Source organism: Pinus tabuliformis, chromosome 9, assembly GCF_031772625.1.
Source record: "Pinus tabuliformis cultivar Carrire ecotype Pingquan chromosome 9, CPIR1, whole genome shotgun sequence".
Taxonomy (NCBI): Eukaryota; Viridiplantae; Streptophyta; class Pinopsida; order Pinales; family Pinaceae; genus Pinus; species Pinus tabuliformis.
Window position 1 is genome coordinate 62129349 of NC_142307.1, and position 144179 is coordinate 62273527.

The window sequence follows — 144179 nt, forward strand, 5'->3', positions numbered from 1 at the left end:
ACAAAGATAACTCGGTCCTTTTCAATTTTAGAGAGTTTGAAAAAAGACGTAAAGAAAACTGCAATAATCCTTTTTCGTCATATAATCCCTTGAGTCCGAAAAAGTATAAAACGATACAAAAGGGATGAATTTTCGGTAATTTTAACGAGCCGAACAAAACAAGCGCTCGATCTTTTTGTGTAATAATCCCTCAGGTCCAAAAAATATTAAAATATAAAAGAGGGATAGCACTTCCGGTCACTTTAACGAGCTGGAGAGGCCAATCGCTCGGCAATATTTTCATATTTTATGAGTTAGTTGAAAAGAGCTTAAAGGAGACTCGTCTTTCGAGGAACGAGTGATAAATTTGGGTAGCAACTAATTCCAAGTAAGGTTTGGAATTTTCCAATCATGGCAGTGTCACAAGGATGGCTAACGGGATCACTCTCCGCAGTTGTTCCTCAAAAAGGGTAAACAATCAAATGGAGGTGAATGATCGGCCAAAATAGAGTGGAGGTGATGATGAGAACACGACCAAGGCTTCAAAGGCTGATGATAATACATTCACGATGGTTATTTACCGGAAATTGGTTCATTTTTTAATGAGCTTAAACTCTGGGGGAACATTTGCTCATTGCTTATGTTTATTTTTTAACGAGCTTGAATTCCGCATTAAAATTGCTCAATCCAGTGGTATAATAAGGATGTCTCATTTATAATGGCATTTTTTCAAAGCTTTGCCCCACATCCTTTCTTTATGCAAGTTAGGAAACGACCAATCCTACGAGTTTAAAGGGTTAGAGGACCTACAAATTTAAAAAATAAATGGTCGCTCTTCGCTTGTACGCCAAAAGGTTTGCATGCCCTCAGGTATAGAGAAGTAGAGGTTCCCAGGTTACCCCTCAATTTGCAAACAAAACATTTGTTTTATCGGGAAAGGCCTACCTTTTACAGGTTGCCCCTCAATTTGCAGACAAAACATTTGTTCTATCAAGAAAGGCCTACCTTCTGATAGAGGTATCTTATTCCAGTCTAATCTCATAAACCAGTCATATATCCTCCGCAGAAACCTACCCTATACCCAAGGTTTTCCTGCTGAAACAGACCAGGGTGCATGCCCCCTGGGTTTCAGTCATGTCCTCCCAAATCACTCGCGCTCATCACGTGGACGGACTGGGGATTGATGAGGCATTCCTTGCGTAAAAATACCATTCAGGGATGGTATTTGACTATTTGCTATGTTTGAACCGGGGAATGAAAGCTGGTCTACGAGCTTGACCACTCTTCCTTCATGCGGAAAACACATTACTCTAAAGAGTGAGGAGACAATGGCTCCCATGCAATAAATATAGTCGCGTCCAAGGAGTAGATTATAATCTAGGGGTCCTTGGACTACCATTACGTTCATGTGAATGGTTTTCCTTCTCAATGTTATCGACACATTGGGAAGGATCCCTAACAGTCGATTGGTTCCTTTATCAAAGCCTGTTAGATTTCTCATCTCAGGCAAAAGTGATGGCGAACCAAGCGCTTTCCAAGCAGTTGAGGAAAGGATACTCATAGAAGCCCCTTCATCTATGATGGTACCGGCCATGACCATTCTGTATATTTGAGCAATGATTCGAAATGGTACACTAGCCAGTAAATGGGGTTTGCCTAGTAGATTCCAATCGATGGAAACAACAAGGTTGCTTAGAGGTGGGAATGAATAGACGGCTGGATATGACTCTGACGAACTTCCTTCTTGCGGTAAAGGAATGGGTAGACTGCCCTCATGTTCATCGGAGTTTGTGCTTACGAAGAGAATTTGAACAGTGTCATTCTTGTTCTCTCCGGTGACTGTATCATCTGAAGATGGACCTTCTGAAGGCAAGACCGGGTCAACTGCCGCCTCGAACTTTTGACTTTCATCTGGTGTGGATTCAGATGGTTTATCTTCAATGATAGATGCTTCGACCGAACACAAGGGCGTGTTAGTCGGATTTTCAACTAGTGATGGACTTGGCAAGAGTTTCTCATATCCAGGAGGAACCCATAATGATGAAACCGGACGGTTGTCCAAAACTCTTTTAGCCTCATCTAGGAAGGGACAACGGTGGATGGCGTGATCGCCTTCACACAGTTTACAAGGGAATTCAATTTTTCCTTTTTTTCCAGGGACTTCACTTTCACTAGTTGACAGTGTATCTTCAACATGATCGTCAGAGGTTGATGACACCGGATTGTGCAAACGAGGAGACCAGTCCCTTAAGATCCGAGGGATGCAAGGACAATCTTGATGATAGTGGTCTCCTTTGCAAATGACACATGGCGATTTAGGCTTGGACGGTGCAGTGTGTGGATTTTCGCTAGACGATGCCTGGTTGCCCCTTTTCGCCTTTGGCTCCTTCTTCTTCTTCTCTTTCTTCTTCTTCTCCTTCTTCTTCTCGGTTATTTGATTTTTGGCTTTACCAGCTTCATCAAGCGAAGAGGAAGGAGGAGAGGGAGAATTAGATGAAGTAGAAGGTTGGGGGGTAACTTTGGTATCGTTTCGTTGCTGATTTGATTGTTCAGGAATCACGGTGTTCTGAACGATAGAGGTCAAGAAGAGCCATACGGGCAAGCCGATTGTCAATCTGGGAAGCGACAATGTGGCCATATGGGGTGCACCAACATCTCCCCAAGAGGAGAAAGGACTAGGATTTCCTCCAAGGTGAAATCCTTGGTTGTGTTAGCGCTTGAGATTTCACCTCAGGCTGAAAAGGTAAACCTTCAAGGCTACATCAAACCATTTTACCTCGTAGCTAGCCCTACGAGGTATGAGAAGGCTCTCTCTGGTCAGATTTGATAGATCTTATAATATAATTAGGCTGACCAATTAGAATCAAAGATATTAGGCTAGTAAATTGATAGGGGGTTTGGATTTAATGATTTTTGGGGTTTTTTAATGGAATGGCGGGGCTTTTCTGGGCTACATGGGCAAAATCACAGCTTCAAACAGAAAAATATAATGACTACACAGGTTGTCAACTGAGGCAAGGTAGGCATGCAATTTAACACCAAATCTGGTTTCAAACGGGATGGCAAGACTGGTGAGGAGTTAAGGAGGGCAGACAATAATCTCTGAATCCTCCTTAAACAGAAGAAAACATCGAATGCGAACAAACTTATAGGAGGAGCATATAATACTATGAATTCCTACCTAATCACTTCATTTGTTCAGCTTGAAAGGGTCATGAAATGAAATGGAATATAACTGATTACATATGAGACAAAGGGAAAAACTTATGCTAAATCAACATACCACATGAATCTCAGCAAACAGAGCTGTGAAATTCCATTAAATTCTCTGCAGAAAACTGTACATTACAAAGCTCTATGATTCTCCAGCAGCTCCCAGCGCTCAGAAAAACTCTCTCCCCTCTCTCACTCTAAAACAAAACTCTCTTGATTATTTTTAAATACAAAAAATAAAAAATGCTGCCCAAAACAGGGGCGCTGTTTTAAACTGAAATTACAAAAAATTCAAAAAGAAAACAGCCTTCTATTCTAAAACAGTACCATGTCCCTAAAAATCCTCTGATTGACTAATAAAAATATAACTGCTGGAGCGCAGATCCTCATATAATCCAGACTGATGACATTAGTGAGAAACCGGTTGCTATATTTGGACCCATTACAAGCTGTTCATCGCTTGTATGGATGAAATTAATTGGATGCAAGCTATGCCTTTGAAACTATCACTTAACAACCAATACTGCAAGGCGCTCGGACGGATCCTTTGGATCCCATTCGGCACGAAAATAGGTCAAGTAACTATCGACGATTTCGTGGCTTGGATAGCACAAATCACCACAGATAGAAATCTATACACGTATCCGATAATCCTGGCAGGTAACCATGATTTAGAGACAGGTGTTTGAGTTCTGTGCCAAGTTTTGCTATGGCATTGCTGTCACTACTACAATTCCGCCCTTTAGATTATCTTGCAGCCGATCACCATTTGCGTCCACGTTTAGAGTGCGATTAAATCCCAAGTCAAAATATAGATGATAAGGAGAACCGCGAATGAATGATTTCACAATGATGGCAGTACTTATGGTCCATGCTTTTATACCCTTCTGAATCCCAGAGACCAGAAAGGACATTCTCCACAGTTCTTCATATGTTGTGGCAAGAAACCTGCGCTGCCCATCCAGCTTTTCTGACAAAGAATTTATCACAGAAACTGCCCTTGAACCACTTCGATCAGGCCCAGCACCAGAGGGTACAGTATCGCTCACAGTCAGGACTGCTACCTTTACACTTGTATCACTATGTTCTTCTTGAGAATTCTTGAATATATTTTCATGTTTCGCACTTGAAAGTTGACCACTTAAAACATTGTCCATGGATACCGATGTCTGGGGAACAGGCATGCTGCTGACATCAGAAATTAACAGTGCCCACACCATTGTCCCTGCTGGAAGTATTTATTTCCTGCGGGCAATTCTAATAATGCATTTGCAGACTTCATGCTTAAAAAGCGGCTACTAACTTGATGTCCTGTGCTTACAGCAACAAAGCCAGGGTAACCAGATCCATTTCTTGTTCCCAATGAATTATAGCACGGTGATATCCAGGTCTTAAAGGGTCTAATGTTCTTGGTTCTGAAATGCGAGCTTGTACTCTCCAAAACCTGGGATCTCTCCAACCAATTAAGTGTCGGATTGCAGGAATAGCCATAAAATAGAAACAAACTAAGCAACTGACAGGATTGCCCGGCAAACCAAATGCAAGAATATTTTTTCCTGGCCTTGTTTCTGTTGATGCAACATTGATGGTTGCAAATGTTATTGGCTTTCCAGGCTTCATACAAACCCTATTAAAATATATAGTACCACGTCTCTCCAATAAATGCTTTATAAAATCCTTGTCTCCCATGGAAACACCACCTGATGATAAGAGAATATCCACCCCAGCAGAAACAGCTTTATCCAGCTTGGCTTCCAACTCTTCTTCTTCATCACATGCAATACCTAAATCCAATACTTTACATTGCTGCTGTGTAGCAGCTGCTAGTAGCATAGCCCGATTTGAATCCCGAATCTTACCAAGACCTATGAAATCTGATGCTGGATCTACTAACTCATCCCCTGTTGAAAGGACTGCAATTGTGGGTATTGGATAAACCTTGACCATAACAACTCCAATTGTGGCCAGCAATCCAATTTCTGCAGCACCTATTCTCTCACCAGATTTCAATACGACTGCCCCTTTTTGAATATCATATCCTTTCAGACATTAAAGCGGAAAGAAATGGATTTGAGGGTAGACCATTCTGTGGCCAAGTTGTTCCTCTTTGATAATCTGAAATAAGGGACTTGTGCTTTCTACTTGTTGCAAACTCAGATAAGATGAGTCCTGAAGATGAGCTTGATTCCGAATCTATACAAGCCACTCCAGAACCAAGTAATGTCCTCGATCCTACTTCATCATAAACGCTTGAAGCCCCAGTGGCATGGTCACCTTTTTTGGATTTCCTTGTCCACGGAAGTATTGAAACTTTATCTTCTGATTCACTTCATCTCTTAATATCAGACCTTCCATTAGGTGTTTTGTGTTCTCTGTCAGCTGATACTATCTGTTTTAACTGAAACATTGATACTACAGGACTGATATTTGGCACACTATCACTTTGAGAATCCCAATCTTCCTTTACAGCACTCGGCAATGTTTTGTCATCAACTGGTCTTCAGATTTTTCCTGGAGGTTTCCCTTGCAGAATTTTGTCGATGTTGCATGTGCGCCAATGTCAAAATAAGATGACTCAAGTAGTCCCAATACAGTTGAAGAATTTAGATGCCAACATAAAGACATAATGGATGGATAATTGTGTATTGCTGCTCTAAGGGCCTGCAAAGCTTCGAAATGAATGACTGGATGTGCCACTGTAGAAAACCTCTGTACCATGATAATTGAAACCATATGAAGATAAAACTTGACCAAATTCATCAACAGTAGAGTCTGATGTATGCTTTGCTTTCTTTTGTTTGTGCAGGGATAGAAGTTTGATGTATGCTTTGCTTTCTTTTGTTTGTGCAGGGATAGAAGTTTGAAGTTTGCTGCTGTGAAGAGCTGAAGATAAATTACATAATTTAAATCAATACATTAAATGATTTCTTCTTCAAAACCCTGTTTTGAAGAAGAATCTATCTCATGTTGAGACGGAGTCTAACAGGTTGGTGGACTCCATTTTTCTCAACCTAAGACCAACGTAGGAAAGGTGATGTTTATTCCGATTAAAATAAATTTTAGACGCTTTGACACAACTTGTTTTTTCAATTTTTAAGAGTCGAGAAAAAACAAAAGATGACTCTAGTCTCCTTCGATTTTTAATGAGCTTGAAGTGACAAGTGCTCAGATGGACCTTTTCCTTTAAGGAGTCTGAAAAGGAACGAAAGAGACTACTCTGGAAATCTAGACAGAGGGATTACCAAACCAATCGCAAAACTGCAGAATACTTTTTACGATACGGCAGTCAGTCTTCTCGAATGCTGTGTTCAGTGCATTGCGATCGATAGGGGCGGCAGACATGGCTTCCTATGGATAAAGGATAAAGCCTATTGTGGTCTCCCAATATATACTCGAGGGTATATGGGAGCACAAGTCCATACTGGCACTTATCATCTCAAAGTGGAGGAATCACCCAACCAGCAATGAAAACAACAGTTACCAGGCTTTACGACGCCGGAATACGTCTCTAGCCTAGACTTCTAAATGTTGTGCGTTAGGTTCCAAAGCATTTTTAGATTCATTAAATTTATTTTACAGTTGATCTTGCTTAAGAAATTTGCCTTTCAGGTTCACCGCGTGATGTAGATATACAATTTCCTAAAATGCAATCTAAGATGATAAACAATCGTTTAATCTTCTTTTTGCAATGAAAATCCTAGCTACTAAGGAAAGAGAGACGATATTCTTTCAACATAGAGCAGAGAGCACACACTATATGCACTATCCTAAATCAAACCAACAAACAGTCTAAATGCAAATGCACATGCATGTATTTGTTTTCAGCCTTCTTAATGTGTGAATGATAAAAAGAAAGCTAAGCGCAAATCTGAATTATTTTTCAAAGCGACATTACTAACAAGTTTCTTTTCAAGACAAAATGAAGACAATGACGACACTTTGTTATTTGGAATTGAAAACTTGCTTTCGACACTTGAAAAACTATTAATTCAAATCAAATACAAGAGTACAGTGTAATCGACTATCAAGAACAATCGGATTCTCTTCTATGACTGAAAACGACACTTGGGACACTTCCAAATCAAGAAAAGACAGTTCAATTACGCTACTTCTTTGTAAAAGAGAATTGAAAATGGATCACAATACATAAAAACATTTATAGTTCTTTGCACAATAGAGGCGGAATAATGGCAAGGAAGGGGGTTTCCAACAGAGGTATACTGACTACAGACAGCAAAACTCCTAAATAGCGCTGAAAAGAGTGAAAAAACCAAAGTCTGAAGGTAAAATTAGCCCTTTCTGATCAGCGCACCTGTTACACAGGGGTTCCAGTATGCATCCCACCTACAGCACATGGGAAGTGCGATGCATACTGAGATCCTTGAAGAGAGGGTGCGATGGTATAGTGCGAGACTTTTGATCTAGTTCTTGATCACAGTTTGCAGCACAGTTCAGGGATTTAGGCCGAGCAAGTGGTAATTAGTAAATAAATCACAGGGGTAGATCTAAGGAGGTTACTAGAGCCACCACAAGGGCAATTAGAGAGCTTGTAAATCGATTGTTCAAATCATAAACAAAACCTGGAGATAGACTGAAGCAGCATTGATCTACTTTGCACTTGCATAGCAAATGCAGTTCGAAGGCTAGCTGGCTTGACTTCAGGCTTCGTCTATAAGTTTATAAAGCAAAAAAATATAGACAAACAAACAATCTATTCGCTCCCCAGCGGAGTCTCCATTTTGATATCGGAAAATCTAGTGTCTATGCAGAGCTGCTAGTCCCACTAAGGCTAGTAGCTACCTTAGAAACAAACAAACTAAAACCACTTTCGTTTTCCTTTATGAGAAGTAGATAAGAGGGGAATAAAGGAGACCAACCTCTATCTTTCGCTTGGTTCCTTGCTTGATTCCTCTCCCTTCTGATAGATCTTTGCCACTTGCTTCCTCGTCTACCCAGCTTCAAGGAGCACTTGTAGAATCAAAGAAGCATAACACTACCCAAGAACAGAGATATACTATCATAAACAATATAGGACCAGATATATATTGACCACACAAATGCATATATCATCAATCATACAAGAATGTGGAGGAAAACTTGAATAGCTTTATTAATAATCAAGAATAGCAAAGAGGATTACAACCAATTGTTCTGACCCAGCATCATCCTCTCAGCAAGAAAGCCCTTCTTCACCTCATGAAAAGCTTAGATCACCCAACACTATGATGTTACACCAAGAAACCAGTAGCACTTCCTTACAAGATACAAAATTCCAGCCTCTGGATCTCTGGGATGAGGGATCCATATATAGATGTTTGCAAGGGGGGTGAGTCAGCTTTTGAGATTTGATTATTGTCCTCTCTCTGATAGTTCTTGATTCCACTTGGAGATTGATGATCTCTTACTCATCCCTGGGCGAATGCAGAGAGGAAAGTGTCACAGGAGAAGTTTCTGGAAGATTCCATGATCCTCCACCTTGTAGATTGACCCTGTCATTTGTCCACTCTGTTATCTCAAAATCACGCCCTAGAAGGCTGCAGACCAAGAAGACTTCAAGTAACTATTTCAAACCAATATTTTAGCTAAGGCTTAGCCTCCTTAGCCTGAGAGGGCTCTCTCAAAGGATTGAAGGTTTTTGATTATGATTAAGATGGCTAACTCTTTGTGAAACAAATAGGAATGAAGATGGTGGAATCAAACTTAACAAGCATCCATTGGGCTTATGGAGTCATATGTGACTTAGCATTAACAGTAGAATTGGCTTTACAATAAAGTCAATGCATTAAGATTTCAATATAGGTAGAGTACACCAAACACAAAAGGACAGTCTACAAGTATATGAAGGAAATTAGAACACTACAAGTGATTTCTAAGTAATCAAATACTCATAACACTGTAGACAACATGAAAAGACAACAAAAGGAACTCATACATTGAACTCTATATGATTCTTGAGAATCAGAAGCCAGTACTGTATTACCAAAAGAAATAGAGTCTTTACATAAGCTAAATAACAAAGCTTTTTACATAAATTTCCAACCCTTATTACATTTTTCTTTCTCCTATATATAGAGCTCTTCTACCTGATTGAGATTCCTCCTCAAGCATGAGGGGAACTCGAAATCTACTTCTAATGACACCTATTCAACTTTTAACTGCCTATTAAATGTAACAAACTGCAACTAGACTTTCTAGAGATCTAAATCAAATAGGAATATAACTCCATATTATGCTAATAATAGCCTTAATTACAATCATTCTCGTTCTTTGCCATGCGGTCCTTTTTTAGTTTGGTTGTGGTGGATGTTTAAAGCTCCATGTTGGTCTTCAATGTCACATCTTCTCCATTACCCATGAAACATAGGAAACTACCCCTGTTTATCGGCCTTTGGTTTGCCTCAAAAATGTTCGAATCCAAAGAACCATGCCCTTTATCTTTGATTATCCAAAATATAACAGATTGCCACGTCTTTAATGTGCTATCAACCTCTTTCATGTGTGAAGGCAAAAGCTCTTCCAAGCTGTCTGACATATCTTGGACTGTAGTAAATGTGCTCACTTTATGACAAAAAATTTAGAGTTGGATTCGAATACATGTTTCCTCCAGCTGTCTTGACCTTGTTGACAGTTGATAGCTTTAGATGATCCCTTGAAGATATTCCCTTTTCAAAATTTCCGCTTGTATTTCAAAATTGGTTGACTGACATTAGATTGTGTAGCTTCAGCAGTTTCGTAGCGCGCTACGAAACTGCTGAGTGTTAGTCATCATCTTCAGCAGTTTCATAGCGCGCTACGAAACTGCTGTGTTATTCCAAAAAACACAGTTTCAAACAAAATTTTGCCATTTTGAGCCTTTTTCTATTTAAACATTCTTTCCACTGCTCCAAGGCCTTTCAAAACTGAATGGAAATGTATGATTCTCCAAGAAAGATTATACCAAGCAAAACCATCAAAATTTGAAAGATAGCCTTACTTGAAGTGAGATTTCTTTAAGGAGATTCTTTCAGCTGGCTTAACTGTATCTTTAAGTCTTCAATTTGTTTCTTCATGACCTTGATCCCAGATCTGAGGTTTGTATTGACCTTTCTAATAAATTGAGCTTCCTTTATTGCAGGAACAATCCAGCTACGGAATTGAACACTAAAATCAACCACCTCAGGAATTTGAAATGTTTGGTCCTCCCATCGAGCTTGCATTCGGTTAAAATAAGCCTCCTTAACTGCAAATTTCCTAGCAACTTTCTTCAGTCTAGCAATTTCAAAGTTGGCCAATTCCAATCTCCTTTTCAAGTCTTCCACACTATCTTCTTCTTGAAAGGCAACTCTTTTGCCTTTATCCTTTCTTTCATGAGGCCGTGTCACCTCCCCTATTTCATCTGCTCTTGGAGGTACCTCCTGTATTTGTTTAAAGTTATGAATTGAATCACAATGAGAATCATAAGACTTTTAGAATTATATTTTTTTAAGTGAGTCAAGCAATGACCACTTCACATTTATATGTACACGAGCCTGAAACCATAATAGTTAGTCTGTGTAAATTGCCAAATGGTAGAATAAATAAAATTCATCATTACTTTGCTCCGAACAAGGCCTTAATAATTCTTTTTTTCTTCTCGATTTCTTTCTTTCTTTCTTGAAGTCATCAAAAACACTACACCAAACCCCAACCCAAAATTGAAAAGTCGCTAATTCCATGTTTTTCTGAAACACGTATAAGACAATTGAAGTTAATAACTGAACATAATGCAAGAATCCTTTAAAAAAATCCATAAAGTATATTTCTTGGTAAGAAAACATATCACACAAATATTTAACAATTTACAAAATACTTAAGTAGACATTTTAGTCAATAATACTAGAAAATTTTAGAAATGCATATCCCTGATACAAGAGCACTAGATGACAGATATGATATTTTCTTAGCCAAATTGTTCGAATGGTAATAAAAGCAACATGGCACATTTTTTTTTATGTTTTAATTGAAAAAAATGAACAAGGGTGATGAGGCTCATCAATAGGTACATTATAAGGGTAATGATTTCATTTTCCAACTTTGGAACTATCTCTTTGTCACATTTATTTACAATTTTTGTTATATTATGCTTAGTGAGAAGGGTAAAATATGTTTTGCTATGTCATGTGGCATAATATGGTTTAATTGCATGAAATGGAGCATTTTTGAGATAATTTCTATGCAAGGGATTAGAGTAGACAATAGGGAGAGATTCTAGGGGGTTTTCCACCTTGTTAACTCCTTCAATCATCCCAAGATCACAACACTCTCTTCCTCATCAACTCGAGGTTATTAGCAGCCAAGCAAGTGCAGTTAATGAGGAACAAGATACACCATTCTTGAGTTGTGGGAGACAAATATTCCTATTTTCTAGGGAGCTGCTAGTAGCTACCCTCTTGTATAAATAAACATGTAAAAGAGATCATTAGTATTTGAGTTTTGTTTTCAACTAGGTAGTTATTGAGCTCAAGTACTTGGCACTGTTATGTGATGTATTAGACATTGATGCAATGATAATGAGAAGTTGCTTATTGGTTCATCACTAAGTTAGTTCCAGAGGGCTTAGGCTCTTGGATTTGGGCCCAACCCACGGGTCTTAGGTCCCTCTTGTGTATTTGTATCTCTTTTTAGTTCAGAGTGCTTATTAGTTTCTTGCATTTCATTAGAGAATAATCCATCAGAAATATGTGATTGCAACCTCTACTTGATCTCTCTCTCATGGGAGCATGAATAAAAGGATTTACAACCACAGTCCAGAAATATCATGTTTATGATTTCTTGGAAGAAGATTGATGTTGGTTACCTTGTTTGCATGTGCTTGTTGTAGCTTAGGAGTTGATTTATTGATTAGATTAGAGTTTTGGCATAGATTAGATAGTATATAAATTCAACTCATCTTTTCCACTATTAGTTGTTTCATTTTGTCAATGATAAATGGGTATATGGTGTGATGATTGCAGGGTTGTTTGGATCTACAGGTAAGGGAACCTCTTGTGTATTTGTATCTCTTTTTAGTTTAGAGCACTTATTAGTTTCTCTCATTTCATTAGAGAATAATCCATCAGAAATATGTGATTGCAACCTCTACCTCATCTCTCTCATGGGAGTATGAATAGAAGGATTTATGACCATAGTCCAAAAATATTGTGTTTATGATTTCTTGGAAGAAGATTGATGGTTGTTACCTTGTTTGCATGTGATTTTTGTAGCTTAGGAGTTTATTTATTAATTAGATCATAGATTTGGCATAGATTAGATAACATCTAAATTCAACTCATATTTTCCACTATTAGTTGTTTCATTGTGTCAATGATAAATGGGTATATGCATGTGATGATTGCAGAGTTGTTTGGATCTGCAGAAAAGGGAACCTTCACAACCTCCATCTTGGACTTCCTCACCTTCCATTATGAATCTCAAATTTTTTGTAGAATTTTTGTTCATGAGATCATTTTCCTAGACCGCCGTGAGCATCTCTCCTAGTGAAAAACAGGCCCTCAAAAGGCTCTGAGCTTGGCTAGGGGATTTGGCCACCCTTCATTCATTTACCTCGACCTCCATCCACCTTTCCATACCATGAACCCATCATTTCCACCTCCTAAACCTTCTTGGCATCCTTCCTATAGCATTACAAGCCTTCTTGTAGCTTTACATGCCTTCCTATAGCACAGTTGTAGTAGCTTGTTTCTTCACCAATTTTCACCTTTGCTGCAATTTGGACTTAGATTAGAAGGATGTCGACCCCCATCTATGACTCCATGATCAATGGCATCTCCTAGGCCACTCCAAACCCTCATTTTCCTTGAATACAAAATAGAATAGCGTTCGTTCCCTTATCACAGATTTGGTACAAATAGAACATTGATTGATGTGCAAGTGTGAGCTAGGTAGATGATACATAGAATCTTGAGTTATGAGTTGGTAGGTTAGCTTCTTTTCTATAAGTAGATTTGTTACCTATATGGTTGATTGCAAGATAATGTAGTTTTCATTCTGCAAGTAGTGTAGCTCTTGTCTTTTCATGAATTGATTCAATAACATTTTCAAGTTGAATTTAATAGCATGTCCCTTTTCATAGTTAGAGGTAGATTCTAAATTGAACCTTCATTAGCTAGTTTTCATTCTAATTCAGTAGGAGGAATGGTCTTGGAGATCTATTGATCAAATGTCTTAGTTGAGGGTGACATGAGTGGAATGAGGAATCCCATCTACTGTGCATATAGCACTGTCACCTCAAAGTTTGTACGAACCCCAGGTTGCTAAATAGAGTTGAGGATCCCTTGGAAGTCGCAACACTCTTGGTGCAATACTAGTTTGGCATCCTCTCAGCCTACCATGATGGGTCTTGTGGGGTTGTTTTTTCTTCCAAGAGAACAACTTTAAAATATTTATAAGTTGGCTAATATTGGCCCACTCTCCACCAAGATGCAAGAAGGTATACCAGTAGATGTGATCAGTGCTAGAGGATGGGGAAACCCACACCCAGGGATGAAATTCCTATATAATGCATGCATTTCATTGGGACAATTGATCCAACATCAGGGCATAAAAAGTACATCATTGTGTTCATTGATTACTTGACAATGTGGGTCGAGACAAAGGGTGTTAAAGCAACAACAAAGGAGAAATTGGTTGAGTTCTTAAGGGAAAATATTTTCTACAAATTTGGGTACCCAAGGGAGATAGTCACCGATCAGGGGCTCATTAATTCACATCACATCTAATTGAGAATCTCTTAAGGAAGCATCATATCAAACACAAAACATCTACTACCTATTACCCTCAAGAAAATGGGTAAGTAGAGGTTACAAATAGGGCATTGGAGGTCATCCTCAGAAGGTTGTGATCAATGCTGCATTAGATATTGGGAAAACAGATTAGTGGAGGCCACTTGGGCTTATAACACCACTTGGACGACAACTAATGGGTTCACTCCATATGACCTAGTTTATGGGAAGAAAATTTTCCTTTCGATTGAGTTTGAGTGTAATACTTTGAGAATGGTAGCCCAATTAGACATGGATGTCACCAAAGCACAGCAAGAGAGGTTGCTCCAATTGAATGGCTTGGATGAGTTCAGAATGCGGGCCCTTATCCACATTGAAGTTATACAATTACAAAGGAAGGTATGGCATGATAATAATATCAAGGAAAATGTTTTTCAAGAACGGGATTGGGCATTATTATATGATTCTAGGTTCAAATATTTTAAAGGAAAACTGATGAAAATATGGTTAGGCCCATACCTAATAGAAAAATGTCATGAAAATGGAGCTATTCAAATCAGTACCATTGATGAGGAAGGGATACCCTTGCTTGTCAATGATTACAAGTTGAAGTTATTGTTGGGACAAGGTCCCCTAAGGTCAATTTCGGGGCAAAAGCCCAAGTTTTGGGGTTGAAAGCCCAAGTTTTTGTATGTAAATTGTAAAGTCTCCAAAAGTTGTGGTCACAAAGCGCGTAGATGTAAAGTGTCATAAAGGGATTTTCCCTTCTTTTATGTAAGTTGTGTTGACTTGTATAGACCTACCCATGGTCCACGAACCATGGGATTGTATAAAAAGGAGAGTCTTAGAGATTCTAAGGTAGTGAAGAGAAGTTCATAAATGAATGTAATGGGTCAGTAGAAGTGAAGGGAGAAGAGTCTTAGAGTGGAAGAGAGGCTCTGCAGTTGTATGCGCAGAAGCCTAGAGTAGAGTCTGCAACTGAGTGTGCAGACTCCTGCAGCTGAGTGCGCAGGGTAGTTTGAGTCTGTAAGAAGATCTTAATCATTAATAAAGAGATTGTTTCGAAAATACGTGTGTTTTGTCCTTTTACTTCTATTATGAATGAATGTGATTATGAATAATGGGTTTATGATTTAATTTTGTATTGATGTGAAAATCGGTATGTTTTACATTGTTATACAAACGCAAGTCATAATATTTGTTTATGCAAAGAATATATTAATACATGTTAAACTTATCAGATACTTAAGCTGATATGGGTAAATACAGAAGTAGAAGCAATCTCAGAAGCGTGTAAGTAGTTGATTCACTTGTTTAAGGTCTATGAAAGACAGTCGTAGACCTTCGCAAAGGTATGAGGGTGATTAAGAGAAGTGTATCGATAAGCCCTAAAAGGTTTATCAATCTGCATGAAGGCAGTTAGGGCATAAAATGACATTACACTAATCTCTAGGTGCGGAAACTTGGTTCCAGCATCCCCCCATACTGCTTCAGGTGAGAATTAAGTCCGCGCTCCGCGGATTGATGCCGAAAGGGCCAGTGGTGTAGGGATTTGTTTGGCTGACTTAACATTGAACCTGGATAAGGACCCCCTAAGCCAACTGCTATACATGAAACCTATGTCTAAGGAAGAATTCATTAGTACAATCCACAAAGAAGTCAATGTGATTGGGAGTGTCATAGCTCCCAGTCCACAACCCTCCTAGATACTTTTGCTGAAAATAAAGAAAAAAGTAAAAAAGAAAATAAAAAAGGCCTGGATTAAAACCTTTATGAGACAGCTGAGGCAAAATCATGGGTTGAAAACCTCTCTGAGGTAGCCCAGGAGCAAAAACAAAAGAGAAAAAATAATAAATATCCCTAGGTGAAAACCTCTCTTTAGGCACCTAGGGCAGAAATACAGGTTGAAAACCTCCTTTGAGGCAGCTTGTGTGTCTCAAGAATAAAAAAACAAGAAAAGGATTTTTACCATGTCTGCTGACCTTTTTGTCATTTTTCAAGATTATATACAGTAGCATATTCCATAGATACAAGGCCAAAATTCTCAAGATTTCTTTCATTCTTCCATCCATACACTTCCTACCCATCATATCCACTCATGTGATCACCTCTATCCACCATCCCATTAGCCAAAAATCCAAGTTCCACCCCCTCTCTAGGTTGCTATAGGAAGGACCTATAATTGTTATAGGAACATCTTGTAGTGCTATAAGAGGGTTCTAAAATGCTACATGATGGAGATCCAAGGACAAGGACAACCCAACAGGGACCCTGTTACCTTGAAAATGATGAATAAGGTTACCCCATCATGGTCCATCATCCATCTATCACTCATCCATCCCATTTCACAAAAAATCACTCACTATTCCCTTACTCTGTCTTACCCTTGTTGAAAATTTAAAAAACACACAGAAACCACTATCTTACTTTCTACAAATCTAGACTACTCCCTCATTGTCCTCAGGACTTTTTACAACTTCTCCCATCACCCCCATGTAGATTTAAGACCCTAGAGTAGAAGGAAAGGACTGATATGGGAAGAAAACCTCCTCCTATTGCAGCGTGTGCACACAACACAGAAAGCATTGATCTTTTTTTCTTGTCATCAGTAGCGGGGGTAATGGATACTTATAAGACCACTCTGAAGCAATCATATCACTCCCAGGAATACTTTCCACCAGTAGTAGTAGCTTGAACATTGACAAGGTACCTGCACACACATCAAACACAACAATCAAGTATCATGAGGAGAAATGAAGAAATACATAGGAAATGAGCCAACAAGTCAACTCCCTTGATTCCAATGACATGGTCTAGATTCATCATGCAAATCCCTATAACAGTTTGATCATGAGGTAGGCACAGGTATGGAAAAATCTTACCTCATCCCTATGTGTGAATAATGAAAATGTGTAAATGTTGAGAGGGGATGTTTAAATAAGTTAGAGGTGGTCATTTAAGTTGGCTACCCTTGGCTAGTAAACTAAAAGTGATGGTAAGCACTCTTGCAACATGGAGATGTCACATCAGCCAAGTTTGGATCACAAATAGTAGGTGGTACTTACGAGGAAAGGAGAAATAATTAGTCAGAGTGGGGACAATGATCCAAAACAGGAAACCTCATGTGACTGCTAGGTCACCACAGTGCTCCAAGCCTAAACCAAAAATGGCATAATATGTACTTCAACGCATGTTCTTTTGCATAATCCCTTATTTCAAAAAATTTAGGGAGAGGACAAGCTCGGGGTGCCATCTGTTGAAGAAAGTGTAACTAGGTTCGATCTTCATAAATGTAATTTTGATCTTTGTACTTGTAAAAGAAAAGAAATATTATTTTTGTAAATTATAAAATGAGTTTCTTTCTCATTTCATAGGTCCAACACATGTTGAAGTGCTATAGGAAATCCAAGGAGTCAAATGAAATGTTAAAGAGCTTTTTTTGAGAATATATGTAATGTATATGAGTCAACCTGGTGTCTAGATCAACCCTCCAAGACAAGCACAATGCTTTTGAAGAAGGAAGCAAGCTAAATGATGTAAAACACAGTCATGTCAGCCTACAAATGAATTAAAAAAACAGTCATGTCGAATGAATAAAAGGACATAATGGTTCACACTGTCATGTCAGCTCAAATATATAGGAAAACTACTACAAATACCTCGATGAACTTCACAAAAGTATAGGACAAAATCTCGGAATACTCTATAAGTTCGGATGGTACAGTAAGGTGTAGTCTCGGTGATAATTATCGCAAAGTCCTGGTATACATCTTTTCAGTCTCGACCTAGTTAATGGTCACAGTGATACAATCTCGATATATTTGCAGTAGACCTCAGTGCAAGGAGAACATAGTTGCAGTCTTGGTGAAGATCATAATGCAGAAGAAGATACAGTCATAGCCTCGACATACATGTTAGAAGAATGATCTTGTCTCAGCATATACAGTCATGATCCCATCATAGATGCAATCATTATCTCGGTGGTGTTCTAATGAAGATATCAATGGTGTAGCAATGATGCAACAGTGATCTCAATACAGCTCTCATTCATGTATATGAAGATCTCGTTGTGATGTTGAAGATCTTGATGAAGGAGTAGTCATGGTGCACCAAGAATGAAGATCTCAGTTGAGCAGTAGTAATGGCGTGAATGGTGCAGCATAATGATGATCTCAATAGTGACAAAGAAGAGGATTAATGTCTTAGTCTTGCAGTGGCATAATAGGTCAAGGGTCATGGTCTTGGTATTCGTCAATTGGAATCTCTATAAGAATAATTTTGTTTGTGTTTTCCTCTCAAATAGGGAGAGGTTTTAGCCCTGGAAGAAAGCCAACATCTTGTGTTCTTGTCTCTTTGTTTTTTGTAGCTATTTGATGAATATAAGAAGACTCTCTCTAATAATAATAAGTGAAGAATAGGCTAATAATAAAAATTTTAAAATGTCTCACAAGTAGTTATCATGACTAGAAGAATCTCATTAACTCGCATTTCCCTAGATTCTTCAACATGGTATCAGAGCTAAGGTATTTAAGTCAAAGGAAGTGCAACAAAAAGAGACATACAATATCATTTGTCAAAAAGGTCATCAAAGAAAGTTGAAGGGCTTTGTCAAGATTAAAGGATTAGTCTACAACAAACAGTCTACAGGAGCAATGGTTTTTGTCTACATAATCAAGGAGACAGTCTACAACAATAAGAGCTTGTATCTCGAAAGACATCATAAAAAAGGACACCAAGACCCTCATCAAGTTATCTACAGAGAAATGTAGCTCAAAGGACCTCAAAAACAAAGATCACATCACCTTGGAATAGGTTGAAACCATAGAAGCAATCTTGATCTACATTACAAAAGAAGGCAAAGCATATTGAAGGCAATAACGCATGGTCGTATTCAAGAAAGAATCACCTCCTTGCATTAGAAGAAGATCATCCAGAGAAGCAGCAAATCATCCTCATCAAAAGGAGCAACCTTTTCTATTGAGGAAAGGATCTCTCATTTGAAAGAAGATCATCCAAGAAGAAGCCCTAATACATCTTCTTCAACCATCATCAACGTGATCAAGTAGAAGAGTTCATCTTCACTTGTCAAGTAAGTATATTTCATTTTATAATTAAGTTTGGTTAAGTGACTTCATGTTTGCAAGAAGATCTATAAATTGGTTGGGTCATCGAAATTCCTTACATGATAAAGGAGGATAGATATGGTCCTCGAAAAAGAATTCATTGATGTATATGGAAAAGTCTCTGAAGATAAAGAATTGTTTGAATGCATGAAATAGGATCAAGGTACATATGATTCTTATGACATTAGTCAAAGGTCCTCTCATCCCCATATAGCAGGAAAGGAGACATATCACTTAGACCTTATTGAAGGTATCAAAGAATGAAGGAATATATTCATGAGATCTTAGTTGGGAGATATGGGAAAGATGATAAGAAGATAATAATCATTAATCTAACTGATAATAAAGGTAAAAAATGTCATGAACAATAAGGTTACCTCATTCAACAACTTGTGGTATATATGTTAAATAGAAGGAAAAAGTGTTGAAGGTTAAAGGACTCAAAGATGTGCAGAAAGGAAAGGAAAGGGTCCTCAAACAAGACATAATAGTTTTATACAAAGATTATGAAAAGAAAGCTCATATCACCGGAAAGATGGAGGAATATGAAGAAATGTACAAAGGAAAGAGGAAGTAACAGATCTCTACTATGATTGAGATGGTGTCCCTCACAAAAGGGTCCTATCATAAGCTCCTAAATCTTGAGTTATAGATATGACCATGATAATAAGATACATCATGGCATCATGAAAGCATTAGAGACAAGAGCTCGTGACATCACCATGGGAATCATGAAGCAAAAAATCCATGGCAATCAAACATGAAGGATATAGCTCTTGGGAACCTCATTGGACATTGAAGGAAAGGAAGATGTCATCCAGAACAAGGCTCATCATACATCAAGACAAAAAGGAAACATATTCTAGATGGGGATATGCAAGATCCTTAAGATTATTTGATGGAATCCTTATCGGAGGATTCACTAATATAGAGAGGAAGCAAGTGTTTCATCAGGAACTCCAACTTATGGAATTCATGGGTTGATGGTGTGATAACATGAAGCAGATCAAGGGATTGAAGATCTTTTCAATCAAGGAAGTTGCTGGAAGAAGCATAGATGACCTAAAGGTAAAATGAGGTATGTATGCTTGTGTTTAATATTGTAATGTCATTTCATATGGTTGCAGGGAACCTGGATCATTACTTCTATCTTGAGAAGCATGATCAAGGGAAAGAGATCTCTTCCTCTGAAAGGATGTAGGAAGGCATAAAGTCACACTAAGATGAAATCAACATAATATGTCCTCATATGAAGTATGAGGTGGTTGACTACACTTAAGAAACTATGATTGAAATCTCCTGGGAGTGGAATGTGTGAGGAAGGAAGATATCGTGAGATATGCAACCATAATGAAGGAAATCAACATCCAAAGGACCAAGAATATTTGACTAGGAAATCTCTCGGAAAGATATGAAGACTCTGATAAAAGTCTGAAAAAGATGAAGACCCTTGAAAATGGATATCTTTGGGAGATGTGTCAACATGTATGCAAGATGTTGATGCCTATAGGAAGATGTCACGATGAAGAGCTATCTCGAAAGGTACAACTTGATCTAATGTTATGTTTTGATTTCTTGGATAATATCTAGATGAGTTCATGCAGGGCTATGTTAGAAATTTAATATTATAGAGCAATGGAACACATAAAATATTGAAGAAATGTAAACACAAAAAACGCATAAAACAAGAGAGACACAGATATACGTGGTTCACCCACTTTGGGATACATCCACGAAGAAATCAACCGATCCGTTGTAATTTCTTCTTCACTCTCACACAATCTCCTCTCTCTTTCTTGCTCAGAATACACATATCTCCAGCCACAATACGATTCCATCATATATATAGTGAGGGGTTTCCTTCTAGGGAAAAAAACACAAAATTAAACATAACTTCTACTGTGAGATCATCTGCTTAATGAACGGCTCGGATTGACTACGAAATTACAATATTTTACAAGGCAATTTTAAATCTATTTTTAGCTTCGGGGGGGCTCATAAAATCATCAACCAACCCCCCGACGGTGATTAAATTACTGGTGACGTTGCCGCCCTATTATGAACTAGGGTCCAACATGACAGTACCTCTGAATAAAGAAGATAATTAGGCTCCACACCCAACAATCTCCCACTTGAAGATTGATGATAGCAACTCCACCGCTGCTTTATCTGTTGGACAATGACTCCACTTTGGACCTGGTCATTTCTCATCTTCATCATCATACTTGAAGACCAATTGAAACTTAGCAGAATTTCAGTTTCTCCCTGGTTACAAATTTTGTTGACATATTTGTTGCATTCTTGCTAGTGTGTATCTTTTCCAGCTTCAACTGTCCATCTTCCAACACTAACCATATAAAATGGTACTTGAGATGTATATGTTTAGTCTTATAATGAAATGTTGAGTTATTTGCAAGATGAATGGAAGTCTTTCTGTCACTGTATAACTTGCCCAACTCCTGCTTCTTACCCAATTCATCTAAAAACCTTTGTAACGAAATAATTTCTTTACTAGCCTCTGTAGTAGCAACATAATTTGATTCCATCGTTGAGAGTGCAACAACACTTTGCAATTTTGAAACCCAACTGACAGTTTCTCCACCTACAGCAAACACATACACTATGATGCTCCTCTTGTTATCTCTATCGTCCACCATATCTGCATCAACATATCCATGTAGCGAAATGTTTGAACCGCCAAAGCATAATGTTTGATTTGTGGTACCTCTCAAATACCTAAGAATCCACTTCACTTCCATCTAATGTTCTTTTCATGGATTGTTCGTGTACCTACTTACAACTCCCACTTCATGTGCAATACCAGGCCTTGTGCAGACCATTGCATACATTAAGTTTCCAACTGTTGATGCATATGGAACTTTAGACATATAAGCCATCTCTTCTTGAGTATTGGGACACATATCCTTACTTAGTTTGAAATGGCTAGCCAAAGGCGTAGTAACTAGTTTTTCATTCTAGATATTAAATATTAAGTATTGGGGGTTTTCGTAGTGCACTATATTAGATATAATTTTTTGGGATTCAACTGCGTTAAGTAATTCAATCATCTATGACCATTTCCATGAGAGGTAGTTGCAACTGAATAATTTCTCATGACTTTTGAATAGTCCACTTAGCACTCATTGCATCGGGTGATGCTCACAGGGGTGAAGAAGTGGGATTGAAACTAGTGAAATAAATCACATAGCATCAATCATCACTTCCAGGGCTTGCACCCAGTAACCAAGACTTCCTGGGAGTTCACCCATCCCATATCGCCTTTGGATCAACCACGCTTAGTTACTATGGAGTTTTCCCCATAATAAAGCCCACTTAGCTTGCTACCTAATTTTCAAAACCTTAGCAAGTATTGTGCCTAATGAACCACTCAAATAGAGTTCCCTTCACTCTTTTGAATCAAGTATTGGGGGTTTTCGCAGTGCATTATATTAGATATCATTTTTTGGGATTCAAATGTGTTAAGTAAGTCATTCATCTATGACCATTGCCATGAGAGGTAGTCGTAATTGACTAATTTCTCATGAATTTTGAATAGTCCACTTAGCACTCATTGCATCAGGTGATGCTCATAGGGGTGAAGAAGTGGGATTGAAACTAGTGAAATAAATCACATAGCATCAATCATCACTTCTAGGGCTTGCACCCAGTAACTAGGACTTCCCGAGAGGTCACCCATCCTAGATCGCCTCTGGCTCAAGCGCGCTTAGTTATTGTGAAGTTTTCCCCACAATCAAGCCCACTTAGCTTGCTACCCCATTTGCAAAACCTTAGCAAGTATAGTGCCTCACGAACCACTCAAGTAGAGTTCCCTTCACTCTTTTGAATCAAGTATTGGGGGTTTTCGTAGTGCATTATATTAGATATCATTTTTTGGGATTCAACTGCGTTAAGTAAGTCATTCATCTATGACCATTTCCATGAGAGGTAGTTGTAATTGACTAATTTCTCATGATTTTTGAATAGTCCACTTAGCACTCATTGCATCGGGTGATGCTCATAGGGGTGAAGAAGTGGGATTGAAACAAGTGAAATAAATCACATAGCGTCAATCATCACTTCCAGGCTTGCACCCAGTAACCAAGAATTCTCGGGAGGTCACCCATCCCAGATTGCCTCTGGCTCAAGCGTGCTTAGTTACTGTGGAGTTTTCCCCACAATCAAGCCCACTTAGCTTGCTACCCCATTTGCAAAACCTTAGCAAGTATTGTGCCTCATGAACCACTCAAGTAGAGTTCCCTTCACTCTTTTGAATCAAGTATTGGGGGTTTTCATAGTGCATTATATTAGATATCATTTTTTGGGATTCAACTGCGTTAAGTAAGTCATTCATATATGACCATTTCCATGTGAGGTAGTTGTAACTGACTAATTTCTCATGATTTTTGAATAGTCCACTTAGCACTCATTGCATCGGGTGATGCTCACAGGGGTGAAGAAGTGGGATTGAAACTAGTGAAATAAATCACATAGCGTCAATCATCACTTTTGAGGCTTGCACTTGGTAGCTAGGACTTCCCAGGAGGTCAACCATCCCAAATCACCTCTGGCTCAAGCGCGCTTAATTATGGAGGTTTCCCCACAATCAAACCCACTTGGCTTGCTACCCCATTTGCAAAACCTTAGCAAGTATTGTGTCTCATGAGCCATTCAAGTAGAGTTCCCTTCACTCTTTTCAATTAAGTATTGGGGTTTTTTGCAGTGCATTATATTAGATATCATTTTTTGGGATTCAACTGCGTTAAGTAAGTCATTCATCTATGACCATTTCCATGATATGTAGTTGTAACTGACTAATTTCTCATGATTTTTGAATAGTCCACTTAGCACTCATTGCATCGGGTGATGCTCACAGGGTTGAAGAAGTGGGATTGAAGCTAGTGAAATAAATCACATAGCGTCAATCATCACTTTCGGGGCTTGCACCTAGTAACCAGGACTTCCCGGGAGGTCACCCATCCCAGATTGCATTTGGCTCAAGCGCGCTTAGCTGTGGAGTTTCTCTACAATACTTAACTGGGCAAAACTCCACAGTTAAGCGTGCTTGAGCCAGAGGCGATCTAGGATGGGTTGTTATAGACAATTTTGTGCCTTGCAGCATCAGGCATGAATTGTCAATAATCCAAGGGATCCAAAGTCCCTAAACATGATGTTCCTACCCCTAGAGGAACAAGGTCAGCAAACCAACAGCTCTCAGATCAGTTCTCCACCTGAAAACACTCAAAAACAAGCAATCCTGAAATCAAAGCAGGTGCTCCACTAGGCTTCTGCGCTGAAACTCAACTCCTCCATGGTGTACCTGCGTTGCAAAGCAGGTAGAACAAAGGCCACCTGCGCTGAGCGAGATGGGACAAGTGGCACACTGAGTCATTGCTCTGGAATCTTCCAAAAATGACACTTGGATCAGGGATTTCGCCTTGTGATGAGTCAGAGGCTCTGTTTCTCCAAGTGGAAGCAAGGTTCTCCAAGTGGACTCAAGAACTGAAGATCAACTGAAGAGAGAGAGGACACAAGGCAGCTACACATCAGTTGCAAGCTGACTCATCCTTTCTCAATTCATCTATATATTGAGCTCTCTCCTATGAGCTCAGGAAGCTGGAATTTTGTGCAAAGTAATGATATGCTGTTGGTTTCACTATAGAACTATTGGGTGATTGCTTGAAGGAGGTGAAGAGGAGAAATTCTTTCTGCTGGGAGGTGTTGCTGGATTGGGGCCTTCAATGGTTGTAACACTCTCAGAAATTTACTTCTTCCATTAATAAAAGCTATTGAGGTTCTTCTATATGCACTTGTTTCAATGATGTGTTGTGATAATTGTATATTTGATTTATGCTAATCCTTGAATCAGTTATGATTGTATGCTTCTTGTAGTTTCCTTCTTTATTATTTTGCAGGATCTCATTGTAGCTGGGCCAGCAAAAGAGCAAGGAGCTGGGAGCAAGCAAGCAAAGAGAAGAGTTTGGATTCGACATTAAGCGCAAGGCAACGGTTAGTGCATTTCTTCATTCTCTCTTGCTTTCATAAAGAAGTAAACCTTAAGTAGTTTTCTTTACAGTTGTTGCTGAGGTACTATCACCCTTAGAGTGGGATAGGGTCATCCGAGTCGGATACTTTTCCCTACAACAAACTGGCGACTCCGCTAGGGATCGTATCTGTTTGATTGTTTGTAGTATTTTGCTATTCATTTCCTGAACAAAAGAGTACCAAATCGAAAAGCTTTTGACTATATCAAAAGCGAAGTAGAGGGCAGCTACTCTAGCTCATTTCTGAGCATGTTCATGATTTGAAGAGCTGATCTACAAGGATCCTTGTAAGCTCTTAGTGATAGCTTTTCATCTTCCTTGTCATCCCTTAGTGTGTGCTTGACTGATAGCTTCTAATTTGACCAAAAACTGTGAATTTTTGAGAAAATTGTGACCCGGAAACTGAGAAAACGCAACTTTCGTTTTCCAAAGCAGGTAGTACACAGGCTACCTGCTTTGCAACGCAGGTCCAGAAGGGGCTACCTGCGCTGAGAGCCAGACTGGCTGTGCAGCACCTGCGTTGGCCCAATTTTGCCTTGTGCATTTGGGGTTTCCTCCCTTTTTCTTGCCTGTTTTCACTATAGATTTTGCAGCCAGTTACCAGTCTTGTACCTGTTCTGAAACCAACCTTACTTTCCATCATTCCGCCTCTGTTATATAACGAAATTGTACTTGTTCTTTTGTATTTCTTACATCATTTACAATTTCCCATAACGAAAGTGAACTAGTCTTGCTTTGGCCTCTTAGATCTGAACCTGTGTTAGGCATTTTGCTGGTCTAAAGAGTTAGCTTGTTTGCTGTCCATAGCTGATTAGTCTTTTTATTTTCGTCATTATGGTTTGATTTCATGTATTTCCAGTGATTAAACAAGTAAATCTTAAGGTGTCTTTTGATTTTGGACTAGCTTGTTTACTTTCGCTTTAAATCGAAATCAAAGTGATATAACAACTTTCTTTTTGTAATACATCAACATTAAGAAAGGGAAAAGAAAATACATGCATTGTGCATTTTGCATTTGACTGCTTGCATGACGATTTAGGAAATTTTGCATTAGTGTGTGCTCTATGATCTGTGTGAAAAGATTTGTCTTTCTTCTCCCTCAGTAGTTAAGATTTTCAAAGTTGAAAGATTGAAAAGTTTGCTTCTCATCTTAGACTGCATCAGGAATTTGTCATATACATCTCGTGGTGATCCTTAAAGGCAAACTGCTAAGCAAGATCAACATTAAAATAAATTCAATTTACATAACAACGCTTTGAAACATAACGCAAACACATAGAGGTCTAGGTAGAGACGTGTTCCGGCGTCGTTAAACGTAGTGACTGTCGATCTCTACGAAGGTGGGTGATTCCTCCTGAGAGTCGGTGGCACTAATACGGACTTGTGCTCCCACGTACCGTCGCGTATATATTGGGAGACCCCTATAGGAACAAAGCCTTTATCCATAGGAAGCCGTGTCGGCCGCCCTACTGATCGCGATGCAGTGAACACAGCATTCACGAAGATCGACCACCCGTACCGTAAAACGTATTCTGTGGTTTCGCGAAAAGTTTGGCACACCCTCTGCCTAGAACTCCAGAGTAGTTTCTTTTGGCCTTTTTCAAACTCTATAACTGAAAAAGTCCATCCGAGCATTTGTCACTTCGGGCTCGTTAAAACATCGAAGGAGACTAGAGTCATCTTTAGCTTTTTCTCGACTCTTAAAACATGAAAAAGCAAAGTTGTGTCTAAAGCATCATTAATAAAATTTATTTTAATCGGAACATAATCACCTGTTATTCCCACGTTGATCTTTCAGTTGAAAAGTATGGAGCCCACCAACCAAGGAAGTCACCTTGGTGGAAGTCCCAATCCCTTCTCCTCTTGGGGAGATGTTGGTGCGCCTCATATGGCCACATTGTCACTTCCAGGATTGACAATTGGCCTACCTGTATGGCTATTTTCAACTAATGTAGTTCAAATTGCCACTAATCCTGAGCAGTCGAATCAACAGTCAGACCAGTCTCGAGCTACCCACCAGCCTTCCACCTCTTACAATTCTTCCTCTGATCCTTAATCTTCGCAGGGTAGAGCCGGAAAAAGTCAGCCTCCCATGGAGAAGAAGGAAAAGAAGAAGAGAGAAAAGAAGCAGAAGGGGCCTATGGCGAAGGCGACTGGGGGCAAGCAAAAGACATCTGACAAAAATCCACACACTGCACCGACCGGGCCTAAATCGCCATGTGTCATTTGCAAAGGGACCCACTTCCATCGTGATTGTCCTTGTATTCCCCGGATACTAAGGGACTGGTCCCCCAGGTTGCACAATCCGGTAGCATCAACCTCTGGTAGTCATGTTGATTGCAGTCCATCAACTAGCGAGAGTGAAGGATGAAAAGGGAGACCAAGATCACCCTGTATGTTGTGTGAAGGCGATCACGCCATCCACCGATGTCCATTCTTAGATGAGGCGAAGAGAGTTTTGGAAGATCGTCCGGTATCACCGTTACGACTTCCTCCTGGATACCAAAAACTCGTGCCTAATCCCTCGATAGTTGAAAATCCAGCTGGCCCGCTCAAGTGGTCAGCTGAAGTGTCCGCCATTGAGAATGAACCTGCTGAATCCAGACCAGACGAAAGTCTAAAGGTCGAAACGGTAGTTGACCCGGTTCTTCCTTCAGAGGTTTCATCCTCAAATGACACCGTCGTTGAAGATTCATCTTCAAATGACACCCTCACTGAAGAGAATAAGGATGACACCATCCAGATTCTTTTCATCAACACAGACTCTGATGAGCATCAGGGCAATGCGCCCATTCCTTTATCGCAGGAAGGAACATCGTCAGGGTCGTATCCGGCCGTGTATTCGGTCCCACCACCAAGCAACCTAGTTGTATCCTTTGATTGGAATCAACTAGGCAGACCCCGGTTGCCAGCCAGTATACCATTCAGAATCATTGTCCAAATCTATAGAATGGTAATGGCTGGAACCATCATTGATGAAGGGGCTTCTGTGAGTATCCTTTCCTCTATTGCTTGGAAAGCACTGGGTTCCCCGGCGCTTTTACCTGAGATGAGAAATCTATCAGGTTTTGATAAAGGAACCAGTCGCCCGTTAGGGATTCTCCCCAATGTTCCCATTACATTGAAGGGGAAGACAGTTCATATGAACGTCATGGTCGTCCAGGGACCCTTGGTTTATAACTTACTCCTTGGACGAGACTATATATATTGCATGGAGGCAATAGTGTCCTCACTCTTCAGAGTTATGTGTTTTCCGCACGAAGGAAGAATGGTCAAGCTCGTAGACCAACTTTCATTTCCAGGATCACGCATCGCAAATAGTCAAATACCATCCCTTAACGGTTTATTCACTCAAGGAATGCCTCCACCCCCGGTTCTGCTTCCCAATGAATGCGAGTGATTCGGAAGAAAGAACTGGGACCCAGGGGGCATGCATCCTGGCCTGCCTTGGGCAAAGGAAACCTTGGGTATAAAGTTGATTTCCGCAGAAGAATATGACTAGTCCGTACCCCGTCCGAAAGAAGGAAGAGAGGGTTGTTCTAGAATAAGATTCTTTTGTCAAAGTTATGTGAGTGAGATAATCAGCTTCTCGCTCCCCTTGTCTAGGTAAGTAGGCTCTCCTGAGGAAGGAGATCCATTTGTGGCAGCAAGTAGCCACCATCTTTGAAGGCAAGCCTCACCCATTAAAACATATGTTTTGAAGGATAAGTAGGGGCAGCCTCCAAAGAAAGAGATGAAATTGCTGCAACAAGTAGTCACCATCCTTAGCAACCTAATGATAGACATTGCCGAAAAGAGAGTTCAGTTTGCGGCAGCAAATAAAACCATTTTTCGGATAATAAGAAAGAGGCAGCGCCTCGAAATTATACTTTATACCTGGGGGCATGCAAACCTTTTGGAGTGCAAGCATGGGACGACTATTTATTTTTTTAAATTTTTAGGTCCTCCTTTAAACCTGTAGGTCTAACCCTTTAAACTAGTAGGATTAGCCGTTTCCAGCTTGCATAAAGAAAGGATGTGGGGCAAAAGTCAAAACTTGCCAAATAGGAGCATAGCTTCGTGAGATAAAGCTCCTTAAAAAATAGCTATCTCACCTGAGGCGTTTCTTGTATTATGACTGGTATAATCGAGCAGTTTTAGCAATGTTCATGCTCGTTAAAAAATAAACGCAAGATCCGAGCAGTTTTAACACATAGTTCATGCTCGTTAAAAAATAAACATAAGGTTGAGCAGTGTTCAAGCTCGTTAAAAAACGAACCCAGCCCGGTAAATAACCTTGGTAAATGTAACCTTTGACAGCCATTTAAAAGCCCTTGGTCGTGTTCTTGCAGTCTCACCTCCATCCGTTCATTTGGCCAATCGTTCATCTCCATATGTTGTTTACCCATTTTGAGGAACAGCTGCGAAGAGTGATTTCACTAAGCCATCCTTGTGACACTGCCGTGATTGGAAAATTCCAACCTGTACCTGGAATCTGCTGCTATCCCTGTTTATCACTCGTTCCTCAAAAGACGAGTCTCCTTTGAGCTCTTTTCTCCTGACTCGTAAAATATGAAAAGTTTGCCGAGTTTTTGGCCTTCCAGCTCGTTAAACGACCGGAAGAGCTATCCCTCCTCTAGATTTTAATCTTTTTGGACCTGAGGGATTATTGCACAAAAAGATCGAGCGCTTGTTTTGTTCGGCTCGTTAAAATTACCGAAACGCATCCCTTCTGTATTGTTTTATACTTTTTCGGACTTAAGGGATTAGATGACGAAAAAGGAATTCTGGAGTTGACTTTACGTACCTTTTCAGACTCTCTAAAAATGAAAAGGACCGAGTTATCCTTGTCGTTAGACTCGTTAAATTCATTAAATAGCGACAAACTTGTCTTTAGACGAGAACGAGTTTCCCTATCGCTAGGCTCGTTAAAACATAGCGATGGGCTTGCCCGAAGGGCAGGTTATAGAACAAGCATATGTTATCCTCCTCAAGCTTGATAAAAATAAAGAGGTACTGGTCAGCAATGACTGGGGAAAAATTGGGAGAACCTCACAGCTTTAATGGTAGCAAGTCGCTCTTGAACATGACACTTTGTCCTCCGTATCACATCGGGTTGGGTTGTTTCATTCACCGGTCTCATCACCATGGTCCTCGCCACACCATCCATAGTTGGGGTAATGCTACCGATCCATCGCATCAGTGTCGTTATATGTTCAAGAGATGTCGTTCTGCAAAGAGTCAACCGTGTCCCATCCACTGCCATACATTGTCCTTCATCCATTTCATGACCGCCACCCTGAATCATACATCACAGTTTGTTTTCACCTCATCACAATCACTAGCTCCGTTCCGTGTCAATGATGTGGGATTCATTAAGGCCCTCCTTTGACGGATCGCTCCTTGTCGACATCAGCTCATTATCCAAGGAGTTGATCTAGGAACAACCCCTTCGGTACTTTGAAGCTTGCATGCCTCAATGGCAAGTTTCTCACTTCCGGCGACAGGTATACATCAATGACCTTCGACCAAAAGATTTTGCATGGTGGTCGACGCCAAGTCTTTTATTCCCACCATGTGAATTGTACTGCCGTACCTTGAGGGTCATCATCCTTATCGGTGATTCCTCTCGCGCTTGTTAACGGTTTACATCATTGACTGGTAATCAAGCGATGTCTTTCCATGTTCGACTTCAAGAAATTCTCACATGGATCGACTTGTACATCGAGTGAAGATCGGAAGAGATTGAAGACCCCGGATCTAGTTTCATCCATCCGGGCTGCGATATATATTCAGGATATAAAGACATTTGATATGTACATCATTACAGCAGATGATCATCCTTCTCAAAGGATGATAATTTCAGCAGAGAATTATCAGTCTACCATCAGACGATCGTCTGTTCTATGTACCAAAATGAATTTATAAAGCTGAGCATGGGAATGCCCGCCTCAGCCAGATCATGAAAAAGTATGAAAAATAATGTATTGTATTGTATCTTATTACAAGACACTTCTCAGCAGATTGAATGAACTTCGGATCCTCCTAATAAAGCATTTCACCCGATAAACGACCTCATACTTTAGGGGGCATCTGTTATAGACAATTTTGTGCCTTGCAGCATCAGGCATGAATTGTCAATAATCCAAGGGATCCAAAGTCCCTAAACATGATGTTCCTACCCCTAGAGGAACAAGGTCAGCAAACCAACATCTCTCAGATCAGTTCTCCACCTGAAAACACTCAAAAACAAGCAATCCTGAAATCAAAGCAGGTGCTCCACTAGGCTTCTGCGCTGAAACTCAACTCCTCCATGGTGTACCTGCGTTGCAAAGCAGGTAGAACAAAGGCCACCTGCGCTGAGCGAGATGGGACAAGTGGCACACTGAGTCATTGCTCTGCAATCTTCCAAAAATGACACTTGGATCAGGGATTTCGCCTTGTGATGAGTCAGAGGCTCTGTTTCTCCAAGTGGAAGCAAGGTTCTCCAAGTGGACTCAAGAACTGAAGATCAACTGAAGAGAGAGAGGACACAAGGCAGCTACACATCAGTTGCAAGCTGACTCATCCTTTCTCAATTCATCTATATATTGAGCTCTCTCCTATGAGCTCAGGAGGCTGGAATTTTGTGCAAAGTAATGATATGCTGTTGGTTTCACTATAGAACTATTGGGTGATTGCTTGAAGGAGGTGAAGAGGAGAAATTCTTTCTGCTGGGAGGTGTTGCTGGATTGGGGCCTTCAATGGTTGTAACACTCTCAGAACTTTACTTCTTCCATTAATAAAAGCTATTGAGGTTCTTCTATATGCACTTGTTTCAATGATGTGTTGTGATAATTGTATATTTGATTTATGCTAATCCTTGAATCAGTTATGATTGCATGCTTCTTGTAGTTTCCTTCTTTGTTATTTTGCAGGATCTCATTATAGCTGGGCCAGCAAAAGAGCAAGGAGCTGGGAGCAAGCAAGCAAAGAGAAGAGTTTGGATTCGACATTAAGCGCAAGGCAACGGTTAGTGCATTTCTTCATTCTCTCTTGCTTTCATAAAGAAGTAAACCTTAAGTAGTTTTCTTTACAGTTTTTGCTGAGGTACTATCACCCTTAGAGTGGGATAGGGTCATCCGAGTCAGATACTTTTCCCTACAACATGGGTGACCTCCAAGGAAGTCCTGGTTACTGGGTGCAAGCCCCGAAGTGATGATTGTCACTATGTGATTTATTTTACTAGTTTTAATCCCACTTCTTCACCCTTGTGAGGATCACCCAATGCAATGAGTACTAAGTGGACTATTCAAAAATCATGAGAAATTATTCAGTTACGACTACCTCTCGTGGAAATGTTCATAGATGAATGACTTACTTAACACAGTTGAATCCCAAAAAATGATATCTAATGTTAAATATTTTCAACACCTTTTGTATGTACTCACTCTGAGACAATGTTAATTTTTTATTTTCCCTATCTCTAGTTATTATCATACCAAGGATTTTTTTGCAGCACCCAAATCCTTCATTTCAAATGAATTTGCCAATTTTCCTTTGAGCACATTTAATTCCTACATGTTAGAACCTGCAACAAGCATGTCATCTAAATACACTAACAATATAATATAGCTTCCATCATCTTTTCTTTTGAGATAAACACAATGATCAAAGTGACATCTAGTATAGCCTTTTTCAGACATAAACCTGTCAAATTTTAGATACCATGGCCTTGGAGCCTATTTTAAGCCATACAAGCTCTTCTTCAACTTGCACACCAATTTCTCCTTCCCTTTGACCTCACATCCTTGTGGCTTCTTCATATAGATCTCTTCCTCCAAATTCCCATGGAGAAAGGTCATATTTACATCTAATTGCTCAAGATGCAAATCTTTTGCTGCTACTATATTTAAATTAGTTCCGATTGAAGTCATTTTAACAACAGGAGAAAATATGTTATCAAAGTCTATACCTTTTCTCTGTGCAAACCCCTTCACCAGAAGTCAATCTTTGTACCTTTTTCTACCTCCATCTTCTTCCTTCAACTTGTAAACTATTTTATTCTACAATGTTGTTTTACCTGCAGGTAACCTAACCAAGTCCTAAGTCTGGTTATGTATCAAAGTGTCCATCTTCTTTCATGGCTAGCTCCCACTTCTTCATGGTTTCTACCTACAATACTTCTTCATAACATTCTGGTTCACCAGAATCAATCAACAATACATAATATAATGAAGAAGAGTATCATTCAGGGGGTCTACTTATCCTGGTAGATATTCTAACACCACTTTCAGGTGGTTGAGGTGCCTGTTTCTGTTGTGGTAGTTGTTGTTGTTGTTGTTGTTCTAGCTGTTGATCATTATGATTTTCAGGCACCTTTACTTTTTCTGTGATCTTATCAAGCACTGTGTATTCTCTTTTTTCTTTTTCCTACATCTAATTCTTATACAAAACATTTTCATTGAATATGACATCTCGACTCCTAATTATTTTTTGTTTTTTCATAATCATAAAAGCAATAACCAAAATCATTAACACCATATCCAATAAATGTACTTTTCTTTGATTTTGCCTCAAGCTTTGTTTTATTTTATTTATTAATGTAGACAAAGGCTTGACAACCAAAAGTCTTTAAAAATGATTAGTTTACCTTTTTTCTTGTTCATGCCTCCTATATAATACTACCATCCAAAGAACTTGAAGGCCCTTTGTTTATTAGATAAACAACAGTATCTACAACATCTACCCAAAATTGTAAAGGCGGTCCTGAATTCAATCTCAAGCACCTTACACGCTCCATGATTGTCTTATTCATCCTTTCTGACACACCATTTTCTTGTGGTGTTCCTAGAATTGTCTTTTCTCTATGAATTCCATGCTCTGAACAGTACTTATCAATCTCTTTCCTACAATATTCTCCTCCATTGTCTAATCTACGACACTTCAAACTTTTTCATGTCTCATTCTCAACCAAAGCTTTCCATTTCTTGAGAGTATCAAATACATCAAATTTATTTTAAATATAATATATCCAAGTTTTTCTGGTTGAAAGTAACTTAATAGCAAGAGCCACCGAGAGATCATACCTGAGCAGTTCCCCATACACCTGTATGCAAAATCTCTAATGTTTCACACTTCTTTTCTTTCCCAACTCTGAGGAATCTGACTCTCTTTTGTTTTCCATAAACACAATTCTCACATAATTCTAAATAAACGTCCTTCAAACCTATTAACAAATTTCTTGAGTGAAGAATGTACATGCCCTTCTCACTCATGTGCCCGAGCCTATGATGCCACAATGTTGTATATGCTCTTGTAGAAGTTAAAGCATTAACAAAGTTAGAAATATCATTTCATAAATACAATGTACGAACCTTTTCTTATTTTTCCATTACCAGGGCTCCTTTAGTGACATTCTAGGTTTTAACTGTAAAAGTAGTTACATAACCTTCAACTCCCAATTGCCCTGTTGAAATTAGATTTTTCTTCAGATCTGGAACATGCCTTACCTCCTTCAATAGCCATTGGTTTCCATTCTACTATTTTATGAAAACTTTACCCATTCCAATGATTTTACAGGGTTTATCATCACCCAAACAAATCTATCCAAAATATCCTTGAACATAATCATGCCAATGTATCCTATCAAGTGTGGCATGGAATGAGTCCCCTGAATCTACTACCCAGGCATCAATAATATTTTCTAAATAAAAAATCAAAGAAACTTGCAACACAACACCTGTCACATTTGCAGCATGATTCTTTTCTTGTTGCACGTCTCCTTTTTTCCCTTCAGAGACTTATAGTCTTTCTTCAGGTGTTCTTTCCTCCTGCATTTGTAGTACACTATCCCTGATCAGGAATTGGATATGCCTTTCCTTGAATTACTGCAATATTCTTGGCTCCTTTTTCTTTCCATTTTTCTCCCCCTAGTCTCTGTAGTCAAAGAATTACTTGATGTCTCACCGGAGCTTTTCCATTGCATTTCCTCATTAAGGAATGCACCAACAACATCATCAAACTTTAAAGTACAAGATCTAGAGACAGAGTTACTAATGGCCATAACCAAACCATTCCAACTTTCTAGCAATGAACATAGAAATAATAGATCCCTAACTTGATCATCAAAAGTTACCCTGTTGTGGGGAAAAATGCCTATGCAGGACAATCCTATCCACCTAAGGTGTGACAGTGCCTTAGCAACAAATAGAGACAACTATTCTGGTTTCTTCCTTTATGAAATGTGAAAGAAGAGAGATCAATAGACTTACCGGTGTCTTCCGTTTGTCCCTCGATCCGATCTCTCTTCTCTTTGGGTGTTCACAGCTACTTGCCTTCTTGCTTATCCAGTTTCAACTTCCTGCAAGATCACAAGAGAACAGCTACTTGTGACAAGAGAACAGCTACTTACGACAAGAGAAGAACACTACACAAAGACAGATATTCACATTCATAACTAGTTCAGGATTAGAAATAAACTAAACATACTAATGCATTCATACATCAAAAATACATCAGCATATAGAAGAAACCAAGATAGCTTTATTGATGAATAAAAAGGTTCAGGAAGAGATACAACCCAGAGGGCTCCAATCCAGCATCTCCTTCCCAGCAAATGGAATTCCTATCTTCACCCCTTTCAAAGCATTAAGCACCCAATGATTCCAGTCTCAAACCAACAGCAATTCTTTGCAATAACAAAATTCCAGCCTCTAGATCTCATGGAGGAGAGATCCATATATAGATGTTTGGAGAGAGGATGAGTCAGCTTGAGATCTGACTAGTGTCCTCTCCCTCTGTCAGTTCTTGAGTCCACTTGGAGGTTCCTGCTTCCACTTGGAGATTTGGAACCTCTTACTCATCACCAGTCGAATTCCCTGAGGCGAGTGTCATTTTGGAAGCTTCCTGGGTTTTGACACCTTGAGAAATGAGCTTGCCACTTGTCCACTCTCGTTCAGCGCAGGTAGCCAGTGTTCCAGTTGACATTCAACGCAGGTAGCCAGTGTTGGCTTTGACATTCAGCGCAAACAGCTAGTGTAGCCACTGAAATGATCCTGAATTGACTTGTTTTTTAGCAGTTTCAGGTGGAGAACTTCTGTGAATTGCCGTGGTTTGTTAGCCTTGTTCCTCTAGGGGTAGGAACAACATGTTTAGGGACTTTGGATCCCTTAGATTATGGACATTTCATGCTCAATGCTGTAAGGCACAAAAATGTCTATAACAGTTGCCCCCTAAAGTATGAGGCTGTTTATCGGGTGAAATGCTTTATCAGGGGGATCCGAAGTTCATCCAATGCTGGGAGGAGACCTGTAATAAGATACAATACAATACATTATTTTTCATACTGCTTTCATGATCTAGCTGAGGCGGGCATTCCCATGCTCAGCTTTATAAATTCATTTTTCTGTACATAGAACAGACAATCGTCTGATGGTAGACTGATAATTTTGATGAAATTATCATCCTTTGAGTAGGATGATTATCTGCTGCAATGATGTACATGTCAATGTCTTTATCTTTCCTGAATATATATCGCAGCCCAGATGGATGAAACTAGATCCGGGGTCTTCAAACTCGTTCGATATTCACTCTAAGTACAAGTCGATCCATGTGAGAAATGTTCTGAAGTCGAACATGGAAAGACATCGCTTGATTACCGGTCAATGATGTAAACCGTTAACAAGCGTGAGAGGAATCACCGATAATGATAATGACCCTCAAGGTACTGCAGTACAATTCACGTGGTGTGAATAAAGGACTTGGCGTCGAACACCACGCAAAATCTTTCGGTCGAAGGTCATTGATGTATACCTGTCGTCGGAAGTGAGAAACTTGGCATTGCGGCATGCAAGCTTCAAAGTACTGAAGGGGTTGTTCCTAGATCAACTTCTTGGATAATGAGCTGATGTCGACAAGAAGCGATCCGTCAAAGGAGGGCCTTAATGAATCCCACATCAGTGACACAGAACGGAGCTAATGATTTTAATGGAGGTGAAAATGATCTGTGACATATGATTCAGGGTGGCGGTCATGAAAGGATGAAGGATAATGTATGGCAGTGGATGGGACACGGTTGACTTTTCTGAACGACTTCTCTTGAACATATGGCGACACTGATACGATGGATCGGTAGCATTACCCCAAATATGGATGGTATGGCGAGACCATGGATGTGACCGGTGAATGAAACAACCCAACCCGATTGTGATACGGAGGAAAAGTGTCATGTTCAAGAGCGACTTGCTACCATCAAAGTTTTCTTTAGTTTCTCCCAATTTTTCCCCAGTCATTTCTGACTAGTACCTCTTTATTTTTTTCAAGCTTGAGGAGGATAACATATGCTTGTTCTATAACCTGCCCTTCGGGCAAGCCCATCGCTATTTTTTAACGAGCCTAGCGATAGTGAAACTCGTTCTCGTCTAAAGACAAGTTTGTCGCTATTTAATGATTTTAACGAGTCTAACGACAAGGATAACTCGGTCCTTTTCATTTTTAGGGAGTCTGAAAAGGTACATAAAGTTAACTCCAAAATTCCTTTTTCCTCATCTAATCCCTTAAGTCCGAAAAAGTATAAAACAATACAGAAGGGATGAGTTTTCGATAGTTTTAACGAGCCGAATAAAACAAGCACTCGATCTTTTTGTGCAATAATCCCTCAGGTCCAAAAAGATTAAAATCTAGAGGAGGGATAGCTCTTCCTGTCCCTTTAACGAGCTGGAAGGCCAAGGACTCGGCAATCTTTTCATATTTTACGAGTCAGTTGAAAAGAGCTTAAAGAAGACTCGTCTTTTGAGGAACGAGTGATAAACAGGGTTAGCAGCTGATTCCAGGTACAGGTTGGAATTTTCCAATCACGGCAGTGTCACAAGGATGGCTAGGTGCAATCACTCTTCGCAGCTGTTCCTCAAAATGGGTAAACAATCATATGGTGGTGGACGATCGACCAATAGAAAAGTGGAGGTGACGGTGCAAACACGACCAAGGCTTTAATGGCTGATGATATTACATTCACAGTGGTTATTTACCGGGATAGTTCATTTTTTAACGAGCTTAAACGCGGGTGGAAACATTTGCTCGATCTTATGTTTATTTTTTAACGAGCATGAACTATGCGCTAAAACTGCTCGGATCTTGCGTTTATTTTTTAAGGAGCATGAACTGTGTGCTAAAACTGCTCGATTACCCAGTCATATGATAAGAGTGTCTCATTAAGATTCTATTTTTTATGGAGCTTCATCTTACAAAGCTATGCCCCGCATCCTTTCGTTATGCAAGTTCGGAAACGACTAATCCTACGAGTTTAAAGGGTTAGACCTATAGGTTTAAAGCGAGGACCTAAAAATTTAAAAAAAATAAATAGCCGCCCCTTGCTTGCACTCCAAAAGGTTTGCATGCCCCCAGGCATAAAGTACGATTTCAAGGTTACCCCTCAATTTGCAGATAAAACATTTGTTTTACCGGGAGAGGCCTACCTCTTTCAGGCTACCCAAAGATTGTTCTGTTATTCTTTCAACAAAACACTTCTTCGGCGATGTCTACCGAGATAAACAAAGGTGAGTGACGAGACCCGCCCTCTCACATAACTTTGACAAGAGAATCTTATTCTAGAACAACCCCTCTTCCTAGACGGACGGGGTACAGACTAGTCATATTCTCCCGCGGAAACCTACTCTATACCCAAAGTTTTCCTGCCGAAGCAGACCAGGACGCATGCCCCCTGGGTTCCAGTCATATCCTCCCGGATTACTCGCGCTCATCAGGAGGACGGACCGTGGGTTGAGACACTTCTTGCGTGAATAGACCATTTAGGGATGGTACTTGACTATTTGCGATGCGTGATCCGGGAAACGAAAGTTGGTCCACGAGCTTGACCACTCTTCCTTCATGCGGAAAACACATTACTCTAAAGAGTGAGGAGACTATAGCTCTCATGCAATATATATAGTCTCGTCCAAGGAGTAGGTTATAATCCAAGGGTCCTTGAACGACCATCACGTTTATTTGAACGGTCTTCCCTTTCAATGTTATAGGCACATTGGGGAGGATCCCTAAAGGTCGACTGGTTCCTTTATCAAAGGCTGATAGATTTCTCATTTCAGGTAAAAGCGCTGGCGAACCAAGCGCTTTCCAAGCAATAGAGGAAATGATACTCACAGATGCCCCCTCATCAATGATAGTGCCAGCCATTACCATTCTGTATATTTGAACGATAATTCTGAATGGTATGCTTGCTGGCAACCGGGGTCTGCCTAGTTGGTTCCAGTCAAAGGACACAACCAGGTTGCTTGGTGGTGGGACCGAATAGACGGCCGGATATCACTATGACGAACTTCATTCCTGCGATAAAGGAATGGGGGCATTGCCCCCTTGTTCATCAGAGTCAGTGTTAATGAAGAGAATTTGGACGGTGTCGTCTTTATTCTCCTCTGTGATGGTATCATTCGAAGATAGAGCCTCTGAAGGCAAAACCGGGTCAACTGTCGTATCAACCTGTTGACTTTCGTCAGGCATGGATCCAGACGGTTCATCTTCAATGATAGGTGCTTCGGCTGACCATCTGGGCAGGCCAGCCGGGTTCTCAACTAGTGAAGGACTTGGCATGAGTTTTTGATATCCAGGAGGAAGTTGCGCTCGTAGAATCGGGCGATCTTCCAGAACTCTTTTAGCTTCGTCTAAGAAGGGACAACGGTGGATGGCGTGATCGCCTTCACACAGTTTGCAAGGAAATCTAGATTTCCCTCTCTGTCCTAGGACTTCACTTTCACTAGTCGACGGTGAGCAGTCAACATGGCTATCGATGCTACCGAATTGTGCAAACGGGGAGACCAGTCCCTTAGTATTCGAGGGATACAGGGACAATCTCTGTGGAAATGGTCTCCCTTGCATATGACACATGGCGATTTAGGCCTGGTTAGTGCTGTGTGTGGATTTTTGTCAGACGACACTTGTTTGCCCCCAGTCGCTTTTGGCTCCTTCTTCTTCTTCTCTTTCTTCTTCTTTCCCTTCTTCTCCTTAGGAACTTGATTTTTTGTTTTACCAGTTCCGTCAAGCGAAGAGGAAGGAGGAGAGGAAGAGTTAGATGAGGTAGAAGGTTGGTTGGCAACTCTGGTCTGGTCTAACTGTTGACTCGACTGTTCAGGAATGGTGGTGTTCTGAACGACATTGGTTGAAAAGAGCCAGACTGGCAGGCCAATTGTCAGTCCTGGAAGCGACAATGTGGCCATGTGGGGCACACCAACATCTCCCCAAGAGGAGAAGGGACTAGGATTTCCACCAAGGGGAATTCCTTGGTTGGTGTGCTCCATTTTTTCAACCTAAAGATCAACATAGGAATTAAGGGTGATTGTTCCGTTTAAAATAAATTTTTAACGACACTTTAGACACAACTTGCTTTTTCAGTTTTAAAGAGTCGAGAAAAAGCTAAAGATGACTCTAGTCTCCTTCGATGTTTTAACGAGCCCGAAGTGACAAATGCTCGGATGGACTTTTTCTGTTATAGAGTCTCAAAAAGGCCAAAAGGAACTGCTCTGGAGTTCTAGGCAGAGGGTGTGCCAAACTTTTCGCAAAACCGCAGAATACTTTTTAGGGTACGGGCAGTCGATCTTCCTGAATGTTGTGTTCAGTGCATTGCGATCAGTAGGGCGGCCGACACGGCTTCCTAAGGATAAAGGTTTTATGCCTATAGGGGTCTCCCAATATATACGCGACGGTACGTGGGAGCACAATCCGTACTGGCGCTATCGTCCCTCAGGAGGAATCACCCACCATCCACGAGATCGACAGTCACCAGGCTTAACGACGCCGGAGCACGTCTCTAGCCTAGACCTCTATGTTGTGCGTTATGTTGCAAAGCGTTGTTAAGTTCATTCAATTTATTTTAGGTTGATCTTTTTAAAGTTTGCCTTTCAAGGTTCACCACGAGATGTATGATACAATTCCTAAATGCAGTCTAAAGATGATAAGCAAGCTTTATATCTTTTCAACTTTGAAAATCCTAGCTACTAAGGGAAAAGAAAGACACCATCTTTTCTCAAAGAGCGATCAGCACACTCTAATGCACTTTTCCTAAATCCAACATGCAAACTATCAAAATGCAAATGCACAATGCAGGTGTTTGTTTTCCGCTTTCTTAGTATTGATGCCTACAAAGAAAGCTTTTTGTACAACTTTGAATTTGCTTTTAAATGATCAATACAAACAAGTTTACTTTTTCGAAATCATAGAAGATAGAAGAGATTACCACACTTAATGATTTTCGAAATGAATACTTGTTTCGACACTTAAAAGAGACAAACTCAAACCAATAAGCAAGAGTAAATGTATAATCAATCTGCAAACAACCAATGAACTCTCTTCTAAGATCACAATCAACAGATCTGAATCAAGGGCTACAGGATGACTATTTCACTCATGCAAAGGAAAACTGTAAATGACGCCACAAACACATAAAAACACTCACAGTATTTTTGTACAAAAGGAGGCGGAATCTAAGCAGAGAAAAGGAGTTATCAGACTGGTACCTATGCTGGTTACAGGCTGCAAAAATCAGAGATCAAAACAGGGCAAAATAGAGCAGAGAACCCCAGCTGCACAAGGCCAAACTGGTTCAGCGCAACCTCAACACAGGGGTTTTGACATTCAACGCAGGTAGCCTTCACGGGAACTGCGTTGAAATGCAGAATCCCTTCACTGGGTCTACGCTGAAGGAGAAACTCTCGTTTCCCACAGGTTCTGGGTCACAGATTGCTATTTAATTCACTGTTTCAGGCCAAATAAAAGCAACAAGCAAGGTACAATCAAAGGGATGCTTTGAAGGGTACTAAGATCTATCACAAGGATCATCAAATCATTTGTGAATCCATTTTTCAGATCATAGACAAGTCCAGTGATTGGATCAAAGCAGCAACTTTCTACTTTGCATCCGAAAAAGATGCAGTTCGATTGTTGCTGTCAAGTCTATGATGCAAACAATGATAGAAACACAAATAAAATGACTAAACAATTTTTCCCTAGCGGAGTCGCCAATTTGTTGTGGGGAAAAATGCCTATGCAGGACGATCCTATCCACCTAAGGTGTGACAGTGCCTTAGCAACAAACAGAGACAGCTATTCTGGTTTCTTCCTTTATGAAATGTGAAAGAAGAGAGATCAATAGACTTACCGGTGTCTTCCGTTTGTCCCTCGATCTGGTCTCTCTTCTCTTTGGGTGTTCACAGCTACTTGCCTTCTTGCTTATCCAGTTTCAACTTCCTGCAAGATCACAAGAGAACAGCTACTTGCGACAAGAGAACAGCTACTTGCGACAAGAGAACAGCTACTTACGACAAGAGAAGAACACTACACAAAGACAGATATTCACATTCATAACTAGTTTAGGATTAGAAATAAACTAAACATACTAATGCATTCATACATCAAAAATACATCAGCATATAGGAGAAACCAAGATAGCTTTATTGATGAATAACAAGGTTCAGGAAGAGATACAACCCAGAGGGCTCCAATCCAGCATCTCCTTCCCAGCAAATGGAATTCCTATCTTCACCCCTTTCAAAGCATTAAGCACCCAATGATTCCAGTCTCAAACCAACAGCAATTCTTTGCAATAACAAAATTCCAGCCTCTAGATCTCATGGAGGAGAGATCCATATATAGATGTTTGGAGAGAGGATGAGTCAGCTTGAGATCTGACTAGTGTCTTCTCCCTCTGTCAATTCTTGAGTCCACTTGGAGGTTCCTGCTTCCACTTGGAGATTTGGAACCTCTTACTCATCACCAGTCGAATTCCCTGAGGCGAGTGTCATTTTGGAAGCTTCCTGGGTTTTGACACCTTGAGAAATGAGCTTGCCACTTGTCCACTCTCGTTCAGCGCAGGTAGCCAGTGTTCCAGTTGACATTCAACGCAGGTAGCCAGTGTTGGCTTTGACATTCAGCGCAAACAGCTAGTGTAGCCACTGAAATGATCCTGAATTGACTTGTTTTTGAGCAGTTTCAGGTGGAGAACTTCTGTGAATTGCTGTGGTTTGTTAGCCTTGTTCCTCTAGGGGTAGGAACAACATGTTTAGGGACTTTGGATCCCTTAGATTATGGACATTTCATGCTCAATGTTGTAAGGCACAAAAATGTCTATAACATACCCCTACAGAACTTCACTAACTGGTAACCATATTAAATTCATTTAAATGATCATCAACAGATCCACCTTCTAACATCTTCATATTAAATAAATGCTTCACAAGAAATACCTTATTTGAGGTCGAGGGATTTTGATATAATTTGGCCAATGTCGACATTAAACACTCTGTTGTCGTTTCCTTTGAAATATTAAAGGCTACCGACACTGCTAGGCAGAACCGTATTATTCCAAGTGTCTTTCTGTTGAGAATATCCCATTTTGTGTCTGTCATACTTGTCATCTTCTTTGTCTTTCCGCTCAATGGTAGGTACAGATCTTTCTGATACAAATAATATTCCATCTGCATCTTCCACAACTGGCAGTTTTGGTCGTTAAATGTTTTGACCCTAAACCTACCATCTTCCACAATTTCTCCCACTCGAACTAGGAACCCTTCTCTCTATGAGTTTATCAGCCAAATAGAGCTTCGGCTTTGATACGAGTTGTTAGAAAATGATATATTGCAAGGAAATGAATTACATAAAATATTGCAGAAATATAAACACATAAAATGCATAAAACAAGAGATACAAATATATACGTTGTTCACCCAATTTGTGGTACACCCATGGAGAAACAATCATTCATTCCTTTATATTATCCAGCAAAATGAAGAGATACAACCTACCGCCGATCTGCTATAATTTCTTTTTCGCTCTCACACAATGTCCTCTCTCTTTCTCACTCAGAATACACATATCTCCATCCGCAATACAATTCCCTCATATATAGTGAGGGGTTTCCTTGTAGGGAAAAAAACCCTAAATTAAACATAACTTCTCCCATCAAATCATTTGCCTAATGAACGATTTAGATTGACTACAAAATTACAATATTTTACAAGGCAATTTTACATCTATTTTTAGCTTCGGGGGCACTACCCCCGAACCCCCACCGGGGGGGGCTCATAAAATTGTTGTCCTCCTATTACCGGGAATAGTGTCTATGCAGAGCTGCTAATACCACTAAGGCTGGTAGCTACCTTAGAAACAAACAAACTTAAAACTACTTTCGTTTTCCTTTATGAGAGATAGATGAGAGAAGAATAAAGGAGACCAACCTCTATCTTGTGCTTGGTTCCTTGCTCGATTCCTCTCTCTTCTGATAGTCCTTTGCTACTTGCTTTCTTGTGTACCCAGCTTCACAGAGTACCTGTAGAATCAAAGCAGCATAACACTATACGAGAACATAGATCTATTATCATAAGAAATATAGGATCAGATGTATATTAACCATACAAATGCATAAAACATCAATCACACAAGTGTATGGAGGAAAACTTGAATAGCTTTATTGATAATCAAGAAAGAGCCAAGAGAATTACAACCAATTGTTCTGACCCAGCATCATCCTCTCAACAAGAAGCCCTTCTTCACCTCATGAAAAGCTTAGATCACCCAACACTATGATATTGCACCAATAAACCAGCAGCACTTCCTTACAAGATACAAAATTCCAACCTCTGGATCTCTGGGATGAGGGATCCATATATAGATGTCTGCAAGGGAGGTGAGTCAGCTTTTGAGATTTGATTAGTGTCTCCCCTCTAATAGTTCTTGATTCCACTTGGAGATTGATGATCTCTTACTCATCCCTGGTCGAATACAGAGAGGCAAGTGTCACAGGAGAAGTTTCTGGAAGATTCCATGCTTCTCCACCTCGCGGATTGACACTACCATTTGTCCCTTCTCGCCCATCGCACCCCATAGAAGGGCTTTTTGACATGCAACGCACCTACTGTGTGTATTTAGGTGGGATGCAACGCACTTTGCCTATGGAGCAGGTGAAATGGTCCAGTTTTAACCAGTTCTAAGTGGTTTTTCATGGAGAACTTCTGAGAGATGCTGTAATCAGTTGACCTTGTTCTTTTAGGGGTTGGAACAACACCTTTAGGGACTTAGGAGCCCTTGGTTTATGGACATTTATGCTTGGGGTCGTAGTGCCCAAAAATGTCTATAACACCCCCCCCCCTTGGACCCCCTTGACGGTGATTAAATGATGGGTGACATTGCCACCTTGTTACGAACAGGGGTCCAACATGGCGATACCTCTGAATAAAGAAGATAATCAAGCTCCACACCCAACAGCTACATGCCTCTAAACTCTGTTACAATGAGGCTCTATGGCCTATTTATTATTGAGAAACGATGGAAACCCTAAACATCCAAAACCCTAACCATAGGAGATGAAGCACCAAAACCATGGACCCCGTTTGAGTAAATTGGTACATCAATTTCCCTAGGTCATAACTTTGGAAAATGATCTTCGTTTGACATGCACAATACCTAGTTAGAAATATGTATCTGAGGAATGCAAATCTTGACCAGCCAACATTGGTTAATGAATTATGTTGGCCCCAGTTTTCCCAAAAAAAGTTATTTAGGGCCTCAAAATGGCTCTAGAAATTCAGGACCTAAAAAATGCCAAAAATAGTAAACTATGCTACAATTAAGGAAACTAAAAAACTAAAAGAGACAGCGGTGGGGGTCCCAGTGGAATAGGAGGGTGGACACCAACATCCATCTGGATCAGTCCTCCCCCCTAGGAAGCAATGGTGCCTATTGCATTGAGCGCCTCCATGAGATGGGGAAACTTCTCCTGAACTTGGTCCTTGGTGAGCCACTTGCCTTTGTGCAGGAGTTGGCCAGCTTTGACAACCTGATATAGTTCGATCTTCTATTGGTGAGTGTTCTTGACCTGTGTGTCGATAATATGATCAGTTGTTCCCTATTCCATGTAGTCTGGGTTTAACTATGTTAGTGTGAGTTGTTCTGCAATGTTTGATGTGTCCATTAATGGTCGGAATTATGGTCGAAGGTGGTCCATATTGAACACTGGGTGTAGGCCAAGGAATGGGGAAATGCTGAGTTCAAAAGCATTATCTCCCACGACCTTGGTAATGGTGTAAGGACTATATCAGAGTGGCTTGAGCTTTTGATCAGCTCCAATAAGACGTTCTTTCTTCAAATGCAACAAAACTTTTTCGCCCACCTGAAACTTCTGTGGCACTCAATGTTGATCATGTCACTTCTTGTACTTGTAATTTTCCATAATGGAGTAGTGATATAGCATCCCATTGGGTAGAGGTGATCTGGGAGTTAGATCGAACGAATGCTTGACCTAGAAGTGTAAAGGTACCCCTGTGGATGAGGAGAAGATGCCCCTGTATTCATCCATGACCATATCCACCTACTTTTGCTACATGAACCCTTCCTGGGGGCCATGGATGTGGCTACACTATTCCCCTTTGCGAGGGAATCATAAAGAAAAGAAATTTCCTAGTCTCGGAGATGATCTTACTGCATTGCTTAGTAGAGATCAAAGAGATGGCAAGAGGCGGAGCTACCTCTAGTATCCTGTATAACGTATTACCCAAATAAAGCATAACATAGTGAGGTCTCAACTCATATATAGCATGTTGCTTCCACAAGTATGGTTGTTCTAATAATAAATCACAAACTTCAAGAGGATCAACATCACACAGTACCTCATCTGTGAAGGGCTTGATGTTGTAGGGAAGGAAACATTGCTAAGTGACTCGAAGATCTCGTTCTTGGTGAAGCCATCCGATGTTGTATGGTTACAGGTGTGGTGTGGTTAGTAGGCCCAATCACTTCACGACCTCTATTGAAATGAGGTTCTTTTGGCTCCCACTTTCGATAATGAATTGCAGTGGCAAACCCTTCACCCACATCTGTGAGTGGAAGAGACGCTCCCCCTCCTCTTGATCTTCAGGCTCATTCTTCTGGATCTTGGTGGTGGCAATAGTGGTGGTGGGCTCTGCATCAATAATCTACTTCCCTTTGTAATTCCTCTTATTGGGTTCTCACTTAGAGTCAGAACATGCATTTGATTCTAAAGCCTTCAACTCGGCCACCAGTGATTGCTTGGAATGACACTCACTTGTGCTGTGAGAGGGGCTTTCATGGAACTCACATCACTTTCCCATGTCCTTGTTTGACTTCGTGGTGTTCTTTTCTTGTGGATTTTACAAGTTGTCTTAGGTCACCCCGCCTTGGCTTTGTCCCTTTTTCTCTGGTTTGGGGGCACCTTTCCCTTGCCTCGGATTCACAAATCCAAAGTCTTGCTTCTTTTGTTTAAACGTTTGCTCGATCTTGACAGCATATCAGTACGTTGTACCTAGTGAGGAGATGTCTAGGAACTCCATCTTGTCCTAGATGTACCTCTATAGGCAACCACAATATTTCAGTACCAAATGTCGCTTAGAATCCTTGATACCCAACTTTGTGTAAATGGTATGAAAAATATTGGTAAACTTCGACATGTCTTGGTCCCTTCCCTGCCATAGCATGGTCCACTTTATGTATTTATCCTCATAGATCCCGATAGGGTAGTACAACTCCTTGATGGCGTCCCGGAACGAATTCCAAGTGGGTGTGGCCGAAAGTAGTGATGGTGTAGTTTCGTCCTTCTTCTCATAGTATAAAAACCATGAATAGAAAAAATATTCTTCTAGAAGATTTAACCATTTATCTACAGTGTCTGCATCTATCTGACCCTCAAATATGGGGATGCCAAAGTTAAATTGTACCTGAAAGGGAGTGGCACTTCCCGAGTAGCTTCTGGAGGTAGATGTGTCACCCTTGGGTAGCTGCTAAAGGATCTGGGCAAGGTTTTCCATCATCGCGTTCCTTTTTCACTTGAGGGCTTCTTGGAGCAAGATTTTGAAAGGATCTCCTGCCCCCTTGTCCTTCTTCTCTTCTACCATGGGATGCTATCAAGATTTGAAAGGTTGGTCTTGCAAAGGTTCGACCATTTTGAGCCCTAACTCCTTATATCCCGACCTTATTGGGGAGAAGGAAAGAGAAGACCACTCTGATACCACTGATCCGAACTTAAACAATAACACAACAAATTTTAGATATAACCATAAATATAGAGATGCAGAATAAATAATACTTCATTTCATTAATATTAAACACTAAAATATGCTTACAAACATAATGGAAATAAGACTAGCTCAGGCGATTGTAGCTTATCTACGAGAAGAGATGTGATGGCTATATGCCTCTGAACTGTGTTACCATTACACAATAAAATGACCTCCTCATCAGCTCAGAGGAGAAGGGCAAGATAACTGAAAGAGTGACCAAGTTCACAGACCTATTTGCCAAGCTAACACTCTCTAAGAACTAGCAAGATGATTTATAAAGATTCCTACCCATGCATCAGGTGCATTAGTCCCTAAGGTAACTTTGTTTGTTGCCTCGGGAGGCACGTTAATCAACTTAAGTGAGTTTCTGGAGGTCAAAGGAGAAAGTTCACTGAATAATATCCCTATATTCACTCCTATGTCAACTCATAAAGTAGGGAAACATCCAGATTTGGCCTGTTTGAGGAATTTATATTCCTAATGGAGTCTAAAAACAAGGAAAGAGTGATAAAGCATGGAAACATCTCTTCTTTTGCCCAAAATAACTCATGAAGGTTTGGCAAGGCTTATCCCCTCATGCTATATATTTGAGGCTAGGGCCATTGTGAAAGAGGTCGAAAGTATTGAAAGGATTTCTTATTGACTGTCGAAGCTTGTATTAGACATTGGCTCTTCAATAGTTTAAGAAGAGAGAGAGAGAGAGGCGTTGGAGGAGTAAGGCAAAGGTGATGCAACTGATGGTTGTAGTCACTCTTTCCTATCATTAATATAGACCTGCAGTGGTTTTTTCCACTCCATGGCATTGGTATTGTGATTTATTTACATGTTTATGCAATGCTAATGATTATGTGTAGATTAGATGTATGGAGTTAGATATCCCTATGTATTATTATATTGATTGTTAAAGTTATATGCTCTGATATTACACCTCATCTTGTTTATGTGCAGGTATTGATCTTGGAGCTAGATGAGGGGTCTTCCACTCTTCTACTTTGCATTCTCCAGCAACACCACACTAAGATCTGAGGTAACAATCCTTCTTCTTACTTTGATTATCATTTCACTAATATAGATATGTGCATGCATCTTTGGGCAGGGTGCAGCTAATCTGACTGTCTGCCAAGGATCCTAGGAAGATCCTTGAGGGTTTCACCACCATCAAACACCCGTGCATTAATCCCTATAGTAGAATTTGTGACTCTACTGGGGACTACACTTAGTTCCCGGTTTTCTTCCAGAAAGTTTCCAGGTCTCTCTTTCTTCTAGGCCTTCCTGTACTTCTTGATCACCTTTCTAACCACTCAGGACTATACAACACCCTTCTCTCAGTGCTCAGCCTTAGATTTGATCCTCACTAGCACACCCTACCAGTGAAAACAATGATTTATAAAGCACTATGGCCTTACAAACAGAGTGTTAGTGTATCCACTAACTCTCTGTGTCCTCTCTTACAGTGCATTAGCTAGCCACTTCTTGATAAGTAGCCAGTTATGTGAACTCATGGGTTGGTAAAATTGCTTGTATACTGATAAGAGATCTGCATCTATGCATGTTTGATTGATATATTTTTTGTGAACAATTTTTTCTTTTTAGGAAAATAGCCTTACTACTTAAGTTTTTCATAAAAAAGAAAATACAAAATTTTTACAGTTTTTTATGCTTGGTTGGTTAGCTCTGCATTTATTTGGTTTCAAAAGTTGTTAGATAGCATTGTATTTCTGTCGGTCGTGCTTATGTTTTACTATACTGGATGAATGGTATATATTGATGTATAAATGAATCCTTCCTTGTTGAAGGAACTCATTCATTGAAGTGAAATTTAAAGCATTGTTTCTGCATGGTTTGAGTCATAGTCCCACATAACTTCATACGTCAACACCCCCACCAAAGACATTAAGAAAGTATATTTAAAATTTACATCGTAATAAAATCAATCAACAACTCTTTTTTGAGTAAACACATATTAATTTAGGGTAGGATCTTGGGCTAGGCAGTTGTGAGTTAACTGCCCAAGATCATACACCGAAACTAGTGTCATTAATAAGGGAAATCCTTCTGCACTCATACTTTCCAGGACCACTCCAGTAAAAGCAGAGCTAAATGCGAGACAACATCGAACTGTAAACGAATGTAACCCTCCTTCGCTTAAATCTCCATTAGGTATTCTGTGTATCAAGGATCCCTTCGGGGATATCAGAGTTGAGTGAGGGACTCAGGTATCTTGCCCACATAGCATACTGTCTACGACCATGTCCCCCTTGGTAGTGTCTGTGATTTGAGGTAACCATAGTGGCCATACTTTTTAGAAATGAACACAAGGTGACTGGGGTGGGCTGCCCTGGTACCTAAATAGATGAGCTTGCTTTCTCTTTAGTTTTTGGGAGGGTGCTCGTCTTCACAAGAGTACTTGGCCCCTTAATCTGAGGTTTAGGCAAAGCTCAAGAGTAATCGTAACTATACATTTGGCCAACTCTCTCTTTTATCCATTGTGGTATTGGGTTTCATCTCCAGCAAATGGTGGTTATCAGATAGGGTAATACCCTCTACTTGTTGATTGACTTATTTAGAGTATTTTTTATTTTTAGGTGCCAATTTGTTATCACAAGACTAATAAATATCACTGTAAAATCTATTGATAAAATTTATCGATCATCGTAGCTACATACGACCCTCATTGTCAATCTAGACAGCTACAAGGTCTTCCTCCACTAACTGTGGAGGATCCGTCGAGCCCTAGTGAACCGGATTACCCATCTTCGGGTAATCAGTCTCCAAGATCTAACACTAAATTAGTTTATACATCCCATGACTCTATTTTACTAGAAGATTTCTTTACTGAAGGTTTCATTCCTCCTTATAATCCTCCGATCACGAATCCGTTGGGACCACTATTGATTCCAGTTGCACCTGTACCTCCTATATCTTCCGTTGAACCTATACCCACCATCCCATCGACGACTAACAGGTCATGGGTTTTTTTGGACACTTTTGGTTCACCTCCACTTCCCCAGTCGACGGTCAGTACCACACTACTGATGGCAAACCCAGTTATCCCAACTATGCCTAGTCCGAGCATCATAGTTACACCCACCATGAGTTGAACCCAGTACATACTAACTTCCGCCCCTTTTGTTTCAGCTCCTGGACCATCGACAAGCACTCCATATAGTGCTCCTTATAGCGCTCCATATAGCACGGTTAGCACATGTCACTTTAGAAACCCTTTTGGTTGGAATCCATTGTTTAGTTCCAACCCCCAGGTTCAAATACCTGGGGGAATTTTTCCCAGTATGAATATACTAGTCAGGAACATTATTGTTCCCCCTCCATTTATAGGACAAAATGAACAGTCATTGATTGACATGAATCCTCCATATGTCAGTCAAGGGCCTATGGCTAATTATGTGGCTAGTGGGATCCCTCAACAAGGTCTCACTCAATCCATATGGGCACCCCACTCTCAACCTCAAATTAGTCAAGGGGGCACTCCTTATCCTGGGGGCACTCATATCCCCCAGCCTAACAATGCCTATGGACAAGCACAATATACAATTGTTCCCCAAGGAAACTATTATTCCACATATCTTGTGTATAATATATGGAACAATATGATGGGAGGATCGTAAGTACCCTCAAGTAATTTATCATCACCTTGGTCGAAATCGGGGGCATCAAATAATTTTCCTTTCTTGGAAATGCTTGACATCCCAGATTTGAACAAACTCACCAATGAGCCCATCTTTCACAACTGAATTTGGCCTCCAATCCTGCACAAAATTCCCATATACGTCCCAAAATTTTATAGAAGAAGAACCTTGTTAGGCCCCATCGTAAGCTTTTCCTGCTCTGATATGGGCCTTACACCATCACTAAGGTTTTAGGGGATAATTCTTTCTAGTTCATCATTCCACCATTCCTTGACCTGCACCCAATATTCAATGTTAACTGGTTGCGACCATACTTTCACCCATTGTTGGACACATTTGATGTTGCCAAGTAGTTGACACCAATAGAGCTCAATCCGAGTTGTATAGAATAAGACACAACTGATAGGATCATGGACATATATCAATAACACTCACTAGCAAAGGATCCATCTATATCGAGTTGTCAAAGCAGGCCAACTCCTTCACCAGGGCAAGTGGCTCACTAGAGACCTGGTTCAACAGAAATTCCCTCACCTCATGGAGGCTTTGCAAACAATGGGGACCATTTATTCCTAAGGGGGAAGGACTAATCCAAGTGGATATTGGTGGCCACCGGCCTATTCCACCTATACCTCCAGTTGGTTTCATTAGTTTCCTTGATTATAGCAACATTTACTATTTTTAGTATTTTTCAAGTCCTGAAATTCCGAAGTTGTTTGACACCCTAAAAAATGATTTTAGGTTCGTTGTAGGCCCCTATCCATAGGCAGGGGCCTACCGCAAATCCTTTAGTACTCATAGGTATATTTCTAATGAGGTATTGTACGCACCAAACGTAGATTAGATGACCAAGTTGCGACCCTCGAAAGTTGGTTTCCCAACTAACCCCAATGGGGTGAACAAATTCTTGTTGTTCCATCTCCTAAGGTTAGGTTTTCGGTTGTTTAGGATTTCCCTTTGTTTTTCAATAATTAAAAGGCCCTTGAGCCTCAATTTAACATAGTGAAAAGGCATGTAGCCACCACATCTCTTCTAAGAGATAAACTACCATCACCTGAGCTAGTTTATTTCCATTTTGTATGTAAATATATTTCAGTTCTCTAATGTTAATGAAATGAAGGTTTGTTTTTGCTTCATATCTGTGTTTATGTTTATATCTATGTTATGTTTCATTCCTAAATAATTTCAGATCATCCAAGGCCAATGCTCTATGTTCTCTACTATTCTTATAAAATAGACTCTTTATTTGGCTAGGTGAACCTAGTTTCAAAAGAGTTAGCCTTCTAGTTGGTGAATTTGTCAAAAGCCCATATATTTTTCATGATGGATTATTTGATAGCAGTCCTTGTATCTTGTCATGTTTTCAATGTCCTACACCATAAGAGTAACTTTAGTCCTAATGATGAACTAATTCAATTTTGTTTCCAATATTATGGAGACACAAAACCACTTTTCAATTCTATCAAATTCAAGATTTGTTTGTGAAACAAGTTAAATACATTATAACTGGATGAGAGCCTACAAGGATATCAGGACAAGAAAAATCTTTCCTATGGGGAAAGGGAATCCATGAAGAAAGAGAAGACAATATGGTAATTTAAATCTGCTATAGGGATTAATGCATGGTGGTTGTGGATGAAATACCCTCTCGGATCTTCCCGGGATCCAAGGAAAATTGTTTCAGATTAGTTTCAAGTATCAAAACGAAATATACATATATCCATCTTAATGCATGATAGAAAAAGAAAGATTACCTCAATCCTTGGTGTAGCCCTACTAGATAACTCAATGTAGCAAAGTGGAAGACCTCTCCACTAGCTCCTAGATCAGAACCTGCACATAGACAAGACAAAGCATAATCCTACAACATATAAACCTTGATAATCAAAACATTAATATAAATGAAGATATAAGCTAGAATGCATTTAAGCTACTTATTAATTATGGAATCGAATCAACATGTAAAGAAACACGACATCGACACCATCAAGTAGAAAAAATATAAACATACCTATATTATTAGATAGAAGAAGAATGATTACAACCATCTTGGCTAGATAAATCCTCCTCTAGTTCGTCAGCTTCTCTCTCTCTCTCTCAACTTCTTGGCAACATAAAAATACTAAATCTCTTGGAAAATTTTGACAACCATTTGACCTCTTTCACAATGACCAAGCCTCCAATATATAGATGATGAGAAGCTCATCCTTGCCAATTATTTCATGAGTTTCTTGAGGCAAAAGCTAGGATGTTTCCTCGCTTTATTGCACTTTCCCTTTCCATGAGACTCCGTTAGGAATAGAAATTTCCATAGTTAGGTTAGAGGTAGATGTTTCCTAATTTTTGAACTGACATTTGTGTGGAAAGCGGAGTGTCAGACAATCAACTCGTGCTTTGGCCTCCAAAATCTCAGAAATATTTAGTAATGCTGCCCTTTAGGAAAAACAGAGCATTAACCTAGGGACTAACGCCCTTGGCTGATAGATGGAGAGTGTTATAACTCTTCTTGTATGTTTCTAGGGTGTGTTACCCTGGAAAATAGGCCTATGCTTTTGTTCTGGCCTTCAGCAAATGTGTCTTTCTCCTCTAAGCTGGTGAGGAGGTCATTTTCCTATATAATAGATGCCCCCTAAAGTGTGAGGTCAAAGATGAAGATGATGGTTGAAATAATTTCTAAATATTGTAGGAAAAGATAGAGAGGATCAGAGCTTTGAGACTGCAGGAGACCTGAAACAAAATACATATGTCAAAAAGTATAAGATCATGTCCTCAGTCAGGCAATCCCATGCTCAATAGTTGTGTTAGAGTGATTTCCCAAAAAGAGACATGACGATCATGTCCACTGATAAGCACAATGTGGAACTATGCCATAATATGATCAACCTGATTAGTTGTCTCCGAAAACAATATATGCAGTTTGTGAGAGGAAACAAGGTTGAGTGATGTAAGCCTCTACCCAAGGTCTTGGTCACCGCTTATCTGAACAACATATTTCTGCACATGTGAATAAAGGAGTTGAAGTCAAACATGTGAGAAATCATCTGATAACCAATCAATGATGGAAACTATTAGCAGATGTGAGGATGGCCACCGATAAGGATGATGGTCCCCAAGATGCCCAGTACAATCTAGCGAGTGTGAGAAGGATTTTATCATCAAACACTCATAGAATCATTCAACTGGGAGTTAATGATGAAAGCCCCCAATCAATCACAAGCTAACTTGCCACTGATGATTGCAAGTTCCATGGTATTGATATGTTTATGGATCTTCTTCCTAGATAGAGTGTTGAAGTCGATAGGAAGAGATCTATCAAAAGGTAGGCAATGAGGTCCTACATCAGTTGACATGAAATGGGATAAGAACGATTTGGTTTGGAGATAAATTTTGAGTCATGAGTCAAACATATGGAAGGCATTTTTGAAGTATATAATGGATGGTCGATACAAAAAACAAATGATAAATGGGTCCCTTGAACAATAGAAGGCACAACGCAAAGGTTTACCACGAAAATTTAGACTCATGAACACCAAAGAGTGTTAGGATACGAGAATGCAGGAACATCAAAGTATGAAGGCTAAACTCATAGGATGGTAAGCTTCAGTGAGAGGCTAACAAAAATATGTTTGTTGAGGGAGTTCCATGTTCAAGGGATAGACTGCTGCCAAACAATCCTTCTGAATACAGATATTGAGTCACTGTGTGGTCCAATGTTTCCCCATCTGATTAAGTTTAACAAGTCTAGATGGGTAAACTCGGTGGTCTTTTCATATTTAGAGAGTCTAAAAAGATATTAAAGAGAAACTCCAGGGGGGTCCCTTTGTCATGGTTGATAACCAGGTGCGACAACAGTTTAATAGTATACCCGAAACATTTCCTTTTCTATAAGTTAGTCTATTGTTGTGTAGCGGATCCCCCCATAGCAGGTTTTTGGGGCTTGAAGCCCAAATTTTGGTCAAGTGTAATGTAAAGACCCCGCGGAATGTGGGAGCGGAGCGCAAGAGTCTAGGGTTGTCTACGCTAAGATAATGTAATTTAACATAAAGTGTGTCAACCTACCCATGGTCTGCGGACCATGGGATTGTATAAATAGAGTGAGGCTCTAAGTGTAAAGGTAGTCTTAGTGTTTGAGAAGTAACAGATAGATGTGAAGGCATGGTTAGAAGTTAGAAGTAGATCAGAAGGTATTGGGTCATAGTGACAAGTAGAGGCTCTACAGCTGAGTGCGCAGAGGCCTAGTAGAGTCCACAGCTGAGAGCGCGGACCCCTGCAGCTGAGTGCGTAGAGCGGAGTTGGGATTGTACTTGGACAGAGAATTAATAAATGATAAGTTGATTTTGAAATATTGTGTGTCTATGCTTCTGTTATATTTATGCATCTTTTTATCACTCAGGTTTTTTCCTTAGAAGTTATTAGAGAAGGAATGGCCCGAGGTAACCACAAACCAATCTTTTAGACTTAGGTTCTAGCCAACCTAAGTTCGGAAAGGGCTCTCTCTTTATAATTTAACCTTTTTTTGGTGGGATTTTAGGCTAGCTCTTAGTGCTCATAAGGTTTTGATTTTGGTTTGGTGGTGGAATTATGGGAACAGATGGATAAAGCAAGGCTTTCAAGCCATTGGGCTATGGAGTCAACCAAAGGATGGCTTAACTGGATCAAATCAATGACTAAAGGAAGAGTTCACAGGGTAGGCTAGCAAAGCAAAACGAAAATCTTCAGGTTCCAATGGATGAGGTAGTCCTAACCAGGGTGAATGGGCAAGGAAGTATCCTTAGACCGGGATCAAGATGAAGAGTAGAAGGAGATCAGTTTCATGTTAAAATATGGCATTTTGAGAGAAAAAGGACTTCCTAGTCCTCTAGTCATACATGACAAATTAATGACACAGGAAGATTATATTGAAAGACTGCACAAACAATCCAGGAGCCAAGCTAGTTCTTTAGGAGTAAAAGCATTACCTATAGGAAAGGTACTTTATGATGGCCTGGAGAATATGTTCTACATAGAACATGAAATCAAGCACTTGTTCACCAGCAAACCCAATTTTTCCAAATATACAGAAGCCGATGAAGTTTACAGGAAAAATATCAGAATAAAATTACCAGATAATGAATGGTGGACTAGTTTGATAGATTTACTATAAGATACTATAGTAAATCTAGAAGGTAAAGATAACATCCAGGTAAAAACAGGTAATACAGGATTAATCAACATAGGTAAAGAGTATCGGTGGGTCAAATATAAGGGTGAAATCCAGCACATAACTACCAAAGCAACTGCAAGAGCCAAATCCGAATTCAAGCATCCAAAACATCCACAAATAAAGGGACAACAAGCAAACAATTTTCCATCTGTCTCTATCTTCATGTTGAAGATATTTTTTGTTTCCTAGACTAATTCTCATATAGTTATGAGATATTTTGTATCAAATTTTGTATAAATACTTCACAAGTTGAAGTAATTAGGGTGGATTAAAAATCATTTCTAGAGAAATTTTGTTTTAAGCTAAGGAGCTATTGTACTCAAGACTTGACTGGTTTACTAGATTATGAAATAAAGTTGAGGACATTTCACTCGATTCTTGTGCACAGTTGGAACAAATAAGTATCATTTTCTCATGTTTCAATCTCGTTTTCCCTTTATGTTATGAAATATTCATATGTGTTTCTTATATATTATTAAAAGAAAATAAGGAATGATATCATCAAAATTAGCTTAATTGCTCTTTGTTTTAACTGTTTGCTTTATTCATGTTTTCTTCGAAACTGCCTTGGTCTATAGATTCTTAATTGCCTCCTTACTTCCGTAGTTTATCCCCCTTTTGGCCCATAGTATAGGATTCTTCATTGCCCTTTGCTACTAGCCATACTTCCTTTCTTCATCTTAACCCCTGTTAAGGATTCTTCATTGCCCTTAGCCTTGGTTAGGACTTTCCATTCATTGAAACCTTCAGATTTGCTCTTGTTGTGTTAGCCTGCCCTGTGAACTCTTACCTCAGTGATAAATCAAATCCAGTTAAGCCTTTCTTGATTGATTCCATAGCCCAATGGCCTAAATGTTTGCTCTACCCATCTGTCTTCTTAATTCCACCACCCAATCAAAACAAACAACCCTGAACATTAAGAACTAGCCTGAAATCTTATTTAAACAAAGCTAAATCTTAAAGAGAGAGCCCTCTCTAGACTTAGGTTGGCTAGAACCTGAGTCTAAAAATTGGTTTGTGGTTACTGTTGAGTGATAAAAGGTGCCTTTTTAACTCCTAATTATCTTCACATTAATTATCAATACGGGCAGGTCTTTTTATTTCAAGGGTGTACACAGTATGTGGCGGCTATTTAACTCAAAGAGTAATGCTTCTAAATTGCAATATAGATATTTTAAATACAAGAGTAAATGGATGCAGTAAGTAAATTCTAATTACAATTAAAATAAAACTCAATCCTTCAATGAAATCAAGTCCTACAACAATTCAGGTAACAACAATATGCAATTCAAGTAACAACAGTATCAGTTAAGAGTACAGCAGAGATAACTCTTCTCTTAGAGACTGATTGAATTTAAATCAAATTCACTACTCTGTAAAACAATGATGACATCAATCTGAGAGACTAACGGTAGCAGTTAATTCTCATTACAGTTGATTACATCAAGCAGGATATTCATCTAGGAAACTCAATCCAAATTGAAAGGAAACTAATTAAACAATAATGTTGTAAATTATATAAAATAGAGCTATTCTGTCAACGCGAAGAAATAAGGAACAACAACAAAATGATAATAGCATAAAGCAATAAAATATCAACTGTCACACTTGTAAGAATCAAAAATATATGACACAGGTGAAGCAATGAATTCCACCAAAAGCTGAGCCCTTAGCCGCTAGCGTACACTGCTGGTTACTTCAAATAAATGAGAAGGAATTACAACTCCTCTTATATATTAATCATGAAAGAGTATTACAACATATTTGCATTCTTCGCTACAGTGAAAGTCTATAATTGAGAATTACAATAATAATAACAATATTCGTTCCCTTTCTGCTTACAATCGTTGCCCTTTATAATGAGAAAGGGGTAAAAATATAGATGATAAAAGCGATCCCTCAGGATCTCTCAATCCTGAGGGATTTGCACAATTTTCTAAATTCAGACATCTTTTACTTCTCGTGCTGATCCTGTTGATTTGCTTTTGTACGTATCTGCAACTGCGGCGTCCTTCCTTAGCTTGCTACTTTTTTGCTGTCCCTTAGTTAGGGAACAGTAGTTGTCCCTTTTCATACTTTCCTGCATAAATAAGGATGATAATTAGCCAAAGCATAACCGTAACTAATTTATGTATTTCTTACCGTAATTTCTTAATAGATTAGCGCATTGAGATATAGAAAGGATGAGAATAAAGGAAAAGGATAATAAGTTAATAGTAAATGCATACCTTTCCCATGATCCAACATACTCCCCTTCTTACCCTTTTTCAAGTCCTCATGAAAACCATGTAGTTCGTGTGAAGAGCAGTCAAGGAATAAGTTGGAGAAGGAATGTCATAAAGTGGTATAAAACCATGATTCTTGGCCAAAATTTCAAAGATGTGCCCTGTTTATCCTTCAGGCAGTTCATATATAGACTTGTACCCCTCATCAGGATACCAAATAATAGGGGTGCGGAACCGACAGCCTAGCCAATAAGGACCTTCCCTTAAGATGAGATTACTATAAATGACAAAACTTTCTGTAGTCAGTTTAAAATTTTTATAGTTGAATGGTTCTCTATTCTGCACATTGTTATCGGAAACTGTCCATCTGAACTTGGTTGTGGCCAAGGAGTTTTCCTGAATGGAAAGGAAATACTCTACTCCTTTTTGGAAAAACTCTTTTTGAATAGGCCCCATAGTTTTGATTACTCCTTCCCTCTTCATCAAACTTTTGTGATTGGCCGACATTTGTAATGGATGTTTTGGTTCACCTCTAACGCAAACATCCAGTCCATTTTCCTACCTCTGGAACGTGTTGTGAGCTTTGAACCATTTTAGTTGGTTAACAACGAATGAAATAAAATCTTGAAATTGTACATCCCCTACAAAAGGACTAGGGTTCTTTTCAGTTGCTTCTTATAATACAAAATTGTGTAAATAAAATTCACATAGTAGCCTCTTTACTTTTACCCCATGATGTTTGTACATTTTATGAAATCCTCAATTGTTTTCAATTCTATGGGTTTTTCGACCCCGACAACTTTGATTTTCAGCTGTAAATATCTTTCTAACAAAAATAAAGCGTAATTGTTGGCAGGGGATCTGCATGCCAAAACATCAGTGCATAGTGAACAAAGAGTATCCATTTGACTCATGAACTTCTCCAATCTGACCTTCATTTTCTCAATTCTTTCCTCTGCCCTTCGATATTTATCAAAGGTCTCACTTTCTGACACATTCATATCCCGTAGTTGCCTCTATAATTACTGGTATCTTTTTTTGGGGATACTTTCTACCTCATGCCGTTCTATTGTAAGCCGAGCCTGTGCCAAATTTTCTTGAAGATTTACTATACTAGGGTCACTGCTTGTCATAATATCTTTGGCTTGAATATCTGTCTGTGTATTCTTGCTATGAGAGTGGATTTTTATTGTCTATGTGTTCTTATTATGGGACTGAATGCTTATAGTCTGTGTACTTTTATTATGGACAGTCTGTCCTTCTATCTGGGTGGTTGTGCTGTCGGAGGGTACCACCTTCGTTTGAACAGCTAAGTTACGAAAATGTATACTCTCTATTTGGGCAGCTGCTTCTGCAACAGTTGCATGTTATTCCTTAACAATTTGAGTGAATATGGGCTCAGTTTGAGTCCCAGTAACCTTTGTATCATGAAATTCAGTTTGAATGGTTGCATTTATTGTTTTCAGGGTTTTGTCTGAAACTTTCCCCACTGTTAATGTCCTTATCTTTTGCCTGAGTCTTTTTACTAATTTATACAGCCTCTGTTGTTCCTTTCTAAGCTTTTTAATTTTGTTTTTCTTCTTTTCAGGAGGAACAACTGTTCCACTAATCGTTTCCACTCTTAGCGAGCTTGGTTGCTCATCTAGGCTTTGTTCTACAAGACCTGTGTCCTTACCCTGGCTTGTTTCTATTTCTCTTGTTTGGCCCACATCCTCTATATTTAAACTGACCCGACTGGGTTCTCCTGGAGGTGTATTACTAAATTGGTTCACCTCTTCTTGGGTGGGTTCTGCTCTTGTCTCTGCTCCGCCACTTATTTTTTCTGATATAGTTCTATCGTGGCTAGAGATCTCTGCAGATTGTGTTGCCCCAATGTTCAAATTGAGGGGACTTTCAAGCTGTATGAACTCATCCATATTGGCCAAAATCTAAGCCAATTCAATATCATGTAGTAAGTCACCTGGGGGACTTGATGTTGAGAAAGGTTCTGAATCATCTCTTCCTTCTTCTTCAGATTGCCTTAATTCTCCCTCATGATCCGACTCAGGACACTCCTGGCCTTTTATTTGCAATTGTTGTTCACTTTCTGAGCTAGACAATTCCATAGGTTGGGTGATACTTCCCTGGGGGTTTTCAGCTATTCCTAAGTTCATCTTCATCCTAACGGAATGTCTACGTTTTCAGGGAATGTTGGTGGTATGGGTAGTCCGTTTCCTTTTCGGAATAGGGTTAGGCATAGGCAGAGCCAAACCCTCTTCAATGGCAAATACTAATTCCTCCCAACTCGACTATTGTTGGATGAGGCTGTAACTTACTATTAGCCTAATCAAGCAATGGTGGCTCACGACAATCTCTATATGCCGGGATTTTTTTATGCTTTGAGTAGTGTCATGCAATAAGAAATTCAAATACGCGGGCAAGCTTACAAAACATTTTTGTTTCAAAACTGCTAATAATTTAAGGTGACGTGGCCTTACCACATCTTTTCTCCCGTCACATGTGATATAGCTCTAAATGACTCTGGCCAGTTCTGTCCGCGGTTCTCCAAGGGATGAAGGCCGAACTCCTTTGCCTTTGACAATTAGGTCCTGTCCCTCATCCCGAAAGACTACAATAGCATCCTGCAACCTCAATTTTTTATGAGTCCATATGGGTCTGATTGCTGGTAATCCGAACACTTCAGTTATTACTGCATCTGTCACTATAATTTGCCTTCCTCTTATCCTGAAATGTTCGTTCTATAAATTCTGTAAGAATTTGATAGCAATTGCTTCATTGGGTTGCTGAAGTCGTGTGAAATATGTTATCCAGCCAACTCGGGTTAGAATTTCTCTAGCTGCATTAGAAACAACTAGTATTAATGGTTCCCTTCGCATTGTTCGTCCCCCCATACTGCCTGGATTCTACAAACCATTAGGATCGCAGAGATGTTACAACAATAGACAGAACTGTGCTTATGGAACAACGAGTTGTTATAATGGTTATTTCAAATGATGCTTTACAAGAAAAAATATAGTTATTCTAGGGCTTGCTATTGTATCACATACTTCGTAATCATGGAATGTTGAATTTCCCTGCATAATCTAATAAAGAACTGACACACCTGCATAACTATACTAGGGATTTGCCCCCCTTAAAATGATAGGTCGCCTTTGGCTGATTAAATGAAGGAATGACGTATTGGCGGTGACGTATAGGAGTGGTAAAAATGGCAAGGTATACATATTTATGATAGGATCACAAAAGATATCGGGGTGCTGAAATCAATGCATAGAACGAGAATTATGAATAAATGTGGAGATGCCATGGAGTGATTCGAAAAGGGAGAAAGGACATCTAATGTGGAAAAGATGCTTTGCGGTCATTATTCCACTTAAACCACTATGATTGACTTTTTAAAAGATATCTCATGCATAAAGGTTCAAAAATAAATTAGGAACATAATATTTCTGTAGTAAAGATAAAGAATAATAAAAGGGAGTTATAATAACTATTGATGTTGAAAATATGACTCCAATACCATCAGCAGATCTTTTGTTTCCCGTAGGTGTTTATAACCTTGACAGAGTTGCTTTTTCACTCTTTCGAACCATGATCCTTTATGTATAATTAGGAAAGTTCCTTATGGTTTCATAATGGAGGCCATTGTGCTGGCTTGGTGACTAGATGAACACAATGCCATTCACTGGGGAGGAGCGAAAGATGGGCAGGCTGGCTCGTGATGAGACCTCCTATTCCAAGGACTTTATTTTTTTGATGCATCCATTGGATCATATCCTTGGTGTGGTGGCCATAGTGGGAATGCCACTTTGCTGCTTCCTTTTGATCATGGTAGGCTGGCTCATGGTGAGACCCCCTATCCTCCATCTGACAAATCATAGAATTGTTAGTAAACATATGTATATTTGTTTCTTTCCTTCCCTTTTTTTTAGAAAACACTTCCTATTTATATATAGAAGGTGGCTCAACACTCCTTAAAAGTAGGGATGGTGGAAGAAGTCTGAACATACCAATAGAAAAAAAATATGCCCTTAATCTTATTCAATGATAATGAGCAAAGAGAATTATAGGGATTAGGGAAGAACCAACATGGTACAAATAATCAATCATTTTGATCTATAGTGAAGATAAGTACAACAAAGTGATATAGATGGTTGTGTCTTTGCATTTTTAATCAATACAAAGCAATCTCATTAAAGATGATAATATTCGATCTGCTTGTTCCAGTAACCTTCAAATTTTGTATCCTTACATATATGTTTGTATTCTTGCCCCATAGAGGATCATAGAGAGTGAAATAATATTCACAAGGTGCTTATTTCCTAAAGAAAACCTCACACAAAGAGTGTTGTTCCTTAAAGGGAACAACAAGAAAAGACACACAAAAAGGTGTTGTTCCTTGAAGGGAACAACAGTTGTTCCCTGTAAGGAACAACGAATGAAAAATACATGCGGATGGTGTTGTTCCGTGTCAGGAACAACAAAATGATATATACATGACGGTGTTGTTCCTTATAGGGAACAACAGCTGTTCCTTAGGAGGAACAACAGGAAGAAAAATTGCACACCGAAACTGTTGTTCCTTAGAGGGAACAATAGTTGTTCCTTAGAGGGAACAATAGTTGTTCCTTAAAGGGAATAGCAGTTGTTCCTTATAGGGAATAGTGAAAAGAGAAAAATAATTGGACGCGAAATTGTTGTTCCTCAAAGGGAACAGTAGCTATTCCTTAGAGGGAACAACAACTGTTCCTTAAATGGAACAACGGAAAAACAGATGCAAATGAAATTTTTTGTTCCTTAGAGGGAACAACGGCTATTCCTTATAGGGAACAACAATTGTTCCTTAAAGGGAACAGCAAGAAAACAAGTCCAAACGAAACTGGTATTCCTTAGAGCGAACAATCGCTGTTCCTAAAAGGGGGAATTGTGAGAAAACAAATCCACATGAAACTGTTGTTCCCTAGAGGGAACAACAACTGTTCCTTAAAGGGAACAACAAAAAACAAATAGACACGAAAGTGTTGTTCCTTAGAGGGGATGATAGTTGTTCCTTAAAGGGAACAACACGAAAACAAATAAACAGGGAACTGTTGTTCCTTAAAGGGAACAACACGAAAACAAATAAACAGGGAACTGTTGTTCCTTAGAGGGAATGACATTTGTTCCTTAGAGGGAACAACAATTGTTCCTTAAAGGGAACAGCAAAAAGCAAATACACACGAAAGTGTTGTTCCCTAGAGGGAACGGTAGCTGTTCCTTAGAGGGAACAACAACTATTCCTTAAAGGGAACAGCACGAAAACAAATAAATAGGGAACTGTTGTTCCTTAGAGGGAACGAAAACTGTTCCTTAAAGGGAACGACAGATGTTACTTAGAGGGAACAACAACTGTTCCTTAAAGGGAACATCACGAAAATCAAATATACAGGGAACTGTTGTTCCTTAGAGGGAACAACAGTTGTTCCTTAGAGGAAACATCAACTATTCCTTAAAGGGAACAACACGAAAATCTGTACACAAAATTGTTGTTCCTTAGAGCGAATGACAACTGTTCTTTGAAGGGAACAGCAGTTGTTCCTTAAAGAGAAATTATATACAAAAAAAGAGAATTTATATACAATTTATACAAGAAAATTCAATCAAAACAGAAAGAAAATTTTTTTGTACAAATTTCAAAAACAAATGAATTATTCACCGGGCCGATGCTGAGGATGGGTTGCCTTCTTCAGCCAGAATCTGTATGGTGGAATCTTCGCGTAATTGTTGGCAAAAGGACTCCCTAATAAGCGGTTTGTGATAGAGTCGTACTCGATGTCCATTCGCTTTAAAAGAGTAACCAGACCCATCAATGGTGGCTAATGTGAGGGTGCCATTATTGTGCACCTTTTGTATCTCATAAGGTCCTAACCATCTGGTCTAGAGTTTTCCCGGGAAATCCTGGAACCTAGAGTCGTATAGGAGTGCCCAATCTCCTTCGTGGAAGATCTTCTTTTTGATAAAAGCATCATGCCATTTCACTCTTTGTTGCTGAATCAGTGCAGTGTGTTGAAGATCTGATAGCCAGATTTCATCCAATTCATTGATTTGATGTATCCTATTAATCTGTGCTTTGCTTAAGTCCAAGCCTACCTCCTGAGCTATTTTCAATGTCTTGATATCAAATTCAATTGGGAAGATAGGTTCTTTGCCAAACACTAGCTGATATGGGGAATATCCCATGGTATTTCTCCATGTCGTGCGGTATGCCCACAGGGCTTCTGGCAATCGGGTAGCCCAGTAATGTCTATGTGATGCAACTATCTTTGTGACTATTGCCTCGATTACCTTATTGGTGCTTTCTACCTGTCCATTTGCCTGCGGGTGGTATGGAGTCGTGATTTTGTGCATGATATGATGGTTCTTTAATGTTGCAGCGACCTTATGGCCTATGAATTATGGTATTCCATCGGTAATTACCTCTCTAGGCAAGCCATATTGTCACACGGAATGAGTCGAGCTTGCGGACAAGATAGACCTTCCTAGAATCTAATGATATCTAGTGACAAGCAAGCCAATCAAAAACTATCTTTCTCTAAATATGCAATTATAAACAAAGGAAAACAAGTGGTTTAGTCCTACCTTGGGTCCAATGCAAGTTTGTGGAAGCCTCGCTCCTTTGATCCAGATGAGCTCCCTTGTAGCGAATCTGCAAACACAAACAAGCAAACAAATTAAATAGCACCTGAAAAGCCAATATCATAAAGCATACTTATCATGATGATCAAGGAATTCATGAAAAAAATGACATAAGACAATTTTTTGAGAAAAATGAATCTGATTGTATTAATTCAAATCAAAGAAGAACTTTACAACCCGTGCCTTGATGCTGTACAAGCTCCTCCCAGGGTCCAACAAGAAGTCTCCTCTACTTTGACAAGTTTCACTCTCTTCCCAATGAAGCCAAAAGGTATGTAATCTCTCCTCTCAAGCTTAACTAGAAAGTCTCAATTCCACCAGCATTTACCCTCAAAAATGTTCAGCTTCTAACCTCCCTAGCAACCAACCCAATGCCTTAATTTATAGTGCAATGGAGGGAAGTTACTAGGTCCTCCTTCAAAGGGATAAAGCCCTCCTTCAAAGGGATAGCTCCTCTCATCAAGGGATTAGCTCCTTCTCTTTTGGGATGCATGAACCACCTAAGAGTGAACCATCCACGTCAAAATTCCTTCTAGAATCATCTAGAATTAACCCAAAGTGAGTTTTTTAGAATAAACTTGCGCCTTTTTGACTTTCACAGGGGTCCACACCCACTCCTTTAGGGACAGAGCAGGCAGGTCTGCAGATATTGTGAACAGGGGGTGCGGGACCGCAGGCAACAGTGAGAGAAAGTGTGGAACCAGAACTTTATTGATTTTTAAGGTCTTTCTCTCATTTTCAAAGCTTGACATGAAGAGCTGAGGTTTGAGACTTGCTAAGGAGGACAGTATGAATGATGATAGACCCATACTGACTGCAAATAGTCATGGTGACAATATTTTGTGTAACACATATCCCACAAATAGTTGGAAAAGAAAGTGGATTACCGATTCCTCTGTTGCCCTTGGTAGTGCCTCTGCCTCCACCCATTTAGTCACATACTCAGTTGCAGCTAATATATATGTCTTTTGATTAGATGATGGGTTTATTGGGCCGATGAAATCTAATGCCCATCACTCAAAAGGTTCAATGACTATTTGCAGGTGCAAGGGCATCTCATTAGACTACCCAAGGCGTCCCATTCTTTGGCAACTGTCACATACCTAGACAAACTTCTTGGCATCTTTAAAAATGGTGGGCCAATAATAGCCCATCTGTAATACCTTGTAACTAGTTCGGCAGTCTGCAAAATTTCCGCCGCAAGGCTCATCATGGAAAGCTTTTAGGATGTCAAAGATCTCGTCTTCCCTGACGCATCTTCTATTGTTCATATCGGCCCCTGTATGAAATAAGTAGCCTCCAATCCAAGAGAATCGCGTGCTGCATTGTACTATTTGTTTTTTTTCATTAGGTGTCAGGTGCTTTGGTAACTTGCCTACTGCCAAGTAATTTGTGACATCCATGTACCACGATGTTTTTACAGTTACAGCAAATAAAAGTTCATCGGGAAACTGGTCTTCTACTGCTGCCGAGTCATCTGCCTTTTGCATCCGTGAAAGGAAGTCTACTACTGGATTTTCTTTTCCTGGTCGATCTTTGATAGTGATATCGAATTCCTGCAAAAGAATCAACCTTCTTGTTACTCTTCCATTTGTAACAGGTTTATTAGCTAGATATTTAACAGCAGAGTGATCAGTGTATAAAACCACAGGGTATCCTGTTATATAATGTTTGATTTTATTGATAGCATAGATTACAGCCAAAAATTCTTTTTCAGTAACAGTATAATTTAATTCAGCAGGAGATAGATTTTTGCTGATATAGTATATTGCATTATCTTCCTCCTGGTTGAGAACTGCTCCAATGGCTGTGTTTGAAGCGTCAGAGGAAATTTGGAATGGAAAATCCCAGTTTGGCCCCCTTAATATTGGGGCTGTTGATACAAGCCACTTTAAATCTTCAAAAGCATTGTCACATTTATCAGTCCAAATGAAATCAATATTTCCTATTAATGCATATAGTAGTGCAGCAATTTGAGAAAAATTCTTTATAAATCTTCTATAATAGCCAGAAAATCCCAAGAAGCTGCGTACGTCAGTTTGTGTGGAAGGGGTAGGTATTAAAAGAATTATCTGAATTTTTGTTGGATCTACCTGGATTCCAGCTATTGAGATATAGTGACCCAAGATGAGGCCCTCGGTCATCATCATGTGGAATTTTTCATGGCTTAAACAGAGTCTGGTGGCAATGCATCTTTGCAGAACTTTCTCTAATGTTTGTAATGCTGGCTTGAAGTCATCTTCGCAAGGTGTAAAGTCATCCATGTATACCTCGAGCCCTTCATTTATCAGATATGAAAAAATGTTGAGTATAGCCCTCTGAAATGTGGCAGGTGCATTGCACAACCCAAAAGGTAAGACCCTGTAAGCGAATGTTCCCCAAGGGCAGGTAAAGGTAGTTTTATCCTGATCTTCAAGGGCAATCTGAATTTGATTGTATCCACTGAAGCCATCTAGGAAAGAAAATAATTTTTTTCCTGCCAATGTGTCCAAGACCTGGTCAATGAATGGAAGGGGAAAATGGTATTTTTGGGTTGATTTATTAAGCTCTCTATAGTCAACACATATATGCCACTTTCCATTCTTTTTTGGCACCACTACTAATGGAGAGACCCATTTGTTGTCAGATAAGGGGTAGATGAAGTTTACATCTAACAATTTTTGTAGTTCAGCTTTAACAATATCTTTAAGATGAGGATTTAACCTTCGTTAAGGTTGTTGAATGGGCTTGGCATCTTTCTCTGTATAAATGCGGTGCATGCATAATTGGGGATCAATCCCTTTCATGTCTAGGTAATCCCATGCAAAGGCTTCTTTATATTTTCTCAAGAGTTGAACAAGCTTCTGCTCTTGGTCAGCAGTCAGATTTTTGTTAATATTCAAAGTTTTTCCTGGTTCAATTTCTATGGTTTTGTTGTTATAAACAGAAGTTGTTGGTGTTGATTGATCGTTAATATCTTTTAAGGGATCTTCTTTTATGCCATTATCGAGGGCTGCTTCGATCATGTGACGTTTTAGATGCGATACAACATCTGGTTGGTTAATGTAAGTGTTAATGATGTCATCTTCTGTTTGATCCTTAAATTCGAGAGCATCTTCTATGGTTAGTGGTGATCTAATGTTCTCAGTTAGATATGATACAGGTTGTTTTCTGGTTTTGATTATTGTTAAACTTGGTTGAGCTGGAGGATATAAGGCTAAATTCTTCGCATTGCTTCCTCTTGCTATAGTCATGTTGCCTATTCGACAGCTTATGTAAGCATCTGTGGCTACTAGCCAAGGTCTACCTAGAATTAGGGGATGTCCAACGAGTCAATTTCTAGGATTGATGATTAGAAAGTTTGCAGGGTATTCCCAAGAGTCTACTGACACCATTACATCCTGTAATGTGCCTTCTGGATTGACTACCGATCAGTCAACCAGTTCCAACAAGGTCATGGTTGGGTCCAAGGATGTAATGCCAAGCTTTTGACAAGTTGTGGTTGTAAGAATATTGATTGTCGCTCCTAAATCGACTAATGCATTGGGGAAGGAGCATCCTTTTACTTGCACAGTGACTATAGGATTTCCTAGGTCCTCATATTTTACAGGTGTTTCTCTTCCTGATAGTAAATCAGATAAGGTACCGACTACATGGACAGTTGGGGTTGTTTTTATTTTCCTCTTTGGCTTTTTCATACACAATTCTTTAATAGTTTTTGCATAAATCAGAATGTCCTGAATAGCCTAGAGGAGTGGTATTTTTACACACAAATTTTTGAATTCTCCCAGAAGATCAAAATCAGGGTATTCTATTGGGCAGGGTATGATTAATCTTTCTAGGAATGGTGGAGAGGAGGTGATCGTTTGATCGTGAGTTTTCTGTTTAACCATGTCCTCCACTTGTGGTGCTTGTTCTGCAGGTAACTGATCTTCAATTTGTTTGTTTTTATCCCCCTCTGATTCTATTATCCACCCAAATCTTAATTGAAGCTCATTGCACTCCCTTAACTTGGTTTCTGGCTCTAGTCCTTCAATAATTTTCACAGATTGAACCGGTCTGTTGTTGGGGTTCGGGTTGGGTTGGGCTAGGAGCTACGGTTGTAGGTTGTTCTGAGGGTTCTGTTGCAATGTGTAGGGTGTTGGCAGTGTGGGTTGAGGTACGAGGATTGTTCCTACTGGCTGATTTGTAGGTCTTGGCCAACTTGACTGCTAGTTCTGGTTCTATGAAGTCGGGGGTGGCCATTGGGATTGATATGCATTATTCTGCCAAAACGATGGGATGTAAGAGGAATTTGACCAATTGTCATTTTGATTTGATTGGTTGGGCCAAGATGGCATAGGGAATGGTTGTTGTGACCAATTGGAAAAAGGTGGCTGATTCTGCCACATGGCTCCTGGGTATTGTTGCGAATTATATTGCGAAGTTTGAAATAAAGAAGATGGATCAGTTGGAATACCTATTTGTCGTGGTTTCCATTGGCGATGCTGATTTAGCAGGTAGATTGGTTCTGTTTCTTCCTCTACCTCCTTATAGACTGATTTTAACCCTGGGAGTGATGGGCGGCTTTCTGTGGTATGATATTTAGTACATATGACATAGGTTTGCACCATATCCAGCAAGCATTCTTTGTGACTATGCTTCTTCCTACATCTAGGACAGAATATCACCAAATTTTGTTCTGCTTCTGCCTTCTTTTGTTTGGCTTGGATAATGTCCAATTGCGTTGTTAGTGTTCCCAAAATCTCTGTGTTGAAATCCTCTAGTAGGTTGCCAATTTCTGCACGAGTTATACCTCCACCAGAGATTTTGTTGTCCCTCGTGGTCATGTCGCGTTCTACTAGTTTCAATCTCGTACTGCCTCTTGAGGACCTGATACACAATTTAATAATCTCAACTTATTCTTCTTGATATATATCACCTTTGCCCATAATATTTAATGTTTCTATCCATTGTTCTTTCATCCCTTTAATCAGTGTAGTTTTTAGCACATTATCAGGTAAAGACAGAGTTGCATAGGGAGACCGCTGGAGGTTATATTGAAATCGTTCCACATATTCTTCTAATGTTTCACTGGGTCTTGCTACGATTTGGAATATTTCATCTTTCAATTCCCTAGATCTACAATAATCCTGATATTTTTTTAGGAAAACAGTTTTCATTTGTTCCCAATCATTTATTGTGCCACCACGTAATCCCATAAACCAATGCAAGGTTTCTCCTTTCAGTGTGGAAGGAAATAGTTTTAGTTTTTGGGGGTCAGTGGTATAATCATAATATTGACATAATACATCAAAGTCAAACAGAAATGCATCTGGATCCTCTAATGTTAATCCATGAAAGGTAGGAATGTTCTGGAGAGGGATAACTTTCATGGGTGCGTTGACTGTTATTTCAACGATGGGATATTGCAATGTAGAGGTATGAGGTGCTTGTGGGTTGTTTGCCATTTGATCAAATATGTGGCAATACCCTTCCAGAATCTCTAGAGAGTTATTCCTAGGATGATTAGAAGGGATTGGAATGATATTAACAGCACTCCCTCGATCTGGGATACTAGGTGTTCCTTGTTGAATTACTGCCTGAGGGGATCTTGGTTCCTCTGTTTCCCCTGTTTCTCCTCCTTTTTCATGAATATTACAAGAATTCCCTTCTTGTGAGGAAATTGGGTGCGAATTTTCAATCTCTTGAAAACTCTGGTCAGTTCCCACTGTTTTGTTGTGGACCTGAGCGTCGGCTACAGATGGTGAGCCTATGGCCTAAAGGGAGATAGTGGGTTGTCTGGAAGCAACGTTTCTAGGACCTACTGATGGCTGAGATTCAGCTTTCTTTAACATATCGTCTATGAATGTTGATCGTCCAAGGGTCACCGGTCCCTTAGATCTGTCAGGTTTGGGTAGTGGAATTGGATTGTTTTCGGGTGTTTTCTTGTTAGTTATTCATGCAAATAATTCAAATGTTTATCTCTACCCTAAGTTCTTAACAATTCTGCTGGAAAGCGGGCAGGGGAGAAGGCATTTTACGTGCTCCGTACATAGGTTCTTACCTTTCATTTTTAATATCCAGTTCTCTCCCAACAGATAAGTAGCAATTACCTATTTCAGATTTTTGTAATTGCATTGAAAAGCAGGCGGATGAGCAAGCACTTTACTTGCTCGTTACGTAGGTTCTTACCTTCCATTTTCAAAACCAAATTCTTCTTCAACAGCAATCATTAGATGTACATTACTCCTTAGAAATGGCTACACTCTCCCCGGCAACGGTGCCAAAATGTTGAATGATAAAAGGTGCCTTTTTAACTCCTAATTATCTTCACATTAATTATCAATCTGGGCAGGTTTTTCTATTTCAAGAGTGTACACAGTATGTGGCGGCTATTTAACTCAGAGAGTAATGCTTCTAAATTGCAGTATAGATCTTTTAAATACAAGAGTAAATGGATGCAGCAAGTAAATTCTAATTGAAATTAAAAGAAAACTCAATCCTTCAATGAAATCAAATCCTACAACAATTCAGGTAACAACAATATGCAATTCAAGTAGCCGCAGTATTATTTAAGAGTACAGTAGTGATGACTCTTCACTTAGAGACTGATTGAATTTAAATCAAACGCACTACTTTGTAAAACAACGATGACATCAATCTGAGAGACTAACAACAGTAGTTAATTCTCATTACAGTTGATTACATCGAGCAGGATATTCATCTAGGAAACTCAATCCAAAGCGAAAGGAAACTAATTAAACAATAATGTTGTAAATTATATAAAACAGAGATATTCTGTCAACGCAAAGAAATAAGGAACAACAATGAAATAATAATAGCAGAAAGCAATAAACTATCAACTGTCACACTTGCAAGAATCAGAAATATATGACACAGGTGAAGCAATGAATTCCACCAGAAGCCGGGCCCTTAGCTGCCAGCGTACACTGTTGGTTACTTCAGATAAATGAAAAGGAACAACAACTCCTCTTATATATTGATCATGAAAGAGTATTACAACGTATTTGTGTTCTTTGCTACAACGAAAGTCTGTAATTGAGAATTATAATAATAATAACAATAGTCATCCCCTTTCTATTTACAATCGTTTCCTTTCATAATGAGAAAGGGGTAAAAAGCTAGATGATAAAAATGATCCCTCGGGATCTCTCGATCTTGAGGGATTCGCACAATTTTCTAACTTCAGACATCTTTCCCTTCTCACGCTGATCCTGTTGATTTGCTTTTGGATGTATCTGCAACCGTTGTGTCCTTCCTTAGCTTGTTGTTTTCGCATTGTCCCTTAGTTAAGGAACAACAGTTGTCCCTTTTCGTACTTTCCTGCATAAAGAAGGATGATAATTAGCCAAAGCATAATTGTAACTAATTTCTGTATTTCTTCTCGTAATTTCTTAATAGATTAGTGCATTGAGATATAGAAAGGATAAGAATAAAGGAAAAGGATAATAATTTAATAGTAAATGCATACCTTTCCCATGACCCAATAGTTACCTCGGACCATTCCTTCTCTAATAACTTCTAAGGAAAAAACCTGAGTGATAACATAGTGGCAATCATACTGGGGATTCAAAACCCTCAGTTTCAATAAACCTTTGAAGAATTCAAATTTTTAGTCATAAGCATCTTAAAGGGTTATTAGAAGTTATTTCCAAAAGTTCATAAAAAATTTAAACAATCATAAAAAGCTTGAAATCTGGCTTCAGGGAGAACTCATTATACCAGGGCTAACCATGATCTAAATCCTCCCCCTATATTTGAAAATCCCAACCTTATTCCAAAGATAATTAGAAGATAAGAAAGTTCAGTAAGCCCCATACCTGTTTTTAGATCCCATTCATGCCCTGTTGAGTGGTTATTCATTGAAGACATCCCTTTTGATGAGTATTTTGGTCTCTCTTTGTTCAGAACCACGTCTGATAGTGAACTGCTAGACCTATTCCCAAATCCAGAATTCCTCATAGAACTTGAAATCCAATGAGCCAACTTGTCAATTGATCAAAATCTATTGAACTCCCCTCAAACACCCCTTACCACTGATAGACACCTTGAGCTTTTTGAAAAATCTTAAACATATTTTAGCTCACCATCATTTCCCCACACCTCTGAAGATTATCCCTCAACCTCATCTCCATTCATACCTTAAATCCCTCATCAGCCCATCATTACCCCTCAAACACCCATTACCTCCGTTATACCAACTCCCCTTGTTGTCCCAAATTTTCTAGTCACCCCAACTCCTGTTCTCAACCCTGTATAGCTTAGAGCTATGGCACTCAGATATGCCCCCCTTGTAATGCCTGCTCCTCAAGGTGTCTTACCAGCAGAAATCACCACATTTGATGGCACTGGAACATACATAGCACAACAACACACTAAGAAAATGAAAGATTATTTTGAACTACATGAGATTGACATAGGAGATGTCCAAATGAGAATCTTTGTCCAAAGTCTAGCTAGAGAAGTAAGAACATGGTTTAGATCTTTTTCCCCTCAAAGCATAGATAGTTTAGAAGTCCTTTACCAAAAACTCCTTAATAGGTGGGAGAAGAAGAAAAACCCCCTTCAAATTCTATCTGAATATGAAAACCTTAAAAGGGGACCAAACGAAACTGTTCAAGACTACTATACCAGGTTTAATAATGTGTACAATGCAATCCCTCTGGACCTTAGGCCTCCACCTAGTTTAGCCCTGATTAAGTTTCCAGACGGATTTGACACAAATATGGCTTTTCAACTTAGAGAAATAAACCCCCCTACACTTGAAGATATGCAAAGTGCAGTTGTTAGCGTAGAAGCTAATCTACTATCTAAAAGGGCTAGAGTTAGAAATGAGAGAATAATACCTTTGAAAGATGAATCTTCACCCTTTGATCAAAAAATGGATGATTTAGCTAAAGGAATGGAAAGGTTGATGGATAGAATAGAAGTCATTGAAAGGAAACCTCACTGGGATAACCAACAGGCTAATCCAGTAAGGAATCCAAATTTTAGGAAAAACCAGAACCAAAACACTAGTAAAAATGGACTTGATCAGAACATTATGCCACCTTTCCAAGAAACTTATGCTGAAACTTCCCACCAAGAAGACCTTGAGATAGACACTCAGATCAACCTTATGGGTTTAGATAATGAAGAAACTGTTTTTCTAACTCAGGATGATCAAGAATTATACATGCTTCAACAGTTACAAACTCAAACAGGAGAATCTTTCAACTATAAGCAAGGGTATGAATCTGCTATTTTCGAAGTTCATAAGCAGTACAACGTAAGAAGCAAGAAGAACATTGATTTTCCTTATCAAAATAAAAAAGCAATACCTAACCAACCTAAGAAAGTAAAAGCTACAAATCAGAACCCTCAAGTTACAAAAACTTTACAAATCCTTTCTAGAGCACATCAAAATACTTCTAGTCCCCCCATTGAAGATGTAATAGATAACTAGCCTTCCAATGAGCAGCCTTCCACTTCAGTCCCACTCAAAGGAACAGTGGAAACCCCTCCAAAAATTATATTAGAAAATCTGGATAAAAACACTCCTAACAATGAAAAATAAAAACATACTACTCAGAACTTTGGCTTTAAAATTCCAAATATTCAAACAGATAAATCCCCTCTGCCTTTCAATTTGGAAGCAGAGGTAGCCAACCTAAAAATTTCAGTGCCTCTGATAGAATTGGTTAAACATGAAACTTACAGATCTCAAATTAGTAAATCTCTGAACTTTGTTGAAAATGAAGACTCTGTGAATCTATTTGATGACCAACCTGAGTTAATTTTTGGACCAGATGTTAATGGAAAGCCAGTTGAAGGAGGGGTACCACCCTTCTACATCAGTCTTAACATCCATGATAAAATCCTACATAATGCCATGCTTGACTCTAGAGCCTCACATAATCTTATGCCCAAGTCTGTAATGGAAAAGCTTAACTTGGATATCACTAGGCCTTATAAGGATCTCTTTTCCTTTGATTGAAGCCAAGTTAAATGCTTAGGCCTCATAAAATATTTGTGTGTCTCCCTAGTTCAATACCCTACCAAGACCATACTTATGGACATAGTTGTTGCTGACATACCACCCAAGTATGGTATGCTGTTGTCTAGATCTTGGGGTGCCAAACTCCAGGGATCTTTGCAATTGGACATGTCCTATGCTACCATATCAGTCTTTGGACACCCCAAGAAGTTGTATAGAGAGACTCTGATGAAGTATGTAGTGAGTTCCCAGAAGAGATCTCAAAATTTCCCATATATTCAGTATATTCTGATATTGATTCCTTCATACTTTACAATGATGAAGACAATCAAGAAGACACTTCAAGTACTTTAATAGAAGAACCAAAAGAAATTGCAGTATTAAAGGAAAATCAAAATTTCCAAATTCATGAAACATCAAATAAAAAAGATGAGCTAGATACCTTATTCAAGAAAGATTCCCCTACCCTAGATGAAAATTATGAGCATGAAATCCTGTGGCATCTTGAATTTGATGGGTCAGTCAGCAAATTAGGTGTAGGTGCAGGAGCAGGTGTATGGATTTACAACCTAGAAAATGATTATTCAGAAGGTCATGCGTACAGGTTAAATTTTAAATGTACAAACAATATGGACAAATATGAAGCACTTCTGTTAGGTCTGAAACTTGTTAAAAGGTTAGGAGCCATCAGAGTCTCTATCATGGGAGATTCTGAGTTAGTGATTAAACAAATTAATGTTGTTTATATGACTAGAGATCCTAGACTAGGGTTTTATAGAGGAACAATCATAGAGATACTAAATACTTTCTTAGAAACCAAACTTGTTGTTATCCCCAGAAAACACAACATGCAGGCTCACAGCTTAGCCATGTTTACTAGTACTTGTAATTTGCCTTTCCAACCCAACCATCAATACACTGCTGAGCTTAGCCATAGACCTTCCATTCCTGACAATTTAAAGAACTAGCAAGTATTTGAGAATGATCAACAAATTAACAACCTTTTAACTTTAGATAATGAATTTGTAAATACCAACATAGACATAGACATAACATTAGATTTTGATTACTCTGATGAAGTAGAAATTAACAAACTAGAAGATGATCATACAGATAGATTTCACCCTCCAAAGTTTACTAAAGCAGATGTTCGAAACCTAAAACAGATGGAAATCGATGAATTCATTGATGAAGAAACTGAAGTCATAAACCTTAAAGACAATTTTTTACCCAAAGGATTAACTCCTTTGGAGGACTTAATCGATTCGAACGATATTCCCAAATAGCCTAAAATGAAACCTTTGAAATCAGACATTGAGGAATGTGATATAGTATCTGAAGAGAATCAAAAAATAATAAAGCTGTCAAAATCATTACCTCCCAATGAAAAACTGAAATATATGGAACTACTGAGAGAATTTCAGGATGTTTTTGCCTGGAGTTATGAGGACCTGTAATCTTATGATACTAGCATAATACAACACACTATTCCATTAAAACAAGATCAAAAGCCTTTTAGACAAAAGCTTAGGAGAATCAACCCTGTTCTACTACCCTCTATTAAAAGGAAATTAAGAGAATGTATGAAGCAGGAATCATAGCACCTAGTAGGTTCTTTGACTGGGTTTCCAATTTGGTACCCACTAGAAAGACAACAGGTGAAATTAGGTTGTGTGTTGATCTTAGAAATCTAAATAAAGTTTCACTTAAGGATAACTATCCTCTTCCAAAAATGGATCACATATTACATAGGGTAGTGGGTTCCTCTAGAATCTCACTGCTATATGGTTTCTCCGGTTATAATTAAATCCTAGTCCACCCAAATGATCAGGAAAAGACTGCATTCACAACTCCATGGGGCACTTTCATGTATGTGAAAATGCCTTTTGGGTTAAGAAATGCAGGGGCCACCTTTCAAAGAGCAATGGACATAGCCTTTTCCAAAGAAATCCATGACTTCCTGGTAATTTACCTAGATGACCTCACAGTATTCTCTAAATCAGATCAACAACACCTGGATCATCTTAGGCAGGTCTTTATTAAATGCAGGAAATATGGAATTTCTCTCAATCCTAAACAATATTTATTTGGGTTGGAAGAAGGGAAATTGTTAGGCCACATTATCTCTAAAGATGGTATCAGGGTTGACCCAACAAGAATTGAAGCTATTTTGCAGATACCACATCCCAGGAATATCAAAGAACTTCAAGCATTTCTAGGAAAGATAAACTTTTTGAGGAGATTTATCTCTAATTTAGCTAGGTTAATAAGATTACTAAACAACATGTTAAGGAAATATTCGACTATTAAATGGACTCTAGAGGCTAAAAAGTCATTTGAAGATATAAAGTTAGCCTTAACACAAATTCCAGTCCTCATCAGTCCAAAGTTTGACAAGGAATTTATCATATTTTCTTTTACTTCAGAACACACAATTGCTGCAGTACTCTTGCAAAAAATGATCAGGGTTTTGAACAGCCAATAGCCTTCTTCAGTAAAGCCTTGAGAGATGCACCTTTAAAGTATAACATAATGGAGAAACAAGCTTTTTCTCTGGTTAAAGCCATAAAAGATTTCAGAGTTTATATTTTGTACTCCCATATAGTAGCTTATGTTCCCAATGTTGTGGTTAAAGACATTTTAACACAGGATGGACCTGATGGAAAAAGGGGAAAGTGGATAGCTACAATATTAGAGTATGATTTAGAAATTAAACCTACAAAATTGATCAAAGGCCAAGGTTTGGCTAAGCTAACCACTGAATCAAACTATCAAGCCCTAGACATAAACTTCATTGCGGAATTGGATAACAAAGAGGAGATGGCGACTCCACATATCAGCCAAGCCTTTACAGATTCACCATGGTATGCTAACATAATATATGTTCTACAAAACCTTCAAGCTCCTCCAGAGTTATCCAGAACTAAAAGTAGGTTTTTGAAGATGAAATCTTTAAAGTTTTTCATAATTGATAATGCCTTATTTTGGAAAGATCATGAAGGCATATTGTTGAATTGTTTATTAAAGGAGTAATCTGATAAAAGTTTGCAATAATTTCATGCAGGTGACTGTGGGGGACATCTCTATTGGAAGACAACAACTGATAAGATCTTGAGGGCTAGTTTTTACTAGCCCACTCTGTTTGCTGATGTGAAAAAATTTGTAACCTCATGCCACAAATGTCAAATTTTGGAAGGAAAAGGAAAATTACTGCCATTACCTTTGAAACCTATATCAACTGAAGCACCATTTTAGAAGTGGGGTCTTGACTTCATTGGTGAAATTCACCCCCCTTCCTCTACCTAGAATAGATGGATCTTAACTGCCACAGATTATTTTACAAAATGGATAGAAGCCATACCCTCAAGACAAGCCACCGATACTGTCATAATAGGTTTTCTTGAGGCCAACATTCTATCCAGATTCGGTTGTCCCACTAAAATCATCACAGATAATGCTGCAACCTTCAAATAAAAAAGGATGATTGATTTTTGCAACAAGTATCACATAACCCTTGGCCATTCCACAACCTACTATCCCCAGGGAAATGGACTTGCAGAATCATCCAATAAAAGCCTAATGAATATCATCAAAAAATTATTGGAAGACAATAAGAAGACCTGGAATAAGAAACTAGTGAATGCTTTATGGGCAGATAGACTGACCACAAAGAAATCTATTGGCACTAGTCCCTATCAGCTAGTCTATGGAATGGAGGTTGTCTTCCCATCTTCTTTGGGAACTCCAGTGATGAAATTACTCCAAGAAGCACAAGTCGAGCCCAATGACATTCAAAGAAGGATCAACCAGACTATTCATTTGCAGCAAACCAGAGAACAAGTCTACATTAGATCCTAGGTGGTGCAGGAGAAAATTAAGAAAGAATTTGACAAAAGAACCAAGGCAAAATATTTCTATCTAGGAGACAAAGTACTGAAATGGGACTCAAGAAGGGAAGATAAAGGGAAACATGGGAAGTTTGACTTCCTGTGGAAAGGTCCTTACATTATTTATGCTTTTAGAGGTAATAATGCTTATTTCCTTAAAGAACTGGATGGAGCAGAAGTAGAAGGAGGACTAGTAAATGGTCGAATGCTTAAACACTATATGGATCCCAGTTACTGATTCCACTAATTACTTGTACATACTATATCCTTCATAAAGTTCAGTGTGGATTGGATGGTAAACTTTGGAGTTGAAGCCCGAAGAGAAGGCCCTAAGCTTTAAAGTTTTACTGTCAATAAATATCAATAAAGTAGCAAAGTAAAAAGGAAAGTTGCAGAGTAAAACCACAGAAATTCAGAAGGCCATTGATCTACTAGTTCTTGACATTTCACCAGGAAATGCCATCCCCAAGTGGAGCCACTATTATGTTCCTATACCAATAGGTGTCATAATTTTTGAATGAATGAGGTCAAAACTGTAATATGTACATACCTTTTCTTTCTGCAAATGTTTTCCATATTTGTAAAAAATCAAAAAAATAAAAAAATGTAAAGAGGGTATGTCCTAAAAGAAAAATCAAAGGACAAAAAGAATGAAAAAGGTCAAAAAGAAAAGATGAAAAATGAACCCCAAATAAAAGTAAAAAGACCATGAAAGTGTGCAAGTCCAAATGGCACTACTATTTTATTTACAATAATGATTGTGTGCAATGTGTTATTTATGCCACAATCCATGGTAACAAAACGGTTTAATCTTGGTTATTCCATGTTTTCAATTTCATGCTTAGAGATAGAGAATAAAATCTGACCAAACTGTTTAAACTTGACAGATAAGTAGATAGGTGGAGAAAATAAAAGGAGCTCAATTGTTTAATCTGAGCCCTTGGATGTAATAAGGATAGACGTAGATATATTTCTATTGTAAAAGAAAAGAAAATTTTGATAAGGGTTTTCCAGTTTAAGTGCACCCTAATAAAGAGTAGAAAAAATGGTAGGATGTGTAGATGGGTAAGTAGGGGAATGGTTGCAGAATTATGGTGATTTATTGGATAAAATCATGTCATTTACTTTCATCATCAAATTGCTTAAAGTATGTATGACAATGGGACAGTTACAAAGTCAAGTGATTATTTTCCCATTCATTTTACCTTTTCACTAATTTCCCACAAGGAAAAATTAAAAGTGCCTAAAACCCTAAGTTAAAGGGGCTCAAAGCATTTCTCTGACTTCTGGAGGGACCGGACCCTCGGCCCAATAACTTATAAGGTTTAAGTACTACAACCCCCTTACAAACATTCACTCCCTCCATGAACATTCATCTCACCTAGAAGTCCCTCTTCCTAAGGTGAAATCCTCATTTACCTAGGAAAAGTAATAAACCTTACGTAAAACCCCTTTTGCTTACATAAAAACCCATAAAAAAACATTAAGCCTAAGTTATGATGTGTAAATTTGGATGTATAAATGTCAATATAACATACTCAGTGCAATTTGTTTTTCCACTTCCGTTTCATATTAACTTTAACTTTTATTATATTTAACTTCCGAAAAATAAAGCCCTTTCCCGTATTAGTTAATTAAATTCCCAAATGTTAAATATCCTGTCCCGTGGTTTGAAATATAAACCATAATAGTAAATGATTAAATGGATTAATTAGTCGATTTGTGACTAATTAAGAGCCATAACCCTCCGCCATATAAAGCGGGATTAATTAATCAAATAGTGATTAATTAATAACCCTCATCCAATCATATCACCCCCAACGTCATTAAGCCACCATAACTTGTAATTAAAATCCCATCGGGTCCCTCCATTAACTCCCCAAAAAAATCAAATCCCGATCACTGTACGATCTGACCCCTTCAGATCTAATGACTCTTGCTCATATCGGGCAGCCTCTGATGCCGACCTTTACCCGCCCGATGTGAGCGGTTTTACTATTCACCCCTCTGCTACCTGTCGCCTGATGAATGGCACCGGGTGGACCTCCCCCAATACCGCCAAGTGCCCAAAAGCAGTGTAATAGATTCCGCTTACCACCTCCACTACACGACAAAACATCACCTCCATCAGTTGGTGCCAACTATTGCTTTTCCATTATACCTGCCAAAATCATTGACTTTGCAGATAAACCAAAAATACTCATTATTTTTGTTTTTTTACTGAGAAAAGAAACTTTTGTTCTCCATGCAACCACAGAGTACATTCAAGTCATCAACCTGCTACCAACCGTCAACCTTTCACAGTCGTTGAACTCCAGATTACCATTGCAGATCTGTGTGCTCCCTGTGAATAGTGCACCAATACCATTAATCCATTCAGACAACCGAAACCATGTATTTACCCTATTTTCGACTGAGAAACCCTGTTTTCGTGCCAAACCTGAACTAAATTGCTTTAAAAATTAAGTAATTCAGTGAGTTAAGTTGTGTGATAGTCTTGATATATTCTGTGATAATCCAATTTTTCCATATTTCCCTGAAATTCTTTGCCCCCATCCTTGAATCCACAAGAACCAAGGATGGATGCCCCAATTTCTTTGAATGTCATGCCAGTTACTACTCCCCATAGAGATTTAGACCATCTTCCCCTAGCTGACAAAGATTTTCAGATTAAAGACCTCACCTTTGAAGAATCCCCTTTGAAATTGCATTGCAGATACCAAGATAACTACTTGAACCATGCAGATAAGATAGGCCTCTGGGAATCAAACCTGCCCAAGTATCAATTCCCCAGTGTTCATGTCTTCCCGGAGATTGTTCACTACTGTCATGCAAACTATGACCCTATCATGAGAGCTGTAATGTCCCCAGATCAGAAAATCCTATTCACTATCACTGCAAAATCCATAAATGAGATGTTACAGTTACAACCTAGTGAAAACCTTACCCCCCTTACTATTGTTGACTTGCTTGACAGATTTTCCAAGCTATCTAGTTCCAAAAGTACTCAAATCCTCCAGACTTTCATTGTTGAAGAAAAATACATGCCAAAAGACCCCCCCCTTACATGTCATCCTTCTTTTCTGATCTGGGAAAAGATATCACATCAATGATATCATGCATTTTAGGTTTTACCACTAGTGAATATGTAGATGATATCATTTTTGCCTACATGTTTATTTTTACCCTTGGCCAGCCTCTTGCAGTCAAATTTGATTATGTAAAATTCATCTCAGATAAGATGCATGATCAATTTATGAGATTGGAAAATGAAAGGGTGCTCAAATATTCATCTGTCCTATACCATTTATTTCTTTACTATCAGATTGATAAGTTTCCCTTCTCTGTCCAAAAACTTGATACCAAAGGGAATCCTAGATCTGTCGTCTTCTGGACCCCTCTGTTCCACATGTTTAATTCTCCCTACCCATATACATATTTCATTGATCTATTTGTACACCCAGTGGCTACCGTGTTTCTAGGAAGCCCTCCTCCCAGAATCAGTGCAGACATCAGGAGGATCCTGCAATTGTCAAAGCAATACAAAGTAGGGGATTGGTACTTGTACCAAAACCATACAGAAATCAGAATCTATGGATGTGAGTTACCACCTTACAAAATGCCGATGTACCTCCCCATGAGATTATTTGCTCTAGAGTACTACAAACAAATAATCAATTCAGATGAGGTGCATTTTGTCAGAACCAAGAAAAAGGCCCAACTAAGAATAAAAGATCATCTTGGCCCTTTCATTTGTAATAGTAGAGAAGTAGGAAAGGAGGCATATGAAATCCTCCAAAGGTTGAAATTAAAATAGAGTTTCATGTGGACCTATGATCCTCATAGCTTTATCTGTAATAGGAGACAGAAAAATAAGCTATCTCCTTACATCCACCATAGGATCCCAGAAATTGAAAAAAATGCCAATCAATCTAAATGGGTGGAAAACACATTAGTAGATCAAGATAGTACAGAGGTTGCAGTTGACAATGTATTGATGGATTTAGAAAGGAGGCTTGATGAAGGTTTATTTGTACAAGTGCCTGGAGAAAATCCATCTTAGAGAAAGTACAGGAACACAGTTGACAGACTTCGAAGCAAGTAGGGCCATTAGGCCAACCAAGATCATCAGGACAAGCATAGCCATCAAAACAACAGGAGCTTTCAGAACATCAAAAAGAATCTGAACAACCTAAAATTTCAGAGGAGCTTGCTCAACCTGAACAAATCATGAGAAATCCTCCTATTTTGTAGACTCCTCTCAATGAGGAAAGAAACCTTAAAAGAGACAGAGACGAGGGCACTCCATCCAGCAAGCCTATTGATCAAACTTTTGCTAAAAGGCAAAGGTCAAACCCATATGCAGAACAAGAGTACACTGAGGAAACAATAGGAAACATAGTGGCAGAAATGATAGAAAGTGGGCACACTATCCCTTCAGGAGGTTCACCATCCACCTCACAGTTCCAGGTATTAGAAAGGAAACAAAGCACTGAGGTATCTTCCTTCAGGGCCCCTTCTGGTCAGAGCCTAGATATTAAAGAAAAATACAAAGAAATCAAAGCAAGGAGTGAAAGATTAAAACTGGAAAGATATGCACATTATTTAAAGATGGCCGCAACAAACCAAACAAGGCTGATGTCAGCCTTTGACATAAATGAAGGCAAGATGCAGATGAGCTTTCTTAAGCCAACTGTGCAACAACCAAGATCAATGGTTGACTATTTGAAAACTGATTTTGAAGTTTTGGCAAAGGATATTCACCCAATTGATCAAATAGAGCTACATAAGCAGACAGATGAAATGGTCTACTCCACGTTGACCAACAAAGCAATCATAGCTCATCAACTACAGAACTCACTAAATAACACATCTGCACAGCTTCAATTGGAAAAGGCCTCATCTCAGGCCAAAGACACTAGAATAAAGTCCTTAGAGGACTTGGTCATAGAGTTGGGACATGATCCCAAGGATGTTAAAGCAGCAGAGAAATTAATAAAGAAGAAAAATGATGACATAGCTGCACTAAAGAAGTAGCTCAAGATTCCTCCTCTTCACCATCCTCAAACTGCTGAAGTTTTAGAAAAATAGAAGGAAGAAGAACTTATGGACCTAGTCCTTAAGTTGAATGATCAATTAAAGGAAACTGAGAAAGAATTGGAGAATTTGATGCAGTCCAAGCAGAGTGAGCTGGCCACCACTCCTCAGACTGTAATACCTACAGTTTCCACAGCAGTACCCTCCACCCTGGCAGCTTCCTTGGCACCAACAATTCCAATAGCAACAACATTGCTAGTAGCAGGTACTACTTCATCCATAGGTACATCGACCAGTGCAAGGATAACAATAGTAAAAACAGTTGAATTGGTTAAGGCTATGGAACAAATGAGCATCCAAGCCACAAAACTCAAGAAACTCAGAGAGCAAGTCACAAGCCTAGAAACCAGTTGTTCACTTGCACACATACATCACAAAGAAGAGACTCGGAAAAACCAAAGGATGGAAGAAAGAATACAAATCCTTGAGAATGATTTGACTCTAGAAAAGCCATTGGGAGATATCAAGGATATACTGTGGACCAATATCATTGATTCCATTAATGATATTTTGGCCTTCCATTCAGGTTATTTTTTAGCAAACTGAATTAGTCAAAACAACCATGGAAGCCATGCAAAAGACAAAGGAATAACTGGGAGACAAGCCTGAAGAAGCAAATCAGTTGATAGATTTTTTGAATAGTAGAAACAGGTACCAGCTGGATGAATTAGAAATTCAGGACAGAACAACAACTATTATTGAGATAAAGAAGGTTCTTACTAAAAGGAACTTGATGCTTAATTTGGAGAAAAGATGTCAAAGCATTCAAGCAGACATCGATAGTTTCATGTTAAAATATGGAATTTTGAGAGAAAAAGGACTTCCTAGTCCTCTGGTCATACATGAAAAATTAATGACACAGGAAGATTATATTGAAAGACTGCACAAACAATCTAGGAGCCAAGCTAGTTCTTCAGGAGTAAAAGCATTACCTACAAGAAAGGTACTTTATGATGGCCTGGAGAATCTGTTCTACATAGAACATGAAATCAAGCACTTGTTCACCAGCAAACCCAATTTTGCCAAATATACAACAACCGATGAAGTTTACAGGAAAATGATCAGAATAAAATTACCAGATAATGAATGGTGGACCATTTTGACAGGTTTACTATAAGTTAATATAGTAAATCTAGAAGGTAAAGATAATAGGCAAGTAAAAACAGGTAATACGGGATTAATCAGCACAGGTAAAGAGTATCAGTAGGTCAAAGATAAGAGTGAAATCTAGCACATAACTACCAAAGCAACTGTAAGAGCCAAATCCAAATTCCAGCAGCCAGCACATGAACAAATAAAGTGACAGCAAGCAAACAGTTGTCCATCTGTCTCTATCTTCATGTTGAAGATATTTTTTGTTTCCTAGATTAATTCTCATATAGTTACGAGATATTTTGTATAAATACTTCACAAGTTGAAGTAATTAGGGTGGATTAAAAAGCATTTCTAGGGACATTTTGTTTTAAGCTAAGGAGATATTGTACTCAAGACTAGACTGGTTTACTGGATTATGAAATAAAGCTGAGGACATTTCACTCGATTCTTGTGCACAGTTGGAACAAATAAGTATCATTTTCTCATGTTTAAATCTCATTTTCTCTTTATGTCATGAAATATTCATATGTGTTTCTTATATAATCTTAAAAGCAAACAAGGAATGATATCATCAGAATTAGCTTAATTTCTCTCTGATTTAACTGTTTGCTTTATTCATGTTTTCTTCGAAACTGCCTTGGTTTGGAGATTCTTCATTGCCCTTTGCTACTGGCCATACTTCCTTTCTTCATCTTAACCCCTGTTAAGGATTCTTCATTACCCTTAGCGTTGGTTAGGACTTCCATTCATTGAAACCTTCATATTTGCTCTTGTTGTGTTAGCTTCCCCTGTGAACTCTTACCTCAGTGATAAATAAAATCTAGTTAAGCCTTTCTTGATTGAATCCATAGCCCAATGGCCTAAATATTTTATTTTCCCATTTGTCTTCTTAATTCCACCACCCAATCAAAACAAACAACTTTGAACATTAAGACCTAGCCTGAAATCTTATTTAAACAAAGTTAAATCTTAAAGATAGAGTCCTCTCTAGACTTAGTTTGGCTAGAACCTGAGTCTAAAATATTGGTTTGTGGTTACCTCAGGCCATTCCTTCTCTAATAACTTCTAAGGAAAAACCCTGAGTGATAACACCTCTTTACAGTTTTATGATTGCGCGGACTTGTTATGAATGTTGAATGATTAATGAGAATATTGAGCCCACACAATTAAGTTAATATCTTTAATAATAGCACAGTAAGGATAAAGGATCTAGACAAATCCTCTTAGCGCTCTTTACAGAGTTGCGCGGAAGCAGTTGCACAAGTTGCGAAGGACAGACTTCTACGTGGAGCAGCGCAAGCGCGCAGGCTCGGCTCGCGAACTTCCTAGATTTCATGAAGACATCCCTAGGGTGCGGAAATCTGGTTCCAGAACCCTCCCATACTACCTCGGGTGAGACCTCAGTCCACGCACCGTGAACTGTTGCCAAAAGGGCCAGTATTTTCAGGATTTGTTTGGCTAAATCACTTCTGAACCTGGGTCAAGCCCCAACAAGCAAACAAATGTTTCTGTTGCCGAGACCAAGATTTTTCTAAGGGATGTCTGATGTCGTGCCACTGGAACCCAAGAAGGAAGGAAATTGAATAGTGGTTGGACAAGAAGATTCACGAGTTCGTGACACAAGAAAACAGAACTCTGCAAGTATCTGAGAAAAGGTGGTTGGATCGCTACCTGTATACAGAAATCCACGAGATCTTATTCGCATCCTTTCCTTCTGAACTATATGAGTGGATTGCAAGGTTAGCCGACAACCAAGGAAGGTGTAAGCTCAACCAACCGATAGTGTGGACTTCGGAATTAGTGCGCAGACTAGAGACATCAAAAGATAAGATCACGCGAGCTATGGACCATTGGCTCGACCGAGTAATAGGGGGATTTATCACTAAGTTTGTGGTAGACATGACCGTAAGCTACAACGAAGCAAAACGATGTTTTCTCAAGGGACTGTGAGGTAAGTACATTAAATCTCTGAATACCTAGATTAATATGCTATTAAGTGAAAAGAGGGTTATGCGAATACATTAATGTTTGGAACGACGCGGAGCAAAAAGATTTGCAAAGGTAGCAGGGAATTAGGAAACAATCCCTTAATTCCACGTTCGCAAGAGAGCGAGGAGGAGCTCGCTTGGGTCTCTCCGAGAAGTGTGGTCAGTTTGATAAGACAATGCATTCCGCAGTTATCACCCCCATCCATGCCACCACCTGCCTCACCTCCTTCACCTCCATCTCCACCCACTCCACCTCCACCAAACTCGCAGTTCAGCATGGCGAGCCCGATTAAGCTACCTGTATTCAGAGGAGTAGGGAATGAGGATCTAGACCAGTTCTAGTTCATGGTAAGAGTAGTGTGGGAAGCACAAGGGGTCATGGACGACAACATTAAGAAGGCTACATTGGTGAGCGTATTGTAGGATCACATGTTGACATGGTATATGAAGCACTCTAATGATCACCCAAATGCAGGAATAGCAGAGATCCAGAATGCACTGAACAGAAAATTTAGCCAGCTGAAATCTAAGACACAATCAATCATCAGGTTTAAAGAGATTACAATGCTTCTAGGTGAGACCCCCTGGGATCTGGATTAGTTATTGAATAGTACGATCAACAAGGCTAATATGACATTGACGGATGCACAACATCCCACATGGTTTTTGGCATCTCTAACACCACACCTAAGGATGATGCTATCACAACAGAAACTTTCTACCCAGGCCGAAGCATTGGAAATGGCGATGAGGTTGCATGAGACACAGATACAAAATCTGGGGTAGGGAGTTCAACAAATCCACACGCAACTACATAATTTCTACCTAGAGATGCAGAGCTTGAAGTAGGATAGGGCACCGTGGCCAGAGGTGCACGAGGAAGTATGGTGCATAAAATGCAAAGGCCAGGGCCATGAAAAAGACCATTGTCTAGTATTCGCGAACTACTTGGCAGGAGGGGGACCAATACCATTGAGACCGGAGGCACAGGTAGGGCCAAGTGCAACACCCACGTTATGGTGCACGTTCTATCAGATAGGAGGAAAACGCACGATGGATAATTGTCATTTGTTGTAGAAGTATACACAGACTCCCCAGTAGTTGTTTTGTAATTTCTACAGATCAGTAGGCCATGATGAGCGTACTTGTCACAGCTACGAGTTAATGATGGATCAAACCCCAGCCTATAGAATGCAGACAGAAACGTGAGGCCTTGATCCAGTTGCAGGGATAGCATGAGCTGGATTTCAAGGGCGAGGTCGAGGACGAGGAGGAATGGGACCAGGAAGGGGCTGCGGCCAGAAAATTTGTTACAATTGCATAGGACCAGGGCACTATGCCTATGATTGTACCAACCCGACAAGGACATCCTGTTCGTACTATGCTAAGTTTGATCATGAAATGATAGATTGTCCTACGTTGATCGCACAGATGCATGAGAAAGGGGTACTCTAGCCTCCTCTGACTCAGAATATGAAAATGATGAGGTCTGAACCGTGTGAAGAAGACCCAAATGTGAACATGATGCTCAGAAGTGGTGCAACCACAAGGGAGGATAAGGGGAAGCAGCCCAAGGAAGATACATGGGTTCACAAGGCTCCTACAAAGGAACCTGAGTTTGACCTAGAATGCGTAAAGGAGACATTCATGGAAGCTAAGAAGAGCTTCGCGGAGGCCTCTACTTTAGGTACTAAGGATCAACCAGAGCCAAGGATGGATCCTTCTATGCTTACTACCTTTTTGGAGACATGCATGAAGCTGTTGTGTTATAGACATTTTTGGGCACTGCAACCCCAAGCATGAAATGTCCATAAACCAAGGGCTCCTAAGTCCCTAAAAGTGTTGTTCTAACCCCTAAAGGAACAAGGTCAACTGATTACAACTTCTCCCAGAAGTTCTCCATGAAAAACTGCTCAAAACTGGTCAAAACAGGATCATTTCAGCTGCTCCATAGGCAAAGTGTGTTGCATCTCACCTAAGTACACTCTATGGGTGCGTTGCATTTCAAAAAGCCCTTCTATGGGTTGCAATGGGTGAGAAGTGACAAATGGCAGTGTCATTCCGCGAGGTGGAGAGGCATGGAATCTTCCAAAAACTTCTCCTGTGACACTTGCCTCTCTGAATTCGACCAAGGATGAGTAAGAGATCATCAATCTCCAAGTGGAAGCAAGAACTATCAGAGGGAAGACACTAATAAAATCACAAGCTGGCTCATCTCCCTTACAGATATCTATATATGGATCCCTCATCCCAGAGATTCAGAGGCTGGAATTTTGCATCTTGTAAGGAATTGTTGTTGGTTTCTTGAGACAACATCATAGTGTTGGGTGATCTAAGCTTTGTATGAGGTGAAGAAGGGCTTACTTGCTAAGAGGATGATGCTAGGTCAGAACAACTGGTTGTAACTCCCTTGGCTCTTTCTTGGTTATCAATAAAAGCTATTCAAGTTTTCCTCCATAATCTTGTGTCATTTATGTTTTATGCATTTGTATGGTCAATTTACATCTGATCCTAGATTGTTTATGATTATAGATCCATGTTCTTGTATAGTGTTATGCTACTGTGATCCTACAGGTACTCTGTGAAGCTAGGCGTACAAGGGAGCAAGTAGCGAAAGACTATCAAGAGAGAGAGGAATCGAACTAGGAGATTAGCGCAAGACAGAGGTTGGTCTTCTTTGTTCTTCTCTCATCTATATTTCATAAAGGAAAAATGAAAGTAGCTTTACTTTGTTTGTTTCTAAGGTAGCGACCACACCTTAGTGGGATAAGTAGTTCTGTGTAGACACTTTTCCCTATAACAAAATGGCGACTCCATTGGGGATGAATTAGTTTGTTTGTTTATCTTCCTTGTTGTTTATTTTATAAACTTACAGATGGAGCCTGAAGTCGAGCCAAGTAGCTTTTGAACTGCATTTGCATAGCCAAGTAGCTTTCGAACTGCATTTGCTATGCAAATGCAAAGTAGATAAATGCCGCTTCAGTCAATCTCCGGGTTTTGTTTATAAATTAAACAACTGATTTAAAAACTCTCTGATTTCCCCTTGTGGTAGCTCTAGTAACCTCCTTAGATCTACCCCTGATTGTTGATTTACTGATTACGATTTGCTCGGCCAAAACCCATGAACTAAACTGCAAACTGTGACCCAGAACCCAAGCAAAGTCTCGTCTCTGGCCCAGCCCAGGTTCTGTTCTGTGAATCTAAAATTCAGCGCACTTCCCGAGTGTAGTAGGGCACTGCATTTCAAGTTCACTGTGTTACAGGTGCGCTGATCAGACTAGGCATTGTTCAATTTTGGTTTCTGTGATTCATTCTTTTCAGTTCTATTCATGAATTTTGCTGCCTGTAATCAGTATATCTCTGTTTGAAACCCCTTTTCCTTGCTGTTATTCCGCCTCAATTGTGCAAAAGAACTGTAAATGTTTTTGTGTGTTTGTTGAGTCATTTTCAATTCTCCTTTGAAAAAAGTAACGTAATTGTACTGTCGTCCCTTGATTTGAAAGCGTCGCAAGTGTCATTTTCAGTCATAGGAGAGAGTTTGGTTGTTTTTAATAGTCGTACCCTGTTGCTATTGTATTTGGTCTGAATTTTTAGTTTTTCTAGTGTCGAAAGCAAGTATTCATTTCCAAATCGTAAAGTGTTGTGATTGTCTCCATTTTTTATTTTGAAAAGAAACTTGTTAGTAATTGTCGCTTGAAAAAGTAATTCAGATTTGCGCATTAGCTTTCTTTTTACCATCCACATACTAAGAAAGCCGAAAACAAATACATGCATGTGAATTTGCATTTAGACTGTTTGATTGGTTTGATTTAGGACAGTGCATTTAGTGTGTGCTCTTTGCTCTTTGTGAAAGAATCCTGTCTCTCTTTCCTTAGTAGCTAGGATTTTCATTGCACAAAGAAGATAAAAGATTGTTTATCATCTTAGATTGCATTTTAGGAATTGTACATCTACATCTCGCGGTGAACCTGAAAGGAAAATTTCTTAATCAAGATCAACTATAAAATAAATTTAATTAATCTAATAATGCTTTGGAACCTAACGCACAACATCTAGAAGTCTAGGCTAGAGACGTATTCCGGTGTCGTAAAGCCTGGTAACTGTTGTTCTCACTGATGGTTGGGTGATTCCTCCACTTTGAGATGATAAGTGCCAGTATGGACTTGTGCTCCCACGTACCGTCGAGTATATTTTGGGAGACCACAATAGGCTTAATCCTTTATACATAGGAAGCCATGTCTGCCGCCCTATCGATCGCAATGCACTGAACACAGCATTCGGGAAGATTGACTGTCATACCGTAAAAAGTATTTGCGATTGGTTTGGTAATCCCTCTACCTAGATTTCCAAAGCAGTCCCTTTCGTTCCTTTTCAGACTCCTTAACAGAAAAGGTCCATCTGAGCACTTGTCACTTCAGGCTCATTAAAAATTGAAGGCGACTAGAGTCATCTTTCGTTTTTTCTCGACTCTTTAAAATTGAAAAAACAAGTTGTGTCAAAGCGTCTAAAATTTATTTTAAACGGAATAATCATCACCCTTTCCTACGTTGATCTTAGGTTGAGAAAAGGAATCCACCAACCAAGGAATTCCCCTTGGGGGAAATCCTAGTCCCTTCTCCTCTGGGGGAGATGTTGGTGCACCCCATATGGCCACATTGTCGCTTCCAAGATTGACAATCGGCTTGCCCGTATGGCTCTTCTCAACCTCTGTCGTTCAGAACACCGCAATTCCTAAACAATCGAGTCAGCATCTAGATGAATCCAGAGTTACCCACCAACCTTCTACTTCCTCCAATTCTTCCTCTCCTCCCTCCTCTTCGCTTGATGGGGTTGGTAAAGCCAAAAATCAAGTACCTGAGAAGAAGAAGGAAAAGAAGAAGAAAGAGAAGAAGAAGAAGGAGCCAAAAGCGAAAGGGGGCAACCAAGCATCGTCTAGCGAAAATCCACACACTGCACCGACCAGGCCTAAATCGCCATGTGTCATTTGCAAAGGAGACCACTATCATAGAGATTGTCCCTGCATCCCTCGGATCTTAAGGGACTAGTCTCCTCGTTTGCACAACCCGGTGTCGTCAACCTCTGATGATCATGTTGAAAACACACCGTCGACTAGTGAAAGTGAAGCCCCAGGACAAAAAGGAAAATATAGATTTCCTTGTAAACTGTGTGAAGGCGATCATGCCATCCACCGTTGTCCCTTCTTAGACGAAGCTAAAAGAGTTTTGGACGATCGTCCGGTTTCACTGTTACGACTTCCTCCTGGATATAAAAAACTCTTGCCGAGTCCGTCACTAGTTGAAAATCCGGCTGACCCACCCAGGTGGTCAGCCGAAGCATCTATCATTGAAGACAAACCATTTGAACCCATTCCAGACGAAATTCAAAATGTCGAGGCGGCATTTGACTCGGTCTTGCCTTCAGAGGTTCCATCTTCAGATGATACAGTCACAGAAGAGAATAAGGATGACACCGTCCAAATTCTTTTCGTGAGCACAGACTCCGATGAACATGGGGGCAATTTACCCATTCCTTTACTGCAGGAAGGAAGTTCGTCAGAGTCATACCCGTCCGTCTATTCAGTCCCACCTCCAAGCAACCTAGTTGTCTCCTTTGACTGGAATCAACTAGGCAGACCCCGTTTACCGGCTAGTGTACCATTCTGAATCATTGCTCAAATATATAGAATGGTTATGAATGGTACCATCATAGATGAAGGAGCTTCTGTGAGTATCCTTTCCTTGACTGCTTGGAAAGTGCTTGGTTCGCCATCGCTTTTGCCTGAGATGAGAAATCTAACAGGCTTTGACAAAGGAACCAGTCAACCATTAGGGATCCTTCCCAATGTTCCCATAACATTGAGAAGGAAAACCATTCATATGAACGTAATGGTAGTCCAACGACCCCTGGATTATAATCTACTCCTTGGACGAGACTATATTTATTGCATGGGAGCCATTGTCTCATCACTCTTTAGAGTAATGTGTTTTCCGCACGTAGGAAGAGTGGTCAAGCTCGTAGACCAGCTTTCATTTCCCGAATCACGCATTGCAAATAGTCATATACCATCCCTAAATGGTCTTTTCACACAAGGGATGTCTCATCAATCTCCAGGCCGTCCAGCTGATGAGCGTGAGTGATTCGGGGGACATGACTGAAACCCAAGGGGCATGCACCCTGGTCTGCTTCGGCAGGAAAACTTCGGGCATAGGGTAGGATTCTATGAGAGATATATGACTAGTCTGTACTCCAGTCCGTGATTGGAAAAGAGAGTTAGACTGGAATAAGATTCGCTCGTCAAAGTTATGTGAGTGGATTGTCTCACCTTTGTCTATTTCGGTAGACATCGCCGAAGAAATGTTCTGTTTGCGGTGTGAATAGAACAATCTTTGGTAACCTGAAAGAGGTAGACCTTTCCTGATAAAACAAATGTTTTGTCGGTAGAATGAAAGGTGACCTTGAAGCTTTATTTTATACCTGGGGGCATGCAAACCTTTTGGCGTGCAAGCGAAGAGCGACCATTTATTTTTTAAATTTGTAGGTCCTCTAACCCTTTAAACTCGTAGGATTGGTCGTTTCCTAGCTTGCATAAAGAAAGGATGTGGGGCAAAACTCAAAAAATTGCCATTTTCATATATGAGACATTCTTATTTTACGACTGGATTAATCGAGCAGTTTTAGCACATAGTTCAAGCTCGTTAAAAAATAAACATAAGTCATGAGCAAATGTTTCTCCCCGCATTTAATCTCATTAAAAAATGAACTATTTCCTGATAAACAACCATCGTGAATGTAGTACTTCAACCTTTAAAGCCTTGGTCGTGTTCTCATCATCACCTCCACTCTGTATTGGCCGATCATTCACCTCCATTTGATTTTTTACCCCTTTTGAGGAACAGCTGCGAAGAGTGATCCCACTAGCCATCCTTGTAACACTACCATGATTGGAAAATTCCAAACCTTACCTGGAATCAGCTGCTACCCAATTTTATCACTCGTTCCTCAAAAGACGAGTCTCCTTTAAGCTTTTTTCAACTGACTCGTAAAATATGAAAAGATTGTCGAGCCATTGGCCTCTCCAGCTCGTTAAAGGGACCGGAAGTGTTATCCCTCCTTTAGATTTTAATCTTTTTGGACCTGAGGGATTATTACACAAAAAGATCGAGCGCTTGTTTTGTTCAGCTCGTTAAAAGTATCGAAAATTCATCCCTTCTGTATTGTTTTATAATTTTTCGGACTTAAGGGATTAGATGACGAAAAAGGAATTTTGGAGTTTCCTTTACGTCCCTTTTCAGACTCTCTAAAATTGAAAAGGACTGAGTTATCTTTGTCGTTAAACTCGTTAAAACTTAATAGCGACAAACTTGTCCATAGCAGACAAGAACGAGTTTCACTATCGCTAGGCTCGTTAAAACATAGTGATGGGTTTGCCCGAAGGGAAAATTATAGAACAAGCATATGTTATCCTCCTCAAGCTTGACAAAAATAAAGAGGTACTGGTCAGCAATGACTGCGGAAAAATTGGGAAGAAAACTTGAAGAAACTTTGTTGGTAGCAAGTCGCTCTTGAACATGACACTTTCACTCCGCATCCAAGTCGGGTTGGGTTATTTCATTCACCGGTCACATCGCCATGGTCCCATCACACCATCCACATTTGGGGTTAATGCTACCAATCCATCACGTCAGTGTCGCCGATATGTTCAAGAGAAGTCATTCAGAGAATTCACCTGTGTCTCACCCGCTACAATACATTTACACTCCATTCTTTCATGACCGCCACCCTGAACCTTATGTCATCAGATCATTTTCACCTCCATTAAAATCATTTGCTCCGTTCCGTGTCATTGATGTGGGATTCATTAAGGCCCTCCTGTGACGGATCGCTTCTTGTCGACATCAGCTCATTATCCAAGAAGTCAATCTAGGAACACCCCGTTCAGTACTTTGAAGCTTGCGCCTCAATGGCAAGTTTCTCACTTCCGGCGACAGACTTACATCAATGGCCTTCGACCAAAAGATTTTGTGTGGTGTTCAACGCCAAGTCCTTTATTCACACCACGTGAATTGTACTGCAGTACCTTGAGGGTCATTATCATTATCGGTGATTCCTCTTGTGCCTGTTAACAGCTTACATCATTGGCTGGTAATCAGGCGATGTCTTTCCATGTTCGACTCCAGAACATCTCTCACATGGATAGACTTGTACTTCGAGTGAAGATCGAACGAGATTGAAGACCCCAGATCTAGTTTCATCCATCCGGGCTGCGATATATATTCAGGGAAATAAAGACATCAAATGTACATCATTGTTGCACAGATAATCATCCAATCAAAGGGATGATGGCTCTACCAGAATCATCAGTCTACACTCAAACAATTGTCTGTCCTATGTACATGAAAATGAATTTATAAAGCTCAGCATGGGAATGCCCGCCTCAGCTAGATCATGAAAATATTATGAAGATAATGTATTGTATTGTATCTTATTACAAGTCTCCTCCCAGCTTGAAAGAACTTCGGATCCTCATAATAAAGCATTTCACCCGACATCAAAATATTAACGACCTCATGCTTTAGGGGGCAACTATTATAGACATTTTTGGGCACTGCAACCCCAAGCATGAAATGTCCATAAACCAAGGGCTCCTAAGTCCCTAAAAGTGTTGTTCTAACCCCTAAAGGAACAAGGTCAACTGATTACAGCTTCTCCCAGAAGTTCTCCATGAAAAACTGCTCAAAACTGGTCAAAACAAGATCATTTCAACTGCTCCATAGGCAAAGTGCGTTGCATCTCACCTAAGTACACTCTGTGGGTGCGTTGCACTTCAAAAATCCCTTCTATGGTGTGCGATGGGCGAGAAGTGACAAATGGCAATGTCATTCCGCGAGGTGGAGAGGCATGGAATCTTCTAGAAACTTCTCCTGTGACACTTGCCTCTCTGAATTCAACCAAGGATGAGTAAGAGATCATAAATCTCCAAGTGGAGTACACATCAGAAGACCATTGTAAACTAGCGCGAATGTAGAAGACGGTTACGCTTACAATTTGGAAGGCCCCAGCATCGAACGAGAGCTGGGCAGCCAGGACAAAGCAGCTTGCATGCCCACCTATGTCGATGGGTACAGATTTGTGTTGTGCAAGCACATCCTAGACTAAGGATCAAAAATCAGAACCGGACGCGGCAGTAGGAAAAGTGGCGCGCACCACAAATATTCCACGTCGGAGCATTCAAAAAGCTATGTGGAATCATGAACAAAGTTCACCAGGCGAGGTGAACTGATTGGGACCTGTGTGCACCAGCGGTCTGATGGGCCTATAGGGCCATGCACAAGAACCTGAGTGCAAGAATGATTCCAAATACGACGAGCAAAGTCAAGGCCGTAGCTTTAGAGAAGAATCCCCATACAACAACTCCCATTATGTGGACAGCATGCGAGGACCAGAACGAAGGGATTATGCAGTTGTGCGAGGATGAACATATGCAGATTCAAGAAGCCATTTAGCGAGGGAACCTTGAGCTTCACAAACTTAAAGAATATCGAGTACAACTAAAGCAGAAAGGCATGTTAATGGACGCGGAAATCAAAAAATTGGAAACCGAAATCATGCAAACATGTTGCGTCGATAGAAGGACAGGACAAGATATGGGCAGCCATACCACCACATTAGAATATTGTTGCCAAGAATTTCTGGCTCTGTTACCATGGCTGCAACCGCACCTTATCAGACAAAGTAACCAGGGAAGTGCACCACATAAGGATGAACGCGAGGCACTGACTGGCGCGAGGGTAGATAAGGAAGGCCCACGGACCGGGTTGGAAGGTGACTTAAAGCCTTGCACCGGTGGTGCGACCACCTGACTATCTGTAGGAAGCACAGTCTCAGCACTCCAAGTAGTTGAAAGAGTGTGAGGGGCTTTAAAATAGTCTATATGGGAGCTATGACAAGGAGGTTGCGCGCAAGATCGGTATGTCACAGGGGTCGCGGCTGTGCACAAGAGGCTGCACTACTGTGCGGGTAGGCTAGGAGGTGACCGTTGGTGTCACTGTTCATGACAAGAGGTCCAATTTAAGGCAAAAAGGAGCGGGCGATGGGAAATTAAGACACAAATTAAGAACGAGATTTGGGATGATCTACCCCCAAGAATGCATTAATGATGCAGAAGTGGGTGGAAGGGTTTAATTCAAATTCAAAGGACGCTATAAAACCCCTAGGGCCAGCTCCAAGGCAACACTTGGTTGTTTGAGAATTGAGCAAGTACGGGGCATTGAGCGCCACGTACTCTTACCATCCTCAAGTGCAGACACAATGACAGCTGCTAGAACAAGAGTGTGATTTGTTGAAGTTACCGCGGAGCCCAGTATGGCCCATGAGGAGCCTGGAGAGGTGGCAACTACGCCCGAAGTTCCAAAATCACCATGAACATTGTGGCCACAGAAAGATAAGAAAACAATGGGGCCAGTTCATGTATCCCCAAGAAACCCATGGTTTGGCAAATTGTCAATGGCAGAGAAGGGAAAAGTCGTCACCATTGAAACAGAGGAGGAGGAGGAAGACTTGCAGGCCCTAATCACCCAAATTGAGGTGCAAGATGATGAGGTGGAGGATGCCTCCCAAAAGCATTCCACGACAAAGTTACCTCCTTACATCCCCCCGTGGAAGGGGAAAGCCAAGGTACCAAAGGACCTGGAGGCCATGAAGAGTGCACTCCAGACCCCGCTCCTCCCCGATGATATAAGGTTTGAAGGTCTACCATTGGGACGAGTACCTACTATGAAATTCAAAGATTGGGACCTTGTAGACAGCGAGAAGTTCCCACAGTTGGCCATAGAGAAGTTAATAAAGCAGAAATGGTTGTGCGGTGTGGAGAAGGCTGGGTTACTCCATCTGTGATGGATACCCCACTACCACCGCGCGCCCATCACCATTTTTGTCATCAGGCAGCTGCTATGCCTGGTGCATGATGGGTATCTCTGGTTGGAGGAGCCGATTCCCATCACGGTCGATCTAATTCACCGAATTTCTCAATTTCCAGTCAAAGGAAATGACCCCGCAGCCATAGCAGGAAAACGCAACGACTTGGCCCTCGCAGAAGCTATGAAGGCCAAGTATAAACTAGAAAAGAGAAAGCGTGGGTACGAAATAGTAAGTATTAAAGACCAACAGGTACGCATAGCCACCCAGCTGCTGGCCGACAAGCTCATGAGGAAATGTCACATCGATAAAGTACCAGCATCTGTGATTACGTTGGTAGAGCAATGTGCAGAGGGGGTCCAGTTCAACTGGGCACAATTCCTTTGCGATGAGTTCTTGACGAACTGCAGGGAGGCCTAGGAGCAGGGTAAGACATTCCACTATGTGTTTTTGCTCCTATCTATCCTATTGGTTGCAGGGGAGCTACTGGCGGACAGCCAGTTTCCCACTACTAAAGGTGACCTACTCGAAGCCGCGAGGTACACCTTGCTATGGGCTGCAAGAGACACGAACAGGATTCGTGAGATAAAAGTGTTCTGGGTGTTCGTGGAGGTGAGCATCTGAACATGGATCAACCGCAGGTCGCGCTTGTCCCCTGCAATTCATAACAACTTGCAAAGCATGGCAGAATTCAAGGCAAACATGCATAACCTATATATCCAAGCATGCAAGGATCCAGCACGAAAATGGGTGAAGCTTCCATTCATTACAATGGATGATGCAATCTTCGTTGTGATGGAGTCATGGCCTCCGGAGTGGTGCGCGTCAGACTTGGTAGAAATGGAGAAGATTGCAGCTTAACAACGAAAGAAGGACACCAAGCTGCACCTCGCGTAGCTGGCTAAGAGGAAGCACCAAGAACAGGAAGTAGCTACACGTCAAAAGGTGGCTGATGCAGCAGTAGTAGCACAGATGACAGAAATTACAACCGCGCCAACCAGTGAGGTCGAAGAAGGCCAGGAGATGTCCTCGAGGTAGCAGACCGAGGAAGTGGACAGGCAGGAGAACTGCGTAAACCCCAGTACAACATCAACACAACTCAAGCAGCCACACGACCTAGAGAAAACCATCCCCAGGAAGAAATGGAAAGCCACAAAGACATCCGATGACCCAATCATGCTCACAGAAGGTGATCTATTGGATTTCAGCAAAACGATTCGGGAAGTCACGGAGGGTGCGCTCCAAGGATTGCGAATGGAGCAGAACACTGTGTTGGGGGAACTCAGTGTGAAGTTACAAGGTTTATAGGTACACTACCCCCAAACAGGCACAATGGCCCAGTATGTCACAGTAGGAACCGTTGAGGCCGAACTACGACTGTGTGCTTGTATGGGTAACACCTTCATCTTGCCCGAAGGCGCGTTAGAAGCAGCAAGCAAAGATGACCGGGCTATGATGAGTAGCATGAAAGGCGTCGGCTTGTACTTGGCTATGTTGTCGTGTGAAATACTATACCAACTATGGGATGGGGTCATCGCCGAACTCCACGCCCGGGAAGGCCGAGCAATCCAGGTCTTACATGAGCAGAAAATCAACATGGACTAGTTCAGCATCCAAAGGGATGCATTGGTTACACAGGCTAGTGGATTGGAGCAGGCCATAGAGGATGCATGCAGGAGTGTTCTAGAGTTGGCCGTTCGGTAGAGCTACCAGCAATAGAGTGGGTTCATAGATTGGTGGCCAGAGTTCGCGAGGCCTAGGAGGAAACATAAAAGGTTCAGTTGGATCTGAACCTGCAAATCATCAAGCTGTAATTGAAGGTGCAGCCCTTCACACCCCCAGAAGTCAGAGAGTAGCATGCCCGCACTATCTAAATGGGGTTGGAACAAATTGGTCAGGCAACACAGGGGTGCACCGGGATGTTGGACAAGAACTAACCATACTTACACACCTACAAGAAGACCCTAACCTACAGCACCTAGAGACAGAGGCACGCGAGTTGCAGCAGGAGTACAACAGTGTCTGGGGCACTGTGCAGATGGTTACCCTTACTCAACAACTCACTAGACTATAGTAGGCAAGGGCACTGAAGGACTGATTACATGCCGAGCACCGAAAGGAAGCCCTGCCTAAAGCACGCATCTAGCCATGGATCGATGAAGCGTTCATAATCACAACTACCATTGAAGGGAAGTTGTCACAGATGCAGGAACTATATACGATTGGACAGGAATGTGATCCTGCTCACGAAAGTTCTGAGATACACATGCAACAAGTACAACAGGCGGTAGAACAGTGTGTTGTGGACACCCAAGCTGCGTGAGACCTGCTGCATGGACTTCGTGCAAAAATTGCCGCACCAGCGGAGTGACTTGGTACGAGTCACGATGATTGTGTTGGGGGCCTGTTAGGCTACAGATCCCCCCATAGCAGGCTTTTGGGGCTTGAAGCCTGAATTTTGGTGAAGTGTAATGTAAAGACCCCATGGAATGTGGGTGCAGAGTGCAAGAGTCTAGGGTTGTTCGCCCTAAGATAATGTAATTTTATGTAAAGTGTGTTGGCCTACCCATGGTCCACGGACCATGGGATTGTATAAATAGAGTGAGGCTCTATGTGTAAAGGAAGTCTTAGTGTTTTAGAGGTAACAAATAGATGCAAAGGCATGGTTAGAAGTTAAAAGTAGATCAGAAGGTATTGGGTTGTAGTGATAGGTAGAGGCTCTATAGCTGAGTGCGTAGAGGCCTAGTAGAGTCTACAGCTGAGTGCACAGACCCCTGCATCTGAGTGCACAGGGAGGAGTTAGGATTGTACTTGGACAGAGAATTAATAAAAGATAAGTTGATTCTGGAATATTGTGTGTCTATGCTTCTGTTATATTTATGCATCTCTTTACAGTTTTATGATTGCGCGCACTTGTTATGAATGCTGAATGATTAATGAGAATATTGGGCCCACACAATTAAGTTAAGATATTTAATAATAGCACAGTAAGGATAAAGGATCTAGACAACTCCTCTTAGCACTCTTTACAGAGCTGCACGGAAGCCGTTGCACAAGTTACGAAGGAAATATGGCTGCATGGAGCAGCGCAAGCGCACAGGATCGGTTCGCAAACTTCCTAGATTTCATCAAGACATCCCTAGGGTGCGAAACCCTGGTTCCAGCACCCTCTCATACTACCTTGGATCAGACCTCAGTCCGTGCATCATAGACTGTTGCCGAAAGGGCTGGTAGTTTCAGGATTTGTTTGGCTAAATCACTTCTAAACCTGGGTCAGGCCCCAACAAGCCAACATCTACTAAGTCCGGATAAAGTGATAAACCTATGCTCAATAGATGTCTGCCTCATTTTGTTACGAGTACCAGGGGACAGAGTAAACTCGATATTCTTTTTGAAATTTTAATGAGTCAGATGAAGAAAAACTCAATAGAGCTTCATAAAATTTTAACGAGTGAGATGAAGAAAACTAGATATGTCTTTTTTAGTTTAAAGAGCGAGGAAAAAGAGATAAAATAACTGTTCAAATCTTCTTCGTAGGAGTTTTATGAGCTCGAAGAAGATAACTCAGGGATTTTTTCAGTAGAAGAGTGAGAAAAGGTCCCAAAAAAAAGTTCTCATATCTTCTTTGTAGGAATTTTACAATCCCAAAGATGTTAACTTGGGAATTTTTCATTTCAAGAGTGAGAAAATGTCCCAAAAGGGAAAGTGCTCATCTAGAGTCAAACTTGGTCAATTATGCAAAGAGACACTAAAATATCATCAGAGCACAAGTAATTTTGATAGCATATCAATATGGTCCCTATTTAAAATATACGAATGAAAAACTTCAATTTTGATGACTAGATAGAGTGATTCATACCTCCAGAGTGACTATAAGAAGGGTTACATGCCCTCATTTTCACTTTTTGAGTTCTGTGAGAGTGCTCTAGAGAGAAAAACGAGTAAAACTTTCCTGGGCAATTGCAAGTAATCCAAGCAACCATTTGACGCGTTGTCAGTTCCAAGTAGATTTCCTAATCCTTAGCTTTCATTTTAATACCATTTTCAGTCAATTTCAGGGACAATTTTTAAGCTTTGAGCAATCCCTAGGTTGCTTGGACAGCTAACAGGGTCGCCTAGGCTAGGGTCATATTAAATTCCCTGCATGTGATAGGGATAGGTGTTAGCATGCCCGGTGAATTGTAGAGGCCTGCGTTATCTGGCCAGCGCAATGCACAACATTTTTTCTTGAATTCCTAGTGTTTTTATCCAGAAAAGGCCTTATTCCAGGTTGTTTTTGTGAAGGAATTAAGCTTGAAAAATGAGTCTATGGAGGGAAAGAGATCATGATGCCAAGGAACTATGAATGCAAAATGATCTGGCAAGCTTGACAACTTTTCAAATATGTGGGCTATTGAAAGACTTGACCTAATGAAGGGTTAGGAGGACCTCCTTAGTTGGATTATCCAACGGTGGGATGAATATAAAGGTGTGTTTAGGATTGGGGATCATGAGCTCTATATCAAAAGGGATGATATTTACTTCCTTACCATCTTATCGTGCAGAGGTGCACAAGTAAATGTGACAGGAGGGAGAGCAGATATGAGAACCACCGTGGAATTGGTCCAGGCACATTGTAGACCAGACAGTGGGCCAGTGAACAACAAGCTTCCCATTGAGTAGATCAGAACTAGGTCAATGAGATCCATTCTATGGATGATCATATGTTAGTTAGGGTCCAAGAGCCAACATTTAGCTACAAAGGCTCAGTTGCCACTAGCAATAAACTACTTACAACCACAGGTATTCAACTAGTGTGAGGGAGTCCTCCATCAGGTGAAAGCAGAGTTGACAGCTTGTAAGACTTGGGCCCAAATGGAGTTTGGGTATGGTAGCTTGATCGTGTCTTTTATCCTTGAGAGAGTGCTCATGATGAGGCCGTGTATGATTTTGGGCATAAAAAATCCCAGGGCGTCGATACAAGAGTGACAGGCTTCTGTAGCACTTCGTACTGGAGAGGGACTGATTAAACACTTCTTCAAGGATGACTTCTTGAAGTGCCTTAGTGGCCAGATCCTGATGATTTATGGTTATGCTTATGTAGGCATAGATTAAACAAGGGATCTAGAACTGACATTGAAAACCTGCCACTTTATGGGGGCCACAAGATAAGAGGATCAATTAAAGTACCAAAAACTATTTTTTTCTTTTGAAATTTATGCAATGTTTTTTGTTTATGGGTGAAAAATGTATTGACATGAAGTGTTTTCTTGACATAGATGTGGCACCGGTACGTCCCGCCAGTATGCCCCACCATGCTAGGTAGGGTAATCATATACCTAGGGCTAGAGCAACAGTAGGTGTGGCAGCTGTCAAAGAGGAAGATGAGACGCAGAGTCTTCATGTGGTTGCTAGGAACCTTGAAGGGTTGAGCGTGGGTGTGTTGCCTCTTCCCAAGAGGGAGATATTGGCTCATATATAGCGACACAAAGTGGGTGTGCCAGAGTGGTTTCAAGTTCCTTTTAGGAGGTTAGCTATAGTTTTCATTAATTATCATGAGTAGCAGGCTCAACAGGAGTAGGCTATAGCCATTGGGTGTCATAGCGAGGCTTAGTAGAGCCTTTTTCTACTTTAAAACACCCAAGTTTTGGGAATTTTTTATGTAAAATACTCGACTTGATATATGTATATTTTTTGTCATTCATGGTGTATATGTTTGTTTTGATTTTTTGTGAATTTTTCAACTATGAAAAAATTTACATTCATACATGTAACTATAAACATTGGGACAATTTCCAATCCAATACATAATTTTCCAATAGTCAGCTAATGCATTAGATTCTCTAGGAATGTGTTCATATGTAATAAACTCAAATTGATGTTCCAAGAGTATTACCCTTAAATAGTAACATAACAAGATTAGATTGTGAATGCGATAGTTATTAGTCAATTGCATAACAACCAGTTTGGAATCTAACTTGACCACCAAATTAGAGATGTCGTTAAATGAGGCTTTCGTAAGGAGTTTGGTCATGGACCTATACTCAGCAGTATCGTTGGTTGCAGCACCAAGAAAAACTCCCCCAAAACTAAGTAGTTCTGACTCAGGTGTGTAAAGGACCCGAGAAACTGATGCAATGTGTCATGTGTGACGACTGGCACCATTCGTATATCTAACGTATCGTAAGGGTGACGAAGACATATGTGAAACGAGAGACATGTATGAGACAAATACCTATAAAGAGCCAAAAAAATCTAGACACACCAAAAGAAGAAAAACTTAGATACATAAAATTACAAAGAAAAATCCCAGTAGAACACCAGGAATAATACTTTTTTAGATAGAGCCCGTTGCGGGGCTCTGCAAGTTGAATTCCATCATAGTCCTGAAGCTCATAGGCACCTTTTGACAGGACCTTAGTAACAATGTATGGAACAACCCATAATGGTTGAAGTGTACATGGCCCCAAGAGATCATGCTTTTGATCGTAAAGTAAAATGAGGTCTCCCTCTTGGTAAGAACAAGGCTTAACATTTTTTTCATATTGGGATTCGAATCGATGCTAATGGGATTCAAGAGCCAATGTCGTATCTTGAAAATTCTCATCCAGTTGATTGAGTGATAATAAACACTCTTCTTCAGTTTTGATGTCGAGCAAGAGTTCAACAACGAATTTTCGGGAGGGAATTTGGCACTCAATAGGAATAATTGCTTCCAAGTCATAAGAAAGTTGAAATGGTGTAAATCTCGTAGCAATTTTGAATGATGTTCAGTATGCCCAAAGAGTATGATATAACATGTGGTGCCAATGGGTTTTATGATTGCCTACTAATCAGCAGATCATGTTTTTTAGGACGCTATTGATGGCTTCCACTTGGCTATTAGCCTATGGGTAGAAGGAGGAATAATTTTCTTTCCTAGAACCTAGCAATGATGTTAAGTCAGACATCATATGGTTTTGAAAGTGGGAACCATGGTCTATAACAATCATGTGGGGCACGCTAAAATGATAGATTACCTTATTGAATAGGAATAAGGCAGTGGTTTCTCCATCAACCCGAAAAGTAGGAATGACTTCTGCCCATTTCGTAAAGCAGTCCACAGCGACAATAATTATGTTGTGTCCATAAGAGGAAGTGGGGTTTCAGGTGACGAATTCAATGCCCCATTTAGCAAAGGGATCGACAGATATAATTCTGCAAAGGGGGCCCGGGGGTGCACGCATTTATTTTCTAAATATTTCACAAGGATGACATTGTTGGACTACAATAAAACATTCTTTAAACAAATTTGGCCAGTATTATCCTGCACACAGTATTTTGTAGGTGGTAGCCATGCCAGAAAGATGACTGCCACATGCCCCAACATGGCAGTCATTTAGAACATGTTCTGCCTTGGCATGAGTGAGACAATGTCAAAGAACTCTATGAGTGCCACGAAAATATAGAGTATTGTTCAACACAAAATAGTGCCTGAGTTGGTGGCAAATGCGACGATGGTTGTATGATGAGAGATCTGGGTGGAACCGTTTCATTTGGAGGTAGACAAGAATGTCTCCATACCAAGGATCAGTTGAGTCCACTATATAGATAGATTCATCTCAAAGAGGATCATGGGCTACCTCATCTGGATCGACTATGGGAAGGTCTGACAATAATTCAGTGAAGACTACGGATTTTTTAGCCTTGGAAGTGGCAAAAACCAAATCAAATTGTTGGAGGATAAAAATCCATTTGGAATATTTTCCTCCAACAACTTGATAAGACAGAACGTGTCTGTTGGGATTCGCCAAGGTGATGACAATAGTTTCTCGCAGTAGTATGTAATTTCATAAGCGATTGACATCAAAGATGACTGCCAAGGATAGTTTTTCCACATGTGAATATTGGCATTTGGGCCCAGCCAAGCCTTTCGAGAGATAATAGATCACATTCTCACTAATATCATCGTGGGTTGGGACCAACACCATACCAATGGAGGATGGTTAGGCTGCTAGGTATAAGAGAAATTCACGGAAATAGTCGAGATGACTAAGTAGTGGGGCAGATATGAGTGCCTCTTTCAAGGCATCAAATTATCGTTGGGCATGATCATCCCACAAGTATGTTACTCCTTTCTTTAGTAGGCACATAAAACCTTTAGTTAGTACAATGTAATTCACAATGGATCGTCGTAAAAACTTCCTTCCCTTGAAAACTTTGGAGTTGTAAGATGGATTGTGGTGCAGACAATTGAGTAATTCCCTTTACCTTATCAGGATCAACCCTTATCCCGTGTTTGGAGACAATGAAACCAAGTAGGTGTCTTGACTCAACAAATAATACACACTTATGTAGATTCAGACGAATGTTATAGAATCTACACCTAAGAAATATTGCTCAAAGATGAATTAGGTATTGAGTTCACTTCTTGGAGTGAGTCAGAAGATCATCCAAGTAAGCTTGAATAATGTGCCTAATATCATGAAATGCATAGTCCATGGCCCTTTGAAATATTGCTCCTACATTCTTCAGACCAAAGGGGAGCTTCCGATACGCAAATATGCCCCAAGGACAAATGATGGTGGTTTTGTGTTGTTCCATAGGTTTTATGGCAATCTAGTTTTAGTCTGAGAAACCATCCATGAAGGAGAAGGATTTGCAACCAGCACATTCGTCGATGATCTGGTCAATGAATGGGGTCAGATAATTATCCTTTGGACCTGCAGCATTCAAATATTGGTAGCCATCATAAATAGAGATGGTACCTTGTTCTTTGTCTACAGGAACTAGATTGGAAACCCATTCTGTCAAGGGAACGGGGTAGATAAAACTAGAAGGTAATAATGTTTCCACCTCAGTCTTGATGGCAACATTTTTTTTGGGGGTGAACTGGTCGGAGTCTTTCGTGAATAGGTATAGCATTTTCATAGACCTTGATCTCATGCTCGACAATAGAAGGATCTATGTCAGGAATTTCCTCATAAGACTAAGCGAATACATCGCGGAATTCCTTGAAAAGGTAGGTGAAGCTTGCAATTTCTTCAAGATTGCAATTAGCTCCAATTTGATTGCTTTCCATGATACCTGTTTTGACTGAGATATCAATGAGCATCAGTTTTGAAATATTTCCTATGTTCCCTTCTGAATCCAAAGTTTGGAAAGTTGTATAAATCGAGGGAACAACCTCAAGTGGCTCAAAAGGAAAGATTTTTACTGATGTTGCGTCTGAATCAGATATCAGAGCATGATGGTGAGAGATTTCCCAAGGTCACTCCTCTAAAGACATGATCTCTTGAATAGCTTCGTCCAAAGGTAGGACTTCATTGAGGAGATTGTTAGAGGGAGTTGTTATGGGAGAGGAGGTGGTACCATTGGTTGTAACCAAAGTAGTGGAAGAATCAAATGCAGATTGAATGGCTTGATAAGCCAATTCGACTGGTGAAAGCGACATTTGTTCTCCATAAGTGTCAAGGTCTAAAGGGGCTAGGAGGATCTAGGGATCAGTTGGGTCATGAGGAATGGTGGAGACCATAGAAACTATCTATGGAACCTCTGGCAGTGGGAGAGGAAATCAACCCAACAGGGAGGAACCCTTCAAAATACTGGTACCAACACTGATGTAAGATTCAAGTGTGCCACTAGGTAATGGGGAGTAATCTGGGGTACAAAAGGACAGTTAGTCCACTATGACAATTCTCCCATCCAATGGAAAGAGGATGAGGTGGAAGACTAAAGAAACAATGGCAGTCATGGCATAAGCCAACTATGGCCCAAAAGCAGATTATAGTCGAGATGGTGATCTATGAATTCAATGTTCACTGTTACCGTTTTCCCACTCAGAGTGATAGGGTAGCTTGCAAGGTATCCTTTTGAGATGAATGTATGGCCATCGAATTCTTTAAGGAAATTTGATGACAAAGCAAGGGTTGGAGAAACCAAGGCGAGCCAACATGAATTAGACATGACGCAGGTCGAAGCGCCTTCGTTAATGACCATTCTATTGATATCTATGCCTTTCGAAATGCCTACACCAAAAATGCAAGTTGGTGGGAAAGGTGAGGCTTACATTTATCCGGGTCAAAATTTGCTAGAATGGAATCCTAAGGGTCGACTCCACCAATGGACGAAAGGAAAGCTTTCCATTGTGCTAGACAAGTTTGCAATACTTCAAGTGCAGACATGGATGACGGTGCTTGTGCCAAATTTTCTACAATATTGTAGTTTTGGGCAGCATGTGCAAAGGTATTGTGTGTCATGCGATGAAGTTCCCCTTTAGGGGGGAAATCACAATATCAGAAACATGCCTTTCGATATGAAGATCACTAGCCGACGGTGGATTTGAACTCAAGGCAGTGGATTTGAACTCAAGGCAGTGTCCAAAGCGTTAGAAACTAGAGTTCTATAAGTTTTGGCTTGTGTTTGAATATCAACCATTCCAAAGGTGTAAACAATCGACGATCCTTCACTAGAGGAAGGATGGTTTGAACTGTTCTTCAATTTCCCCCTGGCAGCGCTTGCAGTGGGCTCGAAGTAATATGTTGTTGTTGTTCATCAAGAAAAGGGCTGTGTAGGACCACAGGAGTTCGGCTAGCATCATTTTTAGAAAGAAGATCCATGCCCTTGGAGACGTAGACATGTGTGTGCCATGTGGTCCTCCACACAGATTTTGGAAGGGAATTGGTAGCAACTTTTTGTTTGGGATTGGGTTGCATAGTGGGCTTCTCTTCAGAAGAAGAGGTGTTTTTCTTGTTCTTATTTTTCTTGATGCTATGTTTTTGTGTATACTACACAAAGTTAATCACGGCAGTTGGAAAAGCAGTCGATTGGGTAGAAGTAGTGGTATTGACAGACAACTAGGCAATGTGCTCGCTAAGTTGTTTTACAGCAACCCTGGAGGTAGCGCTAATGATTCCGTCAGTGTACGCACCAAGTTACTGAGTAGTGGGAGCATTAGAAGTTCTTAGGGCATTGGGGATTACATCGTGCAGTGTGCTAGACTACGAATAAATCATATCTAAGTTCTGAGCATGACGAGTGGATTGGTCTTATGTGACCGCACCACCTAAGGAATTGTGGATTTGTAGAACCAATCTGCTACCAGGTAATCTGGAATTGGGGCCTTGACTAGCCTCCACCTACGTCTCCATTCATGAATGTGATCAGAGATGTCAGTGGAGGTGTCTTGGTGCTAGGTAGTAAGAAGTTTCGTTCCAGCTTTGTAGCAGATGGGAAGTTGAAAGTGCTTTAAAAATTTCATTACCAGGGCGCCAAAGGCATTAACTGACACACATGGTAACTCTATGTTCCACTTGGTGGCATTGTCAGTATGGGTGCGGGGGAAGAGCCAAAGCCAGATACTTTCATCCACCATGGAGTTCGATATGCACCATAGATAGTATGTGGTGACATGTGTACCCAGATCATCCCCATGTTTCCCTTCAAACTTCAGGATGTCGGCAAGTATTTTGTGTAGGATTGGGGGCCAATGAAAGTTATGGTAGATGGGCTCATTAGTCAGTTTATACATATCAAGGATATTGAGTGTAACCAAAAAGGGAAAAGTGTTTGGTGCCCCCGAGTCTGACTAGGGTGATGAAGAATGACTTTATGGACCCTGGGGTCCTCTCAGCATGTTGTTTACAATATGATACATAGGATTTATTGGATAATAGCTTCCTTTTTGTGGTGGAACATTCATATTTGGTGGTAGCCCACAAGGGGTATTAGGCTCGGGGGAAAAGACTGGTTTCCCTAGGGACAAAAAGTGCTCCCTTGACTCAATTGAGGTTGAGGAAGGGGTGTCGAGATAGATGGAGCAGGACCTGGTTGAGGCATTTTGCTAGCCATATAAGTTGTTTTAGGTACATGAATGACACTAAAATAATTTCCACTTGGGGGAGGTGAGTCAATAAATCATGGTCTAGGTTGTACTATAGGCAAAGGGGGAATAGTGATGCCCCTAACCGGTATGTGCATGTTGGGAACATTTCCCCCAAGCATCTGAGCCTGGGGGTTTGAACTTAGCAAAGGGTTCCAACCAAAAGGATTACTGAAGCTAGCCATGCTAACTACATTATTAGGAGTGATAGCCAAAGGTCCAGGAGTAGACACAAAAAGTGTAGAAATCAGCATGTACTGGGTTCCACTCATAGTAGGTGTAACTAGGTTGCTCAGACTTGGCATAGTCTGGATAGCAGGGTAACCAATTAGTTGTGTGTTACTGACTATTGGTGGGGGAAGTGATGGTGGACCAAAGTTTTCCACAAAATACCATGACCCATTAGTCGCTGGGGGGATGTTGGATGTTGGTACTGTTGAAGACATGATAGGTACAGGTGCTACTTGAATCAACATTGGTCCTAGAGGATCGGTGAGGGGAGGATTATAAGGAGGTACAACTCCTTCACTGAAAAATTCCTCAGGCAGTATAGTGTCTTCGGAGGTGTTATGCGATTCAGTGTTAGACACTAGAGACTGATTTCCCAAAGAGGGAGAATTTGGGTCACCAAGGCTCAGCTGATCCTCCAAAGTCAGCGAAGGAAGACCTTGTTGTCGCCTATATTAACAATGAGGGTCGTATGTAGCCACGGTGACCAATATATTTTATCAGAAAAAATTGCAGTGATATTTTATTATAGTCTCAATGATAACAAACCAACACCTAAAAATAAAAAATACTCTAAAAGTCAATCAACAAGAAGTCAAGGGATATGACTCTGTCTGATAACCACCATTTGCTGGAGATGAAACCCAATATCATAATGGCTAAAAGAGAGAGCTAGAAAAATGTATAATTATGATTACTCTTGAGATTTTCTTGAACCTCATATTAAGGGGCTAAGTACTATCATGAAGACAAGCACCCTCCCAGAAACCAAAGACATTATTATATATTTAGGTACTAGGGCAGCCCGCCCCAATCACTTATGTTAGTCCCTAAAAAATTTTGGCCACTAAGGTTGCCTCAAATCACAAACACCACTAGAGGGGGCATGGTCGTAGACAGTATGCTGTGTGGGTAGGATACTTGAGTCTTGACTCAGCTTTGATATCGCTAAAGGGATCCCCGATACAAAAAATACCCAATGGAGTTGCAATCGAAGGTGGGCTATCTTTTCTCACATTCCAATGTTGTCTCGCATTTAAATCCTTTCTGAGGGGATTAGTCCCAGATGATATGAGTGCAATAGTTTTTTACTCTCTTTAACGACACTAGTCTCAGTTTTGTGATCTTGGGCAGTTTACTCACCACTGCCTAGCCCAAGATCTTAGCCTCGAATAATATATGTGTATGCTCAAAAATAGTTGTTGATTACTTTTATTACAAGGCTGATTTTAAAGGTACTTTATTAATGTCTTTGGAAGGGGTGTTGACGTATGGATTTTTATGAGACTTTGACCCAAACCATGCAGAAAATATGCTTTTCAATTTTAATTCGATGAATAAGTTATTTCTTCAAGTAGAGAGTTATATATACATCAATTCAACACCAGGCATCCAATGCAGTAAACACATGCACAACTTGTAGACATGCAATGATCTCTAACAACTAACCCAATATACATATGCGAAAACAAACCAACTAAAAAAAAAAACATTTTTTTTCATTTTCTTTTCCTAAAAAACAAATGCACTTAAGCTATTTTGTGAAAAAGAAAAATGATCAGAAAAATAGGCAACCAAATATAGTGCACAGTTGTTGTTATGAAACCAGCTCACAAAAAGATAGAAAAGATAGTTGAACGCCTTAGAATTCAGCCTCTTTGAGGGGGAAACCTCCTTTACATTACACAAATGAACAATTCTTGGATGATACAAATGACAAGACCTCCTTTCTATATATAGGAGTCTAAGGGGTCATAATATAATCAGAGCCAACATAACAATAATAATGTAAGGGCACAATAATAACAATAGTGGGCTTCTATGGGGCACAATAATAACAATATGGGGACTACATGGGTACAATAATGTAATAAGGGGGTTGTACTAATAACAATAAGGGGTTACACTAGTAGTATAGGGGCCTAACATGCCCCTCTCCTTCAAAAAGCGTTGTCCTCAACGTTTGAGTAGTTCTTGATGCTTCTGTATAAAATTGTTGTCCTCCCATGTGGAATATTCGGCGAGTAAGTTCTTCCACTTGATGAGATACTCTGAAATTGATCGATTTCGTAGCTGTCGAGTTCTTGTTTCTATGAATGCTCCAGGATCCAATTTGATTTTTCCTTCCTCTTCAAGTTCTGGTAATGTTGTTTGAATTGGAATATTCTGCAACTTTTGAATGAGTGGCCACACTTCTTTGTCCTTCTTCCATTCATCCCTTGCTTCGTTTATCCAATCTGGTTGGATAATAGAAATAGCACAAAACAATTCTTCCACGTCCTCATTCTTTCTTGAGAGTGCATCTGCAACAAAAATTTTCTTCCCTTTTCTATAGACGATGTCAAAGTCATAACCCAACATATTTGTGACCCATTTTTTTTGTTTTTCTAAAGATAATATTTGTTCTAAAAAGTATTTAAGACTGCCATGATCCATTTTTACCTTGAAGTGTCTTCCCATTGGGTAAGGTCGCCATTTCTTAAGTGCATGTAGTATTGCCAACATTTCCTTCTCATAAATAGCTTGCTTGAGATATCGCCATAAAAATACCCAATCATCGACATCAAAACTTTTTTCACTGCGATGTTGATATACCTGTTGTTTCATTCGATTCTGTACCAAAGTGGCATTATCCTTTGAAAGTTGGAGAACTTGTTGTTGATGCTCGATGTGATCTTTCACTGCTTGAACCTTTTTCTTATTCATATGTCCTATCTTAAGAGTTTGAGTGGTAATTTCATCCAATGCTCTACAAGATATGTCCAGATTCATTTCTTGATGCTTGATGTGATCTTTCACTTCTTGAACATTTTTCTTTTGGATATGTCCTTCTATATTGATAGTTTGAGGAGTGGTAATTCCAGCCAATGCATTACAAGATATGGTTGGATTAACTTCTTCTTTCTCGATATGATCTTTCACTTCTTGAACCTTTTTCTTCTTGCTATGTCCTTCTATCTTAAGAGTTTGAGGAGTAGTAATTCTGGCCAATGCATTACAAGATATGGTTGGATTCATTTCTTCTTTCTCAATGTGATCTTTCACTTCTTGAATATTTTTCTTCTTGATATGTCCTTCTATCTTGAGAGTTTGAGTGGTAATTCTTGCCAATGCTTTACAAGATATAGTCAGATTCATTTCTTCTTTCTCGGGGGTTGGGTCCTAGCGTATATTCTCTTCTTTTGATGTTTCTTGATCATATTCTTCCTCCTCTTCATACTCTATGTAAAATAATTTCTTCTCAGCACACTTATGACCTTTAGTGCATTTTCTATTACAATTGTAACAAAGCCCTTTTTCTCTTTTCTCTTCCAATTTTTGTGGTGTAAGCCTTGTAGGTTGTGGAAGGCTAGGAGAAGAAACAGTTCCATAATTATAGTCATGAGTGGTGGGATTCCTTGTTTCCATAATTTCGCTTTCAATTTTTCTTGCCAACTCGAATGCCTCCTCCAATGAATCAGGTTCCCAAAAATGAACCTCATGTTGAACGTTATCCTTTACCCTTCTATTCATTTTTGAAAGTCCTCAATGTGCTCTTCCATTGAACCCTTTTGTTTGAGATTTATCAATTGGCTAAAGAAGGAGTTTCTCTTTGTATCCTCAAAATGTGCTATCATTTCCTCCGTGAAAATTAACCACGTGGAAAGTGGTTTACGAGAACAAAGCCCTTTATACCATAAAAATTGTTTCGGTTCTAAATAATTAGATGTAATACATACCTTTTGTAATAGTGGTACACCATATAGATCAAAATATTTCTCCATCTGTAGTATCCAATTTACCGGATCCTTGCCATCAAACTTCCTCATATCACTTTTTCTTGATTTTAGGAGCTTGATCTTGGAACGAATATAACTTTGTAATTTCAGACCTTCCAGTTCTAAAATCGTGACCTGCAGTAGCCCTCTGTGTCCTCTTTCCAATGCCACCAATCTGATCCAAATTGGATTCTCCAAGGAAGAGTTATGCCAAATCTCCCACGGTGACCTAATTATAGACTAGTTCAGTAGAGCAAACTTGTACGATGTGCAATGTGTCACTGTTTCGACCTTTGGATCTAAAAAATGTACACAAGAAACTACAGTCCGTCCTCTTTCTGTAACTTCTAATAAAATTTCAATCTGATGCTTAGAGAGAAAGTTATGATGAGTTTCCCCAGGTCACCTGTTTGGAATGTAATTCAGGAGTTTGCAAAAAGACCAACTTCCTTAGATCATATCTCCACAAATATTGCGTGAAAAGCTCTGAAATTCGGACCTGAGGTTCAGCGCTATTTCATCTCAAGACGAGTTTTTTTTCACTTCTGAAACGTTGTAGAAAGAAAGTTATAGAGAAATTTCCAAGATGACCTATTTGGAGCAGCGAAACCCTAGAATCCAAAGCTCTGATTCCAAATGTTATGAAACCAGCTCACAAAAATATAGAAAAGATAGTTGAACGCCTTAGAATTCAGCCTCTTCCAGGGGGAAACCTCCTTTACATTACACAAATGAACAATTCTTGGATGATACAAATGACAAGACCTCCTTTCTATATATATGAGTCTAAGGGGTCATAATATAATCAGAGCCGACATAACAATAATAATGTAAGGGCACAATAATAATAATAATGAGCTTCTATGGGGCACAATAATAACAATATGGGGACTAAATGTGGTCTGAAAATCACCCTATGAATGATCTCAGTTAAGAATTATTAATTGAAGGTATTACAGACTCATGTGCTGGTGTGTGTCTATGTTATTTAGGCAACGGATCGATTAGATTGCAAATACACAAACACTCGAAATGGAAAACAGCAGAGAAATACAGTAAGCAAATACAAGAATACAAGAAATTAATAAGGAGTTCACCCTATCCTCCAGGGCTACATCTCTGATCCAACTCTCAGTGGTGGACTTCTTTTATTATGTCTTGAAGCAGATAATTACAATGAAGGATCTCAATATGAGTCTCCTGAAATAGAATTTGCTTCACTGTCTTTGTTTTCTCTGTTTTCTTCCTTTTCTTCTCTGTCTTCCTCTCGGTGTTCTGGTGTCTTTGCTTTGTCTGTGCATGGCTTTAAAGCCATTCAAGCTCATGGCTGTTTGATTCCCCTTCCACTTCCATCGGATCGCCTGCTACAGCTTCACTTGGAGTTCCCTGTCTCGGCATCATCATCAGGCTTGCAGGGAGTGGCCACTTATCCTCCTACGACTGTGCCAGCTTGCTTCGTCGGTTTGGTTTTTCAGTTACGTCATGGAATGAGTCATCTTCCACCTTGGCGGTCAAATCGGATGCCAAATTCTTATAGATCGCAGCTTAATCCCCTGTCGATTTTGGCTTTCCCATCGGGCGCGATCTCAACCATTAGATCTAGATCCCCCAAATCTGATGCCATTCGCTCATTTCGCGTGGTTCACTTGCTCGACTATTAGCACGCGATGAGTGGCGGTTTTCTCTCTCCTCCGCTTGCCACATGTCGGGTGCTGAGTGGAATCGCTCCTTTTTCACCAAATCTTCTTACCGCCCAAGGGTGCCCCCGATAAATACCGCCGTTTTTTGGAGAGCGGGTCCCGCCTTCACCTTTAGCCTTTTCCCCACGGTTTTCCTGGCTCTCATGCGACTGAGCGCTCGAGGCCTCTCCTTCTCCAGGGGTTTTTCCTAGCGGCTTCCTCCTTTTCCTGATCCGGGCTTCCCGGGGGCTAGTTTCGCCTCTTGTACAGTCTCCATGGGCCTCAGTCAGTGCACTTTGACCAAGGTCCTCGTCGTTCCATGATGGCTGCTAACTGCCACTGTTTAGAGGTGTTTCTAATATTTGCTCTTAATTCTTTGAAGTCGAAGTTTTGTCCCGATTTGATACAGTCACGGTTCTCTTATTTTTCTTCATGGATCCAATTTGGATCATGGCCTTCCCACTAAAAAGCTTTTGGACCACCAAAAGTTGGTTTTTTTTCAAGCATCAACTAAGTGAGGGTACTGTTTTCTCACTTGTCCAATCTCAATCCACTTTGCACTGCTCGGTTTTGAACCTTTGAGCCCTACCCTGAGGTACTCAACATCTCCCCTACGCGTTGTCCTCACCTTCCTGTCTAGCACTGTGTCTTCCTGCAGTTCATTAAGATATTCAGGTAGCAGGTCATCAATAGAAGGAAATTGAATCTGCTCTTCAGGATCCTCAATCATTGAAGGTTCAAACAATCTCAAGCAATCTGCATTTACGACTGAGTAGATGTGCATGTAAGCTGGTAGATCAAGGCAAAAAGCATTTTCACCAATCTTCTCAAGTATCTTGAAGGGTCCATACCTGATAGGCTTTAGCTTCTTACCTTCACCTTGCATCTTGTCCTTGCTGATATACAGCCAGACCTGGTCACCAACTTGGAAACTATGCTCCATCCGATGCTTGTCATGCCTAGCCTTGTATTTGGCTTGGCTCTTTTCTAGCTATTCTTGTACTGCCTGGTGGATCTCCTAGATTTGTTCAATGAACCTAGTTTCCTTGTCCACATCACTGTGTCCCTCAACTGTGGTATCTTTACCAAAGAAAAAATCCAAAGGAGACCTTGGTGTGAAACCAAAACAGGTCTCAAATGGAGATCTCTATGTAGAAGAATGTTTTGCTCTATTGTAACCATGCTGCACATAACACAAATGTTCATCCCAAAGGTTAGGATGTTTGCTGCAATATCCTCTGAGTAACTGGATCACTATCCTGTTAACTACTTCTGTCTGGCCATCAGTTTGTGGGTGAAAAGATGTGCTTTTCTTCAGTTTGGTGTCCATCAGTTCCCACAGACTTGACCAAAACTTCCCCACAAATCGGGTGTCTCAATCAGATACAATAGAAGTGGGCAATCCAAAATGAACCCATACATGTTCAAAGAACAATTTTACAGTCTGTTCAGCTGTAATCTATTTATTACAAGGTATCAAAATACACATTTTGCTGAACCTATCCACAACAACATATAGATGATCATGACCTTTACTAGATTTAGGCAGTCCTACCACAAAATCCATGGAAACACTTTCCCAAGAGTGAGAAGGTACTGGTAATGGAGTATACAAGCCTAGTTTTCTGTTGTTGGGCTTGGTTTTTGCACACATAGTACACCCTCTTAAATATCTATAAATTGTCTCATTCATTTTTGGCCAATAACAAAATCTTTGCAGCTATGCAACTATTTTACTTACCCCAAAGTGACCTGATATTAGAGAAGTGTGTGCTTCTCTAATTATCTTTACTCTCTCAGTTTGTGGAATGTAGAGTTTCCCACAATGGTATAAGAGTTAGTCCTTTACATGATAGTCCAATTCTTCTACTCTTTTTCCTTGACTCAAAGTTGCACATACATCTTTAAAGTCTATATCTTGAGCATATTGTTCAATGTAGCTTTCATGCAGCACAAAATTATGCTTAAGTATAGTAGATGCATTTATAATGGGTCTAGATAACATGTCTGCAACTTTATTATGTATGCCCTTTTTATATCTGATGACTAAATGAAACTGTTGTAGAAAACCCATCCATCTGTAATGTCTTGATTGCTGCAACTTAGTTTTTGAGTGTAGGTATTGAAGTGGTTGATGATCAGTATGTATCACTATTTCTTTTCCCATTAAGTAATGGGAGTCTACTTTGCAGTAAAGAAGGGAGTCGGCTTACCGCGTATATCTTATCACTGAGTCTTGGGGTGAACCAAAGGCAAGGGAATGAAGACTCGGCTAAGCCGGGGATGAGTGAAAGCATTCTCATGAGTTGGATAGGAACGAAAGTCACTCTTCTGAGCCAAGGAAGGAAGAAAGAAGCTCGGCAAAGACTAAGCCGGATAGGAAAGATTCTTCAACCTCAACCGAATAAAGATCGGGATCAGAATCAGGAGAAAGAGTTTCCACTTTTTCACGCTCTGAACTAATGCGTACAATTCTTTAACATATGTAGGATAGTTAACTATTACAGGATTAAAAGTCTCATAATGATAATATATGGGTTTATCGTGCTGTGTCAACATTGCTCCCATGTCATAGTCACTAGCATCTATTTGGATCTCAAATGGTCTTTGCAGATCAGGCAATGCTAGTACAGGTGTTGTACTAATCTTTTCTTTCAAGGTGTCGAAGGCTTTCTGATGTTTGCCTCCCCACTAAAACACCTGGTTCAATCATGTTAAAGCATGTAAGGGAGATGTAGTTGAGGAAAAGTTAGAAATAAACTTCCTCCAATATTGTGCTGCTCCTAAGAAGCTCCTCACATCTGTAACAGACTTGGGTTTAGGCCAGTTTACAATGACTGCCACTTTAGAGGGATCTATCTTCAATTCACCACCCCCTACTATATGACCCAAATAATTTAGAGATGTTTTGCCAAATTCACATTTTGAGAGTTTAACATGAAGTTTTTCTCTTTTCAAAACATCTAATGTCTGCTTAACATGCTTTAAGTGTTCTTCCCACGTTTTACTAAAATTCAGAATGTCATCCAAATACACAATAAGAAAATCATCAAGAAAAGGTCTGAGTACATCATTCATTAATCTCATGAAAGTAGCAGGAGCATTAGTTAAGCTAAAAGGCATAACCAACCACTCATACAATCCCTGCTTTGTTTTGAAAGCAGTCTTCTGTGCATCTTGTTCTGTAACTCTGACCTGATGGTATCCACTGTGCAAGTCTAGCTTGGTGAAATAAAAAGCTTCCTTCAATTGATCTAAAAGATCATCTATGCAAGGAAGGGGATAACAATTTTTTATTGTTATCTTATTCAGTGCTTGGTAGTAAATGCACATTCTCCATGAGCCATCTTTCTTTCTCACCAAAACGATTGGTGATCCACATGGTGATGTGCTAGGCCTGATGAACCCCTTCTCGAGCAACTCCTACACCTGCTTCTTGATTTCAGCATTCTCTAAAGCAGACAACCTGTACATTCCAATGTTAGGCAATGGAACATCTTGCTGCAAAATAATATCATGTACTATTTCATTTTTGGGTGGCAGACCTTTAGGTTCTTGAAACAAGATATCATACTCTAAAACTACCTTTTCTATATCTGTTTGCTATTTAGCATTACAACCCTCAAATACATTGGTTTTATCAGGTTTCTTTTCCTTTACAACCATCATTAAGAATTGTTTGCATGAATTTATCATTCTTTTCATCTGCCCTGAGTTTATGAGAGTATAATTATTCTTGAGCTTATGAGCTCTTACAAAGTATTCAATTCCATCTTTAACAAGTAGATACTTGTTCTCAGCTCTATAGAAAATAACCTTTCTATCATACAAGTAAGGACTTCCTAAAACAATCCCACATATATCCAAAGGAATTATGTCTAACTCAACCTCATCTACAAATGCTGACCCAAAAGAAAACTTGAGTTTGCACTATCTAGTCACTTGTAGTTGTGCTTTATCATTCAACCATCCTAATGGGTATGGTTTCTTGTGAGGTGTAGTTGCTAATCCCAATTTCTTTACAATTGCTTCAGAAATTAAATTTATTTATGAGCCACTATCAAACAAAGTATCAATCTTTTGATGTTTGGAAACAACGCGAATATGGAAAAGCTCATGTCTTTTTCTCTCATTCTCTTCATGTGAGCAGAATTACTGGTAGATGCTTCAGAATTCTTACCCTTTATGCCTGTGGCTCCAATGGTTGTTTCATCTCTCGAGTCTGACCCCAAATATTTCTGAATAGCTGCAGCAGTCTTCTTCTTCTTGCCCTCGAACTTCTTAGACCTCAGCGCTGGATGCAGAATCCAACAATGCTCATCATCATGCCCATCCTTTTTACAGTGAGTGCATGAAGCTTTGCTTTTCTGTGCAGTCTTAGCCTTCCTTGCTCTCCACTTCTGCTTTCTTTTCTCCTTGCTCTTGCTTGCAGTGGGTTGGGATGGTCCCCCAACTTCTGGATTTCCAGTCTTTCCTTTAGCTTCTAGATGAGTAGCTTATACAGATACCTCATCTATACTAGTGGGATTAAACAGAGGATGGTATGCCTCATGTAGCTGTGTAGACCATCAATGTACTTCAACAGAGTCTCTGGTGACTCTAATGAAACTCCTAGAATCAATGCTCTCTTTCTAAATTCTTGAGTGTACCATTGCACACTTTGCCCTTTCAACTGCCGAAGAGTTTGCCAACACATCATGGCTTGTTGCATGTAGGCCAATGGATAGAACTATTTTTTTATTGCAGAAACAAAGTCACTCCAGACAGAGATGGTCTTACCATGTCTTTTCATGTTAGCTTGGATTCTGCCTTCCCACCAAACCAAGGCAGTGCCTCCTAGGCGTAGGCTTGCCAGCTGAATCTTGATCTTGTCTGAGTTGATGTTCTATACTCTGCAATAAACATCAATTTGTATAATCCAATTGTCCAACTTTTCAGCATTTAGCTCTCCATCATATATAGGCAAATCAAATTTAACATCTAGTTTGATCAAAGATGCTTTCTTATTATTCACAGGGCTATTAGGAGGGGTGAGGAAGCTTTCCTCTTTCCCTTTTCCTTTGGAGTGGTCATGGAAGTGAGACTCATCTTCTTCTTTATCTTGTTTAGAACCTGATGAATCTTCATCCTTATGCTTTCTAAAGTCCTTATACATTTCTTCTACCATGGACTTTATGGCTAGGAAACTTTCTATGAATTGAGGGTCTGGCCCCCCAGAACCTTCCTCTGACATTGTCTTCTGAGGAGACTCTCCCAATTTCAGGATTAGTTTCGACCAACTCTCCTTCTCCTAATTTGAGCTTTGATCTAGTGAGCATTCAACATCTAAGCCAACACAAGCTTGTCTAACCTTACAGCCTTGAGCTCTGATACCAATTGGTTTGAAAATAACCCTATGAATGATCTTAGTTAAGAATTATTAATTGAAGATATTATAGACTCATGTGCTGGTGTGTGCTGGTGTGTGTCTATGTTATTTAGGCAACAGATCGATCAGATTGAAAATACAGAGACACTCGAAATGGAAAACAGTAGAGAAATACAGTAAGAAAATACAAGAACACAAGAAATTAATAAGGAGTTCACCCTATCCTCCAGGGCTACATCTCCAGTCTAGCTCTCAGTGGTGGCCTTCTTTTATTGTGTCTTGAAACAAAGAATTACAATGAAGGAGCTCAATATGAGTCTCCTGAAATAGAATTTGCTTCACTATCTTCGTTTTCTCTGTTTTCTTCCTTTTCTTCTCCGTCTTCCTCTCAGTGTTCTGGTGTCCTTGTTTTGTTTGTGCATGGCTTTAAATCCATTCAAGCTCATGGCTATTCGATTTCCCTTCCACTTCCGTCGGATCGCCTGTTACAGCTTCTCTTGGAGTTCCCTGTCTTGGCATCATCCTCAGGCTCGGAGGGAGTGGCCACTTGTCCTCCTACGACTGCGCCAGCTTGCTTCATCGGTTCGGTTTTTCAGTTATGTCATGGAATGAGTCATCTGCCACCTTGGCGATCAAATCAGGTGCCAAATTCTTATAGATCGCCGCTTAATCCCCTGTCGATTTCGGCTTTCCCATCAGGTGCGATCTTAGCCGTTAGATTTGGATCCCCCAGATCCGACACCATTCGCTCTTTTCGCGCGATTGACTTGCTCGACCGTTAGTGCACGATGAGTGGCCGTTTTCTCTCTCCTCTGCTTGCCACGCGTTGGGAGCTTAGTGGAATTGCTCCGTTTTCACCAAATCTGCTTACCGCCCAAGGGTGCCCCCGATAAATACCGCCAGTTTTTGGAGCACGGGTCCCGCCTTCGCCTTTAGCCTTTTCCCCATGGTTTTCCTAGCTCTCATGCGAACGAGTGCTCAGGGCCTCTCCTTCTCGAGGGGTTCTGCCCAGCGATGCGTGATTAGCACTAATCACGCATCAAAAACTGCCTCCTTTTCCTGATCCGAGCTTCCCAGGGGCTAGTTTCACCTCCTACGCAGTCTCCATGGGCCTTGGTCAGCGTGCTTTGACCGAGGCCCTCATCGTTCCACACTAGCTGCTAACTGCCACTGTTTAGAGGTGTTTCTGGTTGCTTCTCTTAATTCTTTGAAGTCGAAGTTTTGTCCTGATTTGATACAGTCACGGTTCTCTGATTTTTCTTCATGGATCCAATTCGTATCAACATGGGTACAACAATATAATAAGGGGGTTGTACTAATAACAATAAGGGGTTACACTTCCCTAGGAATTCTTCCTAAAAACAGATCCCTAAAACATACTATAAGCAACTTCCCAAACCAGGAATTCAAAGAACAGGTTGATTATCAAGTTATTGGTTGGCTAACACTACAAAGAAGAAGGTATAGAGCATTAATGGTGTTGAGACTCCATTTTTTCTAGATTTTCATGATTTTACTAAATAATTGTATGCCTGTACTAAGTGTCTATAATCATTATTATTCTTTTTTACGCATTATTAAGTTATTATTTAGAGGCAGTTAGCGCTGACAGTTTTTGATCCATGAACTCTTCTTGTTTTGTTAATTTGAAGTGTATTTAATGTGAAAATGTCATTAATGTTAGGCCATTTTGTGGTAGGTGCTAGCAATTCATGTACTGGAAGTTCCTGTACTAGCAGTTCCTACACCAACGTTCCTACACCAATTGTGCCTGCACCAACATTCTTGCACCAACTTGGGTCTTTCATAGATTAACACATTTCTAGGCAAATATGAAAGAGTTTTTTGTTCAAAATGTTGTTTGAAAATTTCCACATAAGTCAAGATACACCCAGGTCATATGGACTCATATTTAGTGAATAATTAATGCCTCAGCCCCGAATTCATAGTAGTTTCCAAACTACCAACTTCCTCCTCATTTTCTGTGTAGGTGAAGGTAGATAGAGAAATTTTGGAACATGGGTTTTGTTCCCAGTATAGAAAATTGACTAAGCCTCAATCAGATTTGTAAAATTCGTAATGGTATAAAAGTTACATAAGGGTCTTTGAGGAAATTTTATAAAAAGAGACTATTTTTCCAGAATTTTAGGATCTCAGATTTCAAACAGTCAGTTTCGGGCACGATTTCTGAGGCAATGGAGCTGAACCAAAAAATTATGAGAAATTTTATTGTTTTAAATATAAAAAAATATGTTTCCTCCAAAAAAAATTTCCCAAATTCGTAATGGTTAAGGAGACACGAAGCATTCTTTGGAGGCAATTTGTTAAAAATATCAGTTTTTCCATAATTGCATAAAACGACCAGATTTGGGAAATTCATGTCAAATATTCATTCCTTTAATAGGGAAATGGTTGTAATGATATTCTATTGATGAATATCAGTTTGGATTCAATCCCCATGTTGGTTTCTAAGAAAAGTATCATGTAGAAGTATTATAAAAGGAAGAAGTTACGTAGGTGTAAAGGATGGCAGATCATATTTTGTAAATAGCATTTTATTGCAGAAGGAGGATAGTGTGCAGGGAAGGAGGAGATACGCACCAGTGGATGCTCCCTGGAGGGAATCAATGGAGCTAGTGCAAGATTGTTTAATGAATTTGTAACAAGACTTCTGAAATGAATTACTTTGGCATTTAACTTTGAATTTTGGTTTCTACTCTGAAATGAGTTTATTTAGCAATCGCTTCCGAGTAATTTCGTTTAATTTCATTTGTTGATGCATTTATCAAATCATTTTATGCATCATTTGTTTGTTTCACCTTATTTTGGAGTTTTTATTGGGTGCCCTGAAGAGATTCTTGTTGTGGTGTTCATGTTGAGAAGTTCTTGGTTCTAGTATGAAAATGTATGAAACGAGAACCACATAGAGGAGAAGAGTTGGATGAATCTAATGAAATCGATATAGGGAGCAGTTTTCACCAGCCAATGATAGTTGGATAGTTCGAATGAAACTGGGCAAGGCTCATTGGTCATGGTGGCTTCCAATAGATAGGAGTCTGTAGAGTCGTATAATAGTTCAAGAGTAACGGGCAAGGATCGTTGGTCGTGGTGGCTTCTGGCAGATGGTTGTTCATAGATCTATGTGAGAGAGAGATCTCCATTTGATAGTAGCTAACTTAATCTCTATTTAAAGAATTTTCTTAGCATAATAAAATATTTTGAGCAACACAATAGCAACAAGGGTGCTTTTTGTTTCCGGGAGAAGGGTTTTCCACCAGAAATACTTGTGTCCCTTGTGTTGAATGTTTTGATGGTTTCTGGTTTCTAGTTGATGTTACATGATCTAATCTCTCTTTATGTGCTTCCTTTTATGAATGGTTTAAACATTGAATTAATTGAATACAAAATTACAATTGCCTTCACAACTGATTCAACCCCTAGTAGTGATGTATTTTCTAACAAAGAGCCTATCATTGCTCTGCCTTCCAATCAAAGCAGTAATTTTTTCATTGAGTTGAACATGAACTTGGACAATTCTAGGGTGTGGAGTTTGGAAGAGGGTCTATGGGATTCTTGCCTCTTTCCTTGTTCCTTCCTCCTGTGCTTGCGCTTATTTCTACAATGGCTTCTTCAGTATGACTAGGAAATTATTTGTCTCTTAATGGATGGAAGTGAATTTCTCCACTTTCTTTTATAATCATCATGAAGAAGTTTCCATATCTAATCGTAGTTAAGTGCTATCAAAATACTCATTCTAGGTCAAAACAATGAATAACCTCTGTTTCATTTAAATTAAAAGAATTCAAAAACTGAGCAAATTATGTAAGATGGGTTGCATTTTTTTATAGTTATCTCTCCAATATTTAAAAGGAAAGGAAATAAATTGTTTCTTCTTTTTCCACTCAAATAAAGTTAACCAGGGGTCATAATATTTGCAAATTTCAACAAAATATTTGTCCGTGAAAAATTTAGGTAACAACAATTGCTTGTCATGGAATCCATAGTTTCCGTTATAAAGGAAAATGACCTCCTCAACTCAGAGGAGAAAGACAAATTGGCTAAATACCATACCAAAATCACTGGCCTACTTTCCAGGGTAACACACCCCAGAAACAGACAAGAAGAGTTATAATGCTCTCCATCTACCAGCCAAGGGTTTTAGACCCTAGGTTAACACTCTGTTTTGACTAAAGGGAAGCGTTACTGAATATTTGAGAGATTCCAGAGGTCAAAGCCCAAGTTGACTAACTAACACTCCACTTTTAACTCAAATTTCAACTTGAAAAGAAGGAAACATCTAACTCCGACCTAACTAAGGACATTTATATTCCTAACAGAGTCTCATGGAAAGGGAAAGAGAAATAAAGTGAGGAAACATCCTAGATTTTTGCTCAATGGAACTTATGAAAGAATTGGAAAGGAGGAGCCTCTCATCATCTATATATTGGAGGCTTGGTTATTGTGAAAGAGGTTAAATGGTTTTCGAAACTTTGCAAGAGATTTAGTATTGTTATGCTGCCAAGAGGTTGAGAGAGAGAGAGAGAGGAGCTGAAGGACTAGAGGAGGCTTGATATAGCCAATATGATTGTAATCATTCTTCTTTTATCTAATAATATAGATCTGTTTTTGTGTTGTCTACTTGATGGTGTCTATGTCATGTTTCTTTACATGTTGATTCATTCCATAATTAATAAGTACATTAGATGCATGTTATCTTATATCTTCATTTATATTAATGTTTTTATTATCAAGGTTTATATGTTGTAGGATTATGCTTTGTCTTGTCTATGTGCAGATTCTGATCTAGGAGTTAGCAGAGAGGTCTTCCACTTTGTTTTCTATATTGAGTTCTCCAGTAGGGTTGCACCAAGGACTGAGGTAATCCTTCTTCCTTTTCTTTGTCTATCACGCATTAAGATGGATATATGTATGTTTCTTTGTGACAGTTGCAGTTGATATGAAACAGTCTGCCTTGGATCTCGGGAAGATCCGAGAGGGTATTTCATCCACAACCACCTCTGCATTAATCCCTATAGAAGAATTCCTGGTTTAACCAGAAATACTTCCTAAAACATACTATAAGTAACTTCCCTAAAACATACTATAAGAAACTTCCCAAACCAGGAATTCCTAGGGAAGTGTAACCCTTATTGTTATTAGTACAACCCCCTTATTATATTGTTGTACCCATGTAGTCCCCATATTGTTATTATTGTGCCCCATATTGTTATTGTTTAACTTGAAATTCTTCCTAAAACATACAGATCCCTAAAACATACTATAAGCAACTTCCCAAACCAGGAATTCACAGAACAGGTTGATTATCAAGTTATTGGTTGGCTAACACTCCAAAGAAGAAGGTATAGAGCATTAATGGTGTTGACCTCCATTTTTTCTAGATTTTCATGATTTTACTGAATAATTGTATACCTATACTAAGTGTCTATAATCATTATTATTCTTTTTTATGCATTATTAAGTTATTATTTAGAGGCATTTAGAGCTGACAGTTTTTGATCTATGAACTCTTCTTGTTTTGTTAATTTGAAGTGTATTTAATGTGAAAATGTCATTAATGTTAGGCCCTTTTGTGGCAGGTGCTAGCAATTCCTGTACTGGAAGTTCCTGTACTAGCAGTTCCTGCACCAACGTTCCTGCACAAGTTGTGCTTGCACCAACATTCCTGCACCAATTTGGGTCTTTCATAGATTGACACATTTCTAGGCAAATATGAAAGAGTTTTTTGTTCAAAATGTTGTTTGAAAATTTCCACATAAGTCAAGATACACCTAGGTCATATGGACTCATATTTAAGGAATAATTAATGCCTTAGCCCCGAATTCGTAGTAGTTTCCAGACTACCAACTTCCTCCTCATTTTCTGTGCAAGTGAAGGCAGATAGAGAAATTCTGGAACATGGTTTTTGGTCCCAGTATAGAAAATTGACTAAGCCTCAATCAGATTTGTAAAATTCGTAATGGTATAAAAGTTACATAAGGGTGTTTGAGGCAATTTTATAAAAAGAGACTATTTTTCCAGAATTTTAGGATCTCAAATTTCAAATAGTCAGTTTCGTGCACGATTTCCAAGGTAATTGAGTTGAACCAGAAAATTATGAGAAATTTTATTGTTTTAAATATAACAAAATAGGTTTCCTCCAAAAAAAATTCCCAAATTCATAATGGTTAAGGAGACACAAAGCGTTCTTTGGAGGCAATTTGTTAAAAATGTCAGTCTTTCCATAATTGCAGAAAACGGCCAAATTTGGGAAATTCATGTCAAATATTCATTCCTTCAATAGGGAAATGGTTGTAATGATATTCTATTGATGAAGATCAGTTGGGATTCAATCCCCATGTTGGTTGCCAAGAAAATTATCATGTAGAAGTATTATAAAAGGAAGAAGTTATGTAGATGTAAAGGATGGCAGATCATATTTTGTAAATCGCATTTTATTACAGAAGGAGGATTGATTTTGAGTGTGCAGGGAAGAAGGAGATACGCACTAGTGGGATGATCCCTGAAGGGAATCACTGGAGCGAGCACAAGATTGTTTAATGAATTTGTAACAAGACTTCTGAAATGAATTTCTTTGGAATTTAACTTTGTATTTTGGTTTCTACTCTGAAATGAGTTTATTTAGCTATCGCTTCTGAGTAATTTCATTTCTTTATATTGTTCTAAAGATTGTGATATAATCACTACAAGGGAAACAAGTTGGATGGTTGGGAACACCAACCATTCTATTGCGCCAAACCTATTAACTTTCTTTTACTTTATTTTAGTTTTCATAGTGTGAGTGTGATCTTAGATAATTCTGAAATTTCATTTCATAGCTCTTCTTTCAGTCATTTAATTTTCAATTTCATTCCACAAGTTTTATTTTACTACTCTAATTATTTATGTTTCATATCAATGCTTTTGGATGTATTTTCATAAATGTTGAACTAAAGTAAATGGTGAATGTTTTCATTGCGTCTCTTATTTATTATTACAATGATTTTCCCCGATCTCATTGTTGCATAACAAAGTTTATTTCTAGGACACAATGGTGAAATAATTGTTGAGCAAGAATTCTGGTTAACTTAACATAACATGTATTCGTGGTTGCGTTTGAATATTATATGAGACTGATTCCTGTACTTTTGCAGAAAAAAATTTATTCCTGCACTCTTAATAAGAAAATTCTAGGATCAACATAAGGAAATATTGTGAATCTTGTTGACAAAACGCTGACATAATTCTTCATTATAATTAAATGTTGCATATATTATAAAGAATATTTTGAGGGAGTATTTAATAAGATCAGGGTAAACAACATGAATTATATATTGGTTCTTATTGCATATTTCTCTTACAGCTAAAGTACTGAATTCTCTTTAAGAGAAGCAGTGCATTATTATCTTGATTCTTTTTAAAGCATTCGATTGTTTTCTTATATTAGTTGGAATGAAGTTGTCATGTGATTTTTAGCTTAATTTCATGCTTTTCATCCTTGCAACATGGCAGTAATTTTTAAAATGTTTTGCATTCTTTATTTCTTAAATGGATTTCTGTTGAATGGGGCCTACATTCCCTTGTCCCCTGAACAATTGAGAAAGACTTACTGGAGGAGTCAACTCAACCCAGAAGAGGAGCCAGAAGTAGATTCCTAGAGTGTGTTTACTTTACTTTCGAAAATTATTGTTCCTTTTTCCTGAATGATGCTTCTTTTGAATTTCTTGCAAAATCTTGGTTTTTTATTTGATAGATCCCCGAGGTTGTATTCTAGAATATATTGTGCTACGCCTCTAAGTTTATTTACCGAGATTGACAAATTAAATGTTGGTGTAAATCTTACATTTCTACCGCCTGACAAATGGTAGGACTAATGCTCTGTGCACAAGCCTGGGGGGTGTTATAACTCACTTGTTTACATAACTAGGGTGTGTTACAGAATTAGTGTCACACGGAATCAGTCAAGAGTGCGGACACAACCGACCTTCCTAGAAGTCTAAGACATTCTAATGACAAACAAGACAAACTAGAACTATCCTTCTCTAAACATGCATTGTGATATGAGAAATCAAGTGTTTCGTTCTTACCTTTGTCCAAACGCTGTTGTAGAAGTCCAAGCTTTGTTGATCTGGATGAGTTCCTCCTTTTCTCCAAAACCTGCAATCACCAACAGTCAAACAATTAAATAGCACCTGATTATAACATAAAACAAAGCATATTCAACATATAGACCAAGGAGTACATGAAATAACCCATAAACAACAAGTTATTGAGAAGAATGGACCAATTTGCATTAAAGGTAATCAAAAGGAACCATTACAACCTGAGCCTTGGTGTTGTGCAAGCTCCTTCCAGGGTCCACAAGAGTCTTCCTCTACTTTGACAAAGCTCACCCACTTCCAAATAGAACAAGCAAAGATGGCAATCTCTCCTCACAAGCTTCTAAATGGGAGTGCTAATTCCTGCAGCATTTACCCTTAGAAATGTATAGCTTTCAACCTCTCCTCCTTCTGGCCCAATGCCTGTATTTATAGTACTCAAGAGGAGGTTAATCAGGTCCACCATCAATGGGATAATCCCCTCTTTGGGTGGGATAGCTCCCTTATTGATGGGATAAGTTCCTCTTTGATAGGAGTGCATGAACCATCTGGAGGCGCCCAATACACGTCGAACAACCTTCTAGAATGCTCTAGAAATGACCACAAGTAACTTTTTAAAGATGAAACTTGCGCATTCTAACCTTTACAGGGGGACGCACCTGTCCCTTTACATACAGAGCGTCTTTGGACGCAGCTTTTGTGAACGTTGAGAGCGTCCCCGCAGGTAAGGTTGAGAGAACCTGCGTCCCCAGAGATAAATACATTTATACAAGACTTTTTCTCTTTTTTGGAGTTTGACATGGAGAGCAGAGGCATAAGACTTGCCTAAGAGGGTAGCATGACTGTTGATTGAGCCATACTAACTGTAAATAGTCATGGTGACATTTTTTAGTGTAACAGATTGCCCCCTAAAGTGCGAAGCCTGGAATAGATTAGGGTTTGTATTATCTAGGAAGGGTGAAGCGCTTTATCATTTCAAGGATTATCCCATGGAGAGCCTGGTCAGAACCTGCAATTTTCAACACAAAATACATGTATAAGATTATATCATCACTGAGGTAGGCATTCCCATACTCAGATCAAAACTTTAACTAACAGACTAACTACTCTGATACAGGAATGATCTTGCAGTACATCACAATCATAGACTTTTGTAGACACAGTATGGACGCAGCCATCTGTTTATGATTAGTCTACTTAGATAATGAATACAAAACTCCTCGCAGCCTGGATGGTGGAAACTAGATCCAGGGTCTTCATTTCTACTTCCCGAATTGGTACGATTCTAGCCATGCGAATAAATGAGTTGATGTCGAACATGGTAGAAACCACTTGATTACCAGTCGATGATGTAAACTGTTAACAAGCGTGAGAGAGACCACCAGTAATGTCAATGGTTCTCAAAGTACCCAGTACAATCCATGAGATGTGAATGAATGAGTTGATGTCGAACATTTCACGGAATCCTTCGATCGAAAGTCAATGATGTAAACTGACGTCAAAGGCGAGAAACCTGCCATTGATGCATGCAGACTTCAAGGTACTGACGATTTCTAAGTCATCTCTCTAGATAATGTGCTGATGTCGATAGAAAGCGACCCGTTGCAGGCAAGCCCGCAACACGAAATCATTGTTCAAGTTGAAGAAATGTTGCTGTAAGGACTGACTCAGGGATGGTCAAATGGATGACAAGTATTTTGCAGATGAAAGTTTTGCTTGCAGACCTCTTGAACACATAACGACACGACAGATGGCTTGGTGACGAATAACTCAAAGTTAATCCCCGGAACCCGGTTAAAGACTTTCAAAGTGGTTTGATCAACTATGAGGTAAAAGATTTCCCAACCCAGGTGAATGAAAAGTGTCGTGTTCAAGAGTGGTAATAAAGTTTCTTTTGAGACAAAAGGTAACAAACAGGTTCATTCTTCTCTCTTTTCCCCCACCATTTCTGGCAAGTACCTCTTTATTTTTAACAAGCTTGAGGAGGATAACATATGCTTGGTTATAAGCTCATCCTTCGGATGAGTCCAACCTAGTTTTGATTCGAACCCTAGGAAGGAGTGGTTCGTTCCTGTTTGTAATTGAACAGGTCCTTTAGTGTGAAATGTTTAACGAGCCCAGTATAGGAGAAACTCGGCGTTTTTCAATTTTAGAGAGTCTGAAAAACTTAAGAAGACTCCAAGTTGAACTTTTTCGTAGATTTGTGTCCCTCAAGCCCGAAAAAGTATAAAATAATACCTGGGGGAACCGCTTGATCTTGCGACCAAGGAGTACTTTCATAATTAGTGCCACTGACCTGAAAAGTAAAAAGCGATCAAGGACACGTCGTTTTATTTCCGTATCGAGTTTGAAACGACAAAAACCCGGCAATCTTTTCCTGATTTTACGGTCAGAAAAGAGCTATAAGGGGACCGTCTTTTAATTCCGTTTTAACGAGTGTAAAAGAAACGCTCAGCAATCTTTTCATATTTTAGGAGTCAGAAAAGGTCTTAAAAGATGACTCTGAGGTTTCACTTTTTCGTAAGTTTTAACGAGTTCGAAAAAGGGATAAAAAAGTACTCATGGTTTTCATTTTTTCGTAAATTTTAATGAGTTCGAAAAAATGATAAAAATGTACTCATATGGCCGACTTTCAATTTAATTTACGAGCAGGAAAAGACGGAAAGAACTCGGCATTTTCATTTGTTTTACGAGAATGAAAGATAGCAAAATAATCTCGGTATTTTCATGAGTTTAACGAGTCTTGAAAATAACTGAAATTGACTCGAGATAGGTTTCATTTTTACAAAAGCTTGAAACAGAGAAAAACTATGCTTCAGAGTAGTTTCATTTTTACACAAGCTTGAAAGAGAGAGAAAATTGTGCTTGATGCCCCCTAAGCATAACTGCTAGAGCGCATGCCCCCCAACTTCATTTCATTCAACCAAGTACAAGCTGGATGGAATGAAGGTTGAGTTACGAGATCATTTGAAAGACTCGACCTAAAATTGTAAGAAAATTATGCAAAAAACTGAAATAACTAACCTAAATACTTAACATTTACGAGATCTAGTCAATCTCTCGACTCAAGTAGAGGAGGATTTGTTTCATTTTTTAATGAGCTTGACACAGGAAAAGAACTATGCTCAGATTCGGTTTCATGTTTACGCAAGCTTGAAATGAAAAACTATGCTTGTTATAAGTTCACATGCCCCCAGCATAATGACGCAAAACGAGGTACATGCCCCCCAAGCTTCATTGCATTCAATGAGGTGGATGGAATGAAGCTTTACTTTCAAGATCTTGGAAAGACTTGTGGGAGATGTTTCATTTTTTAGTGAGGTTGACACAGGAAAAGAACTATCCTCAAAACCCTTGTTTCATTTTTTAAACGAGCTTGACACAAGATAAGGAACTATGCTCATAACTACTCTCTACAATCTACCTAACAAAAACTCTACTCTAAAAACCTTGATTCATTTTTTAACGAGCTTGACACAAGACAAGGAACTGTGCTCTAAAATCCTTGATTCATTTTTTAATGAGCTTGACACAAGACAAGGAACTATGCTCATGACTACGCTCTACAATCTACCTATTTAACCTACCCTTGTTTCATTTTTTAAAGAGCTTGACACAAGACAAGGAACTGTGCTCTAAAATCCTTGATTCATTTTTTAATGAGCTTGACACAAGACAAGGAACTATGCTCATGACTACGCTCTACAATCTACCTATTTAACCTACCCTTGTTTCATTTTTTAAAGAGCTTGACACAAGACAAGGAACTATGCTCAAGAAGTTCACATGCCCCCAGTTTAATGATGCAAAGCAAGGTACATGCCCCCCAGGCTTCATTGCATTCAACCGGCTGGATGAAATGAAGGTTTACTTTCAATATTTAACTTGAAAAGGGAGTTGTTTCATTTTTAAGGAGGTTGACACAAGAAAAGAACTATCCTCAAACCTGATTCATTTTTTAACGAGGTCGACTCAGTAACAGGAACTATCCTCAAACCTGATTCATTTTTTAACGAGGTCGACTCAGTAACAGGAACTATCCTCAAAACCCTACTTGCTACAATCTACCTACATATCCTAAAATCTACCTGATTCATTTTTTAATGAGGTTGACTCAGTAAAAGAACTATCCTCATGCTAGCCTGTTTCATTTTTTAATGAGGTTGACACAGGAAAAGAACTGTCCTCGCACCCTGATCATGGCTTCCAACTGGAAGAAAGACATGTCAATGGACACACCTTGATCATGGCTTCCAAGAGGTCTTCGTCAGAAGGAAGAATACTTCTCTGGAAGGAACACATGTCAAGGGACTCGAAAGGGATAAGAACATCGTGTTCAAGTAATCCCATAGAGTTTTCCATGTCAATTACCGGATTTAAATCAACAGTGAGAGGCTCACTTACATCGGTAACTGAAAACATGGGACCAGTTGCCACATAATTAACCCGTGGCAGGGTAGATACTACTTTAGAATCAGGAACATTTAGGGGTGTCATATTATTGGTAGTTGAGACAAGACTAGGGAACGAAAGCTGGTCTACAGTCACAATACTGCCATTGTGAGGGAAAGACATCACGCGAAAGAGTGTCGATACGACAGCTTTCATTGCATAAACATAGTCTCGTCCAAGGAGTAAATTGAAATCCAAGGGACCTCGAACTACCATAAGATCAATACAGACAGTTTTACCTTCCAAGGTAATAGAAAACTTAGGAAGAATCCCTAAAGGTTCACTGATGGTTCTGTTAAAAGCTTTCAGATTCTGCATAATAGGCGCAAGCTGAGGGGAACCCAAAGCTTTCCAAACAGTTGAGGATAAAATACTGACAGAAGCACCTTCATCTACCTGAGTACGATGTATGTCCCTACCACCAGCCTTGACAATGATTTGGAAAGGGATGGAGGAAGGAAGACGAGGTTCTGTCAGTCTATTCCAATCAAAGGAAAAGACCTCAGTGCTTGGAGGGGGTTCTGTAGAAACAGGTGAAATGCCCCCCGGCATAGAAGAATCTGATGTAACAAGAAGAACCTGAGCAGTATGAAGTTCACTCTCTAAATGGAAAGTGGGATCGACCGAATGTGAAATTGAATCGACCACTTGATCAACTAATTGATCATCAACCTGAGTGACATGAGTTTCACTCTCCAAAGGGAAAGTGTGATCGACTGTACTTGAATTTAGATCAATCACTCCGTCAGTTGACGGTAGGTTGGGAGAAAGTTTACGGTAACCAGTTGGAAATTCTTGCTGTGGAACAGTAAGGTTTTCCAACAATGTTGAGGCTTCATCCATGTGAGGGCAAATGTGAGTTTGATGACTCCCTTTGCATAACTTACAAGGAAACCTAACTTTACCCTTTTTCCCAGGAACCTGACTATCACTGGTTGATGGATCAATGGAAAGTTGATGAGATTTTTCTGACCAAACTTCCAAGACCTTTGGAATACCAGGACAATTGACAAGGAAGTGGTCACCCTTACAAAGCTTGCAAGGGTATTTGGGTTTACGATGCATGTCGGAATTTTCCTCAACACAACTAACACTTACAGCCATGGTTGGTTGGTTGACTTCTTTCTTATCTTGCTTCTTCTTCTTCTTCTTCTTCTTCTTCTTCCCTTTCTTCTTCTTCTTAGCCTCCTGGTTACTAGCATCAAGGCTTTTACCAGGCGAAGAGGAAGAAATGGAGGAAGAAAAATTAGGCGAAGAAGGTAAAGGGTCAACAGAAGGTTGGTGATGTTGAGATGGTGAACTCTGTTGAGGTGAAGCATCCGGTTGAGATGGAACAATTGGAGTATTTTGGGCCAACGAAGTTGAAAATAACCATATCGGTAAACCTATCGTAAATCCAGGTAATGACAAAGTAGCCATATAAGGAGGACCAACATTTCCAAAGTAAGGAAAAGTACTAGGATTCTCATTAGGAGGGGTTCCTAGGTTGATAAATTCCGGAACATTTGCCATTATATTCAACTTCAGTGAATTTTATTAACAATCTTAAAACTAAAATTAACAATTCACAATCCACACCTAACAATTAAAATTCACAATTCACACCTATGGTCTCTAAAAGTAAAAACAAACAAATTAACACGCGCTATCAAATCTAGGAGTCAAACCATACACAAACAGTAGCCTTCCGGACCGAAAACACTAGTTGGAGATGAAACCCAACATCGCAGAATTCAGTACAGAAGTGGCGGGTGGAACAGTTACCCCGGCAACCTGCTTAATGAATAGACTAGACCAAGTTCCTCCACTTTAACCGTCTCGAGTGAAGTGAACCCCCCAGAAAATCCAAGTGAGTATAACCGACGTCTGCTCCAGGTACAGTGGGACCTTCCCTCCACCGTCACCTCGGTAGAATCCTAAAGATTATGGTCACTAAGGTTACCAACAGCAACAAGTACACCTGGGGGAACAGTCTAAACTCCAACAGCACGCAAGGGCAGAGTATCAAGCTCAATCCCCTTACCGGCTCCTTGACAATAATCCAAGGTTTACCGATAAGTGACCCCTGGATCCTCAACAATGGTTAATCCGAGGTTTACCGTTTGTAATACGTGCGTGTTTGGCGTCGTTCCCAACGAGGGGGGAATGATCCCCTCACTGGTTCGGACACGAGCTCGTGCTTCTCCTTTAAGAGGAGCTTTCCCAGAGTGCAAATGAAACAGATGAATTTATTCTATCACAAGATAAACTACTTGTTTGGTTTTGCTGTCTTGGAGAGTTAATTACTCTCCTACTCCAAGACACTAGCCTAAGCTATGTTGGTGTTTCAGAGCCCTAGAAATGTAAAAATTACTAGATGAATTTTAATTAAGCGCTGTGTTATTAAGGTTGTTATTACTCAAATGGGTAAATGGAGATGAAACCAATGGTGTTATGACCCGACTCAACTGAATGCAATCGAATATGATAATGTAATCTTTTCAATTCAATGAATCCTAACTAAAGTAAGGAGAGAGTTTCCATTCACTTCCAACAATGCAAAAAATTGATCACTAAGAGAAAATATAACAAATTCTCTAATGCACTAATTTCATCAAGAAAAACTAATGCAAATCAATTCCAAACTCTTTTTTATTTTTATTTTTGTGTAAATTCAAATCAAAGAAAGCTGATCTAAATCTACAATTGATTTTTCAGAATGTAAACTATGCAATTGTAATCTATGCACAATTCACTTGAAAAGTATGCAAATGTAATCTATGCACATTTTTCATTCATATTCCGAAAAAGAGAATTCTAATTATGCAAATGTGATCTATGCAAGAGAATTCTCAAACACAAGACGATTCTAATGTAATCTAAGAACCAATCAAGTGCAAGTTGAGAAAATTGGGTGAGAGTTCCAAAGATCAAAACATAAAAACACTCAAAGGCGATTAACACTCATACACAATTTAGCCCCCCCCCCCCCCCCGGCGAATGAGGGGGAAATTTTTTTGCAAAAACAGAAGCAAAAAGATGCAAAATTGTGAAAAGACTGAGAGAAACCTCCAAGTAATGACCAAAGGAAATCAAATCAAGAATTTCTCAAAAAAGAGACTCAAAACACTCAATTGATGAAAGCTTAAAGCAGGAATGCCAATGAAACAAGCTTAGGTGAAGATCTTTGACAGGAGACTAATGGATCTGGGCAGTAAAAACTAAGAAAAAGCAAAATCTAAAGAGAAAAAATGCAAAAAATGGAATTTTCTCAAATTTTAGCAGGGGACGCAAGCAACCCGTTAGCACAGGTGCGGGCCCGCTCTGTGCACACAGCAAAAGTGCGTCCAGGGACGCACTGTGCAGCACTCAGAGGGTGCGTCCTACTGAAAAACTCAAAAAAAAACAAAATAAAACTAATCCTAAGCTAACCCACCCAGAGACAGAATCACAGAGCCAAAACCAGAAAAATAAACCAATTTTCTCAAAGCAAAGTTCACACAAAGGAAAAGACTTTTCTCATCAATGGAATCCCCAGTGGAGTCGCCAATTTGTCACACGGAATCAGTCAAGAGTGCGGACACAACCGACCTTCCTAGAAGTCTAAGACATTCTAATGACAAACAAGACAAACTAGAACTATCCTTCTCTAAACATGCATTGTGATATGAGAAATCAAGTGTTTCGTTCTTACCTTTGTCCAAACGCTGTTGTAGAAGTCCAAGCTTTGTTGATCTGGATGAGTTCCTCCTTTTCTCCAAAACCTACAATCACCAACAGTCAAACAATTAAATAGCACCTGATTATAACATAAAACAAAGCATATTCAACATATAGACCAAGGAGTACATGAAATAACCCATAAACAACAAGTTATTGAGAAGAATGGACCAATTTGCATTAAAGATAATCAAAAGGAACCATTACAACCTGAGCCTTGGTGTTGTGCAAGCTCCTTCCAGGGTCCACAAGAGTCTTCCTCTACTTTGACAAAGCTCACCCACTTCCAAATAGAACAAGCAAAGATGGCAATCTCTCCTCACAAGCTTCTAAATGGGAGTGCTAATTCCTGCAGCATTTACCCTTAGAAATGTATAGCTTTCAACCTCTCCTCCTTCTGGCCCAATGCCTGTATTTATAGTACTCAAGAGGAGGTTAATCAGGTCCACCATCAATGGGATAATCCCCTCTTTGGGTGGGATAGCTCCCTTATTGATGGGATAAGTTCCTCTTTGATAGGAGTGCATGAACCATCTGGAGGCGCCCAATACACGTCGAACAACCTTCTAGAATGCTCTAGAAATGACCACAAGTAACTTTTTAAAGATGAAACTTGCGCATTCTAACCTTTACAGGGGGACGCACCTGTCCCTTTACATACAGAGCGTCTTTGGACGCAGCTTTTGTGAACGTTGGGAGCGTCCCCGCAGGTAAGGTTGAGAGAACCTGCGTCCCCAGAGATAAATACATTTATACAAGACTTTTTCTCTTTTTTGGAGTTTGACATGGAGAGCAGAGGCATAAGACTTGCCTAAGAGGGTAGCATGACTGTTGATTGAGCCATACTAACTGTAAATAGTCATGGTGACATTTTTTAGTGTAACAATTAGAGGCTATAAAAAGAGTCATTCAAGGTCTGATCAAAGGCTATGCACAACATAGGAGGTTGTGAAGCATCCTGAGTGGTCAGAATGGGAACTAAGAAGAACAAGGAGGTCTGGAAAGAAAGAGAGATCTGGGAAATTGGAAGATAAAAACTGGGAACTAAGTATAGTCCCCAATGGAGTGGTCAATTCTTCTATAGGGATTAATGTAGAGGTGGGTGTGGATGAAATACCCTCTCGGATCTTCCTAATATCCAAGGCAGACTGTTTCATATCAGTTGCAACTGTCACAAAGAAACATACATATATCCATCTTAATGCATGATAGACAAAGAAAAGGAAGAAGGATTACCTCAGTCCTTGGTGTAGCCCTGCTGGAGAACTCAATATAGCAAACAAAGTGGAAGACCTCTCCGCTAACTCCTAGATCAGAATCTGAACATAGACAAGACAAAGCGTAATCCTACAACATATAAACCTTGATAATAAAAACATTAATATAAATGAAGATATAAGATAGCATGCATCTAATGTACTTATTAATTATGGAATCGAATCAACATGTAAAGAAACATGACATAGACACCATCAAGTAGACAACACAAAAACAGATCTATATTATTAGATAAAAGAAGAATGATTACAATCATATTGGCTATATCAAGCCTCCTCTAGTCCTTCAGCTCCTCTCTCTCTCTCTCTCTCAACCTCTTGGCAGCATAACAATACTAAATCTCTTGCAAAATTTCGACAACCATTTGACCTCTTTCACAATAACCAAGCCTCCAATATATAGATGATGAGAGGCTCGTCCTTGCCAATTCTTTCATAAGTTCCATTGGGCAAAAATCTAGGATGTTTCCTCACTTTATTTCTCTTTCCCTTTCCATGAGACTCTGTTAGGAATATAAATGTCCTTAGTTAGGTCGTAGTTAGATGTTTCCTTCTTTTCAAGTTTACATTTGAGTTAAAATTGGAGTGTTAGTTAGTCAACTTGGGCTTTGACCTTTGGAATCTCACAAATATTCAGTAACGCTTCCCTTTAGTCAAAACAAAGTGCTAACCTAGGGTCTAAAACCCTTGGCTGGTAGATGGAGAGCATTATAACTCTTCTTGTCTGTTTCTGGGGTGTGTTACCCTGGAAAGTAGACCTGTGATTTTGGTCTGGTATTTAGCCAATTTGTCTTTCTCCTCTAAGTTGAGGAGGTCATTTTCGTTTATAACATAATCTATGGATTCCATGACAAGCAATTGTTGTTACCTAAATTTTTCATGGACAAATATTTTGTTAAATTTTCAAATAGTATGACCCCTGGTTAACTTTATTTGAGTGGAAAAAGAAGAAACAGTTTATTTCCTTTCCTTTTAAATATTGGAGAGATAACTATAAAAAAATGCAACCCATCTTACATAATTTGCTCAGTTTTTGAATTCTTTTAATTTAAATGAAACAGAGTTTATTCATTGTTTCGAACTAGAATGAGTATTTTGATAGCACTTAACTACGATTAGATATGGAAACTTCTTCATGATGATTATAAAAGAAAGTGAAGAAATTCACTTCCATCCATTAAGAGACAAATAATTTCCTAGTCATACTGAAGAAGCCATTGTAGAAACAAGCACAAGCACAGGAGGAAGAAACAAGGAAAGAGGCAAGAATCCCATAGACCCTCCTCCAACCTCCACACCCTATAATTGTCCAAGTTCATGTTCAACTCAATGAGAAAATTACTACTTTGATTGGAAGGCAAAGCAATGATAGGCTCTTTGTTAGAAACTACATCACTACTGGGGGTTGAATCAGTTGTGAAGGAACTTATAAATTTGTATTCAATTAATTCAATGTTTAAACCATTCATAAAAGGAAGCATGTAAAGAGATATTAGATCATTAAACATCAACCAGAAACTAGAAACCATCAAAACATTCAACACAAGGGACACAAGTATTTATGGTGGAAAACCCTTCTCCCGGAAACAAAAAGCACCCTTGTTGCTATTGTGTTGCTCAAAATATTTTATTATGCTAAGAAAATTATTTAAATAGAGATTAAGTTAGCTACTATCAAATGGAGATCTCTCTCTCACGTAGATCTATGAACAACAATCTGCCATAAGCCACCACGACCAATGATCCTTGCCCATTACTCTTGAACTATTATACGACTCTACAGACTCCTATCTATTGCAAGACACCATGACCAATGAGCCTCGCCCAGTTTCATCTGAACTATCCAACTATCACTGGATGGTGAAAACGGCTCCCTATATTGATTTCACTAGAGGCATCCAACACCTCTCCTCTATGTGGTTCTCGTTTCATACATTTTCATACTAGAACCAAGAAGTTCTCAACATGAACACCACAACAAGAATCTCTTCAAGGCACCAATTAAAAACTCCAAAATAAGGTGAAACAAACAAATGCTTCATAAAATGATCTGATAAATGCATCAACAAACCCTCTCTACAATAATTTTTCTATCCAAAAACAACCAATAATCTGGAGAATAAACAAACTACTACTGAACATTGAAAGGATCAGAAATCAATCATTGGTTCATCTCCTTGCTCTATGCACAAAATGTTGGATGAAACATACTCTTGCTACCTGTTGCTACATCTGCAATTTGCTTTATAAAATTTACATTACAACTTTCACACTCTTCTCCACTCTCACACTCCCTCTACGCATCAAAAGAACCAACCAAAAGAACTCAAATCCTTCTTCTATTTATCATTTTCTGAGATGGTTAAATCACTAATTGTAATTCTGTTATGGATCCTTGCTCATACATTCTGGAAATGATCCAATACTTAAAGTATATCCTCATATTTGACTGAATCTACCACTATCATCATTGAATGGTAGGTATGTCCACTTTAACCACTTTCTAGAACATGGTTAAGGCTTCCTGACCTTCTTCATGAAATTTCTGAACACAAACCATCACCAAAACACTTAATTTACCTAGGATGCATGAGGAAGCTGAAGGGAAAACTCCCAGAAAGGGTAACACTCCCTTTGCTTTGTTGAACTGCATTATAATTCAAGCTCCCAAGCCATTTTCAGTGTTATTAACTCTCTATGGCCCACTACTAGCTTGTGTTACTCCTCTTTAAGCCTCCTTCCACATCAAATCTACCAATTCTACTTTGGGAGGATGCTTGAGACATCATCACCTCCTTTCTTAAGAAATATCCTCTCAAGAAAACAAGAATAGGTCTCACTACAAGGTCATCCAACTCATAGAAACATGGAATACATTAGGTAACTTTCATTAGCTCATCCATAACTTTTCCAACATCTCCAAAACCTACAGCATCACAATCAACCTATCCAACTACATCCATCACTTGTAGCAGCATCATCAAGCCATCAAATAGTCTCCAACACCTGTAGAAACATCTCCAAATCTTCCAACACCTATAGAAGCATCTCTTCAATATATGTAGTAGCATCTCCAACACCTATAGCAGTAACATCAAGTCATCCAACTACCTCCAACATTTGTAAAGCACCTCCAATACTTGTAGCAAAATCATCCTGTAACAAACCATCATAAACATGCCCCACAACCAGCTCTACTTAGCCTCCAAATCCTGCACTAATTCATGCCACAACCAAGTTTCCATCAATGCCAACCAACAATACCAACAACTTGACCAATACTACAACCAAACACTCATCATGAGGAGGACTACCAACAACATCATATTCATATAACACATATGACAAGCAACACCATGACCTTGTTGACATCAATTCCAACACTACAATGCCAAGAAGCTCCCCTAACAATCCCCCCCTTTGGCATTGATGTCAACCTCAATATAATATCTGACAACTAAGGTTGATCTCTATCGATCCAAATTCTCTCCCCCTTTGACATCAATGGCAAAGGTTCGTATCAAGAACAATGCCAATCATGTTTTGGATGAGAGAAATATCTCTTGCAAGATAAGCATGTAAAACAAGGAACTCAGCTGCCACAAAATATCTAACCAATGTCATGCAATCTCTGAATCTAAGCATGCTCCCCCTAAGCATGTAATGGGATTATAAACACGCTCTCTTTGTTGTTGTAGAAAAATATTTTTTGTGTCACTTTGAACTACAATGATGTACAATGAAGCACCAAACATATACAATTCTTCATGGAGTAAATACATGGTTGTGATAAGTACATAAGGCTCATATATGACTCCTTTACACCTATTATCATCAAATACTTCTATGTACCCAATTTTACATCATGCACCCAATGTAATGGGGCTACATCAATGATATAAAATATAATACATGACACTCATTAGCCCATACATAGCTAATTGAGACATTTTATAGTACATACTAGACACCATGGGTCTCTCCATGACCAATGCACCCGAAATATGAAACATTGATAATACATGGATTTTATAATCGCACAGAAAGGTTCTCTCCTCTATGCATGCCCAAAATATGAAACAACATGAGTACATGGCATATCCATCAAATACAAGGCCTCCATGATCAATGATATAAGCTTTATATATGTAACAACTACAATAGAATTACTATCCAAAACATATGCTAGTGCATGGCCACTCAACACCTTGATGTCACTATCCCAACAATGTAGATTGTGCAGTAATATCATGATAATCCACTAGCAACCGCCATGCTCCTCATAGACATTAGCAACAAAATCAACTGAGAACATCTATGTAGTAGTATGTCATTGAGGTAGCAACATTTACATTCTGAAAATCAATGAACTAATCATCAATGAAGCTCAACAATATGCAACATATTGTATCATCAACTCAAACCCCTAGTAACAAATCAAAAAGAAGCAGCAGCATCACTAGTAGCATATGAAACAATATGCATTGTATCTAAGAAGCATCAACAAGAACTATGCATCTGTAGCAACAATACAAGATTTGGAAATAGGCACCAATAGTAGCATAAACTCATCTTCTCCTCAGGGGAGAAGAAAACAAGCAGCAACAACATAAACCAACACATCAATAACTTGGTCCAAAAACATGTGCAACAATGTATTCTCTTCATGTATAAGTAGCAATATAAATTATCATGACTTAACCATATGAATGCATAATATCCAACACATCCTAGACAATAGCATATTCTCTCTCCATGCAACAACAACATCACAAATTATCCATACAAATACATATCAGCAGTAACATGACACATCTAGAATACAAAACATGAGCAATAAAGTGCATAATCTATATGAACCAACTCTAACACATCATTTGATCTCTATAGAAACAACATGTGCATGACAACACATGAGATATATCTAGAAATATCAATAATACCATATCACCACATCAAACTAGCAACA

At 39.6% G+C, this 144179-nt stretch overlaps 1 pseudogene; it reads right to left on the bottom strand.

The window, feature by feature from the left end:
• Positions 1 to 3899: 3899 nt before the first annotated feature.
• On the bottom strand, positions 3900 to 85038 carry LOC149147121 (molybdopterin biosynthesis protein CNX1 pseudogene; annotated as a pseudogene).
• Between the last annotated feature and the right edge of the window lie 59141 nt (positions 85039 to 144179).